The following is a 121,896-nucleotide window of genomic DNA, read 5'->3' as shown; positions in this document are numbered from 1 at the left end:
CAGAACAAACATGCTTCCAGCAATTTCCTGTCTCCTTAGAGACAAAAGGTTAGGGCAGACTACCCTTGGAGTCATCCATTCATTTATTCACTCAAATATTTACTGACTACCTCGTGTGCACCCACAGAGTCAAGCAAAAGAGACAAAACTGATGCCTCTTGGGAAAACTCTAGAAAAGGAGAAAGTAGTTAAATAATCTCAGAAATATATATGTAACTACGAATAAGTGCTTTTACAGAAACAAAGGAAATGGTGTGATTGAGGCTAACAGGAAGATCTGATTTAAATGGGAAAGGGTCAAGGTCTGGTCAAGGTTATACAAATATAGAGCACAGACTTGTCTAAAAGAGAGCAGTTTGAGAACACTGGCTCCAGAAGCTCTTTGCTGTAAATCAAAGGTCATCTTTGTTTCCATTATTCAGATGTCCTTTACAAATCCTGGCCACCATTGCTTTTTCCTGACAGATGGTTGGTTGTCATCCAAGTCATTTATCACAGGAGATCAGAAGCCAAGACTCCAAGATAGTCTGAAGGCTAGATAGTTGAGCTGCTCATCTCAAGCTATGAAGAGGAATTGTACAGGACTATTGATAATGTTATTCTGTACCAGAAAGCCCATCCTCCGGACAGGTTTTTGATTTTGTTGTTGTTTTGGTGTCTTTGTGCCAAAGGGCAATATCATATCCTGTGCATGTATCCTCATTCCCCCTGGAGTGTAATAAACATTGATCATTCTAGAATATGTGAATATGGAGGCAAGGCTGGACTCCAGAGCATTTCCACTGCAGTCAGGTCAGCTGGCCCCTGGAGCATAGGGGCAGGTGTGAGGGTAGGCAGAGAAGTATCCAGGAGAGGACCCCACTGCAGACCCCAAAAGCAGTGATACTTTGCTTTTAAGTTCTGTCTTTGGCAATATCCTTCTATCACTCTACCTCCCTGAACAAAACTCATTTGGGAGCTTCCTTTCAAGATCTTCAAGAAAGAAAGGCTCATGTCATATTCTTCCACTCTACAGCCAGACTCTGGAAGAATAATCTGTGGAATAATGTGGGGAATGACAGTTAAAGGAAGAAAAGCGGGGGTGGGGGTGGGGTGGGGAGGACATTCTCTTAGCAGAAACTGAGGCCTCTTGTTCCATCTTGTAACTTTCAACTTTCCTATCTACCAAATCAGTCAGCTCCATACCCATTCTCATCTCCTTTTTTCCCCTTCAAATAAAGTTCTCTTTTGAAGCCAATCTTGTACCCTCACCTTCTCCCTTCCTCTCAGACCTTGATCCACCTGCCACTCTCTCTCATACTTTACATCTTGTTCCTGCTATTTCATCACTAGGCTTATCACTAACCTTTCCCATTTTAACCTGCCATTTCAAACCCATATGTCCCTCGAACTAAGCAACAATTAACTTTCCTACTGTTATCTGTATTTTCTCATTCTCAACTGGCTTATACTTCTATTTATGTCACCTTAAGGTCCTAATGAGTATTTTAAAAATCTTTTAAAATGTTTCAGATTCCCTCTCCTGCTCTCCACCTCACACACACACACACACACACACACACACACAGAGTCTCTCTAAAAAAATAAATATCTTTTTATAAAATAAATTAAACTCATATACATATGGAAAAATGCATGAAAGTGTACAGTGCAAAGAATGATCACATAGTGAACACATCTATGTATGTGCCACTAGATAAAGAATTAGGACAATCCCAGCACCCCAGAAGCCCTGTGGTATTCTTCCAATCATTACTTCATAAATCCTTCCTTCATGAGTCTACCATCATCCTGGCTTCTCATACCATATATTAGTTTTGCTTGTTTTTAACTTTATATAGATGGAAACCTACATTATGTGCTCTTTTGTGTCTGGTTCTTTGGCTCAACATCACGTTTATGTGGTGTAGCCGTGTCACAAGCAGCAGGGATTTATTTACATCTTCACGGCTGTACAGTATTCCATTGTAAGAATATGCCACGGTCTATCCATTTCAGTGTTTAGGGACATTTGAGATCATTTTCAGTTTGAGGCTATTTCAAATAGGATTTCCACGAACATCTGTGCATGTCTTTCTAGTGTACATGTGCACATATTTCTTCATCTGTTTTCAAAGGAAGGAACTAGTTTGGTTTGGACCACTGTAGAATAGGTTGGGAAAATTAAGGAACCACAATATTCAGCCAGCTGGACAGGTCGATCATGAACAACTACTGTACTTAGACAGAGAAGCATAGGACAACAATGCAGCCAAAAGAAGATACTTGGGGAAGAGATATGTCCTTGCATGTGGATGTAACACGCAGAGAATAGGGAACAGAAACAGACCATGTAATTATGTACAAAATTGCATAGGCTCAGAATACAGACAACTTTTAGAACCTCCTGGCAAAGACTAGACAGTTTAATACCAGGGCTGGATTCTCTACTCCTGCTCATCCACCTTGTCTGTGACAGGAGAGGTACCTGGAGGCCATTCTTAGGAGAAGGAAAGGAGCTGTAGGTCTGAGGGTCATTTCTATGGATCCCAAACACATTTCTGCCCCTGTCTTCTGTCTCCCACACATGAAACTGAGACTAAAACATCTGTGAATGGAGACACTTCAGTTGGACTCTGCACACCTTCCACACTTCCCACCCTACAGATGCAGGTCTGGGAGGGAGAGGGGAGACCCACAGAGGGCCCAGAAGCAAGCGGGGTGAATCGGATGCAAATTTTAGTCCCACAACGAAAGCTTGAACTCTCTGCATGTTTGAAAACCAATGAATATAAGAAGGATGCAGAAGGAGCTGAAAGGCTGTAGGGGGTTTCCCGTTAGACCAGGAGTGCCTACAGCTGCATCTGACATCATCATCATCCCTTGCATTTGGGTCCCATAAGAGTCCACAGAGAGCTTTCTGTTCCCTAGCTTCCACGTCTCCGTGGGGTGGAAGGGGAGGGATTACCCCCACTTGGCTGATTTGCCCAAGAACACTCTGGAGGAAAGGCAGGGTCAGAATCCTCGGCGCTCCTGTCCCTCCTTGGATCCCAAAGAGTAGCCCTTGGCTCGCTGGTTCTCAGGGAAGTGTAATAGGGAGAGGAGTGAGGGCACGTGCCGCGCGGGCGCAGGACACCGGAGCTCGGAGGGTCCCGGGAGGCTCCGAGGGCCCCGGGAGCTTGGACGGCCCCGGGAGCTCGGACGGCCCGGGAGCTCGGACGGCCCACCGACGGCGCGGGGGCGGGGGCGCTGGAAGGTGCAGGGCTGCGCGGCCTCTTGGAGCTCCGCGCCCCCTGGGTCGGGAGCCCGCGGAGCAGGGCGGCGAGACAGGTCGCCGGGCAGGTCGCGCGTGCCGGGTGCCCCGCGGCGGGGGGCGGGGGGGGGCGGTGGCGCCGCCCCGTCCCGGACGCGCGTGAGCGCCCTCGGCCAGCCGGCGCCAGCCACCCGAGGGCACAGCCGGCCCGCCCAGGTGCGCCGCCCGCCCCCCCGCGGGAAAGCGAAAGTGCGGGGCCCGCCCTGGACCCGGGACGCGCGCCCGCACTCGCCGGGCCATGGACGGGCTCGGCCGCCGCCTGCGAGCCAGCCTGAGACGGAAGCGCGGCCGCGGGGGTCAGTGCGGGCGCGGGGGGCGCGGGGGGTAGGGGGTGCGGGGTGTGGGGGCGCTGGCTCCGGGGCGCGGGGGCGCTGGCTCCGGGGCCCGGGGCTGGGGGCCCGGGGCGGGGGCGCTGGCTCCGGGGCCCGGGGCTGGGGGCGCTGGCCGGCCGCCAGGTGCGCGGGGGGCGGGGGCGCAGGTGCGGGGGGCGCGGCCAGCTGACGCCGGGCCGGAGGCCAGCGGAGCGGCCGGGCCCTTGGGGGCGGGGGGGGGGCGAGGAAGCCGTGGTGGGGCCCCGGGGCCACGCGTCCCTCCAGCCAGGAAGCCGTGGCGTAACCGCGGGGTGCTCGAGGGGCCCCGGGCCCGGCCTCAGCCCCGCCCCGCCGCTGGGCTCCCGGAAACCCGGCTCCCGACGCGACCGCCGCTGCCTGCACCTGGGGGCGCGGCCCGGCCAGTGCCGCCCTCGCCCCCGCCCCCGGCCGAGCCCGCCCCGCGGCCGCTGCCTGGGGCCCCGGGCCGCCTCACGCCCCCCTGGGCAGGGAAGCAACCCCGGGCCCTGGGGCTCCGCTGCGGCCCCCTGCGGCCCCCCAGCGCGCTGGGCGCTGCCGGCGGGAGCTCCTGCGTTCCGGCTTGCAGGCGCCCGTCCTGAGGCTGCGCACAGGACCCCGTAAGCCCTTTGCCCAGAGGCCCCACTTACCGAGGAGAAAGGAGCATTGAAAGTAAATCGGGGTGCCTTCAGACACTGGCAATCAAGAGTTGAAGGAGACCCCTTCCTCCTCCAGCCCCCGGAATGGCGGAGGCCCCGCGAAGGCATCAGTGCTCCTTCTGTGGCCGCTCCGGCGGGCACCCCCAGTCCTTGCTGCTCCCCCTAAACACAGGCGTCCAGTATCAGGTCATTTCAAGGAGGAGAGGCCAGAGACCGGAGTGGGGGTAGGGAGCGGGACCACAATGGCTGGAGCAGAGTTCAGCCCTTCTGGCGGGCCTGTTGTCCTCTGCTCTCTGGAGGGTACTGGCCTGGTCTTTCCAGGGCTCCATTGCCTCCGAAATGTGGGTGAATTGAAGAGTTCTGCTTTTTTTGCAGCTCAGAGGAAACATTGCTGTTGTTCCCACCCACCCCAGCCCCAAAACTGGGCTGATGACTATGTCTGGAGCAGCTTCCTGGGCATGGGGTAGCTGTGAGATGAGCAGCCTGTATTACCTGTCCTGAGGTCAGCCACTTGTCAGGCCAGAAGAGCGTGCCCTCCCCATCTATTATGCCATCCTCCACCTTTCTGGGGTGTTCCCCTTCTTTTGTCCTTTCGGGCTCAGGGAAATTGTGTGGTAAGAGGGTGTGTGTGTGTGTGTAGTGTGTACATGGTTTGTAAACCATCCTGGTGGGAAGAAGTGGCAGTGGTGGTGGTCCTAAGTTGAGAGCAACAGAGCTAGAAAAGGAAGGGCTCACTTTCCAAATCAAAGTTCCAGAAAGTCCCCTCACCTATATTCTGGCTGGTTCTGTGACTACTCAGGTAGTGTGGGAGGGGCATCCTGTTGGAGGAACAAGTGTAACCTGACTTCCCTAGAAAGGGTGGCTCCCTCCTCAACTAAAAAACTCAAGATAGTAATTTCATCCCAGGGCCCTGGGGATTAAATGAGCTGACCTATATTAGTAGGAGAGAGTGCTTTCTCTTCGGCTTTTCTCTTCTGTTGATAAACCTCTTTGAAAAGAAAAAAAAAAAAAAAAGCATTCTTTTTTTCCAGATTTCTTGGGCTTCAACCCAAAAATCTAGTAACTTCTTTTGTTTGATTTTGTGACTTTTGCTGTTCTCCTGGCTCTCCTGATAAAACAGGAGGAAATGGGCTGAAAATGCAACTCAAAGGCTTTAGGGAGAGGAATAATTTCCTGAGGTTCTGGAATGATCAGTGAAACGATTTGGGTTTCTCAAAGACTTGCAAACAGGAGGCACCTCACATTTGTGGGATGTTTGGTATGTACTGCCTCCGGAAGGTGGGAGCATAGACATGGAACTCTCGTAATTCCTACTCCCAACGGATTCTATTAGTAGTCCCTGGATTATTCTGTGCCTCAGTTTCCCCATCTGTATCAGGCAGATACTTGTTCCTCAGATAGGTGGTAGGGATTGGGCAATAAGTTTGTGCAGATTTGTAAGGCAAATCTTGCCTTTGTGATGACAGTTTTGAGTATTCTGGGTCATTGTCCTCACCATTACAGCATTTGTGACATCCTTACTTGTTTGGAGTTCTCCCCATGTGTCACGTCTGGGCCCCTGAGTACTGGCTCTCACTAGTCCCACAAAAGCCTGCTCTTTTTTTTCTAATTGGAGTTTGATTTGCCAACATACAGCATATCACCCAATGCTCATCCCGTCAAGTACCCCCCTCAGTGCCCATCAGCCAGTCACCCTAACCCCCCTCCCACCTCCCCTTCCACCACCCCTTGTTCGTTTCCCAGAGTTAGGAGTCTCTCATGTGCGGTCACCGCCACTGATATTTTCACTCATTTTCTCTCCTTTCCCCTTTTTTCCCTTTCACTATTTTTTATATTCACCAAATGAATGAGACCATATAATGTTTGTCCTGGTCTTAAGAACAAGGCAGCCATCTTCCCTCTTCCAACAACCCACTTTCCCCCAGAGGGCTGCTAATTGTTTGCCGGAGTGGCAGAAGCTGACACCAAACCCTTTCACCTCCTGGCTCTTACCCCATGCATTTAGTCATGCAGCAGTTTACGTGAGAATCCTAGGTGATTTGTTGCTCTTTTTCTCTCTTCTCCAGCCTCCAGATACAGCCTCTAGACACCACTAGAGCCCAAGGGGTCAGGTACTCTGCTTTTAGCTTGGGCAGAAATTTTGACCTGGCCCAGCAGGCAAAAACCACTGAGCAGGAGTGGGGCAGAGATCAGCCCAGTTGCATTCCACCATCACTGAGTGACCCCCAAGGCTGCTGATGCATCCAGTCCCCTCCTGTAGGCCAGGGAGGACGACCTGAGGCAGTGCTTCCTATTTGGGAAGAGGGATTCTTTGCTGGAGCCCTGGGAACGGGTCCCGTGAGAGAAGTCAGTCTTAGGATATATTGCAGGGGGTGAGAGATGGACCACTGTACATCATCCTGAGGTGTCAGGAATTCTCCAGCTCAGAGATGGATTTGCTCCTATTTTTACCTCCAGGAGAAGAGAGTTTTAGGTTCAGATCAATTTCCAGGACTCTCTCGCTAGAAAAAAATTTCCATTTGGAGAATTAATGGGCCAAGTCTATTTATCTCCCTCAGGGGAGGCAGTGCCATGTTGGCTGTGGGGGAATGTTTGGGCCTGTGCCCTGCTTGCAGTCCTGAAGCTCTGGAAGCTCCAGAGTGCAGCGGTGGGCCTTGCAGGGTTTTTTTGGTGGTAGTGAATCAAGTTGAGATATGAAAGGTCAGGAGTTGAAGTTATGGGATCTAAGATCCCTGTCCTGGGGCTGGTGAGGTTCCAGTGCCCACAGTCTGCTGTTGGGCCTTCTTCCCTGTCCCGAGGTTGTGAATAAACTCACTGCACAGTGTGCAGCCCAGAATTCAAAGCCTTTAGCCCAGAAGCAGCTGGGCCTTGGAGGTGTTTGCTCCTGACCTTTTCTCTTGCCACACCCTGGGGCTCTTGGGAGGAGCTGAGGTCTGAGCTGCAGTGCCAGGATGCTGCCTTCTTGATGCGGTCGTTTTGTTGCCTTCCTGGGTCCCGTCACATCCTTCTTGCTCAATCATTGGGTGCTCGGGATAGAAGCCGCCCTCCCCTATCTGGAAGGCAGCACACGGCGTGGCTTCATGGAGCTGTGGTTGGAGACTGAAGCGGCAGCCCTTCTCTCAGGCTCTCAGTAGCCAGTCTGTGTTGGAGGAAGGGGAAGCACTCCATGCCCCAAAAGTTGGAGAAGATGGAAGGACAAGTGGTAGGCGGGATGCTCAGGCTCTTCCGCAACCGGCTGCCTCGACTCCGAGCAGGTCTGGACTGGATTGCCCACTTCCTGTTTTCTAGGGTGACCCTCTTCAATGAGGCTGTTTCTTCCTTGAAATGCTTCTTCCTCCTCCTCTTAAGTGTAGAGTCTTTTATAGTTTGACCTCCACTTGGTCCCCCATGTGACTAGGCCAGGATGCTTCCCCTATTAGATTTTAGAGCTGGTCATGCCCTCTGTGGTCACAGACACATGGCCCTGGGATCTATTCTGATTTGGGTATGTGTCCATTTGGGGCTTACTGTTTCAGGTACTGCCCTGGGCACCCATGGGTGAGCACAGTTTTTGCCTCTGGGGCAGAGGGCCTCCCAACTGGCTCCCCAGTACATTTCCTTGGCTTCCAAATCAGAGGTTTCTGTTCTCCTCTTGGCTCCCTGTGCTTTCACAAATCTCCCAGGGTAGGCTCCAAAACTGCCCAGTTGGCCCTGACCCTGTTCAGGCCCGGAGGAACTGGGCAGGCTCCAGGGACCTCAGCGTTGGCATGGGGAGTCCGAGGTGCAGAAGTTGCCTGGAGCCACACAGACCACTCGGGGCTCCGGCCACTGAGATACCAAGTGGGCCCTGGTGTCTTGGTTTCAGGATCTCTCCAGGAGAGGGAAGCTGTAAAGGAACCGGAAAGGGCCCAGGAGATCAGTCTGCCCACCTTTGCTGGAGGGCAACACTTCTTTGAATACCTCCTGGTGGTTTCCCTCAAAAGAAAGAGTTCAGGGGATGACTATGAGCCCATCATCATCTACCAGTTTCCCAAGGTAAGGGCTGAAGGAGAGGGCAGGGGGAGCCAGGATTTGGGTGGCAGGAGGGTAGGGGTGGAGGTGCCCTCTCCCTCACTCCACCCTGCGGGTTTGAGTCTAGGGCCACCCTGTGCCCAGTGCTCCTATTTCCTTAGGGCCCAGCCCTGTTTCCTGTTATCACCCACAGAATCTAGGTCTGGCTTCTTTGTGAGGAACTGACCTGGGCTCCCTAGCTGGGAAACCAGGCTGGTTCTTCTGCCCCTTTGGGCCTCGTCGCTCTTCCAAATTCCCCTCTCAGTCCCCTTGTCTAGAGAGGCTTGCCTTGTGCCAGGCCCCTAGCAGGCCTCCCCAGGCCAGGGTGGGTGGGAAGGAGAGGGTGGGGCAGGCTCACAGCTGGTGGGCAGGCTCAGCCTGTGGCCACAGCCCAAACACCAGGCTCCTTCTTGTCTGCTCCGCACTGGGGGAGGGGTGGGGACAGGGCATCCTTCTCGTTAACCCGGACAGCAGCTCGACAGCTGAGGCGGCCGCTGCTCTGATGTGGTGGTTCTCTCATGCGGCCGTCCCAGGAGACCAGGCAGCCTCTGGGCCTTTCTGGATTCAGTGAGGCCCTGGCCTCCTCCCTGCCTGTGTGGATGTGTAGGGTACTGATGTCTGACTGAGGCTCATGCAGACTTGGCCTGGGAGGGGCTTTCAGCCTGAGCTGGCCTGCCCCGGAATGAAGTCCCTGTGCAGAGGGACAGGCAGAGGCACCTGCTGAGCCCCCAGGAAAGCTGATTCTCAAACTGCTTTGGAGCTGCCAAAGAAGCCTGCCAACCCCCCAGCCCTCTCCTCCTGCCCCTTCCTCCACAAGTCACTGGTCTCTTTTGCCATTCCTTCTAGCGGGAGAACCTGCTTCGGGGCCAACAGGAGGAGGAGGAGCGGCTGCTCGGAGCCATTCCCTTGTTCTGCTTCCCAGATGGGAATGCGTGGGCACCGCTCACTGAGTACCCCAGGTGACTGCTTGGGCCTGGGACAGAGGAATCTGGTTCTGGGGGGGAAGGGACAGGTGTGAGCTCTGTGGGTCCCCTGGCTCCCTCACCCTGCTGCTGTGCCAGGTTCTCACCAGCTTCCCTCCTGACGGGGTGGGACTAGAGTTGATTCACTTAGGAACATCTTGCCTGGAGTCCCCCAGGGTCAAGGATCCTGGACAACTAGGTTAATCAGTCAGTCACCTATGTCCAGAGAAGGGCAAGGCTGTCTCGCCCATCCTGGGAATGACCCATTGCCGTGTTTTGACTGCCTCTGGCAGAAGCCAGACTTTGCAGAAAGCCCTTGGCTTCTAAGAAAGCAATGTGGCAAAGTCCCTTTCAGCGTCAGCCCTGGAATTTGGCTGCCTGAGTTTGGATTTTGGCTTTACCACTTTTGAGCTAAATGACTTTGGATAAGAATCACCTCAGCCTCAGTTCCTTTGTGTTTCAAGTGGGGAAGAGTAATTGAACCCACCTCAAAGGGTTGTTTTGAGAATTAAACGAGGTGGCCTGTGTAGAGCTGGATGCCAATAAGCACTTAATAAGTTACTGATGTGGTTACTACTCTCATGATTAATCGGCAGCTCCCCTCTGCCCTCCTGACCCCTCCTCAGCATCTCTCTGAGACTGACTGCCTTCCGATTTTAGGATCCAGTGAGTAAATGCAAATATGTGTCTGTTCTTTTGCAGGGAGACCTTTTCCTTTGTTCTGACCAACGTGGATGGGAGCAGGAAGATTGGATACTGCAGGCGCCTCTTGGTTTGTGCTGCTCAGAACTGCCCCCTCCTCTCTGCGGCCCGCTCTGCTCCACAGCTGGGCTTGCTCGAGCTTCAGCTGCAAAAGCCAAGGCTCCCTGGCAGTGGTGGTTGCAGGGAGAGCACAACCCAGCACCTGCTGCCATGTTAGTGCCCTCTGCAACCCTGCAGGAACGGGGACACAAGCCCCTCCTTGGCCGCCCAGGCGACCTTTGCTGGCCTTGCTTTGGTCTCTGCCCTTCCCAAGCTCTCAACAGCTCACCCTGGGGGCGGCTCCTCATCCTCTCTCCACCTTCTGTACCCAGGCCTGTCTGCCTCAGCTCCTGGAGCCTCCCAGAGCAGAGACTGGGATTCAGACGGTGGTTCTTGGGTCTCCAGGGGATTCTCCAAGTCACTGTTACAGTGCTGTCCTCTCCAGCCAGTGTTCTCTCCACACCACACTCGCTCCCTTTCTCTGCAGACCCCAGATGGCTCTGGTGCTGATGGTGGCGGTGCTTGGCCCCTTCAGGGCTATCTTCTTTTGGCTTTGGTGGCTGCTCTGGCCTCCCTGTTGCCTGGGCCACAAACAGAACCTCTACCCAGCCAGGCCTTTCTCCATCTGACCCACCATTGTCCACGACTCCCCCAGCCCCACTACCAGCCTTCTGCCCCATCAGCCCCAGCTGGGAGAAGCCCTAGGGAGGCAGCAGTGCTGAAGGAGCCTCTCTGTCCCTCCACAGCCCGCCGGCCGTGGCCCTCGTCTTCCCAAGGTGTACTGCATCATCAGCTGCATCGGCTGCTTCGGCCTGTTCTCCAAGGTAGAGGTGGAGTGGGATTCCTCGGGGCCTGTTGGGCCTGTTCAGCTCCCTGGCTGCCTGACCCACGTGTGTTCCCTGGGCTTTTAGTGGAGCTCTTCCCTCACAGCTGGGGTCAAACCAAGGCACACTTGGGGAAACTGAGGCAGAGAGGTGCTTGGGCTCCACTTTATTTTCGAGAAGAGTGGGAACTGAGCCCAGGGACTGTCTCCCCTGAAGAGAGCCCATGCTCCCACTCTGGTCAGGTAAGAAAGCAGCTGGAGCAGGACAGCAGGGAGAGCCCCAGGTTAGGGGGTGGGAGTTTCCAGTTCCTCATCAGGCAAATACATGCAATGATCCCTCACCTCCCTGACTCATTGTCTGGTGTGAGGCTCCAATGAACTGACATGAGAAACACGGGACACTGAACAAATATGAAGACAATTACTATACACTGGGGTTCCTGAGACTCCCTCTGACTCCTCTGAGGGTGGAGGTCTGCAGGGCTTCTCCTGCTGGAGCTACCTGGAGCGCCAGGACATCTGAGTCAGTTCTCAGAATGGATGGGGCGTGTCTCAGTGGCCACGCAAAAGCTTCAGAGTGCTCTGACCCCAGCAGGCCTTGGGAGGATGAGGGCAGGACACTGTCAGCCTTTGCTTGGTGGAGTGTTCATCTGTGCAGGGTTCTGAGGGATGGGGTCTGGCCCTGGCCCTGGCCCTGCGGGCGGGGAGTCTCCCAAGAGGCCCAGGCTTCTGGGCTCCCACTGCATCTAGCATGATGGGACATGGTACCATTGTGGACAACGGTTTACTCTGGGATGGCTCCTGGGAGAAAGGAGCTTATGTCGGTCCAGGAGAAGGGAGAACTGTGAACTGGTAATGAGGGCAAAAGGAAGAAGCTGCAGGAGATAAACCGCAGACTGGGCTCTGCCTGGAGGAGAGGGAAGCAGCTGGAGGGTGGGGTTGTGAGGTGGGGAGAGACAGGGGGACACTCATATGTGGGGCCTCTACTGCCTCCCAGTGGCTTCCTTTGAGCCTTGAGTCCCACCATCCCTTGCCTTGCAGATCCTGGATGAGGTGGAGAAGAGGCACCAGATCTCCATGGCGGTCATTTACCCATTCATGCAGGGCCTCCGAGAGGCGGCCTTCCCTGCTCCCGGGAAGACCGTCACGCTCAAGAGCTTCATCCCAGACTCGGGCACTGAGGTGGGTTCCTGAGCGTGAGCCCCTCCCTGGCTGGAGAGGGTGGGCTTTGGTGGCACCACTCTCACAGTCCTGCCATTCGTGGGGTTAACACATGAGCTGGGCGGGGACTGGGGCCCAGCTGGAATTTTGGGGCAGAGCTGAAAATCAAACCCAAGGTTTCTGATTCTCCCAACCTGACGCTTTCAAGGACCTCGTTAAAGCCACCAAGACTTGTATTTATAATAAAGAAAACCAGTGCCCCCCACACTGCCACTTTTCATCATTTCCCCCACCCCCTTATCTTCCCATGTGTGTTCAGTGCCTTTACCTTATGGCCTCCACCTGTCTACTTCTTATCATCCATCCCCACCCCTGTGTCCCCACCCCTGTGTCCCCATCTGTGCCTCAGAGGGATGCTACTAAGCAGCCTGGGGCAGCAAATAGCACATTATTTTAAGAATCCCAGTCCTGACCCTTGGCACTTTGGAAGATGGGTGTGTCTCCCTGAACCTTGTCTTCCCCACATAAAATAAGGGGAGGGGTCAGGCTTTTTCCCTTTCTCCAAAAATAAGCACGGAATGCTTGTAATAGTGGATACAATGAGTGTGATTCCTGACCTGGCACCTACAGTCTAGTGGAGATACAGACATTAAATAAGTAAACACATGGATAAAGTACATAGTTTAACAAGGCACAGCAGTGACGAAAGGGAGGAAACACGATGGGAAACACACATTAGCGAGGGCCTCTGAGGCGGAGGGAGGGGGAGACAAGAAGACTGAGCAGGGGTGGGGTGGGGGAGCCAGCCTGAGAAGGCCCTCAGGCAGGAAGAGCACAGTGTGGGCCAGGCCAGGGACAGGGGTCAGCGTGACCCTTGGTGCTGAGGGAAACCAACCGTGGATGGGCTTCCAGCAGGGGAGGGACGGGGAGAATCGAGTGGAGACCAGCAAAGACCCAGCCTTCCGGGACTCTGGCACCATCCAGGGTGGTGATGCCTCCTCTCTCTGGTTCCCCTGCAGTTCATCTCCCTGACACGGCCCCTGGACTCCCACCTAGAACACGTGGATTTTAGTGTTCTGCTGCGCTGTCTCAGTTTTGAGCAGATCCTTCAGATCTTTGCCTCTGCTGTGCTGGAGAGAAGAATCATCTTTCTGGCAGAAGGTCTCAGGTGGGTCTGGCTGCTGAGCAGCTCTCCTGGGCTGACCGGTGCCCCTGGGTTCAGGGGACAGGTCAGAGGGCTTTCTAAGGGAATCAGGCTGTAGGACCCCTGCACTCTCCTTCCTGCCTCTGTGTCTGATTCTGCACCAAGCCTCGTGGAGAAACAGCTGTTGCAATTCCCCTGCTTCTGCCTCCAAACTTGATTGCTTCCTCAGCCTGAAGAAAATTCCAGATGTAGCTCTGAGCAGGGCATGAAGTGTTCTGGGCCAGCCCAGGTGGAGAGTGGTCGGGATGGGTGCAGTTGTGATTCTACTCTTGATGGCTTAGGGAAGGGAGGGAGGGTGGAGGGTACAGGACAGGGTAAGAAGGTGCATACTGGTATTGAGGTCAAGCTCATCATCCTTAATGGCCAACACATCTCATCTATCCATTTGTTCACTCATTCAAAAAACATTTGTTATGTGTCAACTGTCTGCCAGATGCCAAACATCAGGAAGATACAGACAAACAAGACATGGTCTTTGACCTTAGGGTACGGAGACTCCTGTAATGCTTGAAAGCATAGGTGTTGAAATCAGCAGAACAAGGTTCAAGTCCAATATATTCTTCCACCTGTAGCTCTGTGCTTCCCCTTAGGTCAGTTTCTTAACTTCTTAAAGTCATTATCTCCTTAACTGTAAAATCAAGATAATGATTGCAACTACCTCACAAGGTTGTGTCGAGGATTAAATGAAACAGTGCATACCAGGTACCTACCACCCTGCCAGGCGCACACCTATTGGTAAGAGCTAGCTGGGATTTTTTTTTGCTCTTTTAGTTTTACTTATTTTTACTTTTTAATCATTATTTTCTATTAAGTATAGTTGACATACAGTGTTACATTAGTTTCAACATATTGATTCAACAATTCTACACATTATGCAGTGCTTACCAAGATAGGTGTAGTCAACACCCGTCACCATAAAATATTATTACAAGATTATTGACTATATTCCCTATGCTGTACTTTTTTTCATCTCTGTGACTTATTTATTTTATAACTAGAAGTCTGTACCTCTTAACCCCCTTCACTTATTTTGCCCACCCTCCCTCACACTTCCCCTCTGGCAACCACCAGTTTGTTCTCTGTATTTATGAGTAGGTTTCTGCTTTCGTTTGTTTTGTTTTTAAGATTCCACATATAAGTGAAATCATATGGTATTTGTCTTTCTCTGTCTGACTTATTTCACTTAGCGTAGTATCCTCTAGGACCATTCATGTTGGTATAAATGGCAAGATTTCCTATCTCACATGGCTAATATCCCATGGTATATACATCTTCTTTATCCATTCATCAGTCGATGGACACTTAGGTTGTTTTCATATCTTGGCCATGGTAAATATTGCTGCAGTGAACATAAGTGCATACAGCTTTTCACATAGTGCTTTTGTTTTCTTTGGGTATACGCTCAGCAGAATTACTGGGTTGTACTGTGTTTGAATGTTTAAGTTTTTGAGGAACCTCCATACTGTTTTTCATAGTGGCTGCACCAGTTTGCATCCCATGAGCATTGCAAAAGGGTTCCTTTTCTCCATATCCTTGCCAACAGTTGTTATTTCTTGTCCTTGTGATCCTAGCTCTTCTGACTGCTGTCAGGTGATACCTCATGATGGTTTTAATTTGCATTTCCCTGACAGTTACTAACAATGAATACCTTTTTGTGTCTGTTGTATGTCCTCTTTAGAAAAGTGTCTATTCAGGTCCTCTACCCATTTTTTTAGTCACATGATGATGATGAGGATGATGATGATGATGATGATTTTTGGTGTTGAATTGTAGGAGTTCGTTATATATTGTAGATATTAACCCTCTATTAGATATATCATTTACACATCTTCCATTCAGTATGTTGCCTTTTCGTTGTATTGATGGCTTCCTTTGCTGTACAAAACCTGTTATCCTTAATAATAAGTTCACAGTTGAATATATCCCTGGGCACAGGCGAAGAAGGGTACTGTCATGTCTTGGTCTCTGCCTGTTAGGGGCTTCAAGTCTGAGAAAGATATGGGGAGACATGTGACAGAATGGAGGAGAATAACATGAAACAGTAGGAGACTGACCTATTGCTGTGGGCGGGGGAGAAAGCCAATGATGTTGGGCTGACAACCCTCATTCTGTCTTTTAGGGAAGAGGAAGAAAAGGATGTTAGGGACTCAAATGTTAGGCCAGAGGGTCAGGTGAATATCGTGGGTTTTAGAGGAAAGGAAGTTTGGGCAGGGAGTGAGGGCTGTGGGTTGAGCACTCTCTAAAATCAGTGATAACCAAAAAGACACTAGTTGTAGGCCTAATCCTTGTGGGAAGTGGTGTAATCTATTGCTCTGGAAATAGTGCTTCTACTTTGAACCCTGGAGAAAAATGAGAAGTTTCTGTTGTGGCTAGAGCTGGGGCTCCTGTCTTTCCCGAGACCAGTGTATAGGAAGTAAAGGTGACTCCAGGTGCCAGCTGACCTGGACACGGGCCAAGGCTGGCAGGATTTGCCTTGGAGGTGCTCACTTTCTCCAGGGAGATCCCACCACTCCCCACTTCCTTCCCACACTGAGCATGTCAGATCCCTGAAGCACAGGCGGGGTGGGGGGTGCGGGGGACTTCCAGTCAGCCTAAGCCTTGGCTAGACCCTCAAAGACTCAAGCTTTCTAACTCAGGAAGTATAAGCTCCATACCAAGAACTGAAACAGGGTTTCTGCTTCTGTGTTTTTATTGGCCTTGGCATGAGGGTTGTTTGGAGAAATGAAGAGCCACGAAGAAGCCGTGGAGAAGAGAGGCCAGAGAGCAGGGCTGTGTGTGTTGGAGGGTGGGGTGAGGAGTCGGCTGAGCTGTGCCGGAGGCAGTAATCACACAGGGAATGCTTCACTGGAAGGGTGGAGGAGCCACCTCTCTGGGACTTTCCGGGTAGAAATTGCCGAGCAAAGGTTCCTGGAATCTAGGAATTTCCCGAGCTAGCTCAGGCACCAACCTGTTAACTTGAAATAACCTCTAGTGGCCAGAGGGAGCTGTGAGAGGTAAAGACTGGGGCTGAGAGGGTGGAGAGCCACAAGGAGGAAATAAGGCTTGGCCTCTCTGCTGTGCTCTACTGTTTACATGTTTGTTTCCTTGACTACAGTGTGAGTTCGTTAAGCAGGGTCAGTGCCTCGTACTTCCTAGTGTCCACATGCTTAGCGCAGTGGCGCATTTAGAAGGGCTCACCCAGCCATCTGCAGGAGCGAAGGCACTCCCTCTTCCCTCTCCTCCCAGCTACCAGTAGCCACAAGCTCTGCGACCAGCACAGCTCCCAGACTTGCTTCTACTTCTGGGGCGGGGGGTGGGGGGGTAGGGGGTGTGAAGGGGTAGAGGCGCAGGGTGGCCTCTCTGACTCGTGTTCCCTGTGCCCTGTTCCCAGCACCCTGTCTCAGTGCATCCATGCTGCTGCTGCGCTGCTCTACCCTTTCAGCTGGGCACACACCTACATCCCCGTTGTCCCCGAGAGCCTTCTGGACACTGTCTGCTGCCCCACTCCCTTCATGGTCGGAGTACAAATGCGCTTTCAGCAGCAGGTTATGGATAGCCCCATGGAAGAGGTACGGTGCAGCAAGAAGAGGGTGTCACTCGCAGCCGGGCACAGCGGGAGTCAGACCTGGGCTCTGCGACTAACACCTGTGTAACCTGTGTGACGGGGGGCGTTGTGCTTCACCTCTTTAAGCCTGAGCTTCTTATCTATGAAATGGGGATGGCAGGGTTCAAGTGCCAGGGATGCAAGGGGAAATAACCTGCAAAAAGCTCATAGCTTGGTGCCTAACACATAGTTGACGCTCAGTAAATGGCTGCATCCTCCCCCTGAACGATTTCTTTTTGGACCTAAGGGGCAGCTTATTCAGGGGTCACCAGCTGTCCTAGGCCAGTTAATTCCCAAGGGCAGGCTCTGGGGCGTCCCATCTCTCATCTAGATGCACAAGCACAGCTGGTCTATACAATACACAGCTCACTAGAATTCATTCACATTCCTTGCAAGTGAGCTAACATAGCCCTCCTGCAAACTGTGAGTCTTAAAAGTTGCAGATTTTTGTAGGTAGAGTTATCTTTTTTCTTTTTTAAATTTAAATTTTATTTATTTTAGAGAGAGAAAACTTCCGTGTGTGCGTGCACGCAAGCAGCGAGAGAGAGGCAGAGGGAGGAGAAAAATAATCTTAAGCAGGCTCCTCCTCGCTCAGTGCGTAGCCCAATACAGGGCTCCCTCTCACAACCCTGAGATCATAACCTGAGCTGAAATCAAGAGCCAGATGCTTAACCAGCTGAGCCACCCAGGTGCCTCCATTTTTTGATCATCTCAGAGCTCACCTGGCTAATGAGGCTAAAGGTCCAGATCCCCCTTGACTTTTGTCAGCTTATCTCTCTTGTCAATGCCCCAGACACACCAGAGGCCTGGCTCAGTGGTGAAAATGGGCACTGGTGGCATAGGAACAACTCAAAACATGAGCTCTGGTTGGTCAGTAGAAACTTCCCAGAGATTGCATGTTACTATAATCTCCAGCTACAAGAGTTACTTAGGTATGTCTGCATTGGCTAACCATTAACCCCTCTGTGCATAGGGCTGGCCAAGGGAAGAGGTAGGCTCCCATCATAAGCTACTAAAGAGGCAGAAACCATCTCTGGTGGGAGGACTTCCTCCATTTGTATAAGAAAGAATGGAGGTCCAGAGAAATCAATGGACTTATTGGAGGCCACGCCAGTAATGATGGAACCTCGCACCATAGAACCAAAGCCCTCCTATACAAAGTGTTGCTGGGAAGTCAAAGAAGCAGGCTGTTTCCCTTCATAGCTTCCCTGGCCTTCCTCAGAAGTGCTGAGTAGACAGGCCCTTTGAAGGAGCCTTTGCCATATGACTGACTGGGTCAGAGTTTCAGCCCCACATTTGGCAATGACTTAAAATGTCCCAACCCTCAGAGTTATGAAACTCGCTGATGCTGCAGTTCCAGCTCCTCCCCTGAAAGCCCGGCAGGAAGACACCCCAAGGCCAGCCAGGCTGCAGCTCCTGCTCTCCAAGAGCCTTGGCCTATTTTAGTCCTCAGCAGCTGCTCTGTGAAATGGGCAGGGGATGAAGAAGGGGAAGGGCCAGCGACCACTGTGGGTGTGTGGGGATTCTCTGACTGCTCACATGAGCCCTCGGAGGGATTACACAAGGGACAGGAAGACAGCGAATAGTAGAAAGGTTTTGGGGAACCTTCCCAAAAATATGCTGCATGTACATTCTTAGTTCCCTGAAATGAACAGCCTTCCCTGAATAATACATAGGCATTTGAGCCTATGTAGTCAAGTGGTCTCAGGCCTGGATGAGTTCAGCTTTTCTCCCGATAATGAATAATTACAGGGCCTGCTCTGTCTTTTGGCACACTTTCCGGACCCTCTTTTTACTTGGAAGGAGGGTGCCTAGAAGGATCATTCACTGTACTGACCAGACCAAGAGTCTAAAGTGAAAAGACGAGCCCCACAGGAATTTAAGTGACCAACCCAGGCTCTGGGAGGATCCTGGTAAACTGTGGAGCACATGCCCTGCCTAAAGAGGTAGCTGCACTCCATTCCATCCAAGCCTGGTCCTTTCGAAACATGGACCAGCCAATGTTAGAGTTACTGACTTTTCAGAAGCCCCCAAACCAAATTTTATGTGAAATTTTCCAAATTAAATATTGGAAACGAACTCAATTATTGAAAAATACTCTGAGGCTCAAAGAAACAGATGGGCGGGTTGGAATCTAACCAGCAGGGCGCCAATTTGTCATGTCAGGTCTGGACTGAGGGCCCCTCCAGCAGTGACACGCTCAGGTGCCAGCCCTGTGTTCACTTCCCCTGCAGCCTGCAGACACGTGGTCTCCTCACTGCCTTTCATTCCCTGTTCCTGTTGCCCTGGGCTCACTCCCTTCGCTTCCTGTTTTCTGCAGGAAGGCCCAAAGATCCCAGGGAATTTTTTAAAAGTAGGACTCCGGGCAGTTGTACATAAAGTTGTGGTAAGCATTTAAAAGATCAAAAGGTGTCCACGCTGGCCTAGATCTGACCAGAGGGCAGGGGGCACAGTGGGGAGGAGATGGATACAGCAGCTAGGACAGCTGGATCTAGGCTTGGAAACCGGTTCTACAGTATGACCTTGGGCAACTTCTTTGCTTCCTCACCTGCAAAATGGGGATATTGCCTCTAAGTGCAGTGGGGGAGGATTGAATGAGGGAAAATGTGCAAAGCTGGTTCAAGTGTGCCGTGTGCTGAGCGTTCCATATATAGAAGCCGTTCCTACCATTAGTGTTTCATTAAGAGAGCGACTGGCTCTGATTTCCCTGATCACATTCCCTCCTACCTCAACGCTCCTCCTCTCCCTTCCTACACCCTCATCGCTTCTCCAAAGGAGGGGAACTGGGGCTTCCAGGGATGGAGAGAGGAGGGTGTCAGGCAGAAAAGGAGAATTGCTGGTGCTGAGTGCTCCTGAGGTCTCTGATGTGCAGGGAGAAAGCCATTCGTTCTGTGTTTATTTCAGGTCCTGCTGGTGAATCTTTGTGAAGGAACCTTCTTAATGTCAGTAAGTGTCTGGGCTCCCAGGCCTACCACTGACTCCATCACTCTCATGTCTCCCAAGTTCCTCCTCCTCTGAGCTTGAAGTGCTTTCCTTGGGTGAGAACCATGCTAGGGAGAGCTCCCCCAAGGAGCCCTCGGCGAAGATGCACACGGCTTCATGAACGGCAGTCAATGCTGGTGCCTTTGGCGCAGGGATGAAAACCCAGTGCCCCAGGGGTACAGGGGAGACTTGCTAATGTTTACAGTCAGACTGAAGGCCAAGAAGCAGCTTGTTGCTTCTTTCCTATGTGGCCAATTATTTGGGGGTGGAGTCGGAGTGTAGAATTCACACCTCCCCGGGCTTTCTGCCAACACTGCACTCCTCCTCCCAGACCGCTTGACTTCTTAGCTCTGTCCTCTCCTAGGTTGGTGACGAAAAAGATATCCTTCCACCCAAGCTTCAGGATGACATCTTAGACTCCCTTGGTCAGGGGACCAATGAGTCACAGAGTAAGTCCTGGGTGCCCCTTATTTTGGGTTTCTTCACAGAACCTGAGGGCAGGATTCCCAACCATCCCTGCCAATCCCACCCAGCAGTCCTGGGCCAGTCCCAGGGGCCTAGATTCTAAGGCAAGTCTGAGTGTGAGATTCTTCCCAAGAAATAGTGGAGAATCCATACCCTGTCTCCCATTTTAATCTGTAATTATGACCCTAACCCTAGCTGCTTCCCCAGGAGTTCTGTCGGCCTCATAGCCCCTGGAGGCAGAAGTGGGTGGTTTTTCTGAGTTGGCCTCTGTGTCTCCTGCAGCTTCAGAACAGCTCAACGAGCATGTTTCGGGCCCATTTGTGCAGTTCTTTGTCAAGACTGTGGGCCACTATGCTTCCTATATCAAGCGGGAGGCAAACGGGCAAGGCCACTTCCAAGAACGAGCCTTCTATAAGGCTCTGACTTCCAAGACCAACCGCCGATTCGTGAAGAAGTTTGTGAAGACACAGCTCTTCTCCCTTTTCATCCAGGAAGCGGAGAAGAGCAGGAACCCTCCTGCAGGTAGACGGTGACAGCCCCCTATCATTCCAAGCCCAGGAAGGGTCACTGCCTCCAAATTGGGCATGGCCCTATGATGAAGAGCACTGGCTCTGGAGGCCCACAAAATAAATGTAGTCTTGGTGGGGTTGAACTGAGATAACCTGGAGTCTCAAAAGATGCCTCTGAGCTGCCATTTTGTAAAAGTTGCTCTTTATTTTAATCTGGAGCTAATTTCTATTAATTGTTCTATTTGTAGCTCCAGCTTTGGGCCAAAATGAATACCTGGATCTCCAAAGGCCCATAAGGAGATGGGAATCTTGATAGGAATGTGGGTGTGGAGGGGGAGCACAGGGAACAGACAGGTTATTTCTGATCCTCACTCCTGAACTCATCATCATCCACCTGGCCAGATTACAGGCCTCTAACACCGGTGTCTGAACCTACAGGCTACTTCCAACGTAAGATACTTGAATATGAGGAACAGAAGAAACAGAAGAAATCAAGGGAAAAGACTGTGAAATAAGAACTGTGGTCAACAGGAGGGACTGGACTCACAGGCCAGTTTTGGACTTTGGCCCCTGCCAGCATGGTGGGACTGGCAAAGCTCACAGCCTCCAGAATCCACGGCCTCCTCTGAGACCTGGTAACCAGGTCTCGCTTCAGGCTGCTGTCTTGAGTTCGGGGTCCCTGGAATCCACTTTCTCCAGACTCTGGAAGGCTCTGACATCTGTGCTCACAGAGCTGGGCTCCGAGCTGCATGTTCCGCACAGGTGACACAGAGTGGCAGAGTGGCACAGGTGCTATGGAGCCTCAGAAGTTGCTGGGACTGCCCTCTTCCAGGAACCACAATCACAAAATCCTCAAAAGGGAAAGCAGTTGTGGCCCAAGGCTCAGTCTCTTCACATAAAAAAGCAAGTCTGTGGACATGTGAAGATAAGAATAAAGATGAAAATCTTCTTGTTGTTTTTGTGTTATCCTTAACTTCCATTCCAGGGCAGAGAGGGAGAGAACTAGGAGCACAAGGCAACAGGTATGAGAAGCTGGACTGGGGGGACGGGGGTGTGGACTGGCCATAGTGGCCCAGAACTTTGGGGCGGCAGCTCCACTTCAGACAAGAAGGTGGGGGGACATGGGTAGAGGCAGCAACAGTACTGGACGGGGCAACAGTTCTCAGTTCCAGTCAGGTGTGCCTTCCAGAATCTGGGAGGTGCTGGCCAGGAAGCACCTGCCATCTAGGGCAACTTGAAGGTAGGAAATTTCAGTTCCCAGAAGCCAGTGAAGGCCTCTACATTGCCTCCAAAGCCAGGTCTGTCTGCCCATCACTTCCGGTTTGGAACCTTCAATCCAACTTCCTACTTGGTTATTTTGAGAAGCCCAGTTCAATCTTTAGCTAAAGGTAGAGGGATTGCTTGTCATTTTCCCTCTTTCAGGAAATAGTATCATCATCTTAAGAACCCAAAGTAGTTTAGTAATCACCTTGTCCATGTTCCCTTTGTAATTTTTTTTCTTCCAGATTTTATTAGAGTGAGAGAGAGAGAGAGGATCCGCAGTTGGGAAAGAGGAACAGGCCGACTCAGTGCTGAGCCACAGAGCCCGACACGGGCTCGATCCCATGACCCTGAAGATTATGACCTAAGCCCAAATCAAAGGCTTCACTGACTGAGCTACCCAAGTGCCCCTTCCCTCTGTGCTACCAATGACAGCTTCTGTTTCAACAGTGTAAGGGATGGGAAGCCTCTTGTCTTTCAAAACTCTCATTTTTTAATGTATTTTTAATGTATATGTATGTGTGGCCCTCAGAGGTCCCTGAATTCTATACAGAGCACAAATGTCTTTGGAGGGTGAAAGAGGGGACTGAGATGGCCAAATTGAAGTTAAAGCCAATGGAATTTGATGTGGGAAGCACAGAGACACACTACCGGTGTCCCACTGTCCACACACCACCTGTTAAGTATGCTGCTACTTTTTGTGAAGAATCACCACATCTTTTTAGGTAGATTAGTTTACAGCACTGGTTCCTAAACCTAGCTGTACCTCAAAAAGCTTTAGAGTAAGGACTGGAATCCTGGGAAGCTTCTGAAAGTACTTTCTGAGGCCTCATCCCAAACCTACTAATCATCTCTAGAGATAGGACTCAGGAAGCGGTGATTTTTAAAGCTCCTTCAGGTGATTCTGTTATCTTACCAGGTATATGATTTCAAGAAGAGGCAAGGCCAGCTGAGGTTTTCTATAAACATACCCTTGATTTGATGACAACGGTACCAAGAGCTAAGGAAGCACACACCAAATATCTGAGCATTTTCCAGATTCCCTTCATGCTGAAAAAGAGTTGAACATTTCAGTTTACAGCTTTTGCCACCCAAACCTACTATGGTGTAGGAGAGAACATTGGACCAGGATTCAGAAGATACGGGGTCTAGTTTCCATTTGGAAAAGTAACAACTGTGTGTCATTGGTATGCCACTTAGCCTCTCCCAGACCTCAATTCCCACTGTAGGTAACTAACATCTGCTGTGTCTATTGCAATAATCAAGCAAGGCAACAGGTACCAAATAAGTAGAATCATTCTTTTTTTCCTGCTTTGTCCTCAACTGGACCTGCTCTGGCATTTTCCTCTATGTACTTCTCTACCCCAGATGCTGGAGAAGTTGCTAACAAGCAAAAATAAAAAGAGATTTCTTTTTTTTTTTTTTTTTTTTTAAGAGATTTCTCTTTATTGCTACAGTCGAGCAAAGAAATTGAAGGTTTCACTGTCAAGACTACATGGGGTTAATGCAAGAAACCAGAGTTCTATCAGCTGAGGCAGTGCAGCTACTGTTCACCCAGGATTATGGAAACAGGGTATAAATAAAAATCAATAAGAAGATAGTTTATTTTCTTTAGTTTCTTTTCTGCGGTCCCCCTCCCTTCAGGCAAGTGTACTATCTACATACAATGGAAACAGATCTGGATTATATCTACTAAAGATATCTGGTCCTCATTTCAAACTGTAGTATATTATGGAGCCAGAATAGAAGTACAATTTTTTACTAACTGCTCCAGAGAGGCCTAAACCTCCCTTCTTGAAAATCTAGGGGAAGACATAATCTCAAAGGTAACAAGTACAGCAAAAAAACCTATTGAGAGGGAAAATGAATATAGTTCTGTTTCATTTGATTTCTTATTTTTTAGTTCTATGTTTAAGTAGCTTATACAAAATAGATCGCAGGACACATGACAAAGTGGCTGACTGAATTTCCTTATTTATTAAAGAACAGAAATAAATTTTGCTTAAATTTTAAAAAATGACATTAAAACTCAGTTATCTTTCCACTGAATAAAACAGAAAAAGGCTGGCTTTCAGATCATATATTTATTTAAAAAAATAAAATGGATCAACAAAGTTATCACATTACTCTGCATGCTAACAGGATTTCCCAAACCCATGAGAGATACCATTTCTTGAGCAATAAAAAAATGACTTTCTCAACAATGTAAAGATAGGAAACCTTTCAATCCAAATTCAAGGTCTTTATCACTAATTCCATCTCACAAGCTAGTGGGATATGTCTGTGCCACAAGCTGAGCTCCTTAGTTAAAGAAAGCTTGAGAAGACACTAAACAAGGATGTCACTAAAAGATGATTTGTTAAAATTATAAAGCAACCATTTTTTGGCCTGCAAATATTCTACATTAGAAATCTCCACCACTAGGGATTGGTTCCCCAGGACAATTTTATTCTGAATCCAGGATAATTAAAAACACATGGCAATTTTTCCTGCATGCTTCCTTTGGCCAAATCCTGCATGACAATATGGACAATTACAGGATGGAACTTGAAATTCTCATTCTCACACAGGATAGGTAAGGAGTGCTACCAAGAACAAAGAAAAGTTATACAACATTGATTATTATAAATTATAGTTGTTCTTATACACCCCATTCTCCTTAATATGTTCAGATTCTTTCCTGCAGAAAACATGAGTTTCCTATATAACGACACCAAGTTAACTTCATTAATGATGATTAGAATGAGCCGTAGAGACCTTGATTCTGAAGACATGTATGTGTAGGTGAGACGCAATCTGATTGCAAACACTGACACAGTAGCGGATCAAATCAAAGAAAGAGAAGACCTGGAAAGAAGAGAGACTATTAGATTCTCAGGACCTGCTTAGGCCATACCTAAGCTTCCTGAAAGCAAAGAGGACGGGCTCCTCTGACTTTCTTCCCTTCTTTTCAGATTTGTTTTCAATTCCATATGATTTAACAACTCAATTTCCTCACGGATTTTTCCTTTATGTGAAGGATCAACAAACTCTTTCCGGAGAGACAGTAAATACTTGAGGTTCTGTGGACCATGCCATCTTCATTTCAACTGCTCAACTTTGCCATTGTAGCTTGAAAGCAGCCACAGACAATACATGAATGGCCATGGCTGTGTTCCGATAAAACTTCACTCCTGCTCTACACAGTCAGAAACCTGGAATTTTTGAGCCCCGATGAAGGCAACACGAATAAGAATAATGCAAAAAATGGCTCAAAGATGAAACCACGTGAACTCTTGCCAAGTCCTGTAATTGTGGTTTTTTGGTATGCCAAATCGTTACCATTATATGATCTTTCAGCACTGGCCCACAGAAACAAGAAAACAAATCATAAAATAGGACACGGTATGATACTTACCAGAGCAATCCAAAGTACAATATATTCATCAATAAAGCTGTTAAAATACTGATCCAGAAACAAAAGTGCTGGACCTATGAATGCTGTGTCGAGCAGATGCATTTCACTTTTAGTCATGTGTGCCACCTGCAAATAAAAGAGAAATGGATGTGCAGGCGCTTTCACACTAGAGTAACTGTGAGGTGTACAGTAAATCAATTTTGTGCTCAAATCACTAATTTCAAGAATTATTTAGCAACGCTGGATAAAAAGTTGAATTTCCAAAACTAAAAAACTGACAAGGTGTGTGAGAGTTACACACCAAACAGCCCATGTAGCAGAGCCCCTCAAAGATGCTTTTCATAAAGAGCCTTAATTTGAATGTACAGACTGAGACTGGAAAAGGCAGATAAACTAAAGCACCAAATTAAACTGCAGCAAAAAGAAGAGTTATGGAGATCCACGGAGCTTCTGGTAACCTCAGGTTATAGCTTCACTTGTTGATGGAGGAGAGTGAACTCTAGAACTGGTCAGGAAGCTGTAGAATGAAAACTGGTGCCATAAAATCAAAATGAGATGAATGTAAAAACAAATAAAAACTCTGGGGCTTACCACAAGCTTATTAGTGATTTTAGCAGATACAAAACCGAATGTCAGTATATAAAGACAGGGATGCTTTTCAAAAAGCTGAACTGCTGATTTCTTATAGATCATTGCAGCTAGGGTAATCACCGATCCAATATGGAGAAAAGGAGAGAGGACACTTGTTCCCTGTGCAGAGTAAAGAGAGGGGAGAGATTAATGGCACTCAATATTGTCAGATACTATGTGGATCTGCTGTAAGACAGATCAGCTCAAACTTTTAAGAACCTCATGGTACCTGCCAGGCAGCAGTTCCTATAACTGAATACCAGAACAGCTAATGAAGAAAAGAGCAGCACGGGCTGGTTAGGCAAATTGAGGATTCACTTACATGGCCAGGTTTATTTTACAAAGCAGATCATACTTCTATTTACTTTTACATTTATCTTTATTTATGTATTTGAAAGAGAGCATGAGTGGGGAAGGAGGAGAGGGAGAGGATCCCAAGCAGACTCTGAGTACGGAACCCGATGCAGGGCTCAACTGCGGACCCCCAGGTCATGACCTGAGCCAAAACTAAGAGCCAGATGCTCGACTGACTGAGCCACCCAGGGGTCCCAATCATACTTTAAAAAATATGTATATGTATAAATGTGCTTGTGCCTGTGTGAAAAAAATGCATGTAAGCATATAAACATATGCACATATAGGTAAAACTAAGAAGTTTTGGATATTATTTTTTGTTTAAGCAGAAACTCTAAATTAACAAGTATTTTATACAATTCCAATGAAAGAGCAACTACAAAACCAAGTCTTGGTATAAATAATCGCTGGAAATCTTAAGATGTACTCACTGCTATTGTTGATCCATTTTTTCCAACACCACCTGTGAAGATTACACGGAAGTAATTTGTACAGGAAAATATGGTCCCTGCTACAGTACAAAGTGCAGGAAAAATTTTCATTTGAATATTCAGCACTGGAATCTTTAATGGGTAGAGAGAGAGAACAATTAAAATATATACAAATTAAAATAAGAAAATGTAACACATTTGATTCATACCCCGTATATCCTCCATTCCCTCCAGTTTGGCAAATCCTTAATGAACATTTCCCTCTTTCCATTATAAATAATGTAACCAAGAAAAAAGGTATGTAGAAATTAATCTCACTTCTGACTCCAACCTTTAAAAAAATTACTGATCCAACTTTATTAATTTGTGCCATAAACTAAGTAGAGTTCACCTAATATATTCCAGAAGTCTGGCAACAGTGGAACAGGCTGTCTTCTGGACTTTGTATAAATGAAGTATACTTTGCCTTTTTCTTAATACATTTTTGGAAATCTACCTTTAAGTCTGTAGTTTGTAATTAATTGTTATGATAGAGAAAGCGTGGAGCATTAAAGACTATACATATTTGCAAGTAGATTTTAAAAATCTGCAGATTAGGGAATGGAAGATGAAAGCTGTACTCAGAAGAGCTCCCAACTCCAAACTGTTAGGATTACAAGCAGCTTGAAAATGCAGAGGGCAGCCACGAAGATATTCATATACAGGGCAAAAGAGACATCAAGCACACTGAAGCAGGTACAATTGTGTATCCAAAATTTTAACATGTTAAGTTTCCTCTTCAGAAGAAGCAAATAATATATTTTTATATTGTACCAAAATATGGATTGATTTACCTAAAGTGAGGAGGGTTCAGTGCACTGGGATCATGCATTCAATCTTGCAAGCATGATATCCACCATTTCAAATGAAATATACTTTTTAGAAAATCATTTAAGATTTTCTTCCTCTTTGCATCTCTCATTTTCAAGAAAGCTCACATTTTGTCCAATATGGGTTGAAAATAAAGCAACATAAAGTGATATATTCTATTAATAGAAACAAATGAGTATAGGTACAAAATTCCAGAAGCCCACAGGGTTTAATAGGCATTCAGTTGTTATAATGAAAACGTTTTAATTAGGGCTGTTTATACTTTTTAGGGCCACTATTTCAAAACCAAATAGGAAATGTCACATTTCCTATTTTTTTTTGTACATATAAAACCCAAGTAAAATTGGCACAGACATAAATCTTAATGTTTACATACTCTATTTCTTCAAAACTTTGAAGAACTCAGTTTTACACAACTCTATGACCTCTTGCAAAACTCAGCTCTAAAAAAATTGTAATCTGTTCAAATTTCAAGTTGTACTATGGCAGTCCTTAGTTTTCTAAAATGAAGTAGGTCAACTTAAAAATTAAGCCCAGAACTTTACAGAGCATCCTAAATGGTCTTCTTCCTTCCCTAATTTATTTCTAAACCCAACAGCCCAAATCAAAACTTGTTTACCATCAAGAAGAAAATCAACACCATGGATACTTTGAGCTCCAAAAGATTTTTCTGCTCTAGTTAAAAAAACTAGGGATAGTACAATCTTAATCTAATGCACCTGGCTTAATTTAATATGCTGGCTAGTTTCCTTTTCCCTCCAGAGACAAAAGACCTGTATGGCAAAGGGGAAAAAATACTATACTCCCTCAAGGATTTCAAAAGAAACAAAGCATTAATCCATTACAGGGGTATGCCTGTATTAGGGCCAAGGTTTCGAATGAGTGCCAACTCTGGCATAGCAGTAATCTGTGCCACCACTGAACTGAATAATACCACAACTATAATTAAAATTTGGTGAAAAAGCTTTAGGTAAATGGAAACTGTTGCCTGTTGAAAGAAGAATAAACAGAAACATTAAAAAAAGCCAGGCAAATTAGTAAATGGCTTGGACCACAAAGTAAGTAAGGAAGGTGTCATAAACATTCTTAGGATCCTTTCCACTTCATATAGCAGTATAACTATATACACCAAACCCTAAGCTCTTGATTGTAGGATTTTGTTTGTATTGATTTTTATACTCTCTCTAAAGCCACGAATATTTTAAGTGCTCAATATATACTTGTTGAATAAAGATTAAGATCTCCCTTTCTCTTACTCTTTCTGTAGAATTACTGTCACAGGAGAATATGAAGACACATCTTCCCTCGTATTAAGAAGGAAAAAGGATGTTAGCTACAAGAAAATCTGAGGAAAAGTGAAGGGAAAGCTAGAATGGGAGGAATCCGAAGCCTCACTAGGCAATCCCTGAAAAATCAGTACCAAGTGAACCACCTACAAAAAGCACTAAAATTGTTGCCATTTTTACTCCCACCCAGGATCAAGGAGGGTGGGCACATTCTACCTTTCTTAATCTTTCCCTTTCTGTCCTCCTCCTCTTGGAACTCATCCAAAGCAACCAAGGAGTATCCACTCTACAAAAATAGCAAGAAGGCTGTATTGAAAACACCTTTATCAGAGCTCTGGGTCTTTCAGACTAGGAAAAGAAAGAACTCCCTTGGGTCATGGGGTCTGCTCTACAGCCAGGGGAAAAATCCTCCGGATTCATGCTATCACATTATGCATCTAAATAATATCAGTCCAACATAATTCATTTTAAATAAGGTTAGAGAATTAAAAGCTATATTAAATTCTCAGATTTACCAGATTACAATGGACACGTTTTGGTTCAATAGTTTGGATAATTATAGAATATCAATTATTAATTCGTTAAGATAAGTATTCTTAGGGGAATAAAATGTTCTTAAAGGCTTTACAAATTTTAGCAGAAATATAATGTATCAATTTGAGATACATTGTCTTCAAATACTTTTAGTGTAAGTGATTTCCACCAAAACTTAATATAACTTTCCTACCAAAGTTTAAGGAAAATCACCAGGTATGATTTAAGTATTAGGTACTTCTTCAGTCTTTAAGAATGAGACACAAGTAAGTTACACTACATAGTAAGTCTTTAGTTCTACCTAAGAAATCCTGAAACTTCACCTGTAGTCTTTCATGACTTGTCTTAACTGGATTCCAAAAGTGTCTTATGGTTGAGTACACATTTAATCAACTACTACATTTAAGAGTCAAACATCAGTGAAAGTAAACATGAAGGGATTATATATGGGTCCCTTTCAGAATGATATTCTTCTTAAAAAAAAAAAGTGATATGATAAAAGATAGTTTCGAGACATCCCAAAAGATTATACATTCTTTTGGGGAAACAATACAAAAAGTCAACAATATGGATTGTTGTTTTGTTTCTTGCAATGTATAAACCCATGCACTGACTTTTGTGCATGAAAAAAAAAAAACCCACAAAAAAACAAACAACTAAAACCAAAAACGAATTACAAACTTTGGTAAAAACTTACCTCTGAAGTAAAAAAAAAAGCAAGAAATAGGTGAGCAGCAGATATATATCACTTATCTTTTTGCAAAATAGCTGATCTTCTGGATCAGCTTTATGAAGACATTTGTACTGATTTTATTAACTTAAATTTGCTTCTTAACTATCGTAAAAGCTTTTTAACAAGGATTTGGAAAACAATTTCCATTTTATGCCCTCAACTTCAAAAGAGATGGGAATTTCACAGCTGTGCCTTAAACAGATATCTTTTCTCCATTTTGACACAAAAAATAAGTTAAAGTGTTCCATGTAATCTTTCCTAATGCAATTTGAAACAGCACAAAAAAAGAAATATAGTGGTCTGAGGTCAATTATGAGAATCTGTACTGAGCCTCCAAATACTCCTGGAGAAGTTAGGCCCTTCCCTTTCAGTTTAATGATGGTAACAGTAGGGCCAGTAACACTAAGACAAAGGCCCAAGAATCTGTTTCCCTTTGCAACCTAGCCTATTACTGGAACTGGATTGCTGGGCTGGGGATTCTATTTCAGTCTTGGATCTGAGAGTTCCTAATGTTACTTTTTAAAACATATAGTAAAAAAGGATGATTATATTATCTTAATTATCAATAAAGACAAGACTAAACAGCTGATCCTTTTTTTTTTTTTAAATTTTTATTTTATTTATGGTAGTCAGAGAGAGAGAGAGGCAGAGACATAGGCAGAGTGAGAAGCAGGCTCCATGCACCGGGAGCCCAACGTGGGATTCGATCCCGGGTATCCAGGATCGCGCCCTGGGCCAAAGGCAGGCGCTAAACCGCTGCACCACCCAGGGATCCCCAGCAGATCCTTTTAAAAGAAAAAAAAAATCACTTCTGTTAAGTACATATATATAAATCCTAATAAAAAAGGTAACAAATGTACCTGAGGCAAATTCACTGCCAAGAACCACCTAAAAAAATAAGGATATTTAGGGGCTCATTCAGTTAAGTGTCTAATTCTTGAATTTGGCTCAGGTCACGATCTCAGGGTCATGAGATTGAGCCTGGAGGTGGGCTCTGTGCTGGATGTAGAGCCTGATTGGGATTCTCTCCATTCCCCTCATGTGCACTCTCTCTCTTCCCACCCATTCTATATATATATATAAAAAAAAAGAAAAAAGAAATTAAAAAGAAAAATCCTCCTTCCCTCTGCCTCTTCCCCCCTCACTCATGCATTCTCTCTCTCTTAAAACTTCATAGCCTATAACTTCATTTGCAATCATGCTTTATGTATTTCCATACTGATAAGGATAATCAGGTATATACCTGATACTGACCTTGATTTCCAATGATCAGGTCAGAAATCACAGTTTTTTTGGTTACTGTTTTGGTTACTTTATAGGTAATTTATATATGTTTAAGATACTTAAAACATTTTGGAAGAAGGGAGATTTTGGTATAAAACTCAAAGCCTATAAACATAATAATCAATTTGGTCAAGAGACACAAATATATTTAAGTCAACCTACAAATTGACTCATGAACAACATGAGGATTACGAGCACCCCCCCTCCCTGTCCAGTTGAAAATCTGCATGAACTTTTGATTCCCCCCAAAACTGAACTACTAGTAGCATACTGTTGACCAGAAGCCTTACTGATAACATAGTCAATTAACACATATTTTGGATATGTATCATATACTATATTCTTACAGTAAAGAATGCTAAAGAAAATGATATTGAGAAAATCATGAGGAAGATAAAATACATTTACTCTACTATATCTATAAAAAATTTTTTTTGCATATAAGTGGACCCTTGCAGCTTAAACTTGTGTTGTTCAGGGGTCAAGTGTATATATAAAAATAACTACAACCTACTGAAAAGTAAAAGTAATAAAATTCTCTATATCTATATATCTCTCTATATATCTATATCCATATATCTATCCATAGAGCTCAGATTTCACTAGAATATATCTTAGATTTCACTAAAGACCCTATTGGCTTTTGAGACTAATGTGTAGGAAAGATGTGAATTTGAATGATATTATATACGTGACTGGATAGTTTCAGAATTTTCCTGGTTAACTATGGATTATTTTTATTCCTTTATCTCCTCCTTCCTCATACCCCTATCCTCTTGACAAGGCATTAAACCATCTCTAGTGATGAATACTCAGAAAAGTATGTCAATTATACCTCCTCAAGTATCTAATTTACTATCATAATGGAAAAGATCTTGTTAGGTCAGTTTCCCTTATATTTTAAAATTAACCTGATTTTTAAGAATTGTTTGTTTAGGAGTAGTATCTATTTTGGTAAGATCACATCAAATGAATTGTAAATTCTGAAGGGGTGGTGGTAGTGATCAGCAGTTAACTGGACCAGAGATTACAAACTACCGTGACTCAAATTTGGAAAGAAAAATTCCAACTGTAAGAGCAGCTTTCACTGATACTGCATTTGATACACACTGTTCTAAATGCCTTGCATGTATTACTCATTTAACAAAAAAGAATAATCCTATGAAATAAAAACTGTGACTGTCCTCATTTTACAGAGGAGGAAACTCAGCCAAAGAGAGTTGAACACCACATAATAGGCAGTGGAGCCTACATGGAACTCAGGCAGTCTGTTTCCTAAGTCTTGGTCTGGATATTATACATATTATGATCTCTCTTTCAGAATTTTGTGGGAAAAAAAAAAATTTTGTGTTTATAGGTCAGGTTGAAAATCAAGGTCCTGGCTTGTTAAAACAATTCTATGGCACTGACTTAAATAAGCATTTATTCTGTTTGGGGGCTAGTTTATCTACTACCCCAAATTTGTTATTCAGCTTTAAACATATAATAGAAAAACTAGTAGACTCATATACCTCAGAAAGAGAAAAAAGTCTCATCTTGTCATTGGTTAACTTGCTATACTATCCGTTGTTTCCTCAGATGTAAAATGGAATGACAAATAATAATTCAAACAGCCTTTAAAAACAATAGCCCTGGAATGGACCTAATGTACCACCTAACTCCAAGTACTAAAATTCACCATGCCCCAAAGAGAAGTTTGTGTCCTACCACTGCTGTGGTTTTTCATTTTCAGAAAGAATAAAATAATTTTACACATCACCCTTTAGCTGAATTATCCTGTTTTAGAAAACACAAGCAAAAGACAACATGCATTACATGGGATACACAATGTGAACAAAGTTACCATAGATTGCCAAAAAGGTGGTCCTCCAATCACTGCCAGCAAATGCATGATTATTATGAAGATTTGCACTTCAGTCACATCAATTCTGATTAGGTACAAAAAGCCAAAAAAGCAGAATTACTCAAAACAATTTCAAGTTAATTACTTGCAAGCTTAGCAGCATTCCTCTATCATGCACAATAGAAAAAATCTCAAATATTGAGGAGAGGGGGAAAAGGAGGTGTCAAAAATTTGTTATGAGCAAAATCAAATAAAATCCAGAGGCTTTTAATTTAATTTGATGAATTTCACAGAGCAATAAAAACCCCTCCTTTCCACAAGGAAATTTCTGACTTATTGAGTTGGGCTGAAACTATAGCTTAACCTTTCCCACCAAAAAAACCAAAAACAAAAACAAAAAACCAACAAAAAAACACACATACACACACACAAAAAAAAAAACCAAAAAACCAAAACCAAAACCAAGAAAACTACAAAAACCAAGAAAAAGAAAAAAGGGGCTGGGGTAGGATATGTGTATATTAAATTTTGAGCGTCAAGCAGAGAGGACTGCATTGTACTGCTTATATAATATGAAATCTTGAAATAAGTGTTCTGTATTAGCAAGTGGAGGAAATGGTGAGTTTTTACTGAAGTAACATAAATCACTGAGATCTTACAAAACTTACTGCCCTTTAGTTATATTAATTTAATGTCTTCCACGGTAGGGGTGTGGAAAAAAATTTCAATTCTCAATCAAATTTTTATGTAGGTCAACTACCCTAAGATTTCTAGAAAGAAGAACTGAAAGCAGCCAAGAATTAGTTTTGAGGTTGCTGAAAATGATCTTATAGTCAAGAAAAGACAAACCTGGTATAAAAACAGGGCAGTAGAAATTAGAAGTCTGAAAGTCTGGAAAAAAAGAATATGGACAAAAAGATTGAGGAGCAAAGCACAAACTGGTATTCCTTTCCTTCTACAGACTAGCACTTTGTATAATCTTGAGATTATTATTCTCAGATTATTGGATCCAAAATTAAAATTCTCAGAATTTATCCTATAGATATGCTCACACAAAATGTTTGTACAAGGTTATTTATTACAGCATTATTTATAACAGGAAAAATTTTAAAGTAGCCCTCAGTGAGGGAGCAGTTACAGAAATCCTGGTACTTCCATACAACAGAATATTTGGTAGCTTTTTAAAAAAGTGGGCAGCTCCCTATATAGTGATACAGAAAATAAATATTCTATATTTTGCCAATTAATTACATAACATATTTCTGGAAGGATATATTACAAAGTAAGAACTGTGGTTACCTATTGGACAGGACAGTGTGGGAATGGACAGCTGGGAGATGAGGATGGGAAGGAGACCATACACTGCATACCTTTTTTAAAATGTTAGTTTTAAACAAAGTGAATAATTACTAAGAAGGTAATTTTTAAAAATATTAGTCTATGGAAAATAGATTATCAAAGCAGTAAGGGGATTCAATTCCCAGAGCAGAATGGAGCCCCCATTTCCAAAACTGACACTTAAAACATAATGTGAGATAGGTATGTAAGCCTCACACCCATAATAAATGACTAAGTTGAAACCAGTATCTCACAACTAAAAAACTGAGCTTTGTTTGCTCGAGTGTTTACTGAACAGAAGCTTAAGTTGCAAACATATAGTGATGTAATTATCTTTAAATACACATTTATTGGGGGTAAAAAATGGACTGAATTAGGCTAAAAAGAATCTGTAGAGCTGACCTGATGAGTGGTGTTGCCAATAAGGGGAATTACACTCAGTAGCAGATTCAGGAGACTAAGCAGGTGTCAGAGATGATCGACTCTGTCTTGGGTGGAGGAGGGCAGACATCTTACAACATTTTGCTGGATATATGAAGTAGCCTTCTGGGAGGGGAAGGGCCAGAAGTATAGAATTACAAAATAAAAATGGAGGGAACCTCATGCAATTAATCTTTGTACCTTGGATGAATGTAAAAGAGAATAGGAAACATGAAAGATCTTTACAAAGTCCCAAACTAGGATTCCTAGGTAGTTTTATGGATTAGCTTGTTTGGAAATTTCGGAAGACAGAATTTTCTAAACCATTCAGATACTGTCACTGTATTTAGACCAACAATGCCTTAATGTTAGAGACAGTCCAAAATAACTTACTTACCAGCTGTAGGTAGTTAAGAATATATTTTCCTGTTTGCTTATCTGATTTACAGGAATACTCAGTACTCCTGGATGAGTCTCTCCTGCTCTGAATGAGAACTGCCAATCACCACTCCTGGAGGTGTGGCTCTAATCTTGACTGTCAATGAAAAAGGGTGCAGTAAGAGGCCATCCCCAGAGACAGGAACTGAGCAAGCCAAGAGGACAGGTGGCAGAAGCGATTAACAATGAACAAAAGAGTCAATGATTCTATTTAGAAAAGAGCTGGTTATGTGGCAGTCCACTTTCCCCCCTTTCCACTAAGAAATCTCTTAGCATAAGCTGAATTTACTGTAACATATATTAGGAGGGAGCTCATTTCACTCCTTTTGGCTGGGGAGGAAAGAAAATTATCCAGAAGGAAGAATGTTATATAAAGGCAGGAATCTGGCATTTCTATAGTCAATTCCTCATTATTATTTTCAAAATAACAACATGGGTGATAAAATTCCCAAATGTTGGGATGACTACTTAAAAACTAAAAAACGAAAAATCCTCCATAACCACACCAAAAAAGACATATGGGAAAATAAATCTCTTTTCTACAGCATTAGATTACCATAACATAAAAGTTTCAGAGGGGGAAAATTAGAAGAAAATACACTTAATTTTCTGTAACCATGAAGGTATTTGAATTTCCTGAATGATATTGCTTTAAATAATTTATTTCTACTTTATTTTAGTTTAGGTTATCAAAGTACAAAAGGTATGTTCCTAGTTGCTGTGTACAATCCACTTAAATTACTATAGCAAGCCATCAATAAACAATGTTCTGATGGCTGTCCCAGAAGAAAAATGGAAAAGAAGCAAACCAGTTGTAGAGACTAAGGTTCCTCTTCTGATGGGAAGACTCTAATGTGGCAAAGCAACTTTGAATATTCAATAATAAATCTCCTAACAACATCTCAATGGTCTATTGACTAAGAGGTAAAAAGATCTCAAATTAATATGAGTAATTTTAACTACTAAACAGAGAACAGAAACTCTGTAGCTGGAATGAGAAACTCATGGGGCCTTCATCACAACAGAAAGGCAGCCTAGATCAGTTATTACATCAGAATTACAGGTTTAAAATGTGGCCCGGGTGTAACAACCCCAAACTACCTACGTTAACTAATTACGAAGAAAATTTCTATTTTGAGTTTCATTTTTATTTTTTCCAGTGTTCAGCAAGATACCTAACAAATGCATTTGGTTTGAATTCCAACAGACTAACTGAGGGATGTGAAGGGATTTAACTGACATTCTGTGAAAGCTGGTAAGCATGTTAATCTTTTCCCAGAATGTTTTTATGTCTTTCCACTCTAATATCAGAAATAAGACAAGTTAATCTATTTTTTCTTCCTATGTGTGACATACACATTCAAAGATATATTTGCAGCTATATTTATAACATTTTTTTGTGGTTGTTAAACTACATAGTTTAAAATGTAATTGTGTTATAATTTGGGTTGGCTATTAGCTCGGTTAACACAGAATATGCACTAGGGCTAAATTCACAATGTCCAAAAAACCCAGATTTGTACAACTTGACTTGTGAGCTAGTTATTACTTAAAAAGAATTTTGTTTGAAAAGACATCCACTTAGTGTGTCTGGAATCCTATTCAAGTATTAGAGTGCTATTAACTACTGATTTGCAATTATCTGTAAATGGATCGGAAGTTCTTGGAACTTATAACCACAACTTTTATTATACTAGAAATACCATGGGTGGGGTGAAATCTTGGTAGATTTCAATGAAGACTGGCCTAGAAATTGACCATACAGCCTTCCAATATTTTACTTTTTACCCCTGACAAGCAAACTGGGCATGGCAAGCTAAATGTTAAACATTAACCAGACTGGCAAATGATAACTATGATATTTTATGATCAAGTGGTACATACAAAGTCTAAGCATTTACTTTTGAGATAAGCTGAATTATTTAAAACCGTGTTATCTACCACATGAATGACTATATGGATCTTTCAATTATCTGGAAGACTAAAAACCAAACAATAATAATCTATCCAGTGATTTTTTTGAATAGGAAGACAAAAAAAAAAGCCAAAGGCTAGAACATTTAGTGAGTCCTCTAAGAGGAACTAAAGTTTAGGTCTCATATTTAAGAGGATAGCAGGCCCTTATACCCTTGGAAACAGAAGAATTAGGAGAGTCCTCTCATCTCATTTAGTAACAATCTTGATGGAGTAAAATGAAGGGATCACGGACCTATTCTTCCTCTCAAGCTAGCATAATCAATTCTGGAAGAAATCTGGAAACTGCTTGGAATTACTAACACAGGTCTTAAAATTAATATGATAAGAGTGGTAACAAACACTTAACTATATGCCAGGCACTATAGTTAGCACTTTACATTTGACTATTAATCTTTGCAACTATCCTAGGAGGTAGGAACTATTGCCACCATTTTATAGATGAGGAAATTCAGTTAGATAGGTTAATTGACTTTTCCACGGTTACAGAAATACATGGCAGAGCCTCGAAAGAAATTGGAAGCGTTGTACCTACACAGTACTAAAAATCTTTAGTTTTGTGATCAACTGGGGTAAAAACTCCTAAGTTTTTAACTTGTTATTACTAAGGAGCCCACACAGGATGACGCTTCTTGTATTCTAACACACCTTTCCTTAAAATGGTAGAAAACAACAGGCAATAGCATAGGAAGTTCAGATGCTAATAAGTTAAATTAACTGGAAACAAAATATAATGAACAACTATTTCTTAAGCTTATTTTTCCCCCTGAACTTTATAAAAAAAAGGAAGACCCACAAAGAAACATATGACAGTCTCATTTCAGTGATAAAATTGGTTAAAAGCAACAAATATTAGAAGCAAAAGAAAATCTCTGCAAGTTAGCAACTGATAAAATAATGTATTTCCAAAAGATTTTTCAGGATGTTAAATTTAAAATGCATGAGTTTCTAGAAACATTTTAATAGAAAAGTCTTCATAAGTACAGGTACTTTGTTATCATAGACAAGGTGAAAGTAAGTATATCCTGACTATTTTCACTAAGAACACTGAGAGAAAAGACCTTCGGTGAGTGTAATAACAACATAAAAAGCCAATAAAAATTATAAATCTAGACAACTGCAGGGAGCATCAAGTTTCAGGTCTTTGAGGAAAGTACCAGAAGACAGGTTATGGGTAGGGTGGTGCTAAAAAGATGCTACATTCTGAACTATGCACATTATTCTACCATAGGAAGGACTCCCACAAATAATTATGCAAACACATTATAAATTCAAATGAAAATGGCTCTCGTTTTGCTTCTATATAATGCCTATAGTATTTCTCAATATTTTCCAAATTCTAAGCTTATTCTGAAAAAAAAAGAAAGAAAAAAAGATGTAGACTATCCCTCACTATTAATCTGTCCCCAAAGATGTCACTTCTGCCACTGAATAAATGGATTTACAATGCTGCAAGATATCTTTCAGAAAGAACTTTGCTACCAGACTTATTATTTCTATCACATTACTGAAACATTTTAAAGCATGGAGATTCAATATAGAAAACCTAATGCAGCCTTGTATTGCTAGAATGATCTGTTATGTGTCTATATGAACAGTTCCCCAACACTCCATAAACTACAAAAAAAATGGAATTTAAACTATTTTTCTTGTGAATAAATCTTTCATACTAAAGTGTGAAGGATTCTGGACTATTCTACTGGGAAACCATTTTCTAACAAATCTTTTTGAACTTTTAAAAGTCATTAAGGTCAAAATTATAATTCTAATGTGAGAGGAAAAAGGTATTATTTATTATTTACTTTTAAAAGTATTAAGGTCAAAATTATAATTCTCATGTGAGAGGAAAAAGGTACTAAGGAAATATGTATTTTATTAAAAACAAACCAAATCTGAAAAAGGAGAGTATTCAAAAGATAGCTATAGTAACATGAAAAGCAAAGGATACTTAGTTTTAAAAGCACAACTAAGAGAAGAAAACAATAAACAATACAAATAGGAATGAGAATAGCTTCAAGGATTAATTTTTTAAAAAACCAAGGTCATTGAAAACAGAAGCAGAAGTGGTACTAGACTGCTTAAACAATATTCTACAGGAGTTAAGAGAATACATAGAACCTTTCCTACATTACTATTAAGAGTCCTCTCAACTTACTTGTCTACAGGGAAACTGCTTGCTTTATTGTTTTCAAAATATAAATACCAAAAAAAAAAAAAATCTAGTTAATGGTGGAAAGGTATTTGTTTTAAAAATATTACATAGAGCAAAAATGGTATTAGGTATAGTACGTGAGAGAGATCACTGTTTTTAGCATCAAATCACTAGAAATATTATTTTAAAAAAATTTTAATAGGGTGGATTTTTATTGCCCTATATATATTTAAATGGTTTTCTATTAACCTGTTTGTCTGTGAAATACCACCAGAAGACTTTTTATTTTTTGTAGTTTAATTACTCTGTGCATGACAAAGGTGCTGTCTTTATCAAGTTCACGCCACTGTTCATCGGACAGCATGAATATTCTAGCAGTTACCGTGAAGTTCCAGAACCAAGGTCCCAGGGTTCCTGTGAGAAGCTGGCATATTATAATTATGATCTGGGACTCTGTAACATCGAATCTATGCATAAGGAAACAAACATTTCAAAATAACTTTACTCAGAGCTTTTGCCAAAGAGCCTTATAGGTAGCAAAAACAGATTTAAAAGGTAGCATTACCCTTATAAAGACATCTAAAGATTCAATTATACAATTTATACAGTACTATTACTATCCTTATGTAAACATGTATATTTCTTACCCAAACCAAAATAGTAGAAAAGTTTAAAAATTCAAACTGTAACATACTGAATAAATGACTTGTAAATAGGAGCTGGAAACACTAAAACTAAAAATACCATCAACTCTTAATTACCCAAGTAGTGAATACTACTTGCCAAATAATCATATTATCTTTGACACAGGTCCCTTCAGTGCCAGAACCTATCCAGACTTCTCTGGACAGGAGTGCTCCCAGAAGCCCCTGTCCCTCACCTCTTCACCGCCCCACATACATCTCACCATGCTCCTACCTCTGCTATCTTAGTAGAATTAGTACATGTATGTGGAAAGGGCAAGGGGAAACTGACTTCTTTGGATATGGCTAGAACCAAATCAATCCAGTCAGCTCCTTGTCCTGTTTCCTGATAATCTCTAGTCCAGAATCTTATCTTTTTCCCTCTTTCTCTTCTTTTAATTCCATACTAAGATTGTAACTCTGTATCAGATTAGTTTATTAGTGGTAAAAATAAGTAAGATGTCCAATTCAATCACTAAAGAAGTTTTGGGACACAGCTGACAGAAAAAGTAGCGGTATACAACAGGCTTCAATTCAAAACCACATAATCAAAATTAAGAGCTGAGGAATGCTAAAGGAGATAAAAACAAGTCTATAATATTACCTGATGATCTGAGAGTTCAAGCTGCAATCTAGGCTACATTAATATGCTTAAGATATTTTAAGATATGCTCTACAGCAATTTAATAAAATTAAAATGAGGACAATCTTAATGACTGAATTACTATAAACAACAACAAAAAATACACAGGGAAGCTAGAAACTGAAAGGAAAAATCTCTGATATTTATTAGTTTATGTGATAAATCTTAAACTTCTAAAGATATAAATATCCTATATAAGCATTCAAGAGGAAGTTTCCTAATTCTTTTTTTTTTTTTTAAGTTTCCTAATTCTTAATCCACAAAAAGTGGATTATATGTTAACAGTTTGGATTACAACATTAACAGTTTTTAATTACTAGGATATCTTCAAATACTTATTCTTTAAAGGTTTCTTGGGTAAGAACTGAATTGGATTGGTCAGACTATCAGAATACATAGCCTATTCACTTTTCTCGTTTACTAGAAAAGAAAAAGTCAGAAGTTATCTACTTACATAGAAATAAACATGTGGTGGCAGAGTTTTTAGCTAATGTAAATGTGAAACATTAGAAGCATGAATTAGAAAATGTAATAAAGAGAAATACTCTGCCTGCTATAACTATAAATAATAAGTACATTGGAAATAATATTTGTGAAATTAATAGACTTATAGAAGGAACCTTAGATACCATCAAATCCAAAATTCTTGATTTACAAATTAGGAAATAGGCCTTGCTCAAGCTGAATATACAGACAATAATTTGGAGATAACACTTGAGACAAGGTATGGTCGACCTAGTTCAATTTATTATGATAATTTTTTTGTCTTGTGAAAAAATTTTTTTCCCTGAAATGGTAGAATTCTACCTTTCATAGGGTGGAGGATTTTTTTAAGGCGAGCGTTTCTGCATAAACAGTTTTATTAGAGTTTCTAAGCATTTAATTTATAATAAATGATTCTATACACATACATGTATAAATTACAGATTTTAAAATATCTAGATATATAGGGTTTAAGCCTTACGAGAGGAAACATGATCTCTTACATTCAATATAATCCATAAACATCTTAAAGAATATTTTACAAAAAAAAAAAAAGAATATTTTACAAATGTTTACAAACGAGTTTCAATTCATAATTCTTATTTTCTTCCATTGATCTGATCCTTCTGTGAAGTTCTAGCCTCTGAGCCCGGTCCCTCCCCAGTCTTTCAAATCCAGGCTAGTAAAAATCCTAATGGGCAAAGATGGGCCTAGAAGGGTCCCGATGAGCAGTACTCATCTCCGTCAGACCTCTACTAGCTCAGTCCAGAAGCACTGTCAGGACAAGGGTCTGTCTAGATGTGAAAGGTACTAATATTCTCTGTACAAGGCAGCTTTCAGCTGTGATCAGAGCAAAGCACTGGAAGATTTAGCTGATAATTTCAGGGACAATGTATCCAAATCACATTGGCTTTCACATAATATCTGACTCTGAATGGAAATTATTCAGTTTGGTTAGAGATTAATTAAATTACGGTGCCTATTTTTGGTCAAGATACTATGAGCAAACAATAGCAACTAAATTAGTGACATTAAGAGATTAAGAAAAAAATAAAAATCTCTTATTTGGTAAATATGCTATGTGGTTATTAAACACACAACAACCTGAATTATTTATGAAAAAGAAATCCTCGTGATTCTTTTCACTTGTGTGTAAACATCAAAATAAAACAAACAAAATACAAGTATTTTAAAATAAAATTCCTAAGGTATCTAAAGCTGCTTTCACTTTTCTCCAAAAAGGAGTAAGAAAAAGCAAGGGATTTTAAAAAACTTTAGTCAAATTACATTTCAGAGTTTATCTTATTCTTTTCTAATTAAAGAAAATAAAATTTGTACTTTCTCCTCCATACATATAAACTTTACTTCGATATTTAGCCTATTATACATCTGCCTATTCTCTCCATTCTTTAAAAGAATGTGAAATCTAAAATGGCATTTTTAAAATTTCTTTAGGAATATCACTATCATGCCATATGCCTCCACTATATTGGTTTTTTGATAAATACCTCCTTAAATGTAAGCACTTGCAGCACATTTCTATGAATGTTGAGAACTGCTTTTACTCTAAAAAATGGTGCAGCCTTAATATGAATGCAGTATTTCAGAAAATTATATTCAAATTTCCCAAATCAAAACCAATTCTTTGCAATACTAACAAGTCATTTAAATTGAGATATTGAATTCAAACTGGCCCCAATATTTCTATATATATATTCACAGCATTACAAAGAAGCACTGTAGTCTGAGTGGGAGAGTGTCCTCCCATCTAGCCCCTCTGCCTGTCACCATAAACTCTGGTACTGCATTTTCAAGCTCCATATATCCATCTCTCCCTTTTCCCCCCCAAATATCTTCAATCTCTTCTCTAGTCAAGTTCTTCTGTGTAAATATAAAACCCTCCTTCCTTTGAACGTATGTTCTTTCTTCTAATAGATGCCTTGCTCCTTCCCATCATCACAGCCACATATTTTGTAAGTCACCTGTACTAAATGTGTGCTTATTTATTCCTTTCACTTCTCATCCCTCTACAATCTGGCTTCTACACTACTGGATGGCCTCAAACTGCCAAATTCAGCATATAATTTTCTGTCCTCCTTTTGAGTCTTGGCAGCACTTAGCGTTGTTCTCTTTTGAAATCTCTGGCTTTTCATTCTGGTATGCCTCCTTCTCTGGTTGTTCAGTAATTTTCATAGGCTTCTTCCTAGGCTCGCTTTCTAAGTTTTCTAAGCTATTTCATTCTACTTGGATGTCTAAAATCTCTTACATACACGTTCTAGGTAGAACTTCTCCTTTCAAATAAGTTGCAAGTTCCTCTGCCTGTGGTGCCTTTCTCCACTTTCCTTCTAACCACCCATGGAGGGGAACAGGGAGTTACTCCAGTCTCTGCTCGCTCATTTGTTCTCCATAAGCAGATAGAGATGTAGTCCTAGTTTCTACCTCTTAGGCTTCTCTCCAACCTATGACGTTCTGTCTGCTTGCGCTGTTACCGCTCTAGCTCAGGCATCAGCACTCCTCACATTAATGATTCTGATGACTCCTAAGGGTCTCCTTACTTCTATCACAGTCCACTATAACTCACCCTCTGAATATTGCCAGCCTGCTTCTTCCAAACGGTCCTTTAGTCATTTCCCTGGTTTAGATTCTGCAAAGGCTAATAGACAGATTCAGGACAAAAGCCTATATTTCTTGGCAGGACACAGAAGTCCCTGATTCTCTGGATCTTCTCCAGTCTTATCTCCTGCCACTCCCCTACAGGCATCTTATGATTTAACAGTATGGGACTGTTCATAGTTGTCAAAGTACACATTTCATCACAGGAATTTATTACAAAGGATGTTCTAAGACTCGCAAATAAAAAGCTGTGATATCAAATCACTCCTAAAAACACTATTTACGGGCAGCCCTGGTGGCCCAGCAGTTTAGAGCTGCCTTCAGCCCAGGGCATGATCCTGGAGACCCGGGATCGAGTCCCACATTGGGCTCCCTGCATGGAGCCTGCTTCTCCCTCTGCCTGTGTCTCTGCCTCTCTCTTTCTGTGTCTCTCATGAATAAATAAATAAAATCTTAAAAACAAACAAAAAAACCACCATTTACTCTTTCCCCACTTGCATGGTTTATTCACTTTCCTTTTTTCAGTTCCCCTAATACATGGTTGGTACTGCTTTACTTGAAAGGGAAAGAGAATTAATTAGGGCTGATGATAAATAAGCTTTCAAATAAGGGCTTGAAAGTTAACTATGAGGTAGTAAACACTGAAATAAACTATGTTGAATCCAGATATTACAAATTCTGCTACTTTTGAAAAGTGTAACATCACTTCATCATACTATAAAAACCTTACTTAAAGGCTATAAAAACAGCATTGAGAAGAAATATCTGCACACAGTATTTCACTTACGTTTTTTAATATTAGAAATCCCTAATATTTTCTGAGCACTGATCATTCTATAAACTGCTGAAGAACACACAGGCATATGATTTTCAACTGGACACACATGTCCACTATTGTCACTAAGAGTAATGTGTACCTTAAGATGGGCCTTAAATATGTTTTCTAAACCTCTTTATTATGAAATTCTTCCAGGACAAGCTTTTAGTTAACATCCAAAATATTAATAATTATTGTTACTGTCGTAAATTAAGGACATCTTAAGTTCTATTTAAATAAGTGTAGCAAAAATCATTTGAACTAAACTTGTAAGAATTTCTGTGCATTCTGGCTGTTACAAGACCTAGAAAACAAAGTTTATGAGAAATCTAAAATTTAAATATCCATTAATAATTGATCTTAAAAAGACTAGGTTAAGATGTTCTATCATTTTCAATCAGAGACTTTTATTTGGATATTTCATGAAGTATTCAGTCTTTTCTCAAGTTCTTTCTCTTTTAATCCTACACCATGAAATAAATAAGACTAGCTTGAGCAGTGTAAACAGGATCTGTGATACTTAATTAAACACTAGTTGATGAATTCCATCCTTTACCTCATTCCAAGACTAGTTTACTCATTAATATTTAAAGAAAAATACTGATGACCAAGTAGCAACCATTCATTTTAGAGTTTGAAAGGAATTTGTATTTCATTTTTAAAATTCTCAGGCATTTTGTTGGTGGTAGTAAATTATTTATTTATTTGTTTGTTTATTAATTTATTTATTTATATTTTTAAAAGATTTTATTTATTTATTCATGACAGACAAAGAGAGAGAAGCAGAGACACAGGCAGAGGGAGAAGCAGGCTCCATGCAGGGAGCCCAATGTGGGACTTGATCCCAGGTTTCCAGGATCACACCCCAGGTCAAAGGTGGTGCTAAACCGCTGAGCCACCACTGGGGCTGCCCGGTGGTAGTAATTTATATGGTATGTCATGTCAGCCCAATTATCAAGAGCTTAGATTTTCATAGATTCATAAATACTATGAAAAGAAAAAAATCTAATTAAACTATGATATTTAGAGATGAGAGTTGTTCTTTGCTGTCATAACTATCTTACCTTTCCTGAGAATGCATTTTCGTATGTCAAAAGAAAACTAAGTTAAGGAGAATAACAACAGGAAAATACAGTGAATTTATCTGGGAGAAAAACAAATGGGTATGAGTGAGGAGAGGCTACTGCTTTTCATATTATTTTAAAAATATTTGTTGAGAGGTTCTAATATTTTCTTTTAAACAGTATGATAGGACAACATAGACCACTGGCAGCTATAATGAGTTTTAAATTTATTTTATTTGCTAAACTAATTTAGTACTCCGATTAATTCCTAATATTGAAATACCTAATTGTAACAGAAACCATATCTGAAAGAGGAAACATATTACCATCAAGCGTTACTTACATTCCAAATCGCAATGTTCCAGAAACATACGTCTGCCAGTGTGCACAATAGAACATAAATGTCCCAGCAAAACAACAAAAAAACATCCAGTCAGGGTTTGTCCCCAGCTGCACTGCGATACAAGTTCCAAGAACCACAAAAACTGCAAGAGAAAGATTACAATAAAAACTGAACAATCTAAATAATCAACATTAACTGAGCTGGGAATTATTTTATTTTATTTTATTTTTTTTATTTATTATTTTAATAATTTATTTTTTATTGGTGTTCAATTTGCCAACACACAGAATAACACCCAGTGCTCATCCTGTCAAGTGCCCCCGTCAGTGCCCGTCACCCATTCACCCCCACCCCCTGCCCTCCTCCCCTTCCACCACCCCTAGTTCATTTCCCAGAGTTAGGAGTCTTTATGTTCTGTCTCCCTTTCTGATATTTCCCACACATTTCTTCTCCCTTCCCTTATTGGGAATGATTTTAGATTAGGCAAAAAGAAGACTTGCTATGAATGTACAATCTTCTCTCAGTTATCCAGGGTACCAGGAAAGCAGGATATAATCTTTTACATTACCTTTCCCCTCAAAATTTCAGTGTCTTCACTATATCACATAGTGAAACCAAATCAAAAGCAACTAAAATACTTGAGCATTTTATTGAGTATTCTCCCAACTTAGTGATAGTGATAATAATGAACAGTAAAAAATTACAAGCCAGAGTGAGAAACAAAACAAAACCCATCCCCTATACTTCAGTTTCCTTACTTTTAACATGACGATAAAAACCAGAAAAAAATAAATCAGTATTGTAAAGGATTTCAAATAGTACCTGAAATACTATGTGATTTTTGAAAAAAAGAAAAACTAAAGGCCTAAATAATTCACAAAATGACGGATTTTTTAGATTCATAGCTATCTTTTCTTATGTAGTAAATATAATTATGAGTGTCTTATATAGAAAAATACTTCCTATAAAAGTTTAGAACTCAAACTATAGAACAAAAATGATCATTACTTGGGACGCCTGGATGGCTCAGCAGTTGAGGGTCTGCCTTCGACTCAGGGCGTGTCCCCCGGCTCCTGGATTTGAGTCCCATATTGGGCTCCCTACAGGGAGCCTATTTCTCCCTCTGCCTGTGTCTCTGCCTCTCTCTCTGTGTATCTCTCATGAATAAATAAATAAAATCTTAAAAAAAATTATCATTTAAAAAATAGGATACCTATCATTCCATAGTCACCCAATTATAATGTCCTTTCAAGATGCCCAACAAGCCTCTGTATTCAGTGGAAGTCTTGAATTTTTCTTTAGTACTGAGTTATAAGTGCTTAGCTACTCACTTTCCTCTACTAAGTGGGGTATTGTTGGGACGTATTAAAACAATGATTTTCACATGAACCTACAACTGCAAACTGAGTTTAAGAGGTAAAACTATCGCAGGGCTGTTTGTTTCTTTTAAAAATATTTTAAATGCTATGCCAAGTGACAAGAAACCAAAAGAAAACCTAAAAAAAAAATATGTGTGTGCATAAGGGGATAGGGGTATTCCTATCAGGAAGAGTAGTTAGAAACTGTCATTTAGGTCTAAATCTCTAAATCTCTTTTCCCTTTAAAAAAGTACAATATTATTTTTTTTAAAGTACAAAATTATACTATCTATAATGTAAGATATCGTAACTCATCTATTGCCTTTAGTATATTTCTTTTTAGTGTTTTTATCTGAGTCCATTACCAGTCCAGGTCAGCAACATAATTTTAAACATCAACAGAAGATCCATTTAAATATAAAGACCACGAATTTCCTAGTCTCCCACTATTGTACTAGTCTATAATTTGTGAGATTTTTGATGATGACAATTATGCCCTAAGATTTTTTTTTTTTTAAGATTTTTATTTATTTATTCATGAGAGACACAGAGAGGCAGAGACACAGGAGAGGGAGAAGCAGGCTCCCTGCAGGGAGTCCATGTAGGACTTGATTCCCCAGACCGGGATCACACCCCGAGCCAAAGGCAGATGTTCAATCACTAAGCCACCCAGGTGTCTCTATGCCCTAAGATTTTAAAAACAACAGATGCCAAAAGAATAATATTTAGGTTTAAAAATAACTTACGTAGAAATTAACTTAATTTCTAAATTTCCCCATATAGCCAATAATGAACAAATGTTAACCATATTTATAGTCTTTTGAAAACTTTAAAGCTTGATATAAATCACTTATTCTGATAACTAGCATAACATAAACCTCTTATTTATTCCAACATTGTTCATCACATTACTTTTATCACTATTAATCATTAACATTAAAAAATCAACAATACCTGTTGATAGTGAATCACAACCATGATCAAAAAGTTCTCCCAAAGGAGAGCTACTATTAGTTCTTCTTGCCTGTTTCCCATCTATAGCGTCCAAAGACTGATAAATGAAAAGGCCACATGCACAAGCAATGTATGCCCACAGAGGAGCCTGTGAAACAAAGAAACACAAGAGTTATTAAGATATTCATTACTATGTTTCACTGATACATTTTTACTTGCAGATACTTTATCTTCATTCTCCAGAGAAGTACTACTGGTTGGAAGCTATGGGAGAGAATCCAAGGGCTACTTAATGAAAAACTTTTTTTGAGACAATCGGAAGTATAAAAGAATCCAATTCTGTGCTTTGTATAGGTGCTCAAACAGATGTTGGATAACTGCTTCATAAGGTTATATAAGAGATCAGACTAGGTAACTTCCATAAGATTCTTCTTAACGTTTAGCTTCTAAGAGTCAATCAAAAAATAATCTAATATAGTTTATTCCAAATTGTATCTTTCAAGATGTCTACAGTTCTTACATGAAGAAAATGAATCTCATGCTACCCTCCTCTGGGAAACACTGGGTTACACAATGTTAAAGAGACTTCTCTATTGCAGGACGACTTCTAGCCCTTCAGGTTGCTCATGTACATTATGGATATTCAAGAAGGGGGACATGAAAAAAAAAAAAAAAAAAGAAGGGAGACATGATATGCTGTCTTTTTCCAAATTTATTAGAGCATGTAACCTATTTTCAACACACTTCTTCAATGTTCCATGGAACAGCACCAGCGAAATGATGAGCTAGTACACAGAGTGCTTAGAACATTATTTTTCAAATACTTATGGTCACATTTTCAAGGAATAATTTCTCTTTTCCCAGACAGCAATTGAACCACTAATAACAGATTTAAATGTTGGGTGTTAAGAAAGGAGGGCTTCTATTTGACATGTTGTTCTTCAAGAATATAGAAGAGTGTTTTATATTACTTTTCACTATTTTCCCATGCCTGAGCCATGAAAAAAATTCTATAATCACAAGGTATTTTCTCAAATATCAGTTATCAAGTTAAACTGAGTGTTAAATGCCCACAGTAGCAAATTAAAACTACTCAGAGCTGCAAGTAATATTCATATTCTTGACTGCAAAGAGGTTTCTCTCAAAATTCTATTTAGTTCTCAATATTAAAGGTAAGAATCTTCTCTTAAACATTTTCTTTGAGTCTCATATGTTAGAACACTGAAGCTGTCAAAAGGACCATAGCATAAGCCAGAGTTACAAACCCTGAAAACAATCACTGTGATTATGTAAGCATGCTTTATTGCAAGCTCACTGGACCGATTAATCTTGTATGATTAAGAACCCCACCTTCCAGACTTTGAGTCTACCTCCTCTTGCTCTTAAAGGAATCTAGTAACTCTCTAGAGCTACACTGTCATACACAGTAGCTATCAGACATGTGCAGTTATTTTAGTTTAGACTAAAATTAAATAAAACTAAAAACTCAGTCCCTCAGCTACACTAGGCACATTTCAAACGTTCAACAGCTAGATGTGGCCATGGCTATCATACTGGATCAAACAGACATAGAACATAACCATCATCACAGAAATTTCTATTGGACAATACTGTTTTACAGGACCAGAAAGCTAGGGACTTCTTGGGGTCTAAACTTAGGATTTTAATGGGGGCAATGTGTTAGTCTGTAATAGAGACAACTTCAACTATTAGTATACATGCAATCCTAGAAAATGTTGAGATAGTAACCACGTATGTTTTAAGAGAAAGCAAGGTCTTGTGGTCTTCAGATGATTCTTACTGTCAATCTGTAGAATACTAATATTTATATATCTCTTCCTTGTTTTCACTGTTTCACAACTTGGAAGTGTTTTAGGAAGAAAGTTTTCTCATTCAAGAATAGGCCTGGTCTCAGCTGGGTTAAGAGTCTGAGAGATACACTGAATCAATAAAGGAACACATGTATCATTCAGGGAATCATCACACCCTGGTAGGTGGGTGGGGAAGAACCAGAATAGGCAAAAAATCTTATCACAATCAGGCAATGAAGTGACTTGCAAAATGTTGCAGAGGTGTTCTTATATGAGACAACTCAGGTGAAAAATTCTAAGAAATATGGTTTTACTGAGCTTCTGAAACAGAACTGTGGGGTTTACATATGTACAAATGTGTACCTATGCTGATGCAATAGTGTTGTTTTTTTTCTTTTTCTAGGAAGATACATCAAAAACTTGTTTATGTTATATATGAGAAGAGAAATTAGAGGTAAGGCGTGGGAAGGAGAGTAAAAGAGATTTTACTTTTGTTTTATACTTTTGTTTGAATTTTTCATCTATGTAATGTTTCCCCTTTCCTTTTTAATGTCAGTAGGAATTAACTGGGCAATGAGATTATGGGCAATGTGCCACTTTAATTTTCTTTCCATTCTTCTAGATTAAAAAAAAAAATCTAAAGTTTTTCAGTGAGTTAGTTGAAAAACATTAAATTTGGCAATATAAAACAAAATGAACATTAAAACAAAAAACTCTTATGATCATATTCCAAAAAGTTGTAAACACACACACACAGACACACACACATATTTAAAGCTCTTATTGGTAATAGCACATGGCTCAGTTCTGGTTTTCCTGTGTATAAAATAGCTAACACCAATTTCTTTTACCTGTCTTATGTGGCGAGGGTAACTGAAGCGTATGTATAATACATCAACTGCAAGATAAATTCCAAATTAACTCATGAAACTAAAGCCAGAGCTACTAGCTGATGAGATTTAAATAGTCTCAGAAACAGATCATGAGGATATTTTGGTATCCACATAAAAGGGGTTAAGTTTACATTTCTACCTCAGAAATGTGAAAAATAAGGGGTGATTTTTCCTTTATCTGAAGAGGTTTTTTTCTGACAAAAAGGCAAACTCCACTGACACCATCACAATAGTAACATTCTTTTCTACTAGAAAGATCAGTATCTGAAATGCTAATGTATTAAAAAAATCAGTAACACAAAAAATATATGGAAAGTTCGTAATACCTGAGGATATGAAATTTAATATTCACCCACTGGAACAAGGCCCAAAGGAATCAGAGCTGAAATGAATGAGAAAGTCCCTGGGTAATAAATTTATGGAACTCTTTGACTCCAAAACAGTGATAAAGAAAACAATATAAGAAATTGAATAAGGACTTCTATAAATTGTGATTCCATATATAATATATTATTAGAAGAAATCAAGAATTTCTTGATTGTGACCCCTCTTCACAATAAGAGGGAGGTTGTGGGGAAGAACAATGTACATACTTAATGTTTTTGACCAATGAAATATAACCACCTGTTGAATATTATATGTTAGGTACTCTGAATGGATAATCTTATTTCTCTTATACTACAAAATAAAATTTCAAAGGATAAACTGTGACCTGGAGAATTTACATAAATTATTGAAGATTACAGAGATAATAAGGACATACCATGGAAGACAGCCATGGCCTATTTAACTCACTGTGATCTAAAGCCTAATAAGGATTTCTACTGTACAGCTATAAATGCATCCAGGCATAGCTTTTGTAGGACACTACCTTCCCTTGCAGAGCACCAGTGGCTCAATCATATGATTCCCTTGCAGAATCATACCTTGATTCTTCCTAGCAGCAATTCTGAAAAGTTCTCTTTTCTCTTCAATTTTGATTAGAATAGTTCCCATTCTGTAAGTTTCCTCAAAGATTTAAACTAATTCTAGGATTACTCCAATAATGCCAAATCACTTAAGTACAAAGGCTGAAGAAAAGTACTATAAGGAACATGGTAGGTACTTGGTACACTCTAGGGTATTCAAGAAATGACTATTAATGGTTGAACTACCTTTGAACTTGCCCTCAGTCCCTGATCATGGAACTAGCTTAGAATTGTTGGAGGGCTTCTTTTAGAATCAACACAACTCCTTGTTTTTCTGCTGAATCTCTAAGGATGTGTGAGAGCTGGACCAAATTCCTCTGGAAGGGTCTATCAGGTCCTCAAATAAGCCACAGATAAAATAGTTCAAAGGGCATGTGATAAAGAATCCCAGGACATGGGGCAGCCCGGTGGCTCAGCGGTTTAGCACTGCCTTCGGCCCAGGGCGTGATCCTGGAGACCCGGATTGAGTCCCATGTCAGGCTACCTGCGTTGAGCCTGCTTCTCCCTCTGCCTGTGTCTCTGCCTCTCTCTCTCTCTCTCTCATGAATAAATAAAAATCCTAAAAAAAAAAAGGAATCCAGGACACAACAACCATACTGATTTTTGGTTTTTAAGTTTCCTGATTGATATAAAGCAAAATAAGATGACAGAAAATCAGAAGTATACCCATATAATGTGTATGGACTGGATTTGTATAGTAAAAGAGGAATTAAAAGTATTCAAGAGTGAGAAGGAAATGAACACCTGGGAGAAGATTGAAAAAAAAAATAGGGATCCCTGGGTGGCGCAGCGGTTTGGCGCCTGCCTTTGGCCCAGGGCGCGATCCTGGAGACCCGGGATCGAATCCCACGTCGGGCTCCCGGTGCATGGAGCCTGCTTCTCCCTCTGCCTGAGTCTCTGCCTCTCTCTCTCTCTCTCTCTCTCTCTCTCTCTATGACTATCATAAATAAATAAAAATTTAAAAAAAAATATTACAGGTAACTGTGATGTTCAGTAGCCATTAACTTTAAGAGCTATAAGTGGAAATAAATTGATGGAAATAGAAAGGGATAGATAGGTTTGAATGGTGATAATTTTATCGCAAAGAACAAATCATCTGAAAAGACTACTTAAAAATGATTACTTCAAGCACAAAGCAAGGTAAAGTCCATAATGTGACCATTTTGAGTTCATATGGTTCAGAGGTACCTCTGACACCTTTAGTTGAGGATCACCTTCTATTTTGGTTATCTGGGACTCATCACTTGGATTAATATAGGCACAACAAATGTTTCTGATTCTCTTCCATTTATCTAGCTACTTTCATTTCCTTTTTATCAAGGACATTTTAAAACCAAAGAGATAAACATTAATTTACCTATTCCAATGAAGAGTTCTAGTTTCCAGTTTTGGTTTTAAGTAATGAGTAGAGAGGGTAAAATAAGGACCAGCAGTAGAGACTTGTATTTAAGAAGGCCTAGGAAAAATAGTCTTTGTCAGCAGTAACTGCTCCCCTTCTTAACAGCAGCCATTGCAGGATACAGAACAGGAAATGCGTTATGTTGACATTTTCTTATATATCTTTTGCCTTGTTAGAATAGAGATATACCTGAGGTCTATCAGTCACATATATTTACAGGAAGAGAAAAAGGATATTCAAACAATTCTCACTGGAATGGAGAGGAAACAAATCACTTTTGTTAAGACTGATTTATAGCTGTGCCATTTCACTACCAGAGATTTTTTCTCTCATCATTTTAAACTTTGCTAAGATTTCATTCATTCAGCTCTTAAAATATTTAAAAAAAAATTCAGTCATTTTTTAAAACTTTTTTATATTGAGATTAACTAATTTTAAAAGGAATATCGTACACATTAATCCTTGGTAATATTAATTTACCTACTAGAATCAGACTCTACCCTTTGCTTCTAGTTTTCATAAACAGAGAGTATAAAATAGATTGTAGTCATGAGCTTTATTAATAGTATAGGTGATACAATATTTCAAAGCAGTTGATATGTAGCTGTCAAATCGTCTTATCTTTAGCTAAAATGGACCTAAGAATCCCAATTACAGCATTTTGGGTATATAACAGATGCTCAAATCTGTTAAAAAATTAATCTTACCTGCTCTGTAGCTGTGGGACAGTAGAAGACTAATAAAACAGTTGTACAGATGTTTATTGACAATCCAATGATGGTGATGAGATTTGGGGCAATCCAGGAGGGAACTCGTCCAACTAGCCATTCCCAGTACCCTTGCATTAAGGGCTCAAGCAGGGACCGTCCAGCACTCTGATATCTGTGTTCTTCTAGCCGCTTTAGTTGGTGCCTTGACAATGGTGGTGTAGGTAACTGAAACAATTTATTTAATACACATCCTGGAGTACTTATATGACCGAAGCCCATAGTGGACTCCGGGTGAGAATCTCCACATCGTTTCCTCGTTGACCGATGCCCACTCATGGATCTTGGCTGCCTTTTATTTAAAAGAATAATTTATCTTGTTTCACAGCTTTTTGTGGCTGATCTTTACCTGAAAAAAGAGAAAAAGATACATCTGTCAATCACTATTTATATCAATGTCAGTAAATTTTAAAAACAAACTGGTAATAGTAATGCTATCAGATCAGAACACCAGGAATTTGTTTTTAGTTCTTGTTACTGATGGTGTGAGCCAAAAGAAGTCAAATAACTTCACCCTCAGGTGAAAAATATTTTTTTTTAAAGATTTTATTTATTTATTCATAGAGACACAGCTAGAGAGAGAGAGAGGCAAAGACACAGGCAGAGGGAGAAGCAGGCTCCATGCAAGGAGCCCGACGTGGGACTCGATCCCGGGTCTCCAGGATCACGACCTGGGCTGCAGGCGGTGCTAAACCGCTGTGCCACCGGGGCTGCCCTCAGGTGAAAAATATTAAGGGATTTTTATAGTAATATGCTTCTTGATACCTTATAGTTTGACTTCAAACCTCTCCCATTTTTTTTTCTATCTCACACTAATTTCAGTAATATAATGGAACAAATTTTAGAAATCATTTAGAAATGATTTCTAAAATCATTTCTAAATGATTTCTAAACCTAATCATTTCACATACATGGACAACAGGTCCAAAGGCATCCCCAAAGATAGCTAGCAAATTAGTGTATCAGAGGAATGATTTGAATAACATGGGTCTTACATAAGATTTTTATTTCATGCTAATTGGGCACTTATATACTAACATTCGAAGCACATTTCATATATTAACTCATTTAATCCTTATAACAACTCTATCTAGAAGGTAAGGATTATTAATTATTCCCATTTTTACAGAAAATGAAAGTAAGGCACAGGAGCTAATTAACTTGCCCAAACTCATACAGCTGGTAAATGAGGTTCATACGAACATAGGATTTCTACCTGAGATAAACTGAAAGAAAAAACTTATGAAGTGGAAAGGGATAAAGGGATATATATTGGCAACCTATCAGGCAGGGATGAAGAGCAAAAAAAAAAAAAAAAAAAAAAAAAAAAAACAAAACAACCCTAAGTGTCAGAGGACAGGATATATGTATTACCAAAGTGACCTGATGAACTGAGGTAGTAAGAAGTGTTAAGTGTATTAAGTGATGACTGTTCATAAAGGACACTGAGTTTAATCCCTGAGGTACTTACACTTGACTTAGAAAAGATTACAGATAATATAATTATTATAAATTCCTAAGCAACATAAGAAAATAATGACAAAACTATTTTCAAGATTAAAGGGTAATTAAATATATTTATCAGCGAAAAGTAGTGAGAACACTCAAAAACTAGTATGATGACTTCAAATGTTTGAAATGGTAAGCACCTAAAAGAGGGTGATAAAAATAAAAATGTGAAAGCCAGTCAAATCTATATGTAATTTCTATTTAGAAGGAAGAATCAAGGGAAAGCACTTAGGGAATTAAACATGAAAGGTGAGGAAGGAACAGAAGAAAACATGAATCAACAGAGACTAAAAAAGGGAAGTTAGGAAAGAAAACCAGTTATTTTGGCTTGGAGGGTGATGGAAGGGGGATCTGGAAATGGAGGTTAGAAAGACATAACAGTAACTTTTAAGGAGACATGTTTTAGACAAGCTCAAATCCTGGAGTTTAAGCAAGTGATGAAAATTTCAAGTTACCAACTCTGGATGAAGTCTAGTTTTGTTTTGTTTCTTAAATTAGAAAAGTTCTCAAAAGGATTAAGTATGAAGAAAAAAAGGAAAATAATAAAGAACTTGCAGGAAACTTAGGGTTACACAGCAGAAGAAATGGAAGCCATAAAAGAACAAACAGGTGGGGGGGGGGGGGCGTGTGGATTTCAATAGAACTAAAAGGGTAGTGGCATCAAACCAAAAGAGGTGTACTTTGATCTTTTGGTAGAAAGCTATCTAGAATGCAACATGAAATTACCAGAAATGTTCCACTATGGGAATGCAGAAGGTGATACAGAAAGTAGGACATTTCAACAATGGACCCAGTATCAAACATGCCCAAGACTACTTAGTCTCTATTCCCATACATATCGAGTTCCAAAGTTCCAATGTCACTAAGAATCTACATTGACAACCAAAATCCCAATTGTGTATCTCAATAATAGGCTCAGCAAAAAAGTTCTGTAATTTTCAATTGCCTTAAATAAAATTTCAAAAGTCTTAAAAGAATCATCAGTGCCACAATTCACTTAAGGTGCTCTGAAATAAATATACTGAAATAATTTTCAAACCAAGGTAAATAAAAATTACTATTATTTCAAAGAATTCTTCTACACGCCCAACTGTATCACAAAACAATTGACTAATGTCAAACTGGTTATAAGATCATTTTAAAGAAAGTGACAGATAACTGCCAAAAACTTAACTTTATAGTAGGCAAATTTTCTATAGTCAAATTAGAAGACGCATCTTCATGTTTGGTGAGCTATAATCCATCAGCTTTTGCAAAATTCAACTTAAAATGGGATAAAAAGTTTAGTCATCTCAATTTATATTTTATTATTGTAGCATTCCATTTTCCTATTGTAAAAAAACAAGTGACATATTGAGGGTGCTGGCCTGCTTTTGGCACTAAGCAACTACAAGCAACTGATCCTATGGTTTTAAGTTTGAGCATTTGGCAGGATTATATGATAAACTGATACCTTCCTTCTGAGTGTTTCCCCCTTCTGACCTAGATTTTTTTTTTTTACCTTTCATTTCTCTTTTAGAAAAATCTAAATTTTGACTAACCTTTCTAGATCTAGCCATTACATAATTCTTGCATAAATAAAAAAGCCAGTGAGTTTTTAATTTCAATTTGGCAACATTGTCTCTGTGAAGCTATTAGCAACAAGTTTGCAAATATAAATTCAGACACATGAAGCCTGACATACAGGTATCTACTTTGCTTTCAATACACATTGATGAACAAAGAGGTTGCTATCACTGCCACAAATTCATCTCCACTCTTCCTTCATCTGATCATATCTGACACCCAGAGGTTACTGCATTCAAACCACCTCAGGAAAACAGGAGCTTTTGAACTTTAGTAAATGAAAGTAAGCATATCTCAAGGGAGTGCAACAGGGTAGGTGACTATAACAAGATGACTGAACTTTATGGGGAAAAAGGGAAATAAGATGAGCGATGGGAATATGAAATGGAGAAACAAATAGTACTAAAGTTATTCTAGCCACTTGAGATTTTTTACCTAGAGTCAGGCCTATGCCTAAAAGAGTGAAGAGAAAACTGTCCTTTCCCTGCGCCACACTATAAGGAACTAAAATAATAAAAGGAGCTAAAATTTATTGCTGGCTATCCTGGTAACCACCAGTCATAAGATTTTCTGAGAAAATTAATTCCAAGTTCCAAGCCAATACTGAGTGGAGTAAACAAGACAGACATGGTCCTGGTTCCCATGTCCAATTGGAAAATAAAAACAGGTAGACAAGCAAATAGCATTACACATTGTGATGGGTGCTATAAGGAAAAGTGTGGAGCCAAAAAATAGTTAGGGGTGCACATTTTAGATAAAGTGGTTGAAATCTATGAAGAGGTAGCGTTTAAATCAAATTCTGAGGAAGAAAAGGAGCTAGCCATTCCAAAAGCAGGAGGAAGAAGAGTCCAAGAAAAGGAAATAGGTCCTGAGTCAAGAAAGAGCTGGTCTTGTTCAAGTACCTTTGAGATCACTACCGTTGGAGAGCAATAAATCAGATGGAAGAGTGACATAAAATAAAGTCTGAAAAGCTAGACAGTGCAGAGGTTTATAGACCATGATAAAGAATTGAGATTTTGTTCTGATGTTTTGAAAAGTCACCAATGAGCTTATAAAAAAAAATTGTAATTTTGTAATACAAAATCTGTTTATTAACAGGATATGTTTTCATAAATCATTAATAGAAGTATTTTAAACTCAAAAACTGCCCATCATCTGGAATTCATTTTAGTGTAATATTGATCACAGGGCCATAGCTTTTGTAACCTTTCCACTTGTAATCAGCAAATTCCCCTTTTCTGTTATAACCTGGCTCTAGTGCAATACTCCTTTCACAGCACTTCATCACATTTTGAACTTTTGTTTGTTGTATTGTTTTTGGTCTTTTCCCCACACTGGTCTATAAGCTCCCCAAATGCAGAGACCATGCTCATCTTAATATTCTTTCTCCAAACTTTCCTACCATATCTAACATTAAGTAATTAGGACTTACTCATGAAACAAAGAACAAAAATGGTTCATCTAGTATTTAATGAGCACCTTGTTGCTCTAGACCCTGAAGAAACAGACCGAACTATGCCATCCATGACCCCAAGAAACTCAAGGCGGGTGAAGAGGAGTCTTATAAGGAGCTAAGTCATAATGTGCTGTGAACAAACTATAGTGGGAGTCCAGAGGAGGGGGGGGCACATATGGTCTAACAAAAAATTTTCTTTGTGCAGGCATGAATATTTATGTGAAAAGCCCAGCAAAGGTACAAAAATATAATCGGAGAGATTTAATGAATACCTTTACTAAAATTACACACAATTTACAAAGCTAAATCTATGTCACAGAACATCTGTGCTTATAGCAGCTGAGGAAAATGGCATGCTGCCTACATTATTCCTGTGTTCAGCTTTGGGAAACATCTGAGAAGGAGCCCACTAAAAAAGGAATCTCCAACTGCTCAGCAGAGCATAAGGTAAGCTTACACAATATCCAACCTGTAGTGTGAAATTCCCGAATTCCCATTCCCCCACAAGTCTAAGGGCTCCAAGTTTCAAGCTGCACTGATTCAGCAGTATGTTTACAGTTCTTTCACAGGAATTAGTGACTACACAGCTCTTTCTAACCTCTATGGCACTACTAAAGTGAAGTACAATAGCCAACACTATTTGGAAGGCAGAGCAAATTATAAAAAGTCTAAAAAAAAAAAAAGGAAAACTAATAGGATCACAGGATTACATTCAGCATTATTTAACAAGTGATACACAGAACAAGTTAGGAAAAACAAAAGCCTTTTCAGCAGACTTGGAAGCAAAAACAGTACTGTGTAATACAATTTAGCTCTACTGTTTTGCTGAAGTGAAATCTTGCATTCCTTAAAAAAAGGGAAACAACCTCCTCCAAAAGAAAAAAAAAGAAAAAAGAGCAAAAAGCCTGGCATTTTATAGATTATTTTCATATTCCCTTTAAAAAGGCAGCACAGCATGACCCTCAACAGCACCAGCAGCACTTTAGCCAGCTTAAAGAACTCTTTTGCTGCCTAGAAAACAAATTGAATATGCAATAAAACGTAATATGGCTTATAAAAAAGTTTAGAGTTTACATATAAAAACATTTAATTGTTTACAATATAAATTTGAAAAGAGATTGGGTGTGGGAAAGGAAGGAGAATAAATTCATGAAACCAAAGTTGTAAACATTCAGAACAATCTATTAACCGGACAAGAAATAAAGATGCCTCTGGCGGGACAGAACAGGTTAAACCAAGAGGCAGATTTATCAAATTCGTTTCTCAAGTGGAAGCACTGTGCAGACGAGTCGTACAGGGGCTCTGGCTGGTTTTCCTCAGCACAGAACAAGCATGCAGCAAAACAAACGCTTTTAGAACGTCAATCGCTGGAACTTTATGCGAACACCAATTTTCTAAAGCAGTAATGCTAAATGTACTTAGGACGGTGAAACACACACACTGAACACATTCCTACCCTACTAGTGCGAGGGTAGAAACAATATTCTCTGCCCACACACAAGACAAGACGCTGATATTTGCTGAAACACAACTATGAACCTGCCTATCATGATACGGATTCATCAATGAACGAAGAGCCGTCACACAAAATTGTATGTTTGATACCAAGCAGGCAAACAGCAAAATGACACAACCGCAAGCACCGAGTCGGAGAAAACATGTTGAATACAGCTAGCTGTAAAGATGCTACTCATGCGGGGTTCCTGGAAACACCCGCAAGCCTCGGAACCCTCCTGTCCTCCCTCCTCCAAAGAATACTGCTGAAATAAACCCTAGCTGTGTATAAGTAAATGTACGCTGAAATTTCTAGAAAAGTTGACGTGCGGCCCAGCCGCGAATCGCCAGCACCGCATCCGAAAGGCAGGCCGCCCGGCCCGGGTGCATCACCGCTGGGGGCTCGGGGTACCTGCGCAGGAGGCGGCGGGCCTGGCAGCGCCAGGTGGCTTCCCCGCGGGCCGCGCCCCCGTGCGACCCCGCAGCACCCCCTCCCGGCCGAGGCCCCCCCGCAGCCCCTGCAGCCCCCACCCCGGCCGGCCGAGGCCCCCCGCAGCCCTCCCCCCGGCCGAGCCCCCAGCAGCCCCCGCAGCCCCCTCACCCCCGGCCGAGCCCCCCCGCAGCCCCGCCCCCCACACTCCGGCCGGCCGAGCCCCCCCGCGCCCCCGCAGCTCGCCCCCCCTGCCACCGCAGCTCTCGCTCCCTGGCCCCCCCGCCCCCCCGGCCGAGCCCCGCCGCCGCGCCCCCGCAGCCCCCGCCCGTCCCCCGGTGCCCCTCCCCGTGCCCCCCGGGCCGCGGGCCGGACCCCACCCGCCCCACAAGGCCGCGCGCGGGGCCGGCGGCGCCGGGAAGCCCTGCGTTCGCCGGGCCGAGCCCATACACACCTAGCCTCCAGGGCCCCACCCCAGAGCACGCAGCGCTCGCCAAGCCTCTCGACAGTCGCGCCCCCCAGCACGGCCGTCGCACCCGGCCATCTTCCCAGGGCCGAGCCCCGCAGCCTTACCCCGACCCCGGAATCACACGGCTAGAAATAAGACCTCCGACTCCAGACGGCTGAGCCTCTGCGAGCGGCGGCGGCCTGTTCGCGACACTTTCGCGTTGCCGTAAAGGAGGGACACGGGGCGGAAACGCGCGGCGGCGCGGGCGCGCTCCTGGGGGCGTGAGCGCTCCCCTCGGGGTGGAGGTGGGGGGGAGCGCGCCCCTCGGGGGTGGGGGTGGGCGTGGGGGGGAGCGCGCCCCTGGGGTGGGGGTGGGGGAGAGCGCGCCCCTCGGGGTGGGGGTGGGGGTGGGGGTGGGGGGAGCGCGCCCCTGGGGTGGGGGTGGGGGAGAGCGCGCCCCTCGGGGTGGGGGTGGGGGTGGGGGTGGGGGGAGCGCGCCGGGGAGCGCGCTCCTCGGGGGTGGTGCCCCGGCCCGGCCGCTCGGGAGCGCGCCCTGTGCTCCACCCCGCGTCCGTCCCGCCCGCGGGCTTGGGACGCGGCCCGCACTGGCGCGGCGGGCGAGCAAGGTAGGCCGAATAGCGGGCGAGGCCGGCCTCAGCGCCCGGGGGCGGTGCGGGTGGAGGACCGCGGACGGGCGGGCGGGGCACGGGGGCCGGCGGGCAGCGTGAGGCGCGTGGCGGGGGCCCTGCCTCCCGGGACCGCACTGTGCGGAGCGCGGGAGAGGCGCCCGCTGGGGGCCGGAGCGCGGACGGGCTGGGGGACCTGGCGGGCGGGCAGATGCGGGCTGGAGGGACCTAGAGGGCGGGCGGCCGCGGGCTGAGGGCACCTGACGGGAGGGCAGGTGCGAGTTGGGGGACCTGGCAGGCGGGCAGGCGCGGGCTGGGAGGACCTGGAGACCGGGCAGGCACGGGCTGGGGGTACCTGGCGGGCGGGCAGATGCGGGCTGGGGGCACCTGGCGGGCGGGCAGGCGCGGGCTGGGGGTACCTGGCGGGCGGGCAGATGCGGGCTGGGGGCACCTGGCGGGCGGGCAGGCGCGGGCTAGAGGCACCTGGAGAGCGGGCCGGCGCGGGCTCGGGGGACCTGGAGAGCGGGCAGGCGCGGGCTAGAGGCACCTGGCGGGCGGGCAGGCGCGGGCTGGGGGGACCTGGCGGGCGGGCAGGCGCGGGCTGGGGGCACCTGGCGGGCGGGCAGGCGCGGGCTGGGGGCACCTGGCGGGCGGGCAGGCGCGGGCTGGGGGCACCTGGCGGGCGGGCAGGCAGGCGCGGGTTGGGGGCACCTGGCGGGCGGGCAGGCGCGGGCTGGGGGGACCTGGAGAGCGGGCAGGCGCGGGCTAGAGGCACCTGGCGGGCGGGCAGGCGCGGGCTGGGGGGACCTGGCGGGCGGGCAGATGCGGGCTGGGGGCACCTGGAGGGCGGGCAGGCGCGGGCTAGAGGCACCTGGCGGGCGGGCGGGCGCGGGCTGGTGGGACCTGGCGGGCGGGCAGATGCGGGCTGGGGGCACCTGGAGGGCGGGCAGGCGCGGGCTAGAGGCACCTGGCGGGCGGGCAGGCGCGGGCTCGAGGGACCTGGAGAGCGGGCAGGCGCGGGCTGGGGGGACCTGGCGGGCGGGGAGGCGCGGGCTAGAGGCACCTGGAGGGCGGGCAGGCGCGGGCTGGGGGGACCTGGAGAGCGGGCAGCCGCGGGCTCGGGGGACCTGGAGAGCGGGCAGGCAGGCGTGGGCTCGGGGGACCTGGAGGGCGGGCAGGCAGGCGCGGGCTGGGGGCACCTGGCGGGCGGGCAGATGCGGTTGGGTCGGCTCTCCGCGCCTCCCCGTCGCCTGCCCTCCTGCTGCCTCCCGGCCCCTTTCGCGTCCTCTTCACCCCCCGCCCCCGCGCGGGCAGGGCCAGGCTCCGCCCCCCGCATCCTTTCCTGGCCGCCGGCAGAGCCCGGCGGAAATCCGCGTCCTGGGGCTTTGGCAAATAATGCCTTGGTTTTGTTTTAAACGGCTACCAAGAACTGTCGCCCCAGTGCCACAAAAACTGCGGTTAGGTACGCGTTCCAGTTTTCACTGCTGGGCTCGGATTCCTTGGCAAAGGGATTGGGGGCAGATTTGAAGCTGAGACCTGCGGTGACTTTGTGTTTATCTGAAGCTCATCTACGTGGACTGAGGGGTCTGTGGGCCCAAGGCAGAAAGCCTAATGCTGCTCTTTTGCATCCTCACTCTGTGCTTTCTTTACGTTAGGATACATTTGAAAACCAGAAAACACACCGGGGAAATGATTGGTCCAGTTCCCCCAAATTTTAATTTTATAAAACAGTCCCCAAAGGCAGTTCTGTAGTTCTTGTGACATCATCAGATTTTAACCCATTTGATCCAATTTACTAAAAAAAAGTTACTTAATCTTCTAGACTCTTTAGGATTAACAATTACAAGGATATCACATTTGTCAGAAGACCAAGTTAGACTTAAGAAAAATAACTGTTTCCTCTTATGCTTTCTTTGGGCCTTATGGTTCTGTGGCTTTTTTATAAAGAGTTTAGGGCTTTCTTCTCGTGGAATATCCAGAATTTACTTTCTTATTGTTTTTTAGCAGTCACCACGTAGAGGGGACAGTATTAAGGAATTCTTATTACCAGTGCCATTCAAATATTTGTGAAATTTAAGAATTGTAACTGCAGTTCTGATTTCATGGATCTTCAAAGAAAGCAGGGAAGGTAGGTGAGAGATGCAAGAATATTTCGTTAAGCACTCTTACTACTATATGAAGGTTATTCCTGCATATTTTCGAAGGTTTCTTAAATTATTAACCATTAAAATTTTAACTTTGTTTGCTTGGCAGTTAGCCAGCCTTACTTCCAGCTTTCAACTATGAAAATGCATGGGCATAAGAGTCTTTCCTCATCAAGTCCGTGCCCTTAAAATTTTCAGTTGTCATTAGCATACTGGTAAATCATTTCAAGCCTTGCTTCTCTCCTAAACTGTTTAAACAATAAGAACCCTCAAAGCCTGAGGAGATAGGAATCCCAGATGATTCATACATGCAAAGAATTAAGTGTTGTTCTGGAACCCTGTGGCTAGTTACGGTTGTACAGAATTGGTAAATTTAGCTGTCATTGTTATATTGTATGCTTTTTCTGTTCTAGGAAAAAACCCTTTGAGATAGCTACTTTACAAATCAGAATACTGTAACTCAGAGCTTAGTAACTTTTCTAAAATCATACAGCTGGGACTTGATAAAGCTAGGATTTGCAGTTGGGTAAAGCTGATCACATAGCTGTGTTCTTTCCGTTGCACCACATGGACTAGTTAATGTTTTATTTTGCCTAATCTATCCTTTCCTCATTTTTGTCTTTCCTTCCATAGGAGGAAATTTCAGTGTTTTCCCTTTTATTTTATCTTTTTTGAGATCAGCAAAAGGTGTCTATTGTGAGAAAGGGTAGGAAAATTGATATCCTAGATTTAAAATAGTACTTAGTTTCAGATGGTACATTATTTTAAAGCACACTGGTACACTTAACCTGATGAGCACCAGGTGTTGTATGGAAGTGTTGAATCACTGTATCGTACACCTGAAACTGATATAATCCTGTATGTTCAAACTAATTTTAAAAAACACACAAGTATTGACTCTAAAGAAAAATAGCTTATTAACAATTCTATAGCATAGTGTCCTACCCATGAACAAATATTGGTGCATTGACTTGAAATTGTCCATGTTTAAAAGAATGTGGTTTGAAACATTCTTATTTTCTTTGTATGTAGATTTCAGGATTTAAAAAGCTGCAGGTTTATGGAGATTTGAAGACCAATATTTTATGAACTTGTAAAACAGGTAATTCATCTCTTACAGTCTAAAAGAGAAACAGCCATTTACTGATCATCTGTGACAGTATTTTACATATAGTTCTTGCATCCTTGAAGTATGTACTGTTTTAGACCATTTAACAGTACTAAGAGCTACCCCTTATTATGTATCAGTAATGTGTTTCTTTACTTGTGCTGTCATGCAATCCCTGTAATAGCTGTTCAGCATAGACCAATAGAACTTTTCCATGATAATGGGAATGTTCTATATGTTCACCATCCTTTAGTGGTAGCCACTAGACACATGTGGCTTTTGAGGACTTGACATATGGCTAGTATGACTGAATGACTGAATTTTTAAGTTTTGTTTTAGCCAATTGAAATTTTAGTTTAAATAGCCATGTGTGGCTAGAGGATACTGTTTGGGACCTATGGTTATTCTAAGGTCTTAGAATCTGGATAACCTGGGAAAATGGCAATATTGTTTACTGAAATAGAAAAAACATGAACCTTTTTGGGGTTTAAGAGGATTTGTTTTTGGCTGTTTGTTCATTCAGAAAATATTTAGTGATTACTATGGGCAAGGCCCTCTATTGTGCATAGGTAGTGAAGTAGAGTCTCTCTCATCAAGGATTTTATCCACTTAAGACCTTTTCCTTATTTATCATACTGTAGAGACAGTAAGTCATAAGAGATGTGCAAATCAAGTGTTCTCAGAGGAAGGAATGCTTATTTACAGATGCAAAGAGATTAGGGAAGGTCATGTGTGGAAGAAGGTATATTTGAGCTCGATTTTAAAGACTAGGAAGGATGTGGGCATACAACAATGGTTAAAGGAGGAAGAGGCTATGCTTCTGGCAGTGAGGTGGACACAAATGTTTTGAAAATTCCTTTTGCCAAAATACCTAAATGCTGGTTAAATTATATTAGCCTTTAAAATGCGTTGCAGGCCTGTAGAACAGAAAGGGAAATCCCCAGGCCTAAAAGGTCAAAGAAAGAGTAGAAATCAGAGTAATAAACTAGCAGAGTGTCTTGTTGTTTGGCTGGTAGCAGAAGTAAAGCACAATTAAGGACAGGTGGTAGGTTTCCTCTTGCTCACCACCCAAGGTAGAAAGAGAATTCATACCCCTTTGACCTCCCAGGTATATAACTCCAAGAGGCACCATTCACATGGTAGTTTGTATAAATGTGTTTCAGGGAGTGATTTTTTTCGTAAAAGTTAAAGATGAGTATTTCTACTTGAAATTGTACAACCCATGGCCTTGAAGAACCACCTTCCTCCAAATTTGGCCGGGATCCTCAAAATTCTACTCAGTGAAAGGAGGGCTAGGAAAAATATCTCCTTCCTGGCAAAGGGGGATCACAAAGAAATGTGTATATTTTCACCTAGATCCAGGTCAGGGAGTAAAGCTACCCCTTGAGAACTTGAAACTACAGAGTCTGGGACCACTCAGATTTGGGGTTCAAATGTACATATCTGCATGGTCTAAAAAAACCTGGAAGTTAGGAAATTAAAGTTGGCCCGGGTTGGTAATATGCCAGAGTGCCTGATAAAAATAGATATAGACCTTCCCTGGAATGATTCACCCTTAAAACTAAGCCTTTTAGAATACTCCCAATTAAAATTATCCTAATACAAGTTTATAGTCAAAAGCTATAAAACAGGTGCAAGGGTTAGTGAAATCAACAATATGAAAGTAGATTCCTCTAAGGATATTATGTTAGAATTATACAAAACAAATTAAAATAATGTTCAAAGAAAGAAGAATTAAAGATTTTAGAAGTAATTAAAAATTTATAGAAATTGAGAATTATTGTCCCAGGAACTTACACCGGGGAAAGCACTATAGGAATGTGGCAAGGAATCGCCATGTTTAATGCGATGAAGGGACGCCTGGGTGGCTCCGTGGTTTAGTGCCGCCTTCCGCCCAGGGCTTGATCCTGGAGACCAGGGATCAAGTCCCGCATCCCGCTCCCTGCACAGAGCCTGCTTCTCCCTCTGCCTGTGTCTCTAGCGCCCTCTCTCTCTCTCTCTCTCTCTCTCTCTGGGTCTCTCATGAATAAATAAATAAAATCTTTAATAAATAAATAAATATACATATTTAGCAACAAGTCAGATGATCAAAGTAAATGACAAGCGTAAGTCAAAAATGGCTGACTACAACAACAAAAAAATTGTTCTTACAAAGTTCACAGGAAATATTCAGTTTCTGTCCATCAAACTATGAGAAGATAGTCCTCCAAACATGATATTATTTCCACATGCATAGGGGTAGTTTCTTAAAATTTGAAGGTATTTCTGTATTTTTAAAAATTAAGTGCATTCAGATACATTAGTGTTTCCAAATTCACTTATGGTTACTTAATAACATCCTCAGTCTGGAATTTAAGAGAGAAGGTGGTGATGTGTGATATGTGTATACTTAGATGCTCTTTTTCTTTCCCCTCTTATATTAGGAGCTAGAAATATAACAAAACAGCTGGTTCCTGCTCTGTCAGAACCTAGTTTCGTGAGGAAGATAAAACCAAGCAAACAAGCAACAGTTAAGTGAGATGAATGCCCTGATCGAGGAAGTAAAGGGTGCTCTTGGAAACAAAGTAGGGATACTCAGCTGAAGCCAGAAGAGTCGGTATTTGAAAATATATAGGAGTTAATAGGTGGTAGAGGGGCTGGAGGGTGATAGCATGGTGTCTGTTACCCAGACAGCAGTATGCATGAAGGTCTGCGAGTGTACAAGAGAGCTTGACACATTTGAACATATATAGCAGTATAGCATAGTGATTGGTGTTGGAACAGGACTGCCTGAGTTTGAATTCTGTCTCTACCAAGTCCTGTGACTTTGGACAGTTCTCTTAACCTCTGTAACTCTATTGTGAGAAGTAAATGAGATCGTGTATTTAAGGCGCTTAGCACGTGCTGACAGAGAATAGACTCTGTGTTTGCTTTTGTTAATGGTGATGAAGATGAGAGCTAGAGCATGGAATTGGGAACGGAGAAGTAGCCAGAGATGAATTACCAAAAAGTGAGTAGAGATCAGACGATGCAAAGACCTTATAGACTGAGTTAAGGAGGAAAGACAATTTATAAGGGCACAGGGAGGCCCTGAAAGATTCTCTGTAGGAGAATAGGTGGTCAGATTGGTATTTCAGAATTAGAAGGATCACCCTGGTTTTAGGGTGGAGTCTAGATGGGTTGTGGTCCACACTAGAAAAGGACCATTTGGGAGATTATAATAATAATCTGGAGAAGAAAAGATGATGTTTTAGGTAGAGTAGTGGTAATGGAGATGGACAGAAGGGGTAGATTTGAAGGAAATTTAGGAGGTTGAATAAACAGTACTAACTACTAGATTATGTGTGTAAAGCTGGAGGAGAAAAAATATTTCTGGGTATGGCAGTGGGTGAAGCTTGGTTCCATTTACTGAGAAATTGAAAGCAACCAGGTGTTAGTAGATGGTGTGGGGGATGATTTCAGAAGTGGAACAGCTCATGGTGATGAGTATAAAAGATTGTGGGAGTGGATGGCTAAAGTAGGAGATTAAATACTTGTGAATAATCTCTAATTTGTTTTTTCCACCTCAGAAGACCTGTTTGAGATGTGGTGGTTTCAGCAAGGTCTCAGTTTCCTCCCTTCTGCCCTAGTAATTTGGACAGCTGCTGCTTTCATATTTTCATACATTACGGCCATAATACTTCACCATGTTGACCCTGCTTTGCCTTATATCAGGTCAGTGAAACATATTCTTTCATAGGAGGCTGTTTATGTATCATTCACATTTTAACATCGAAGCAAACATTGCATGTTAACATTTTAAAATTCAGATTTTTTTTTACCATTACACCAAAAAAGAATATAAAGAGGAAGTTACATTTGGCTCTTTCCATGTGATAGAGGAAGGTGGGGTAAAAACAGGGGTAAGATTCACTTAGTGAATTATGACACTTTAAGGGCCTTGTCTTCTAAATAAGTATTTGAGGTTGTCTCAGAAGATAAAAGTGAATATGGTCTCACTCATATGCAGAATGTAAGAAATAGTGCAGAGGACCATAAGGGAAGGAGGGGAAACTGAGTGGGGAAAAATCAGAGTGAAAGACAAACCATGAGAGACTCTTAACTCTGGGAAACAAACTGAGGGTTACTCAGTGGGCGGATGGGGTAACTGGGTGACAAGCTTTAAGGAGGGCCCATGATGTGATGAGTGCTAGGTATTATATGCAACTGGCAAATTATTGAAAACTACATTGGAAAATAATGATGTACATATATGTATGTCAGCAAACTAAGATTTAAAAAGATTGAAGTGGAATTATTCAAAAAATGCTGCAAACAACAGTAATAGTATTATAAGATAATGATAATGACAACTATTTTTCGATCTACTTTGCACAAAATAATGTTCTAAGCATTCTTCAGGTGAGGAATACTTGAAACCTTACAACTACCCTTTGAAGTAAGAATTATTATTTTGAGAGCGGGCCACATGACTTAGTGAGTGATGGAACCAAAATGCAGTTTGTCTGGGCAATTTGACTCTAGAGACTCTACTCTTAATCTTTATGACATATTATCTAGATCTTTCTGACAAATTATCAAAATTTATCAGTAATATTTTTGAAATTTCAAAACTAATAATGATGGAAGTATGGGTACTCAGTTGCTTGTGCTATGTTTGTAACTCTTTTTTTTCCAATTTTAAAGACAGTATATACTTACCCTAACAAATTTTAAACAATTATAAAAGTAACTAAAACTGATTATAAAAGTAAAAAATGAAAGTCTGTTTCAACCCATCTCCAGTTCCTTCCCATCCAGAGGTAATTAATGGTTTGGTTGATTTCCTTCCTTAGTTTGTTCTGTTGTTATAAGTTGTTTCATTTATTTATTTGTTTACATTCTGAAAAATAACCTCTCCAACACAGAAAATAATGAACTTTTAAAAGATGATAAACCAAGAGGCTATAAATTTATCTTTTTAGAATATTGAGAAAAGATCAAATGTTACCATTTACATTTGTTCCCACAATGGTATGGTATGGAGCAAAGGATATCAACAAATTTGGTACACTTTGGGAATATGTACAAAAACCAAAGATACTTTAGAATTTAAGGTTCCAATTCTAGGAATAATATGGTGAATAATCACCACTGATTACCACTTTGCTAGAGGAACATGTAGCTTAGGGAACCAGTTCATTCTTTAGTAACTTTTTAGAGACCATACATCTGTTATTCTGGAGTGTCTTTCAGCATTTTTCTTTCCCCTTTGAGAACTTGTCTGCTTTCACTTTAAAGTGCTTTTAATCATTTAAGAGGCCTTTGGGTTCTTTTTCAGAGTTTCAGTTCTCTGATGGTACTGCATGTGATTTTCTTATAGTACTGTAGACACTTCCTTCTCCGTCCCTCTCCTGCCCTTTTATTTTTCTGCTACTGACCTTATTATTATTACCCTGGGATCTTTTTCAACATTCTCATACATTTAAACTCAGAACTACTTAATTTTACTTCTCGCTCATTTCCTTCATCTGCAGAATGATTAAGTTAGACTAGATGCTTTGCAAAGTTCTTTTCAGCTCATAGACCTCATCTAAAAGGTTTGTTAATAGTCCCAAAAGACATAACCAAATGTAAATTTCACTCCAAAGACAATTTCAGTGCAAGTGTGCCTCGGGTGTTCTCTTAGTTGGTTTAAGTAGCGGATGCCTAGGGAGAATGCACAAGATGAGTATTAGGGCACGAGAACAAATTATTAGAATCTCTATGTATATTTTTTAATTTCAATATTTAAACTTATATAATAAATACATATATTTTGAAGTTACATAATCAGAATTTTTTTTTTTGATGGCAGGTATTCAAATAGTTTGATGACCACTGAGTTGGAGTGCTGTGCTGATGAGGTGATGGACTTGGCTCTTTTCACTTGTAGGCCAGTTTGTATCGGTCTGTTCCAGAGCCGAGGCAGGAACACACTTAGCCATCTCGGAAATGCGTGCTTTTATTTCCTTATGGGATATTTGGAAACTCTAGTGTCTCTTGAAATACAGGTAGTCAAATTTTAGGAAATCTGAAAATTTTTTCTGATTAGAAGAATATATATTTACATTATTCTTGAAAATTTGATAGGTTGAGGAAACAAACAACAAAACCATAATCTCCACTCCCTGAAGATGATCAGTGTAACAAAATCTTCTGTTTCTAAAGATACATCTTAGAGTCTGAAGGAGCAATCCTTAGAATTTATATGTGTTACTTTACTTTTCCTAAACCTAACCCAAATGTTCACCAGACCTTATTGATTCCTTACCAGACATGACTTTCCATCTCTTTTCTATTCTCATTACATCGCTTTAGTTGAGATCTTTATTATCTCTTTCCTCTAGTACTTCAATTCATGGCCAAAGACTTTATCTTTTTTATCTTTACTAGTTTGAGGGAAGGGAAAGAAACTAACATCTAATGGGTGTCTCCCCTGTGTCTGCTGCTGTGCTAGATCTTCACCTGTATTGTCAGTTTTGTTACCTCATGTTGAGCTGATGAGGCTGGGAGGGAATTAATAGCCTCATTTTGCAGATAAACAATAGTCATAGAGAGATGAAAGAGTACCCCCCCCCAAAAAAAAAGAAAAGAGTACCCAAGGTTCCTCAGTAAATGGTGGGTGGGCTGATGATCCGAATTTGTGTTTTCCATGCTGCCCTGAAACACAAACATGTAAGTCAATGCATTCCAATACATTTTGATAAGTGATTTCAACAGAAGTCTGGACAGATGCTCTGTGAGTCCTCATTTTGCTAGAGGAGTTGGCCAAGGCTATGGGGGGGGGGGGGGGGGAGGAAAAATTGGTCTTGCATGGAAGCTCCAGGAGGGCAAGAGATTTATCTCATTTACTAACTACTATATTCCTGTCCCTAAAATGCTGTTGGGCACACAGTAGGTACTTGATAAGTTTTTTTTTTTAATTAACAGGAAATGAGTAGGTATTAATGGAATTATAGACAGGGTTAACAACAGATGACAAAAGCAGAGTTGTGAAAGGACCTGGTTTAGGGAACATTCAGGTGAGACAGTTGAACATACCTGTCCAACTGATGGAAATCAGTAACAGAGCCCTAACGTTCCCAGCATAGGGTAAAAAACAAAAAACATTTTATTTTTTAAAATCAATTTCTATTGATTTCTGTTATGTGAAAAAGAAATAATTTCAACTGATAGGAGAAAAAAGTAAACAAGGTAAGCACTGTGAGCTCAAACTTTCATGTTCTCATAAAATTATATGAATTAAACTTACAAATACATGAAAAGATACAGGATTTGAAATAACCCCTGTTATTTCTTATTCCTTAGGAAAAATACACATGTATGTCTAGTATGAGAAATCCACACACCTTCTTTTTTTTTCTTTCAGTGACACTGGTACAGTAGCTCCAGAAAAATGCTTGTTTGGGGCAATGTTAAATATTGCTGCAGTTCTGTGTAAGTAATGCAAATTGTTTTAAAAATCAAAATTAATAGTGAAATTGGCCTTTCCTTCTTTAAACACTTGCGTGACTTGTTTTACTTTCTGGTTATACCTGAGGGAATGTTATCACTAAATTTTAATCACAGATGTTTCTTTTAAAAGAAAAGCAATTGCTAGAAATGCTAAATTATAGAAATAAATCTTTAAAAAATATCTATGAGGCTATTTTCCAAATAGAAGTTGTAAGGTGTAACCAAATATTTCTTGAGACGTGAAGTGGATTTCACATGACCCTGTAGAGGACAAAAAGCTATAAACCAACTGACCACAACTAACACCAACTAAATTCATTTAGGGTAAATAATTTAGAAGTTTTCAGAGTAGCATTGGAACCATGTTTTGTTTTGTTTTGTTTTAATTTTAAAGATTTTATTTATTTATTCAAGAGAGACACAGAGAGAGAGAGGCGCAGAGACATAGGCAGAGGGAGAAACAGTCTCCATGCAGGGAGCCTGACATGGGACTTGATCTCGGGACTCCAGGATCACACCCTGGGCTGAAGGCAGGCGCTAAACTGCTGAGCCACCCAGGGATCCCCCATGGTTTTTTGTTTGTTTGTTTGTTTGTTTGTTTGTTTAAGATTTATTTATTTATTTATTCAGAGAGAGCGAAAGAGAGGCAGAGACACAGGCAGAGAGAGAAGCAGGCTCCATGCAGGGAGCCCGACGCGGGACTCTATCCCGGCCCCCAAGATCACACCCGGGGCTGCAGGCAGCACTAAACCGCTGCGCCACCGGGGCTACCCCATGTTTTGGTTTTTGAAAACTGTTCTGTCACCAAAGGAATGAAATTCTACTCTATTTTGCATTCTTGTTCATTATTTATTTTTTGAATCAAACTTTTATTAATAATTTACTAAAATATTTTTCCAGCAATCATGATTGTTTTAAATATTTGCATTCTTCATATATTTATTATCTGCTTGGGTCAAAAATTGAAGTTAAGGAAATGAATGATTCAGTGCATAGAAGTTTATCTTATGACTAAAGTTTTCAAAAATATGTCTACAAAAGCATATATGTTTTATTTTCTATACTTTTAAGTTCTTTGGCAATGTTTTTGCAATGGAAAATTTGATTTGCCCCTTCCTTGACTAACAAGGATGGTAAAGTGAGTGTTTTTTTTTTTTGTTTTCTGTGTAATTGACTGCTATATCTGATTCAGCCCTGTTGTAATAATTTGAAATAAAACTAAATGAGAGTGGGGCAAATAAATCATATTTTGGTGTTTTGGGTTTTTTTTTTTTTTTGTCTGTTTTTTTTCCCCATATTTAACACCAATTACTTTAGACTTTAATGCTAATCATATAGAATATTTTGTTTTCTATAAAGTTTATCATTAGAGATTTTCCAAAAGCATCAAACTTACCTCTTAAATTTTATCCTAAATATTTATAAATGTGAGGCCCACAAGAGGCCAGAGATATTACTAGTTCCAAAATGCAACCTTAAATGTTCTTAAAGTCAACAGCTGTTCCTGTTGTTTTTTTTTCTCTTCTTTCAAACCAACTTTGAAAGGAAGATTCATATTATGTGACCTTTGTTAACTCTTTATTGGCAACTTTATTCCCTGGTTACTTATTACTTTGTTGTCTTTTGGGTTATCTCTTCCCAGGCATTGCTACCATTTATGTTCGTTACAAGCAAGTTCAAGCTCTGAGTCCTGAAGAGACTCATATCATCAAATTAAACAAGGCTGGCCTTGTACTTGGATTACTGAGTTGTTTTGGACTTTCTGTTGTGGCAAATTTCCAGGTTTGTGTTTTAACCCAGCACAGGCATTTTCCTGAGGTTCATAAATTCATACATGTTAAAAAGGAAACCTGAAACATTCAGTTACACACTGTCACTGTTTTTTTGCCTTAGCAAAGTAGAGTCCCCTGCCTTTAAATGATTTGGCCATCTTTGAGATCATTACACATGCAATGAGAAAACTGCATTTTCGGTAAGCTCCTGAACACCTATAAATTATTCCGACCTTTTAAGGATTCACAGGCCTCTATTTATTAGACTCTTCATTACTACTTATTTGGAGATTACTCCAAGACCAGAGAGAATTGGTATAAATTATAAGTGACACAATTATAAATTTAAACTTTAAAAAAATATGTGGCTAGGGGTCGCCTGGCTGGTTCGTTTGGTAGAGCATGTGACTCTTGATCTCCAGGGTGTGAGTTCGAGCACCATATTAGGTGTAGTGATTACTTAAAGATATTTGGGGAAAAACTATACCTAATAAGTTACACGCATTTACCTATTTTACATTCTTGTTTAGATATTCCCATTGATCACCTTTATCTCTAGGTTCTGAGCCCCTCTTATGCAGGAGTAGAGAGAGGATATGGAGCTTTTCCGGGTTTTTCTTAGGGAATTCTTAAAGTAGCAGGTCAACCTTCACAAATATTTGCAAACTCTTCACATACCTTTCTATTGACATTCTTTCAGATGAGTCTTTGGTAATAACAGTTGTATCCTGGGCATATGGGTGTTTTTTGATTAATATCTTTGCAGTCTTCAAAGTTTCAGTTTAGACATTTGATAACCTATTTAGACATCTAATAATTATTTATACACACTCCTGCAGATACACATATAGAGGCACATTCATGCATCCACTGCACGTATTTTTGGCTGATGGCTTTTCTTCCACAATGATTTAAGGCTCAGACACTGTCCATCTTTGAGCTCTCCCATTCCTTAAGTCCTTATTATCTTCTGCATCTAGCCAGTTGAAACAGTTAAAGAGAACATGCAGAAATCACACCTCCTTCTTAACAACCTTGACGTGGCAGTGACTCACTTCATTCTATTAACATTTATTAGCTAGACACAAGAGGGGCTGGGAAATGAAGTCTTACTGAGCATCAGTTCTTAGGGGTAACTGTGTACTATAGAAGGGACACAAAATTTTTGGTGGTTAGCTGTCTTTGACCCAAATAGGGTCCTGCCTTCACTCATCAATTTCTAAAGCTTAGTGTTAAAAATATGTTTTGGGGAATTTTTAGTATATGGCTGGTGATTCTTTGTTTTAGTTGTCCCTTTATCAATTTAACAGTATCTCTCATCACTGTATGTTAAAAATGAATCCCAAAGTGACCTCCATACTTAAGATGCTACCCCTATTAGTAACTGGTATTTGTTTATACAGTCCAGTGAATTCCAATGGCAGTTCCTGGGCTACTCATGCCCCCTTCTTTCTACCTTTTTTGCATTCACCTACAAAAACAGTTTATATACTTTTTTTTTTTTTTTTTTTTTTTACTGTTTTCCTTTCAGCTTTCATTCTAATTCACCTTCACCACAGGGGTCCTGGGCTTTGTAATTTTGAATCAAATTTCTTTTACTCTCTTGATCATATCTTTTCATGCAACTTTGGACCTTTTGAATTTCCTCTACATCCTTCACTGATGGCTTGATTGCTGGGCCCTGTTTATAAGCAGACTCTGTAACAGCACCTCCTGTTCTTCCTTCCTTTCTCATGTAAACTTTTACTGCCTGTTTTAAGTGGTGAGTGCATTGTTCCCTCCTCTTCCCACTTATCTCTTGCAGAAACTAACTCTAGTTCTAGAGTTTGACTTGGAAGAGAATCTAGCACTGTGTTTTAAAGTAGCGAAGGACAAACAGTGTATGTTCTCATTCATTTGGGGAATATAAATAATAGTGAAAGGGAATATAAGGGAAGGGAGAAGAAATGTGTGGGAAATATCAGAAAGGGAGACAGAACATAAAGACTCCTAACTCTGGGAAATGAACTAGGGGTGGTGGAAGGGGAGGAGGGCGGGGGGTGCGGGTGAATGGGTGACGGGCACTGAAGGGGGCACTTGACGGGATGAGCACTGGGTGTTATTCTGTATGTTGGTAAATTGAACACCAATAAAAAATTAATTTATTAAAAAAAATAAAGTAGCGACTTGTTGATTTTACCTCTTAAACATTTCTTGAAGATATCTGCTTCTCTCCATTTCCATCTCTGCTTCTCTCCCTACCGTCTCCTTCTCAACCAGTTCAGACTTCATTATCTCACACCTGGGCTACTGCGATAGCCTCCTAAATACTTCCTTTGTGTTCACTCTTACATCCCTTTCATTTAATACTGCAGCCAGTATACTCTTTTGGAATTATATATACATCTCACTCTGTTTCCCTGTACCCCTGCTTAAAGCTCTATAGCTCCAAAGTTCCATGAAAAGATGTAATAAGAGGGATCCCTGGGTGGCACAGCGGTTTAGCACCTGCCTTTAGCCCAGGGCGCGATCCTGGAGACCCAGGATCGAATCCCATGTCGGGCTCCGGGTGCATGGAGCCTGCTTCTCCCTCTGCCTATGTCTCTGCCTCTCTCTCTCTCTGTGTGTGTGACTATCATAAATAAATAAAAATTTAAAAAAAAAGAAAAGATGTAATAAGAGAGAAAAAGGAATTTGATAAACTACCAAGCTCCTTAATTAATTCAAAGGTCTTGCATGATCTAGCTGCATGATCTACTTTTCCAGCCTTGTTCTGCATCATTCCTCCTCTTTTTTTTTTTTTTTGAAAGAAATTATTTCTTTATTCATGAGAGACAGAGAAGCAGAGACATAGGCAGAGGGAGAAGCAGGCTCCCCGGAAGGATCCCAATGTGGGACTCAATCCCAGACCCCTGAGCCAAAGGCAGACACTCAACCCCTGAGCCACCCAGGTGTCCCCATCATTCCCCCACTTAATGTCCTCCCCTGTACATAGCACCAGAGTTTCTTTGTTCCTTAAATAAGACAAGTTTATGTCACTCCATTTCACATGTTTCTTTTGTTGGACATTTCACAACCCCAAACCTAAATATATCTAGATGTCTTCAAGATCTCTACACAAACTACTTTCTCAGGGAGGTCTTCTCTGTGAATAGACTTGTTCCTATATAATTTGAGTTCTCTTTGTGTTCTCTAAGCCTCTGGAAACAAATTCTTCATAGCACTTACTAATTTTATATCTATGGTTTTTAAAGTTCTTAGTTGATCTATTTCTCCATTAGTTATAAGTACAGTGGTTTTGTTCACCATTTTATATTCAGCACCTAACATACTACTTCAAACATGTTCTCATTGCTTAGTAACTTATTAAAGAAGCCAAAGAGACTAAGCAGGATGAATAAAAATTCTCTTGCTATTACTGTGGTTGTCTATGCTTAAAGAGACCTAATGAGGTTAGAAAAACTCTGACTTAAAAAATACAAATTTAATTTCTTTGAAAACAACCGTATATAATAGCATTCAGCAAAACAAACACATGGTAAGTGTCCTCGGTGCCTACTTAGAGGAATTTTTCCCTTCCTAGAAAATTTATCCTGGAGGAAACTTGGAAGGGTTAAATAAGCAGAAATCTGCATTAATTTTTAGGGCTACCATAACAAAATGCCATAAATTGTCTTATAATAATGGAAATTTGTTCTCTCAAAGTTCAGAAGGCCAGAAATCTGAAACCAAGATGTTAGTAGGGATGTGTCCCTTTTGGGGACACAGGGAAAAACCTATTCCATGCCTCTTTTCTAGTTTCTGATGGCTACCAGTAATCCTTGTTATTGCATGGCTCATGGCAACATAACTATAATATGTGCCTCTCTTGTCACAAACCATTCTTTCTTCCTATAAAATTTATCTTCAAGAAGACTTTGGATAGAGGATAAGTAAGCAGAAATTTAGTACCTGAAGTTTCATCTACTGCTTTTAGGTAAAAATTACAGACCACTCAATATATAATTTATAAGTTCTTTATCAGACATTTGCTCCTGACCACACATATCTCTATGATTTTTCTTGTGTTTGTCAAAGAATCAGGTTGTCTTTGTTTTGTTAAAGGAGATTTTTTTAATAAAATAATTTTTATTGGTGTTCAATTTACCAACATACAGAATAACACCCAGTGCTCATCCCGTCAAGTGTCCCCCTCAGTGCCCGTCACCCACTCACCCCCACCCCCCGCCCTCCTCCCCTTCCACCACCCCTAGTTCGTTTCCCAGAGTTAAGAGTCTTTATGTTCTGTCTCCCTTTCTGATATTTCCCACACATTTCTTCTCCCTTCCCCTATATTCCCTTTCACTATTATTTATATTCCCCAAATGAATGAGAACATATAATGTTTGTCCTTCTCCAATTGACTTACTTCACTCAGCATAATACCCTAAAGGAGATATTTTTTTTTTTTCTTTTTAAAGATTTTATTTATTTATTCATGATAGTCACAGAGAGAGAGAGAGGGGCAGAGACACAGGCAGAGAGAGAAGCGGGCTCCATGCATCGGAAGCCCGACGTGGGATTCGATCCCGGGTCTCCAGAATCGCGCCCTGGGCCAAAGGCAGGCGCCAAACCGCTGCGCCACCCAGGGATCCCTAAAGGAGATATTTTTAAAGAGGATAAAATAATGACTTTTGTACATGTGTCAAAGATTGTATTTAACTTCTTAATTAATGAGGGAAATGGTAGGTATTACAAATCAGCCCAAAAGAGAAGTCAAGGTACCACACATTTGTAGTCAGATAAGGAATGCTAAAATAAATTTATGATGCAAAACTGGTCATTATTCACAGAGTGATAATAACATTTAAAAGGACGCAATTTGCATTTATATAGACATGGATTATTCACATTATCAGTTTTCGATATTTTTTTAATAATGTTTTTATTTTATTTTTTTACTTTTATTTATTCAAGAGAGAGAGACAGAGAGAGAGAGAGAGACAGAAACACAGGCAGAGGGAGAAGCAGGCTCCATGCAGGGAGCCCAGCGTGGCACTCAGTCCCGGGTCTCCAGGATCACACCCTGGGCTTAAGGCGGCGCTAAACCGCTGAGCCACTTGGGCTGCCCAAGTTTTCAATATGTTAACTTCTGTCTCTGCACATAACTTCTATCATTACAGAAATTTTCTGTGAAAAATAGCTCGATGAAAGGCAAATCAAACTCCCATTTGTATAGAACCAGTCCCAGAGGCTCTAACATTCCACTGAAAGAATACTCTCTGGCCTATTTCAAGATCTTTTGCTGTTTTCCTTGTCTCTAAAATGATAAAATTGAATATACAAGCAGTAGTACTGCCAGTTAAGACCAGTTTTAAATGCGTTTATTTTAATTATAAAAATATAGAAGTAAGTGCTCTCTGTTCTTTATTTTTACTTTTTAATTCACGGGATTTTGTTGGGACTGTGTACTGATCACAGGTGGGCATCGATCAGGCTACTCTGTATTTAGCTTCATCAGTATATATGAGAATATTTTTAAGGGGAAAAATTCACCCATATTCCTGCTTGTAGCCCTAAAATAGTTAATTTTGTTTTTGCCTATATTTTCCAGCCTTTATCCATATATGTAGATAAATTCCCATAAGAAGATAAGAAGATAATTTCATTTTATGTTTTACAGGTGCTGAATTTTCTTTCTTTGTTACCCAAAGTGGTAAAGTGTGCATTTTTTTCCCTTCCCAGCAGTCATAACTTATTGCCAGTTATAACACCCCAAACTGAATCAAAGCATCCCTTTCTTTCAAAAAGAAAACCAATGGCCTTGGCAAAAACATTGTTATCTTTTGCTTCTTTACACCAAAAACTTCTTATAAAGCTTCAATTAAAAAAAAATCTGGGCTCTGTGTTTGTGAATTAGCACAGCCAATTGTAAAAGAAGGGACCCAAACCCTAACCTCTCCCCTCGTTACCCCATCATACACTCTGTGCCAGGTGCTATACAGTGAATTCTCAACCAAATGAGATACAGGCTGCATCAGCTTCAAAAACTAGAGTGGTTCAACTGAAAATATTTGTAGAATTTTTGGAGAGCTACTGTTGTCACTTTTAAGCAGAGGGTATATGTGGTAAAAAATAAAATGTAAATGGATATTGATAAGAGTGAGGCAAAGAAGAAAAAAATGAGAATTTATGGTAATCCCCTGTATAATTTATCAAAACCAATCAATGAGAGCCAAGAGGGAATGAATGTTTTAATTTTTTGAGCCTTTAATTATATTTACATTAAATTAGATTTAAGTTGAAACTCGTTCCCTCCAGCTTCCTAACCATCCTGATCCTCCTTTGCCGTGTACTATTCTTTTTCTATAGACCTTATTACCATCTAACATATGATGGACTCTATTTATTTCTAAAGTTTGTTAGTTATTGTTTGTGCTTCTTCATTTGAATGTAAACTCTGAGGGCCAGATTTTTGTCTGTTTTGTTCACTAATACATCTGAGTACTTAGAACAGTGCTTGACACAGAAGAGGCACCGAAATAAACAGATTATTCAATGTGTAAATGAATAATTACTGTCATTTTCAGTAGTGACATGAACAATTTGGTAATCTGGCTTATATGGAGTACTCTAAGAATTGCTTCAGGAAATAATCTGTAGGATGCATAGTGCTTTTTTTCCATTCAGTGAGTGTCCTCTTGAAATCACTGGCTTGTGCTTTTAAATATTGTGTTGGCAATGTGTTTTGAGTTTCTGTTATTTACTTATTTCTTCTTTTTACCTCTCAGAAAACAGCCTTTTTCATTGTACATGTATGTGGAGCTGTGCTCACCTTTGGTATGGGCTCGTTATATATGTTCGTTCAGACCATCCTTTCCTACCAAATGCAGCCCAAAATACATGGCAAACAAGTCTTCTGGATCAGACTACTGGTGGTTATCTGGTGTGGAGTAAGTGCATTAAGCAGTATCCTTTGCTGTAAAATGTGGCTACACTTGGAAGGGAATTGACTGTGAACGCTGTTGACACCTTATGGGTGAGATTCTTCGGTTAGTGACCCTAAATTAGAGGACTTGAAATATGAAATTCAAATTCTACATAGGACCTCGTTAATTGAGCTAGGAACAAAGATAACATTTAGCCTGATCGTACTCATTTCAGAGATATGAAGGATGGGTTAATGCCCTCCCTGAGAACAATTATGTAGAAGAATTTTAGGGTAGTACTGCCAATTGACAGCACAGTGGGAATGACTGTGCAAACCATTTCATAGTAATCCTCCAGGCCCATTTTTAATTTCACTACAGCTGTATAATATCCGACCTTTAAGGAAATAGGTTTGGACCTTGGAAACAAACGTATTAGTAATCTTTGTGGACCTTTAAAGTTATTTTTATTTTAAATCTAATTTAAACTTACAGGTCTTCTCTGAGATTCTCCTTGACTTTTTTTATAGTGCTGACTTGCTCATCACTTTTGTACAGTGGGAATTTTGGCACAGATATAGTACAGAAACTCCATTGGAATCCTGAGGACAAAGTAAGAACTTGGAATCTATAAAACTTAGTTTTATATTTAAGATGACTATTTTGGTTGATTTTGATGTATTTTTCATGTCATCACAAAAGGCTTTTTTCAGTAGAATAATCATTTTGTTAAATTAGGATTATTTTCTATGTATGATCGAGTTTATGTTGAACCACCTGTATTCTTCTGTCAAGTTTGAACAGTGAACATTTTCAAGACACGAAGAAAATTGTGATGGCAAAGAGTTTTCTCAGAAATTGGCTCCCCTAAATATGGATGTAATGTATAACATACCCAACTGAGATCTTTTATTATTAGAATACTTATTTTCTGAATTATTATCCAGAAGTTTATTATTATGGACTCTGCATTTGGACACCGATATAGTGGATATCTGAATAGAGATAACTTCTTTGATCCTGAGGGGAAAAGGAGGAGGAGCATATACTAAATAGGTGATAAAATTAAGTTCATCTGTTTTCACAAACCTCTCAGTGGCATTTCATTATGAATTATTTTAAAAGAATTAGCCTTGGATAAGGGCATGTTTGTGAGAATGAAAGAATGAAATAATTTACTAGATTCTCTCAGTCATAATCCATGTATTATTTAATGCTCTAAAACTAAGTTTATCATGAACATTTTTTACTTAAACATTTTTAGTGTCATTTAATGAATCTTATGGCTGTGGGAAAGGCAGTAACTTTCCAATTATAGAGTAGAAGTTCTCCTGTTCTTCGTTCTTCAGATGGAAATTTTATTTGCTCTATTTGAAGTTACAATAGCTAGATCATTTAGAAGGACTTTCCTAATGTCTGTCTTTAATTCTTGAGATATATTTAATAAATTAAAGGTTGTTTTGTTTTCTAGAAAGTTCAGTTATGAAATTAAATGTTAAGTATAAATAGAATTAAATTTTTAAACAAACCTTATTTTAAACAGTTTCATATTTACAGAAAAATTGTGAAAATAGTACAGAGGGTTCTATGTTATCAATATATTCTGTACCTACCCCTTTAATTAACATCTTTAATTAGTATGGCATGTTTATTACAATTAATAAATTCACATGGGTACATTTTTGACAAAAGGCCATAGTAGATTAATATGTCCTTAATGTTTACCTATGGCCTTTGATTTTCAGAAGGCAGATTGTTTTATAGGTTTTATGGGTTTTTTATTTGACAGAAATTCTTCTTCATTCAAATGAAATTTCACAGAACTCTTCTTTTTTTCCATTGTCCCTCAAGGGTTACGTGCTTCACATGATCACCACTGCAGCAGAATGGTCTATGTCATTCTCCTTCTTTGGTTTTTTCCTGACTTACATCCGTGATTTTCAGGTAAGAAAACACAGCATTAGATATACAGTCAAACTTCCCTCAGGTGGGATAAAAGAAATTGCTATAGGCAAGTCTCCAACCTTTTTGGAAATTAATTACACAGGCAGCAATGCCAGAAGAGGAGCTTCTCAGGTAAATCATTTCTGGTTTGGGGAAGTAGTGTATCATTAGTAAGGTGTTCAGCCTTGAAAAGAGGATTGTAAAGCAAGTAAATTTGCAAAACTTTTTTTACAAATTTTCATCAACTCTGCCTATGTTTACATAGGCCAACCTCAACATTTAGTTTCACTGATTCCTTTTAAAAAACAAAGAAAAACGAAGAACTTCTGAGTAGAAAAGCTTGGTTTTCCTAACTGTTGGTACTATAGATGACACCTTTGGCAGTACGACATCTATCTCAATCTTGTTACTTATTAGAATTGATTTACATTTCCAATCCCAAAAATATTCTTCAGAACATATTTAAGATGTGATGTCGAGGATATTGAAGATGCCTTTAAGGAATAAACATCTATATATAATTTTCTTTTCTGTTACAGAAAATTTCTTTACGTGTGGAAGCCAATTTACATGGATTAACCCTCTATGACACTGCTCCTTGCCCGGTTAACAATGAACGAACACGGCTACTTTCTAGAGATTTATGATGAAGGAATGAAATATATCTGTGATGATTATGATTCTCAGGGATTGGGGATATGTTCATGAAAGTTCCTTATTCTGCTCCGACATTTTTAACCAGTTAATCAAGGTTGACAGTGATACTGATGAATACTGATAATCAAGAAATATAAACAAAGCCATTTGATAAGTTACTTTCAAGGCTATCTTCAAGAAGACCATGTAAAAACATATATGCCCATACTTTTTTTTTTAATCCCAGAAAATAAAGGCAAAGGACTACAACATTGTAGACTTTTTTCCTACTTTATTTAAAGAGAAGCAGCAAGAAATGTACCAAGCAGTCTACAAAATCTAGCCTTTCATATTTTCTAAAGCATTGTAAACTATGTTTTTTGGGAAGCACTTTTATAAGACATTTTCCAGGATCCCAGATCATCAGCGTTGCTCAGCAGCTCCTTTAGAATTAGGTTTTGAAGTAATAGTTTTACCATTTCAATACATTTCTTAAAGTCTATACAATTTTTTCTTCTGGAATCCACTTATTAAAGGGAGCAGACCTGAATTCATGGAAGTGCTTTCAGTACTTAAGATTTGCCCAAGTGATTCTGCAGGTATGGATTTGATTCCTGCCCCAAAGCCCAATACTGTACCAAGTGGTCTGTCACACATGCTTGCAATAGTTCCTGAGGCTTAGTCCCTGAAATGAGATTTTAATCCCCATCACATGAGAGAAGTAATGATAGGTAGATTTATTCAATCGCATTTTACATAAAGCAAGGATTAGTGCTCATAAATAAGGCTGAGTAGTTTGTGAATAACAGCAGATATGATTGATATAAATGACCACAAACTGCAGTCAAGAGTGTCTTAGATTTTCATTTATAGCAAATTATAATCATTTATAAGTAGTCTTGAATGGGCAGATACTAAGTCTTTTAAACAGAGTGTGATCTTTGTAGAACCCAAATTCTAAAGGACAAAAATCAGTCCAAAAAAAAAAAACCCCTCCCCTCAAAAGTACAAAATAATTGTGATATAGGTATCCACCAAAATGGTTTTTTCTCTCTCTGTCATGCAAATGATCAGATAGCTTCTGCTTGGATCCCTGTCTATACAGATAAAGAAAGAATGGTTTACAGATTCAGATAAAATTCAAAAGAAGAAAATGCTTATCTAGGAGGTGCTCAGGGACTGGTTCTCAAAAGAGTCGTTGAAGAAGATTAACAAGGTTTATCATTTTAGAAGAAACAGTTCCATAGCCAAAATAAAAGGTGGTGAGAACAAGTTTGAAGTACAAAAAGGAGCACTTTTAAAGAAAAATGGATATATATATAGTAGAATCCAAGATCTCAATTAGGAATAAGTTGCTAGATACAGGACTGTGTAAATAATATTTCTGAAGACTTCTGAGCTAATAAGACAAAATGGAATAAAATACTGTTTACGTATAAGATTCAGCAGCAAACATGGGAGATATTTTAGTAAACATTGATTCATTGAAATCTGGCACCACTAGAAAAAACATTTGGATACAAACCATGAAAAATTTCTATCATGCCTCTGAAAATCATGGTGCAACCACACCTGAGAAAAAGCATTCAGTCCTGGCTATTATACATCAGGGAAGCTGAAATTCAAGTTGTGAAGGACCATGGTGTGGTGAGAGAAGGATTGATAGAATCAAAGTTTATAAATTACATGTAGGGAGGATGGCACAGGGACGAATTGGACTTACAGGTCTGTCCTAGAATATTAGGCTTAGATATACACTAAAACATACACAATAACACATTAAAGAAATTATTTTAAGACAAAATGTTACTTTGATAGTATTTTAATCTCATCATTTAACCTTTACCCTTAGGCATAACAGAAGATGAAAATATTAATAAATTCGGAAGGAGATTGTAAAGAGATTTTTGAATATGTGTTTATCCCTCACTTATGGCTGAAGTAATGGAAGATAACCACACCTTCCCTCAAAATATGCCTTGCCTCCACTGTCTGTACAGTAGCTTGGATAAACAGAGAAGGCATTCCTTTTCAATTCAATCAACAATTTTGTATTAAATATTTAGTTTTAAGAATAGAAGGTCTTAAACTGACAAAATTGGCAGATTCTGTGAACTGAGGGTATCTATTTTTCTCCTGGATAAACAGCAAGACTACATTTCCCAGCCTACCTTTCAATTAAGTATGAGCATGAGACTGAATTTTAGCCAGTGAAATATAAATGAAATGGACGTTTGTCATTTTCATATCAAAATTCTGAAAAATGGGAATGCTCTTACCCAATTTTTCTCCTTAAATTAAATGGATAGTGATGACAAGATTTAAGGAGATGATAGAATCACATGGGAAAATGAACCTGAACTATTCACTTCTAATTTTAGATTTTAGAAAATCAAACGAGATATATAATTTAGGAACTCCAATTTTATCCATCCCAGTTACTAAGATTATATTGTATGTTGCCAGAATAGTGTCATATATTGTAAGTGTTCAGTGGATTTGTGAAAGAGAATTTTTCTTATTTCCTCTTTAATGTCCTGTAGAACTCACTGTGAAATGAAGTTCAGCAAACATTGGTTCATTAGTATCTTTGTAAATCCATGCATGTCGTGCTTCTTTTCAATCAGCCAAATTGCTAATTTTAGTAAACCACTCATCTACTAGGAAGATAAGAATATAGAACAGAACTAAAACAAAGAAAATCTTTCTGAGGCATTGTGAGTGTAAGCAACTGTATCCTCCAAAAGGCATGGTAATTTGAGAGAGAGTTCACCTATTCAGGAAGCCTGAATACTTCAGAAATTCTAAAATATGCTATGGGAATGCAGTTCAGAGGGTAAGTCCCCATGTTTGGCAACCTGGCAGTTTAGCTGAAGAGCACAAAGATTCCACTAGAATCTCACCAATACTCAGATTCCAATCCCTCCTAAAAGGAAACTTTTCATTTAAAATATATGAAGCAAGTGGTAAAGTTAAACTAAATCAGTGGCAAAACTCATCTCCACCTCAACTACAGATTACATTAACTCAGCTTCCCACTGTAAGATCCTGACAAAGGAACAGGCATGCCCTGTTGTGAAGGTAACTATTATTTATTTTTATATTCATTGTTTTATTATAGAAAATCTCTAGCATACAGCAAGAAATTATAATACCTACAATGGAGTAAGAAATCTGATCCAGAGAGCAAATGGTCAGTAGAAGCAAACTCAGAGATTGCCCAGATGTTGCAGTTATCAGAGGTATATGAACTATGATAAAAACGCTGAGGGAAGTAGTAAAAATGGTGGAAAACATGCATGAAAAGTTGAGGAATATCAGCAGAGACATGTAAACTATGGGAAACAAAGTTCTAGAATTTGACATGATAGGACTACAGATAGAAGAAATGGTTGGATAAACTTGGAAGACAGAGTATTTGAGTTTTGAAGTGGCCTTGCATCTCATAATTGAGTTTCTGAAGATGAAAATAAAAAGAATGGTACAGAAGAAATGTTTGAAGACTTGATATTGACTGAGAACTTATCCACAATCAGTGGAAATTAACACAGAAAATCCACAAAATCACAAGTGAGATTTTGAAAATGATTAAAATTGATAAACACCTAGCAAGATTAATACACTGGCTTGGATAGTATTTCCCATAAGTCATGTCCATCTAGAAATTTAGAATGTGACCTTATTTGAAAACAGGGTATTTGGAGATATAGTTAATTATGAGATCATATGAGAATTGTGTTAAATCCAGTGATGTGGTGTCCTTATAAGAAGACCATAGATACAGAGACAGAAGGCCAAGTGAAGACAAAGGCAGAGATTGGATTAATGCATCCTCAAGCCAAAGATTGCCTGCAACTAGAAACTAGTGAGAGATAAGGAATAATTCTCTCCTACAGCCTTTAAAAGGAGCCTTGATTTTTCATTTCTGTCCTCCAGAAATGTGAGAGAATACATCTCTATAGTTTCAAGCCACTCTGTTTATGGTAATGTGTTATGACAGCCTAGGAAACAAACAAAAAAATCCAATCAAGTGAAAAAGAGAAAATTCAAATTACTAATATCAAGAATGAAAAGGAAGATATCACTACATAGCTTGTTGGACATTAAAGATAATAAGAGCATGTTTACCAAGAAATTCAACCACTCAGATGAAATGGGAAAATTGCCTTTTAACACATAGTTTGTCAAAAATTATGCAAGAAGAAAAAAAATCTAAAAATATTTCTATATTTATTAAAGTATTGAATTTGTAATTACATATCTTTCCAATAAGAAAACTTTGAAGACCTGATTAATTCACTGGTGAATTTTACTAAATATTTAGGTTAAAAATGACACAATTCTACACAAACTCATTCAAGAAATAAAGAGGAGTTTTCAACTTGTGTTATGAAACCAGCATAACCCCAGTAACAAAACTTGACAAATATATTATGAGAAAAGAAAAAGACTAATATCCCTCATGAATACAGATGCAAAAATATTTAAAATAGTAGGAAACAGAACTTAAGGATGAAAAAAAAAATGATATAGCATGATCAAGTTGGGTTTACCCCAGCAATATAATTCAGCAAACTAACAAAGGGGAAATGACAGAAACAAAATAATTTGACAAAATTCAAGACTGAATATGAAAAAAAATCCTAGCAAGCCAAAAATAGAAGACAATTTTTACCATTTGATAAGGACATCTATGAAAGTGTAACAGCTAATATCATGCTTAATAGTTTAATATTAAATCCTTTTCCCCTAGGAAGGAGAAAAAACGAGTGGGAAATATCAGAAAGGAGACAGAACATGAAAGACTCCTAACTCTGGGAAACGAACTAGGGGTGGTGGAAGGGGAGGAGGGGGGGTGGGGGTGACTGGGTGGCGGGCACTGAGGTGGGCACTTGATGAGATGAGCACTGGGAGTTATTCTATATGTTGGCAAATTGAACGCCAATAAAAAATAAATTTATAAAAATAAAAACACACACAAAATAAATCCTTTTCCCCTAGAATTGGAAAGGAGGCAAAAATATCTGCTCCTGCCCCTTCTATACCACATCTCATTAAGAAGCTGTACCCAAAACAATAGGCAAGAAAAATAAATAAAAGTCTAAGAAAAAAGGAAAATAATTGTATATTTACAAAAATTATATGAAATTTCCCAAACTAATTTTGAATGAATAAGTGAATTTAGAAAGGTTACAGGTTAGAAGTTTGATAATGATAATAAACTGTTAATTCCATATTAACATCGAACACTTGAAAACTGAAATTATATGATCTATAGCATAAAATAGTCATACTTAGGAACAAATCTAATGACACTGTATGAGACTTTATACTAAAAGATACAAAAGTTTCTGTGAATAATTTTAAAATGCCTAAATAGATGGAAACGTATATCACATCCCTATGTTGGAAGACTCAATATTGTTAAGATGCCAATCTCTACCTGATGTATGGACTCAGTGTAACTCCTAACAAAACCCCAGCAGGATATTTTGAATTGACAAGCTGATTGTAAAATTTGGAAATTTACAACATCTAGAATAGCAAAACCACTCTTCTAAAAATTGGAGGACTTACATTACACTATCCAACTTCAAGATGTATTCTAATTAAAGGAAACAAGGCAATGTAGTGTTGACATATGGATAGACAAATACACCTTGGAACATAATAAAGTCCTAATATAGACCACACATTACATAGTCCATTGATTTTCAACCAGAGTCAAGAAAATTCAATGAGAATCATTGAATCATCATCAACAACTGATGCTTTTACAAACCAGACCACCCAAATGGAAAACAGTGACCTCAACCTTTACCCAGTCCTAAACAGACATTTTGAAGTGTTTCATAGACTTACAGGAAAGAACCCAAACCATAAAGCTTCTAGATGAAAATATATGAGGACACATTTGTGACATTGGGGAAGGCAAAATTTTTCTAGAAACATAAAAGAAAATGATACAAAGGACTTTTTCAAAATTTAATGTTTTTGTTCATCAAAAGATACCCCTAAGAATCTAAATAGGCAAACCACAGATTGTGTGAATATATTCACAGTATGTATATTTTACAAAGGACTTGTTTGCAGAATATATAAAGAACATGAACAAATAAAAAAATTAACCATCCTGTTTTTGTCAAATGTGCAAAGGATTTGAACATATACTCCACAGAAAAAGATATATGAATGGACAAACTGTACATGAAAAGATGCACACCATGGAGTAATAGAAATAAGTGCCAGAATCAGATGTCATGCCCACTAGTATGGAGATATATACATATATATAGGTATATATAGATATATAGCGAGGTATATACACACACACATATATATGTGGAAATCTCCATATATATGTATTACCGATTAGATATCTATGTATGTATATATCTATATATGTAATATATAGATACATATGTGTATATGTATATATACATATATATACGTAAATATAACCAATTATACCAAACATTGATAGGAGTATGAGGCATAACCTATTGTGTTGCTGGTAAAGCAATTTGGAGAGCAGCTTGGTAATTTCTTCCAAAGTTAAATATATACCTCTTCAGAGGCCCTACAAAATCCATTCAGGAATTTACCTAAGAAAAATAGAAACATGTTCACAATAAGACTGTTATGTTATGGTGACTTTAGTAAATGAATGCAAAGATTTTACTGGAATGATGCAAACATTCTCCATCTTGTAATAAATGTGAATAACAGGTATATGCAATAGTCAACTCACACTGAATGCTTAAGATTTAAACTTCTTTATTTACTTCAATTAAGTAAAGATTTAAAAAGAAAATAGAAAAAAAAGCTGATCCTGTGAGCAATGATCAATTAACATTTTAGCTAAACTCATTCTTAAAAGTATGAAAATGTACAAAAGGCAGCTAGCTATCAAGGAGATAATTGAAGAAGCAAAAATTTGATAAACCACATTGCATAAATGTATAGCAATAAATTTGATATTTTCAACAAAATGTCAGTTCTGCTCAGAAATTGTCATTTATCTGGGACACCTGAGTGGCTCAGCAGTTGAGCGTCTGCTTTCGACTCTGGGCATGATCATGGGGTCCTGGGATTAAGTCCCACATTAGGCTCCCTGCAGGAAGCCTGCTTCTCCCTCTGCCTGTGTCTTTGCCTCTTTTTCTGTGTGTCTCATGAATAAATAAATAAATAAAATCTTAAAAAAAGAAATTGTAGTTTATCAAAACTGATATAATTTGCAATAGAAAACTTAAACTAGGGGCAGCCTGGGTGGCTCAGCGGTTTAGTGCCTGCCTTCGTTTGGCCCAAGGAGTGATCCTGGAATCTCAGGATCTCCTGCAGGGAGCCTGCTTCTCCCTCTGCCTGTGTCTCTGCCTCTCTCTCTTTCTGTGTCTCTCATGAATAAATAAATTAAATCTTTCAAAAAAAAAAAAGCAAATCAAAATTCTATGTGATGTATAATAGAAACTTCTACTCCTATATTAGTTTGCTAGGGCTGCCATAACAAAATCACAGATTAGGTGGCTTAAACAACAGAAGTTTGTTTGTTTATTTATTTATTTATTTATTTATTATTTATTTTTACAGTTCTAGAGGCTAGAAGTCCATTTTCAAAATGTAAGCAGATTTGGTTTCCTCTGAGGCATCTGCTTGGCTTCCAGATGATTGCCTTCTTCCTGTGTTATTTACACATGTCCTCATACATGCACATGTGTTTCTTTGTCCAAATTTCCTTTTCTCATAAGGACACCAATCAGATTAGATTAGAGGCCACCCTAATGGCTTCATTTTAATTCAATTACCTGTTTAAAGCTCTGTCTCCCAAAATAGTCTTATTCTGAGGTACTAGGAATTAAGACTTCATCATATGAATTTTGAGAACTCACAATCCAACCCATAACAGTCCGCACTCTGGACCACCAAAATTCATGTACTTATATACAAAATACATCACAATAGCCCAAAAGTCTTGACTCATTTCATCTTCAACTCTAAATCCCAAATCTCCTCTAAATATCATCTTAGTCAAATGTGGGCAAGACTTGGAAGTATGATTCATCCTGAAGCAAAATTCTCCAGTTGTGAAACTGAAACCAGATAAGTTATCTGCTTCCAAAATACAATGATGGAAGAGGCATAGGATAGACCTTTCCATTTCAAAAGAGAGAAACCATAATGAAGAGAGGAGTCATGGTCTCATATGAATTCAAAACCTAAAAAAAAAAAAAAAAAAGAATTCAAAACCTAGCAGGGAACATTTCACTAGATTTTAAGACTGGAGAATAACCCTCTTTAGCTCAGTGTTCTGTCTTCCAGTTCCACTGGGGAATAATCCCACCTTCTTAGCCTGATAGGGTGGTAGTGTGTTGCCTCTGAGGCCCTGGGTGGCAATCTGAAACCAGAAAGTGGTTCTGTCCTCTGGAATCAGAGGAAACAAAGCCTTGGCCCCTGGACCTGTGCCTTATGATCCCATAATAGCAATGGCAGTCTTCTTGATCTCCGAATACCTTTAAGGTCATTCTTCATTTTTCTTGAAGTATAAAATATGTTCACAGATGGATAGTCCTGGGGTCTAATTCTGTAGTACCCCTAAAGTCTAGTAGCCTGCCATTATATTTTCCTATCTCTGTCCCCTTCAAGCTTGCAATGTTCTGCTGGTATAACCCCATCTCTCTATTCCTAGCTTCTGCTGAGACAGCTGGTTGGATCCATGAGTAACATCCTGTCTTAGTCCATTCAGGCTGCTGCAACAATACTATAAATATGGTGGTTTATAAGCAATACATTATTTTTTGCAGTTCTGGAGACTTAAGATATCTATCCAAATCAAAATGCCACCAGTTTTGGTGTCTGGGGAGGGCACTCTTCCTGGTTAATGGCTGGTTGTTTTACTGTATCACCACATGGAAGAAGAAGAAAGGGAGCTATCTTGGGTCTCATTTTTAGAAGGGCACCAATCCCATTATAAAGGCTCCATCCTAATGGTATAAGCACCTTTCAAAGGCCCTACCTCTAAATACCATCATATTGGGGAATAGGTTTCAACATTTGGATTTTGAGGGATACAAAAACCTATAATCTCTTTATTAAAAGAGTGTTTAGCCATACAGTCAGTGTTATTTGAAAACATGATTTCTTTATTTTTGTAACACGAATGGGCTGGGAATATTTCAAATCATCACATTTGAGGGAGGGGCAGAGGGAGAAGGAGAGAGAGAATCTCAGGCTGACTCCATGCTCAGCACAGAGCCCAGTGTGGGGTTTAGTGTCACAAACCCTGAGATCATGACCCAAGCTGAAGTCAAGTTGGGAGCTTCACTGACTGAGCCCTGCAGGCACCCCACAACTCCATCTTCCCTGCCCTATTTATTTATAAATTTTACCTTATTTAAATTCAGCTAATTAACATATAGCTTACTATTAGTTTCAGAGGTAGAGTTCAGTGCTTGATCAATTGTATATAACACTCAGTGTACATTACATCACATGCCCTCCTTAATGCCCATCACCCAGTTACCCCATCTTGCAACCCCTCTGCCCTCCAGCAACCTTCAGTTTGTTTCCTATGGATAAGAGTCTCTTATGGTTTGTCTCCCTCTCTGATTTTGTCTTGTTTTATTTTTCCCTCTCTTCCCCTATGACCAAAACTTGTGGGACACATTAAAAGAAGTGCTAAGGGGAAATTTTTAACTATAAATGCTTATATTATAAAATATAATAAAGTACATTACTACAAAGTACATCAAAAACCTAATTTATAAGTTAATGAACTAGAAAAAGAAAACTAACCCCAAAAACAGCAAAAAATGAGGAAATAATAGAGATTGCAGCAGATTAGCTAAATAGAGAATAGGACATCAATTGAGAAAATCATTTTTAAAAGTTGGTGTTTTGAAAAAAGTCAGGAAAATTGATAAACCATTACCTAGATGGACTAAGAAAAAAAGGGAGAAGATTCAAATTACTAAAATAAAAAAACAAACACAAAACCCCAAGAACAACAAGATTCATTATTGCTCTTTTATCAATGCCAAAAAATGCACGATATAAATATACACCATATATATTTTGTTTATCTATTTATCAATTGGTGCAAATCTGTGTTTCTACATTGAGGCTATTACGATTAATATTGATATCAATATGAGTGCAGTTTTTTGTGGATGTATGTTTTCATTACTAAATTAAATATCTAAGATAAGTAGGGCCATATGGTAAGCATCTTTAATAAATTTAAGGGTTTCCAAACTCTTTTTCAAAGTAGCTATATCATTTTATAATCCCACCAACAAGGTATGAAGGTTATAATTTTTCCACATCCTACCAAACACTTGCTTACATGGATTTTCTGACATTAAAGACTGGGATTGGGTAAGGGGCAAGATGGCATAGGAGTAGGGTCCTCAACACACCGGGTCCCCCCAACTTACCTAGATACCTTTCCACTAAATCATCCTGAAAACCTACGAATTCAACCTGAGATTTAAAGAGAGAACAGCTAGACCCTACAGAGAGAAGGGTTTTCACTTCTAACAAGGTAGGAAAGCAGGAAAAAAATAAGAATCAAGTGGTGGAGGGGACCAATGAGGAGCTGGATTAAAGCCCATGGGTGAGAGCCTAAGGGACAGGAGCGCTGAGGCCCAGAGAAGCAGGAACCTTAAAAATCCGCACTGCATTCTTCCCAGACAGAAAGGCGCTCAACCAGAATTGCAGGAGGGGCAGTGGAGCCTCCAGTCTCCCAGAGTCACTAATAGAGAAAGTGTGCCCCGGGGGTGAGCTCACCCACATCACGGCTGATCTCGGTAAAGGGCTGGAGCGCCTGGTAGGGTCTTTGGGGAGAAGCCAGTCAGTCAGGCGGGGGCTCCAGGAGGAGGGGTCCATGCCCCCTTGCCTGTCCATGCTTTCGGGAGCTGTGGCCCCAGGAGCTCGATTCCAGCAGCACAGGCCCTGGATCCCAGGGCGCCGGGGGACACAGTCCATGATCTTGCACTCCCCCCAGGACAGGCGAAGGTGGAGAGGGCACAGGACAGAGAGGGCACAGGCAGATCAGTGCCCTTGACCCGAGAGTATCAGGCCAGTGTGGACAGGGAGACTGCATTAGTTACTGGGGGAGCTGACTCCAGAGCTGGAGACCCAGCCGTTGCCAGTGCTTTTGTTCCTACTGGTGTCACCCTGTGCCTGGGACGGAGCAGGGCCACCAGGGAACAGGAGCCTAAGGGGGTAAACCGCTCCCACTGAGCCCAGCACCCGGCAGGGGGCGGGGCATCTCCCCCAGGTGCACACACCTGAGAATCAGCACAGCAGGCCCCTCTCCCAGACCTGCTGGAAGGGCAGGGGAAGAGCAACTTCTTGACCAAGCAGCACTGGAAAGCTCCAAGGGAAGTCGAGGGATTTACAGTATATAGAACCAGAGGGTATCCCTCCTATTTTTTTCTTTTTCCAGTACGACTCGTTTTTATATCAGACCATAAATTTCCAATGTTTTCTCTTTTCCCATTTTAACTACAATATATTACCACCTCTTCGTTTTTAAGTTTCTTCCTTTTTGACTTTCATATTTCTACAATTACAGGTCCTAGATATATTTTCCACTTCTAGATTCCCTTCAACATATTCAACTTAATTTTGGGAGATATACAAGATACGGGTTTTTTTGGTTGTTGTTGTTTTGTTTTGTGTTTTTTGTTTTCCCTGCCTCATTTTGTTCTATAATGGCGGAAGTTAATGCCTTCTGAAAAATGGTGAGCATGAGGTATACCATGCTGGTTCATTCTATGAGATCATATTCTTTCTTAATTCACATTCTGCCCCCCCTCTCTTATGTCATTTATGTTTTGGTGATTGATGTTGGGGCTTTCTAAAAGTATTTCTGCTTTATATACATGTGGGACTGAGCATCTTCTAACAGACAGAACTTAATACGCTCAGAACCAAGAGGTTCTCTAGGACCCCTCAGCTAGACTACATTCTCCCTCCACTACAACTTCACCACCACCACCATCTCCCAGTCCCCTCCTTTTCTCTTCTATTTTTTTTCTTTTTTCTTCTTTACTGTTGCTTTTTTCTCTTTTTTTTTTCTTCTGCTTTGGGATTCTTGGCCTTTTTTTTACTACTTTATTTAAAAAATGTTTTTCACTTTAGTGGTCTTTTTGTTTTATTTTGTTCTCATCATTGTTCTCAATTTCTGAGCTCTTACCTCATCAGAATCATCTAGGGTGAAATTTACTTAGGTCATGGTTGATATTCTTGACTCAGTCTACTCATAAGCCACCCTGCACTGAGCAAAATGACTAGAAGGAAGAATTCACCACAAAAGAAAGGATCAGAAATAGTATTCTCTGCCACAGTTATAGAATATGGATTACAATTCAATGTCAGAAAGCCAATTCAGAAGCACAATTATAAAGCTACTGGTGTGGGATGCCTGGGTGGCTCAGCGGTTGGGCACTTGCCTTTGGCTCAGGTCATGATTGTGGGTCCCGGGATCGAGTCCTACATCAGGCTCCCCGCAAGGAGCCTGCTTCTCCCTCTGCTTATGTCTCTGCCTCTCTCTCAGTCTGTGTCTCTCATGAATAAGAAAAAAAATCTTAAAAAAGAGCTACTGGTGGCTCTGGAAAAAAGCATAAAGGATTCAAGAGATATCATGACTGCAGAATTTAGATCTAACCAGGTTGAAATTAAAAATCAATCAAATGAGATGCTATCCAAGCTGGAGGTCCTAATGACAAGGTTTAATGAGTTGGAAGAGAGTGAGCAAAATAGAAGACAAGTTGATGGCAAGGAAGGAAGCTGAGGAAAAAAGAGAAAAACAATTAAAAGACCATAAATAAAGGTTAAAGAAAATAAATGATAGCCTCAGAAGGAAAAATATACATATAATGGGGTTCCAGAGAACCCCGAGAGGGCCAGAGGGCAGAGAGCATATTTGAAAAAAATAGCTGAGAGCATCCCTAATTTGGGGCGGGAAACAGGCATTCAGATCCAGGAGACACAGAGGTTCCCCCCCCCCCCCCGCCAAATCAATAAAAACCATTCAGCACGGTTCATTTAATAGTGAAACTTGCAAATTCCAAAGATAAAGAGAAAATCCTTAAAGCAGCAAGAGACAAGAGATCCCTAACTTATATGGGGAGAAATATTAGATTAACAGCAGACCTGGCAGCAAGAAAGGGCTAGAAGGATATATTCAGGGTCCTAAATGAGAAGAACATGCAGCCAAGAATACTCTATCCAGCAAGGCTCTCATTCAGAATAGAAGGAGAGATAAAGAGCTTCCAGGATAGGAAGAAACTGAAACAATATGTGACCACAAAACCAGCTGTGCAATAAATATTAAGGGGGACCCTATAAAAGAAAGAGGAAGCCCAAAGAAACAATCCACAAAAAACAGGGACTGAATAAGAACTATGATGACACTAAATTCAGATCTTTCAATAGTAACTCTGAACGTGAATGGGCTTAATGATCCCATCAAAAGGCGCAGGGTTTCAGACTGGATAAAAAAGCAAGACCCATCTATTTGCTGTCTACAAGAGACTCATTTTAGACAGAAGGACACCTACAGCCTGAAAATGAAAGGTTGGAGAACCATTTACCATTCAAATGGTTCTCAAAATAAAGCAGGGGTAGGAATCCTCATACCAGATAAATTAAAGTATATCCCAAAGACTGTAATAAGAGATGAAGAGGGACAATATATCATACTTAAAGCATCTATCCAACAAGAGGACTTAACAATCATGAATATTTATGCCCCGAATGTGGGAGCTGCTAAGTATATCAATCAATTAATAACCAAAGTAAAAACATAGATAATAATATACTAATAGTAGGAGACTTCAACACAGCACTTTCTGCAAATGACAGATCCTCCAAGCAGAACATCTCCAAAGAAAGAAGGGCTTTAAATGACACACTGGACCAGACGGATTTCACAGATATATACAGAACTTTGCATCTGAACGCTACTGAATACATTCTTCTCAAGCGCACATGGAACTTTCTCCAGAATAGACCACATACTAGGTTAAAAATCAGGTCTCAACAGATACCAAAAGATTGGGATTGTCCCCTGCATATTTTCAGACCACAATGCTTTGAAACTAGAACTCAATCACAAGAAGAAATTTGGAAGAAACTCAAACACACGTGGAGGTTAAAAAGCATCCTTCTAAAAGATGAAAGGGTCAACCAGGAAATTAGAGAAGATTTCCTTCTTAGAAATGCTTTTGGTCAGGGCACTGGGGTGGCTCAGTTGATCAAGTGTGTCTTCAGTTCATATCATGATCTCAGGGTCCTGGGATTGAGTCCTGCATTGGGCTTCCTGCTCAGTGGGGAGTCTGCTTCGCCCTCTACCTCTGCCTGCCACTCCTCCCGCTTGTGCACTCTCTCTCTCTCTGCCAAGTAAATAAGTAAGTAAACCTTTTAAAAAATGCTTTTGCTGTGTCCCAAAGATTTTGGACCTTTGTGTTTTCATTTTCATTTGTTTCCATATACTTTTGGGTTTCTTCTTTGATTTCTTTAACCCATTTATTGTTTAGAGGCATGTTATTTAATCTCCAAGTATTTGTGGTCTTCCCAAATTTTTTTCTTGTGGTCAATTCCTAAGATTATACCATTTTGGTCAAAAAAGATGCATGATGTCATCGATATTATTGAATTTTGGGGTCTTGTTTTGTGGTCTAATATATGACCTATTCTGGTCACATATTATGCAGTTGAAAAACATTTGTATTCTGCTGTTTTAGGATGGGATGTTTTCGATGTATCTGTTAAGTCCATCTGGTCCAGTATTTCATTCAAAGTCACTGTTTCGTTGTCGATTTTCTGTTTGATGATCTGTCCATTGATGTATGTGGGGTGTTAACATTCACTACCATTATTGTATTACTATTGATTCATTTCCTTATGTTTATTATTAACTATTTTATGTATTTGGGTACTCCCATGTTGTGTGCATTAATATATACAATTATAATATCTTCTTGTTGAATTGTCTCCTTTATGATTATATAGTGTCCTCGTTCATCTCTTGTTATAGTCTTTGTCTTAAAGTCTTTTATCCAAGTTTTACTATCCCGGGTTTTTTTTCACATCATGATACATATTTCTCTATTCTCTCACTTTCAATCTACATGTGTCTCTAGGTGAGAAATGAATCTCTTGTAGAGAGCATACAGATGAGTCTTGTTTTTTCTTGCATTCTGTCACCCTATGGCTTTTGATAAGTGCATTTAATCTATTTACATTCAAAGTAATTATTGATAGATATTTATTACCGTTTTGTTATTTGGTTTATGGTTGGTTTTGTAGGTCTCTGTCCTTTCTTCCCTTGTTATCTTCTCTGACTATAACCTGGCTCTCTTTAGTGACATATTTGGATTTCTTCCTCTTTTTTATATTTATTATTGATTTTGATTTATGGTTACCATTAAGTTTGCATATAACATAATATGAATACATATATATAGCAGTCTATTATTAAATTGTTGATTGCTTAATTTTGAGCCCATTCTTCCCCCCACCACCACCATTTGGGCATATGGTGTCATCCTTTACATATTTTTATTTTGGTAGTCCCTTGAATGATATTTTTACAGATATACTTATTTTTACTTTTTTCTTTTTGCTTCCTACCTTTCATTCTTGTACTATAGTCTTTCTTTCCTTTCCATTCAAATACTACCCTTTAACATTTCTTGTAGGGTTGGTTTAGTGGTCATGAACTCCTTTAACTTTTTTGTATGGAACACTCCATCTCTCCTTCTATTCTGCATGATAGCCTTGTTGGATAGAGTATTCTTAGTTGTAGATTCTTTTTCTTTCAGCACTTTAAATATATCATGCTACTTTCTTCTGGCTTGTAAGGTTTCTGATGAAAATTCAGCTGATAGCCTATGGATTTTACCTTGCATGTAACTGTTTTCTTTCCTCTTTCTGCTTTTAAAATTCTCCATCATGGGCTCGGGCGGAGGCTCCGCATGGAGGGGATTGCCCCCTGTAGCACGAATCCAACAGCGCAGGCCGGGGACACAGGGCCCCCGGGACACAGCCCAGGAACCCGCCTCCCCCCGGGACAGCAAGGACACTCCTGCCCCGAGCTGAGCTGAGCAGCGGCCCCGCCCCCCGGAGCCAACAGGCCCTGCAGGCGGAGCGCTTCAGAGTTCCTGTGGGGGCTGAATCCAGGTTTCCAGAGCTGCCTTCTGGGGCCTCACAGGGTAAACAACCCCCACTGAGCCCTGCACCAGGCAGGGGGCAGAGCAACTCCCCCAAGTGCTAACACCTGAAAATCAGCAAACACGGCCCTCCCCCAGAAGACAGCTAGATGGACAAGTTCCAGGAGAAGTCAAGGGACTTAAAGTATACAGAATCAGAAGATACTCCCCCGTGTTGTTTTTTTTCTTTTTGATTTCTGTTTGCTTCCCCCACCCTTTTTCCCTTTTCTTTTTCTTTCTCTTTTTTCTTTTTTTCTTCCTTTTTTCTTTTTTCTTTTTCTCTTTTCTTTCCTTCTTTCTCTCCTCTCTTTTTTTCCTTTTCCCAATACAACTTGTTTTTGGCCACTCTCCACTGAGAAAGATGACTAGAAGGAAAACCTCACCTCAAAAGAAAGAATCAGAAACAGTCCTCTCTCCCACACAGTTACAAAATCTGGATTACAATTCAATGTCAGAAAGCCAATTCAGAAGCACTATTATAAAGCTTCTGGTGGCTCTAGAAAAAAGCATAAAGGACTCAAGAGACTTCATGACTGCAAAATTTAGCTCTAATCAAGCAGAAATTAAAAATCAATTGAATGAGATGCAATCCAAACTAGAAGTCCTAACGACGAGAGGTAACAAGGTGGAAGAACGAGTGAGTGACATGGAAGACAAGTTGATGGCAAAGAGGGAAACTGGAGAAAAAAGAGACAAACAATTAAAAGACCATGAGTATAGATTAAGGGAAATAAATGACAGCCTGAGGAAGAAAAACCTACGTTTAATTGGGGTTCCCAAGGGTGCCGAAAGGGAGAGAGGGCCAGAATATGTATTTGAACAAATCATAGCTGAAAACTTTCCTAATCTGGGAAGGGAAAAAGGCATTCAGATCCAGGAAATAGAGAGATCCCCCTCCCTAAAAATCAATAAAAACCGTTCAACACCTCGACATTTAATAGTGAAGCTTGCAAATTCCAAAGATAAAGAGAAGATCCTTACAACAGAAAGAGACAAGAAATCCCTGACTTTTATGGGGAGGAGTATTAGGGTAACAGCAGACCTCTCCACAGAGACCTGGCAGGCCAGAAAGGGCTGGCAGGATATATTCAGGGTCCTAAATGAGAAGAACAAACAACCAAGAATACTTTATCCAGCAAGGCTCTCATTCAGAATGGAAGGAGAGATAAAGAACTTCCAAGACAGGCAGGAACTGAAAGAATATGTGACCTCCAAACCAGCTCTGCAAGAAATTGTAAGGGGGACTCTTAAAATTCCCCTTTAAGAAGAAGTCCAGTGGAACAATCCACAAAACAAGGACTGAATAGATATCATGATGACACTAAACTCATATCTTTCAATAGTAACTCTGAACGTGAATGGGCTTAATGACCCCATCAAAAGGCGCAGGGTGTCAGACTGGATAAAAAAAGCAGGACCCATCTATTTGCTGTCTACAGGAGACTTATTTTAGACAGAAGGACACCTACAGCCTGAAAATAAAAGGTTAGAGAACCGTTTACCATTCAAAAGGTCCCAAAAGAAAGCAGAGGTAGCCATCCTTATATCAGATAAACTAAAATTTACCCCGAAGACTGTAGTGAGAGATGAAGAGGGACAGTATATCATACTTAAAGGATCTATCCAACAAGAGGACTTAACAATCCTCAATATATATGCCCCGAATGTGGGAGCTGCCAAATATATCAATCAGTTAATAACCAAAGTTAAGACATACTTAGATAAAAATACACTTATACTTGGTGACTTCGATCTAGCTCTTTCTACCCTGGATAGGTCTTCTAAGCACAACATCTCCAAAGAAACAAGAGCTTTAAATGATACACTGGACCAGATGGATTTCACAGATATCTACAGAACTTTACATCCAAACTCAACTGAATACACATTCTTCTCAAGTGCACATGGAACTTTCTCCAGAATAGACCACATACTCGGTCACAAATCGGGTCTCAACCAATACCAAAAGATTGGGATCGTCCCCTGCATATTCTCAGACCATAATGCCTTGAAATTAGAATTAAATCACAACAAGAAGTTTGGAAGGACCTCAGACACGTGGAGGTTAAGGACCATCCTGCTAAAAGATGAAAGGGTCAACCAGGAAATTAAGGAAGAATTAAAAAGATTCATGGAAACTAATGAGAATGAAGATACAACCATTCAAAATCTTTGGGATCCAGCAAAAGCAGTCCTGAGAGGGAAATACATCGCAATCAAGCATCCATTCAAAACCTGGAAAGAACTCAAATACAAAAGCTGATCTTACACCTAAAGGAGCTAGAGAAAAAACAGCAAATAGATCCTACACCCAGCAGAAGAAGAGAGTTAATAAAGATTCAAGCAGAACTCAACGAAATCGAGACCAGAAGAACTGTGGAACAGATCAACAAAACCAGGAGTTGGTTCTTTGAAAGAATTAATGAAAGCTGTGCTCATCAAGACAGTGTGGCATTGGCACAAAAACAGACACATAGATCAATGGAACAGAATAGAGAATCTAGAAGTGGACCCTCAACTTTATGGTCAACTAATATTCGATAAAGGAAGAAAGACTATCCACTGGAAGAAAGACAGCCTCTTCAATAAATGGTGCTGGGAAAATTGGACATCCACATGGAGAAGAATGAAACTAGACCACTCTCTTGCACCATACACAAGATAAATTCAAAATGGATGAAAGATAAATGTGAGACAAGATTCCATCAAAATCCCAGAGGAGAACATAGGTAACACCCTTTTTGAACTCAGCCACAGTAACTTCTTACAAGATACATCCACAAAGGCAAAAGAAACAAAAGCAAAAATGAACTATTGGGACTTCATCAAGATAAGAAGCTTTTGCAAAGCAAAGGATACAGTCAACAAAGCTAAAAGACAACCTACAGAATGGGAGAAGATATTTGCAAATGACGTGTCAGATAAAGGGCTAGTTTCCAAAATCTATAAAGAACTTATTAAACTCAACACCAAAGAAACAAACAATCCAATCATGAAATGGGCAAAAGACATGAACAGAAATCTCACAGAGGAAGACATAGACATGGCCAACATGCACATGAGAAAATGCTCTGCATCACTTGCCATCAGGGAAATACAAATCAAAACCACAATGAGATACCACCTCACACCAGTGAGAATGGGGAAAATTAACAAGGCAGGAAACCACAAATGTTGGAGAGGATGCGGAGAAAAGGGAACCCTCTTACACTGTTGGTGGGAATGTGAACTGGTGCAGCCACTCTGGAAAACTGTGTGGAGGTTTCTCAAAGAGTTAAAAATAGACCTGCCCTACGACCCAGCAATTGCACTGTTGGGGATTTACCCCAAAGATACAGATGCAGTTAAACGCCGGGACACCTGCACCCCAATGTTTATAGCAGCAATGTCCACAATAGCCAAACTGTGGAAGGAGCCTCGGTGTCCATCGAAAGATGAATGGATAAAGAAGATGTGGTTTATGTATACAATGGAATATTACTCAGCCATTAGAAACGACTAATACCTACCATTTGCTTCAACGTGGATGGAACTGGAGGATATTATGCTGAGTGAAATGAGTCCATCGGAGAAGGACAAAGAGTGTATGTTCTCATTCATTTGGGGAATATAAATAATAGTGAAAGGGAATATAAGGGAAGGGAGAAGAAATGGGTAGGAAATATCAGAAAGGGAGACAGAACATAAAGACTCATAACTCTGGGAAATGAACTAGGGGTGGTGGAAGGGGAGGAGGGCCGGGGGTGGGGGTGAGTGGGTGACGGGCACTGAGGGGGACACTTGACGGGATGAGCACTGGGTGTTATTCTGTATGTTAGTAAATTGAACACCAATAAAAAATTATTTTACTAAAAAAAAGGAAGTATATAGCAATACAGGCAGACCTACCTCAAAAGGCAAGAAAAATCTCAAATAAGCAACCTAACCTTACACCTAAAAGAGCTAGAAAAAGAACAACAAATGAATCCTAAAGCCAGGAGAAAGGAAATAATAAAGCTTAGATATAGAAAGAAACAAAAAATCCCCCACAGAACAGATCTACGTTCTTTAAAAATGTAATAAAATTGATAAACCCCTAGCCAGACTTATCAAAAAGAAAATAGAAAGGACCTAAATGAAGACAATTACAAATGAGAGAGGATAAATAATAACCAACACCACAGAAATATAAACAATTGTAAAAGAATGTTATGAAAATTATATGCCAACAAATTGGACAAGCTGGAAGAAATTGATCAATTCCTAGAAACATATAAGTTGCCAAAACTGAAACTGGAAGAAATGGAGAACTTGAACAGGCCAATAACCAGCAGAGAAAATTAATCAGTAGTCCAAAGGCAGATTTCAAACTTGATATAAAAAAAAAAAACAGTCCAACTCCATGTTTTTTAAGGAGAAACATTTTAGATACAAAGATAAAAATAGAGTGAAAGTAAAAAGGATGGAGAAGATATATTATGCAACCACAGGAACGCTGGAATGCCTATTATAAATATAAGATAGAACATACCTTCAAACAAAACAAAGTAAAAATTATTATGAGGGGACTTTTATAATTACAATGAGGTAAGCCAAAAACAAGTTATATTGGGAAAAGGAGAAAAAGAGAGAGAAGGAAAGAAAAGAGAAAAAGAAAAAAGAAAAAAGGAAAAAAGAGAAGAAAAAGAGAAAGAAAAAGAAAGAAAGGTGAAAAAAAAAAAGGGTGGGGGAAGCAATCAGAAATCAAAAAGAAAAAAAACAACACGGGGGAGTATCTTCTGATTCTGTATACTTTAAGTCCCTTGACTTCCCCTGGAACTTGTCCTTCTAGCTGGTCTTCTGGGGGAGGGGCCTGTTGTGCTGATTTTCAGGTGTTAGCACTTGGGGGAGCTGCTCTGCCCCCTATCTGGTGCAGGGCTCAGTGGGGGTTGTTTACCCCGTGAGGCTGCAGGAGGAACAACCCCAGTGGCTGCGGCAGCTCTGGAAACCTGGATTCAGCTCCCACAGTAACTCCGGAGCTCTCTGTCTGCAGGGCCTGGAGGCTCCGGGGCGGGGCCGCTGATCTACTCAGCTCTGGGCAGGAGCGTCCTTGCTGTCCTGAGCCCTCCCGGCCTCTGCCTGTCCCAGGGGTGGCCAGATCCTGAGCTGTGTCCCGGCGCCCTGTGCTCCCGGTCTGCGCTGTTGGATTCGCACTCGCGGCCGCGTAGCCGCCTCTCCGCGGAGCCGCTGCCGGAGCCCCTCCGAGTTGCTCCCGGCCGGGCAGCCCCCTCCGCACGGAGCCTCTTCCTCTGCCGGAGCCGCCGCCGCCGAGCTCCTCCCGCCGAGCTGCTCCCGCCAAGCTGCTCCCGCCCCGCAGCCTCCTCCGCGGAGCCGCCCCCCCACCCCCGAGCTGCTGCGGGTCCCGCCGTGCGCGCTGCAGCCCTTAGGGAGCTCGGCGCACTCTCCCGGGCGCAGGTGTCTGTTACTGTCCCAGGGAACCCGAGGGCATCCCTGCCCTCCTGGGTCCTTCTCCAACTCCCTGCGAGCCCCTTTGCCCCCCGGGAAGATTGGTGAAGCTCCTGCTCCTCCGGGACGGGGCTCTCCTGTCCTGGGGACACTCGCCCCGGCCTCAGCCCGGCTCCTCGCGGGGCTCCTCCCCCTTGGAGGCCTTTTGTTTCTTTATTTCTTTTTACCCCCGTCTTCCAACCTTGATAGAAGCACGAACTCTTCTCACTGTAGCGTGTCAACTGTTCTCTCGTTAAATCTCAGGCTGAATTCGTAGATTTTCAGGATGATTTGAAGGTTATCTAGGTAATTTGGTGGGGACAGGTGATTTGGGGACCCTACTCTTCCGCCATCTTGCCCCTCCTCCTTTACTTCCCTTTTATGACCACTTTCCCTGCATCCCAAAGGTTTTAGACTGTCATGTTTTCATTTTCATTTGTGTCCATGCTTTTTAAAAATTTCTTCTTTGATTTACTGATTGATCCATTCATGTTTTAATAGCATGCTGTTAACTTCCATTTATTTGTTGTCTCCAATTTTTTTCTTGTGATTGACTTCAAGTTTTATAGTGTTGTGGTCTGAAATATGCATGGATGATCTTAATCTTTTTGAGCTTGTTGAGGCCTGATGTGTGACCCAGCAAATGAGCTATTCTGGAGAGTGTCCAGATTACTAGATGTGAAGGCTACTGCTTTTGATAAATTCAGGGATTTTTCTACAATTTTATCCTCAGTTTTTTTCTTTTTTCTCTCCTTTTCTGCTGGTATTCCCGTTGCACATATGTTGGTGCATTAAAAGATATCCTACATTTCTTTGATACTCTCATCACTTTTGTTCATTCTTCTTTTATCTTTATTCTTCAGCTTGCTTAATATTTATTGATCTTTCTTCAAGTTCACTTTTCTGCCGGTTTTAATCTACTGTTGGGCCCTCTAGTGAATTTTTGTTTATTGTCAGTCTTACCTCCAAAAACTTCATTGGTTCTTTAAAAAATCTCTTTATTGACATTTACCATTTGATTTGACATTATCATACCTCCCTTTATGTCTTTAAACAAAATTCCTTTGGTTCTTTTGTACATATTTATGATAACTACTTTGAAATCTTCCATTTTTATGTTAAATATCTATTTTTCAAAAATTCTGTAGCTATTTTTATGTTTATTCTCTGAAGTGGTGTAGAAAGACTTCAGGGAGCAAATACCACATAGAAGAACCCAAGCAGTTTATACCAATACCAACTCACTGGCAAAGGATAGTGCAACTTTGCCCAGACAAAGACACCTGAGAATCAGTGCAGCAGACACCTCCCTCAGATGTCCAGCTGTAACATCAGGGGAATACAAAGTTTACAAAGCACACGGAACTGCAGAACTTGAGCACTCAGAGAGAATAACATAGAATTTGAGGACTTTTTAATGATGCTTTTATCTTTCCATTTAAAATTTTCCTCTTCTTTTTCTTTTCTTCCTTTCACTTACTTTCTTATTTTATCAACTCTTTGTCTTTTTTGATCTTTATTTTTATATTTACATTTTATAGCATTTTATAGTCTTAATTTTTGGCTTCCTTTCACTGTATTCCATTTTTGTGAATAGATATAGATATAGATATCTTTATAATTTTGGGATTTAGTGCCACCTAATTAACAGACCAAAATTCACCCAGGAACAAATGAATCACCCTGTTTTGTCCACCTGGGAAATTGTATTCTTTCTTTCCTTCCCTTTTTTTTCTTTTCTTTTTTGGTTCCTGACCTCTTCAGATTTGTCTAATGTGTATTTTGCTTGGGTCATGGTTGATATTTTTCATTTTGTCCTCTCACTCATCCATTCTTCTCTGGGCAAAATAACTAGAAGGAGGAATTCACAACAAAGGAAAGAACCAGAGGTAATACTCTGCCACAGATCTAATCAATATGGATATAAAATATCAGAGATAGAATTCAAGATAACAACTGTAAAGCTACTAGCTTGCTTGAAAAGAGCATAAAATGCACTAGAAAACCTCTTAGTGCAAAAATAAAATTTAATCAGGTTGATATTAAAAATGTTTTAACTGAGGTGCAGTCTAAATTGGATGCTCTAATTAGGGTAAATGAGGCAAAGGAGAGAATCAGTGACATAGAAAACAAGAGGATGGAAAGGAAGGAGTTGAAGAAAAGAGATAAAAACAACTAATGGACCATGAGAGGAGGCTTCAAAAATCAGTGATACCATAACACAAGACTATATTAGAATTATTGGGGTCCCAGATGAAGAAGAAAGAAGGAGAGAGGGAGACAGAAGGTATATTTGAGCAAATCGTAACTGAGAACTTCCCTAATCTGGGGAAAGAAATAGGCATGCAAGTCCAAGAAGTAGAGAGATGTCCCTCAAAATCAATAAAAATAGATCAAAACCCTGGCATATATTAGTGAAGCTTGCAAATTGCAGAGATAAAGAGAAAATCCTGAAAGCAGTTCGAGGCAAGAGCTCCTTAACCTACAATGATAGAAACACTAAACTGGCAGCAGACCTATCCACACAGACCTGGCAGGCCAAAAAGTGCAGGCATGATATACTCATATACTAAATAAGAAAAACATGTAACTAAGAATATTTTATACAGCAAGGCTGTAATTCAGAATGGAAGTAGAAATATAGAGCTTCCAGGACAGACAGAAACTAAAATTATTTGTGATCACTAAACCAGCCCTGCAAGAAATATTAAAGGGGATCCTATTAGACCTAAAGGCCCCTCCAGATTGAAAGTGAGGGGATGGAGAATAATTTATCATGCAAGTGGACCTCAAAAGAAAGCTGGGGTAGCAATCCTCATATTGGATAAATTAGATTTTAAACCAAAGACTACAGTAAGGGATGCAATGAGACACTATGTCATACTTAAAGGATCTCTCCAACAAGAATTCTAACAATTATAAATACTTATGCTCCTAATTTGGGAGCAGCCAGTTATATCTACCAATTAATAACCAAATTAAAGAAACACATTGAGAACAGTACAATGATAGTATGGAACTTCAACACTCACAGAAATCATCTAAGCAGAAGATCAACAAGGAAACAAGGGCTTTGAATGATACATGGATGATATGGACTTCACAGATATATACAAAGCATTCCATCCTAGAGCAACAGGATACATATTCTTCAAGAGTGTGCATGGAACATTCTACAGAGTAGATCACATACTGGGCCACAAATCAAGTCTCAACAGGTACCAAAAGATTGGAATTTCCTGCATATTTTCAGATCCCAGTGCTTGGAAACTGGAACTCAATCACTAGAGGAAATTTGGAAGAAACTCAAAGACTTGGAGGTTAAAGAGCACCCAACTGAAGAATGATTGGGTCAACCAGGAAATTAAAGAAGAATTTAAAAATTCACAAAAACAAAGGAAAATTAAAACAAAGCTGTTCAGCAAAGGCAGTCTAACAGGGAAGTAAATCGAAATACAAGGCTTTCTCAAAAAATTAGAAAGTCTCAAATACACAACCTAATCTTATACCTGAAGGAGCTAGAGAAAGAACAGCAAATAAAGCCTAAACCAAGCAGAAGAGAAATAATAAAGATCAGAGCAGAAATCAATGAAATAAAAACCAAAAGAACAGTAGAACAGATCAATGAAACTACAATCTGGTTCTTTGAAAAAAATAAGATCAATAAATCCCTGGCCAGACTTATCAGAAAGAAAAGAGAAAGGACCCAAATTAATCAAATTATGAATGAAAGAGGAGAGATCATGACCAACATCAAGAAATACAAGCAATTTTAAGAACATATAATGAGCAACTGTATGCGAACAAATTACGCAATCTGAAAGAAATGAGCACATTCCTGGAAACTTATAAACTGCTGAAACTGAAACAGGAAGAAATAGAATACATGAACAGACTGGTAACAAGCAAGGAAATTGAAAGAGTCATCAAAAAAACCTTCCAACAGACAAGAGTCCAGGGCCAGATGGCTTCCCAGGGGAATTCCACCAAACATTTAAAGAAGAATGAATACCTATTCTACTGAAGCTGTTTCAATATAGAAATGGAAGGAAAATTTCCAAATTCATTCTATGAGTGTCGCATTTCCTTGATCCTAAAATCAACACAGACCCCACCAAAAAGAATTACAGACCAATATCCCTGATAAGCATGGATTTAAAAATTCTCACGAAGATACTAGCCAATAGGATCCAACCCTACATTAAAATAATTATTCACCAGGACAACAGGATTTATTCCTAGCCTCAAGGGTGGTTCAATATCCACAAAAGAATCAACATGATACATCACATTAGTAAGAAAAAGGACAAGAGATCCCTAAGTGGCTCAGCGGTTTGGTGCCTGCCTTTGGCCCAGGATGTGATCCTGGAGGATTGAGTCCTGCATCAGGCTCCCTGCACGGAGCCTGCTTCTCCCTCTGCCTGTGTCTCTGCCTCTCTCTCTTTCTGTGTCTCTCATGAATAAATAAATAAAATCCTTTTTAGAAAAAGGAAGGACAAGAACCATGTGATCCTCTCTTGATGCATAAAAAGCATTTGACAAAATACAGCATCTTTTCTTGATTAAAACACTTCACAATGTAAGAATAGAGGGAATATACCTGAATATCATAGAAGCCATCTATGAAAAGCCCACAGTGAATATCATTCTAAATGGAAAAAAATGGAAAGCTTTTCCCCTAAGGTCAGGAACACAGCAGGGATGCCCACTCTCACCACTGTTGTTTAACATAGTACTCAAAGTCCTAGACTCAGCAATCAGACAAGAAAAAGAAATAAAAGGCATTCAAATTGATGAAAAAGTGAAACTCCCTCTTTTGCAGATGATGTGATACTATATGTGGAAAACCCAAAAGACTCCACCCCAAAACTGCTAGAATTTATACAAGAATTCAGCAATTTGGCAATGTGGCAGGATATAAAACCAATGCACAGAAATAAGTTGCATTTCTATATGATAATAATGAGACAGAAGAAAGAGAAATTAAGGAATCAATCCCTTTTACAATTGCAACAAAACCCGTAAGATAACTAAGAATAAGCCTAACCAAAGAGTTAAATGATCTCTACTCTAAACACTAGAAGACTTATGAAAGAAGTGAAGAGAAACACAAAGAAATTGAAAAACATTCCATTTTCATGGATTGGAAGAACAAATGTTATGAAAATGCCTATTTCACCCAGAGCAATTTACAGATTCAATGAAATCCCTGTCAAAATACCATCAACATTTTTCACAGAATTGGAACAAATAAACCAGAAAAGGCCCTGAATAGCCAGAGGAAGGTTGAAAAAGAAAACCAAAGCTAATGGCATCATGATGCCAGACATCAAGCTATATTACAAAGCTGTAATCATCAAGAGAGTATTGTATTGGCACACAAAGAGACATAGATCAATGGAACAGAATAGAGAACCCAAAGTGGACCTTTAACTCTATGGTCAACTCACCTTCAACAAAACAGGAAACAATATCCAATGGAAAAAAGTCTCCTCAATTACTGGTGCTGGGAAAATTGGACAGTCACATGAAGAAGAAGAATGAAACTGGACTATTTTCTTACACCATACACAAAGATAAATTCAAAATGGATGAAAGACCTAAATGTGAGACAAGTATTCATCAAAATTCTAAAGGATAACACAGGCAGCAACCTCTCTAACCTCAGCCACAGCAACTTCTTGCTAGACACATTTCCAAAGGCAAGGGAAACCAACGCAAAAATGAACTACTGGAATTTCATCAAGATAAAAAGCTTCTGCACAGCAAAGGAAACAATCAACAGAACTAGAAGGCAACTTTCAGAATGGGAGAAGATATTTGCAAATGACATATCAGATAAAGGCTATTATCCATGATCTATAAAGAAGTTATCACACTCAACACACCAAAACTCAACACCCAAAATAATCCAATCAAGAAACAAGCAGAAGACATGAACAGACATTTCTCCAAAGAAGAAATACACATGGCCAACAGACACATGAAAAAATGCTCCACACCCCTTGGCATCAGGGAAATAGAAATCAAAACCAGAATGAGATACCACCTCACACCAGTCAGAATGACTAAAATGAACAAGACAGGAAACAACAAGTGTTGGTGAGGATGTGGAGAAAGGGGAACTCTCTTACACTGTTGTGGGAATGCAGGCTGGTGCAACCGCTCTGGAAAACAGTTTGGAGGTTCCTCAAAGAGTTAAAACTAGAACTACCTTATGACTCAGCATTTGTATTACTAGGTCTTTACCCAAAGGACACAAAAAGGATACATGCACTCTGATGTTTATAGCAGCATTATCTACATTAGCAAAATTATAGAAAGAGTCCAAGTGTCTATCACCTGATGAATGGATATAGAAGATGTGGTATATAAATATATGTTTATTTATATTTATATATGTATGTATATACACAGATGATGTTGAAAAACAATATGGCAATTCCTAGTTTTATACATAGAGTTGCCATATGACAGCAATTTAGTCCTAGGCATATACCCAAGATAAATGAAAACATGTTCTTTTGTAAATTTGTACATGTATATCCCTACAATTAAATATTATTTGTCAATAAAAAGAATGAAGCACTGATACATTCTACAATGTGGATGAATCTTGAAAACATTATGCTAAGTGAAATAAGTCGATCATAAAAGACTATGTTTTCTGCATGATTCCATTAAATGAAGTATCCGGAACAGGCAAATCCATAGCAACCAAAAATAAATTGGTGCTTTCTATGAGATTAGGACATGCTGAAGTAGGGAGTAACAGTTTGTTTGATATGGATTTCTCTTTGGAATGATGTAAATATTCTAAAATTAGATAGTAGTGATAGCTGTATAACACTGTAAATATATTAAAGACCACAAATTGCACAATTTCAGTGAGTAAATTTTTTGGTATATGACATCTATCTCAATTACCTGTTACTTAATTAAATTGAAACTGTGAAGTTCTTGTGGCTGGAAACTGGGAGAGATTTAAGGAACTGAGGGTCTGCAATGAAATCAATTCTGCTAAGCAAGCAATGAACTTGGAAGAGCACTTCCAAGTCTCAGATAAGATCCTATCCAGGGCTAGATGCCTGGATCATTATTTTCCACCTGGTGAGATACTGAGCAAGGACCCAGCTAAGTTATTTCTAGACTCCTGACCCAGATAATCTGTGATATTAAATTTATATTTTTTAAGCTGCTGAGTTTGTTGTAATTGTTATGCAGTGGTGTAAAACTAATATAATATCTAACAGTCAATCCAGGTGGAGTCTAGTTCTGAATATTGAAATACTTTAATAGGATACAAAAAATAATAATCATAAATGAAAATATTATAAATTGACTCCATCAAAATTAAGTAATTCTATTTAGCAAAGGTCACCATTAAGAGAATTGTGCTTCCAGATAGGATGTATAGTATTGCAAAAGACCAATAATCCTGCTGTATCAATAAGAAATTGCCAGATAAATGAAATATTTTTCTTAAACCTATTGAAGTGTTGTTAACAAGACAAAGTCTAAATTAACTAAATTGCAGAGTGAATCATTATCTTCCTATATGAGTGGACACCAGGGCTACTTCTATTTTTGTGGAGAATTTGCAAAGTCTAGGGTAACAGGATGTGGAATGAGCACCCAATAGGAAAAGGAGCTTTGATCAGACACAGAGAAACTTTTAACAGTTGTATGTAAGCTGATATTGCATTAAAATCTGGAAGAGCCCCCAGTACAGAGCTAATGCCCTGAACTATTTCTTTCTGTCCAAGATTTTTTTCTAAGTAAGTGATAGTACAGGAATTGGAATCAGAGATAGAAGTTGAGAGACACTTGAAGTCTCAACATGGTTAGATACCAAAATGTTAGAGGGACTGATTCTACTCTCAAAATATTTGGAACCAGAGGTAAGCTGACACTGACTAAAGTTATGAACCAGGGCTAACCAAATTTAACTCCTGATCAGCCATTATTCTAGTTACTTGAAAGAGGAAAATATAAACCCTTTCTGGGTAAAATAATAATATACTTTATCCTCTATTGTTCTTTTTTATTTTTTTAATAATAAATTTATTTTTTATTGGTGTTCAATTTGCCAGCATACAGAATAACACCCAGTGCTCATCCCGTCAAGTGCCCACCTCAGTGCTCGCCACCCAGTCACCCCCACCGCCCTCCCTCCTCCCCTTCCACCACCCCTAGTTTGTTTCCCAGAGTTAGGAGTCTCTCATGTTCTGTCTCCCTTTCTGATATTTCCCACTTATTTTTTCTCCTTTCCCCTTTATTCCCTTTCACTATTATTTATATTCCCCAAATAAATGAGACCATATAATGTTTGTCCTTCTCTGATTGACTTATTTCACTCAGCATAATACCCTCTATTGTTCTATAATACATAATGTCATGCAAACAACCAAAAATTGTGATATTTATGAAGAAATACAAAAAGTGACTTATAATCAAGGGAAAAACAAGTAATTGAAGTAGGTCCATAGGTGATCCAGTTGTTAAAATTAGTAGACAAATTATTTAAAATACATGAACACTGGGAGTTATACACAGTTGATGAATTATTGAAAACTACATCTGAAACTAATGTACTGTATGTTGGCAAATTGAACTTAAATTTTTTTAAAAATTTAAAATTAAAAAATACATATTACAAATGTATTAGAGAGCATAGAGAAATATTGGATAAAATGGATGAAAAGGTAGGTAATTTCAACAAGTAATGGAAACTATAAAATAATTAAACAGAAATTGTTTATAACCAAAATATATGGTATTATAGACAAAATAATGTCCCCTCAAAGATGTCCACATTCCAGTATCTAGAATATTTTATCTTACATGAAAAAAAGGCACTTTTCAAATGAGATTAATGTAAAGATCTTGGGATTAGAAAATTATCCTCAATTATCTGCGTGGGCCTAATATAATCATGAGAGTTCTTAGAGGCAAAAGAGGGAAGTAAGAGAGTTAGAGTCACTGAGAAAGCTTTGAAGATGGTATGCTGCTGGCTTTGAAAATGGAGGAAGGGACCCCAAGCCCAGGAATGCAGTTGGTCTCTAGAAGCTGAGAAATGGGAGATAAATGGATGCTTTTGTAAAGTCTCCAGATGAAGCACAACCCTGTTGACTCTCTGGTTTTAGCTAATAAAATCCATTTCAGACTTCTGACTTCTAAAACTATGAGATAATAACTTTGCTTTATTTTACTAAGCTTGCAATAATTTATTATAGCAGCAATAGAAAACGACTTTCTTTCTTTCTTTTTTTTAAGTAAGCTCTACACCCAGCATGGGGCTTGAACTAAGAACCCCGAGACTGAATCACATGCTCTATTAACTAAGCCAGCTAGGCACACCAGCAATAGAAACATAATACAAATTTTGATACCAAGAAGTGGTATATTGTTGTAATAAATACCTGAAAGTTTGGATGTGGCTTTGGAATTGAGCAATGGGCAGTGGCAGAATGACTTCTAAATTGTGTCCTACAGTATGTGCAAAGTAAAACTTGTATATGATAAACTTCAATATTTAGCTGAGGAGATTTTCATCCAGTTTTAAAGGTGTAGTCTTCTTCTTTCTTACTTCTTATACTAAAATGTAATATTACAGAAATACACGGAAGAACTATTAAGCACCAAAGGAATAAATATTTGGTGATTTGAGATATGCTCAGCCTACCCAGGTTTTTGAAATAGAATAAATTAGAAGATTCACTGTCAGGAAAGTGGATCCCACTGAGAAAGCCAAGGGGGAGGAGGTAGCTAGATGACTTCTTGTTAGTGCCTCAGAAGGATCAAAGGGTAAGAGTATTTATACAGAAATCTTTGAAGAGATTAGATATGTGACTCATGGAACCCCTCAATCATCTCATTGGAAGGCAAGGATAAAGATGAGATCTTCCAGGAAGGATTTATGGAGAAATCTCCTGTCTAATGGAATGAATTCCCATGATATACATAGGGGACCAACAATATTATTGACAATATTTTATCAGCAGAAACGATGTCATCTTGCATTAGAGGCAACAGAGAGAAGATGAAATGAAGGAAGGTTTTAAGACTACCAAAATTCTATAGATTGTATTTTATTTTTTAATAATAAATTTATTTTTTATTGGAGTTCAATTTGTCAACATACAGAATAACACCCAGTGCTCATCCCATAAAGTGCCCCCCTCAGTGCCCGTCACCCATTCACTCCCCACCACCCCGCCCTCCTCCCCTTCTACCACCCCTAGTTTGTTTCCCAGAGTTAGGAGTCTTTACGTTCTGTCTCCCTTTCTGATATTTCCTACCCATTTGTTCTTCCTTCCCTTCTATTCCCTTTCACTATTATTTATATTCCCCAGATGAATGAGAACATATGTTTGTCCTTCTCTGATTGACTCATTTCACTCAGCATAATACCTTCCAGCTCCATCTACGTTGAAGCAAATGGTGGGTATTAGTCGTTTCTAATGGCTGAGTAATATTCCATTGTATACATAAACCACATCTTCTTTATCCATTCATCTTTCGATGGACACCGAGGCTCCTTCCACAGTTTGGCTACTGTGGACATTGCTGCTATAAACATTGGGGTGCAGGTGTCCCGGCGTTTAACTGCATCTGTATCTTTGGGGTAAATCCCCAACAGTGCAATTGCTGGGTCGTAGGGCAGGTCTATTTTTAACTCTTTGAGAAACCTCCACACACTTTTCCAGAGTGGCTGCACCAGTTCACATTCCCACCAACAGTGTAAGAGGGTTCCCTTTTCTCCGCATCCTCTCCAACATTTGTGGTTTCCTGCCTTGTTAATTTTCCCCATTCTCACTGGTGTGAGGTGGTATCTCATTGTGGTTTTGATTTGTATTTCCCTGATGGCAAGTGATGCAGAGCATTTTCTCATGTGCATGTTGGCCATGTCTATGTCTTCCTCTGTGAGATTTCTCTTCATGTCTTTTGCCCATTTCATGATTGAATTGTTTGTTTCTTTGGTGTTGAGTTTAAGAAGTTCTTCACAGATCCAGGAAACTAGCCCTTTGTCTGATAGGTCATTTGCAAATATCTTCTCCCATTCTGTAGGTTGTCTTTTAGATTTGTTGACTGTATCCTTTGCTGTGAAGAAGCTTTTTATCTTGATGAAGTCCCAATAGTTCATTTTTGCTTTTGTTTCTTTTGCTTTCATGGATGTATCTTGGGAGAAGTTACTGTAGCCGAGTTTGAAAAGGGTGTTGCCTGTGTTATCCTCTAGGATTTTGATGGAATTTGTCTCACATTTAGATCTTTCATCCATTTTGAGTTTATCTTTGTGTATGGTGAAAGAGAGTGGTCTAGTTTCATTCTTCCGCATGTGGATGTCCAATTTTCCCAGCACCATTTATTGAAGAGACTGTCTTTCTTCCAGTGGATAGTCTTTCCTCCTTTATCGAATATTAGTTGACCATAAAGTTGAGGGTCCACTTCTGGATTCTCTATTCTGTTCCATTGATCTATGTGTCTGTTTTTGTGCCAGGACCACACTGTCTTGATGACCACAGCTTTGTAGTACAACCTGAAATCTGGCATTGTGATGCCCCCAGATATGGTTTTCTTTTTTAAAATTCCCCTGGCTATTCGGGGTCTTTTCTGATTCGACACAAATCTTAAGATGATTTGTTCTAACTCTCTGAAGAAAGTCCATGGTATTTTAATAGGGATTGCATTAAATGTGTAAATTGCCCTGGGTAACATTGACATTTTCACAATATTAATTCTGCCAATCCATGAGCATGGAATATTTTTCCATCTCTTTGTGTCTTAATTTCTTTCAGAAGTGTTCTATAGTTTTTAGGGTATAGATCCTTTAGCTCTTTGGTTAGGTTTATTCCTAGGTATCTTATGCTTTTGGGTGCAGTTGTAAATGGGGTTGACTCCTTAATTTCTCTTTCTTCAGTCTCATTGTTAGTGTATAGAAATGCCACTGACTTCTGGGCATTGATTTTGCATCCTGCCACACTGCTGAATTGCTGTATGAGTTCTAGCAATCTTGGGGTGAAGGCTTTTGGGTTTTCTAGGTAGAGTATCATGTCATCGGTGAAGAGGGAGTGTTTAACTTCTTCTTTGCCAATTCGAATGCCTTTAATGTTTTTTTGTTGTCTGATTGCTGAGGCTAGGACTTCCAGTACTATGTTGAATAGCAATGGTAAGAGTGGACATCCCTGTCTTGTTCCTGATCTTAGGGGAAAGGCTCCCAGTGCTTCCCCATTGAGAATTATATTTGCTGTGATTTGCATTATAATTTGAGAATTATATTGCTTTTCATAGATGGCTTTTAAGATGATGAGGAATGTTCCCTCTATCCCTATACTCTGAAGAGTTTTGATCAGGAATGAATGCTATAGTTTGTCAAATGCTTTCTCTGCATCTATTGAGAGGACCATATGGTTCTTGGTTTTTTTCTTGCTGATATGATGAATCACACTGATTGTTTTACGAATGTTGAACCAGCCTTGTGTCCCGGAAATAATTCCTACTTGGTCATGGTGAGTAATTTTCCTAATGTAGTGTTGGATCCTATTGGGTAGTATCTTGTTGAGAATTTTTGCATCCATGTTCATCAGGGATATTGGACTATAATTCTCCTTTTTGGTGGGGTCTTTGTCTGGTTTTGGAATTAAGGTGTGCTGGCCTCATAGAACGAATTTGGAAGTACTCCATCTCTTTCTATCTTTCCAAACAGCTTTAGTAGAATAGGTATGGTTTCTTCTTTAAACGTTTGATAGAATTCCCCTAGGAAGCCATCTGGCCCTGGACTTTTGTGTCTTGGGAGGTTTTTGACGACTGCTTCAATTTCCTCCCTGCTCTTTGGCCTGTTCAGGTTTTCTATTTCTTCCTGTTCCAGTTTCGGTAGTTTGTGGCTTTCCAGGAATGTGTCCATTTCTTCTAGATTGCCTAATTTATTGGCATATAGCTGTTCATAATATGTTTTTAAAATCGTTTTTATTTACTTGGTGTTGTTAGTGATCTCTCCTTTCTCATTCATGATTTTATTAACTTGAGTCTTCTCTCTCTTCTTTTTTTTCCTCTCTCTTCTTTTTAATAGGTTGGCTAATGGTTTATCTATCTTATTAATTCTTTCAAAGAACCAACTCCTGGTTTTGTTGATCTGTTCCACAGTTCTTCTGGTCTCGATTTCATTGAGTTCTGCTAGAATCTTTATTAACTCTCTTCTTCTGCTGGGTGTAGGATCTATTTGCTGTTTTTTCTCTAGATCCTTTAGGTGTAAGATTAGCTTTTGTATTTGAGTTCTTTCCAGTTTTTGAATGGATGCTTGTATTGAGATGTATTTCCCTCTCAGGTCTGCTTTTGCTGCATCCCAAAGATTTTGAACGGTTGTATATTCATTCTCATTAGTTTCCATGAATCTTTTTAATTCTTCCTTAATTTCCTGGTTGACCCTTTCATCTTTTAGCAGGATGGTCCTTAACCTCCACGTGTTTGAGGTCCTTCCAAACTTCTTGTTGTGATTTAGTTCTAATTTCAAGGCATTATGGTCTGAGAATATACAGGGGATGATCCCAATCTTTTGGTATTGGTTTAGACCCGATTTGTGACCCAGTATGTGGTCTATTCTGGAGAAAGTTCCATGTGCACTTGAGAAGAATGTGTATTTAATTGAGTTTGGATGTAAAGTTCTGTAGATATCTGTGAAATCCATCTGGTCCAGTGTATCATTTAAAGCTCTTGTTTCTTTGGAGATGTGTTTAGAAGACCTATTGAGTGTAGAGAGAGCTAGATTGAAGTAACCAAGTATGTGTATTTTTATCTAAGTATGTCTTAACTTTGGTTATTAATTGATTGATATATTTGGCAGCTCCCACATTCAGGGCATATATATTGAGGATTGTTAAGTCCTCTTGTTGGATAGATTCTTTAAGTATGAGATAGTGTCCTTCTTCATCTCTCACTACAGTCTTCGAGGTAAATTTTAGTTTATCTGATATAAGGATGGCTGCCCCTGCTTTCTTTTGAGGACCATTTGAATGGTAAATGGTTCTCCAACCTTTTATTTTCAGGCTGTAGGTGTCCTTCTGTCTAAAATGAGTCTCTTGTAGACAGCAAATAGATGGATCCTGGTTTTTTATACAGTCTGAAACCCTGCACCTTTTGATGGGGTCATTAAGCCCGTTCGTGTTCAGAGTTACTATTGAAAGATATGAGTTTAGTGTCATCATGATATCTGTTCAGTCCTTGTTTTTGTGGATTGTTCTACTGGACTTCTTTTAAAGGGGAATTTTAATAGTTCCCCTTAAAATTTCTTGCAGAGCTGGTTTGGAGGTCACATATTCTTTCAGTTCCTGCCGGTCTTGGAAGCTCTTTATCTCTCCTTCCATTCTGAATGAGAGCCTTGCTGGATAAAGTATTCTTGACTGCATGTTTTTCTCATTTAGGACCCTGAATATATCCTTCCAGCCCTTTCTGGCCTGCCAGGTCTCTGTGGAGAGGTCTGCTGTTACCCTAATACTCCCCTCCATAAAAGTCAGGGATTTCTTGTCTCTTGCTGTTTTAAGGATCTTCTCTTTATCTTTGGAATTTGCAAGCTTCACTATTAAATGTCGAGGTGTTGAACGGTTTTTATTGATTTTAGGGGGGGATCTCTCTATTTCCTGGATCTGAATGCCTGTTTCCCTTCCCAGATTAGGAAAGTTTTCAGCTATGATTTGTTCAAATACATATTCTGGCCCGCAGTCCCTTTCGGCGCCCTCAGGAACCCCAATTAAACGTAGGTTTTTCTTCCTCAGGCTGTCATTTATTTCCCTTAATCTATCATCATGGTCTTTTTATTGTTTGTCTCTTTTTTCCTCAGTTTCTCTCTTTGCCATCAACTTGTCTTCTATGTCACTCATTCGTCTTTCACCTTGTTAACCCTCATCGTTAGGACTTCTAGTTTGGATTGCATCTCATTCAATTGATTTTTAATTTCTGCTTGATTAGATCTAAATTCTGCAGTCATGAAATCTCTTGAGTCCTTTATGCTTTTTTCAAGAGCCACCAGAAGCTTTATAATAGTGCTTCTGAATTGGCTTTCTGACATTGAATTGTAATCCAGATTTTGTAACTGTGTGGGAGAGAGGACTGTTTCTGATTCTTTCTTTTGAGGTGAGGTTTTCCTTCTAGTCATTTTTCTCAGTGGAGAGTGGCCAAAAACAAGTTGTATTGGGAAAAGGAGAAAAAGAGAGGAGAGAAAGAAGGAAAGGAAAGAGAAAAAGAAAAAAGAAAAAAGGAAGAAAAAACAAAAAAAAAAGAGAAGAGAAAAAGAAAGAAAAAGAAAGAAAGCAAAAAGAAAAGGTTGGGGTGCAAACAGAAATCAAAAAGAAAAACAACACGGGGGAGTGTGTTCTGATTCTGTATATTTTAAGTCCCTTGGAACTTGTCCTTCTAGCTGGTCTTCTGGGGGAGGGGCGTGTTGTGCAGATTTTCAGGTGTTAACACTTGGGGGAGCTGCTCTGCCCCCTGCCTGATGCAGGGCTCAGTGGGGGTTGTTTACCTCGTGAGGCCCCAGGAGGAACAACCGCAGTGGCAGCGGCCAGCCCTGGAGTTCGCTCCCGCAGTAACTACAGAGCTTTCAGCCTGCAGGGGCCTGGATGCTCCAGTGGTGGGGCGCTGCTCTCCTCGCTGTCCTGGGCCCTCCTGGCCTCTGCCTGTCCCGGGGGGAGATCGGATCCTGGGCTGTGTCCCCCCACGCTCAGGGCTCTGGGGCCTGTGCTGTTGGAATCGAGCTCCCGGAAGGGCAGCCCTATCTCCGTGTAGCCGCTGCCCGAACCCCTCTGAGCTGCTCCTGGGTCCAGCCAGGCACGCTGCAGCTCTTTAGGGAGCTCTCCCATGGGGTGTGGCACACTCTCAATGTGGCGCAGGTGTCTGTTAGTGTCCAAGGGAGCCTGAGGGCATCCCCGCCCTCCTGGGGTCCTGCTCTAACTCCCTGCGAGCCCCTTTCCGCCCATGAAGATTGGTGAAGCTCCTGCTTCTCCGGGTTGGGCTTTTCTGTCCTGGGTCACTCGTCCCAGCCTCAGCCCGGCTCCTCGCGGGGCTCCTCCCCCTTGGATGCCTTTTTTTTCTTTATTTCTTTTTTCCCCCATCTTCCTATCTTGATCCAAGCGTGAACTCTTCTCACTGTAGCATTCCAGCTGTTCTCTCTTTAAATCTCAGGCCGAATGCATAGATTTTCAGGATGATTTGAAGGTTATCTAGGTAATTTGGTGCGGACAGGTGACTTGGGGACCCTACTCTTCCGCCATCTTGCC

At 40.3% G+C, this 121,896-nt stretch overlaps 3 protein-coding genes and 1 long non-coding RNA gene across 31 annotated transcripts; 2 read left to right on the top strand and 2 right to left on the bottom strand.

Moving 5' to 3' along the window:
- Window positions 1-3,430: 3,430 nt before the first annotated feature.
- DENND2D (DENN domain containing 2D) lies at window positions 3,431-21,684 on the top strand. 4 transcript variants are annotated; one of them, XM_072834976.1, is made up of 13 exons: window positions 3,431-3,588; window positions 8,122-8,291; window positions 9,153-9,265; window positions 9,971-10,040; window positions 10,756-10,833; window positions 11,874-12,014; window positions 13,013-13,161; window positions 16,568-16,745; window positions 19,101-19,166; window positions 19,685-19,726; window positions 20,127-20,211; window positions 20,510-20,749; window positions 21,175-21,684. In XM_072834976.1, the coding sequence occupies exons 1-13, from the start codon at window positions 3,531-3,533 to the stop codon at window positions 21,249-21,251; spliced, it is 1,467 nt and encodes a 488-aa protein (XP_072691077.1). In that variant the 5' UTR covers window positions 3,431-3,530; the 3' UTR covers window positions 21,252-21,684. The 4 variants fall into 4 exon arrangements, with proteins under 4 accessions (XP_072691077.1, XP_072691079.1, XP_072691076.1 ...); XM_072834978.1 differs by lacking the exon at window positions 19,101-19,166 and adding an exon at window positions 7,945-7,960 and having other exon boundaries at window positions 3,516-3,592; window positions 8,136-8,291; XM_072834975.1 differs by lacking the exon at window positions 3,431-3,588 and adding an exon at window positions 6,427-7,531.
- A 2,377-nt stretch (window positions 21,685-24,061) lies between these two features.
- On the bottom strand, window positions 24,062-61,659 carry CEPT1 (choline/ethanolamine phosphotransferase 1). Of its 3 annotated transcripts, none has more exons than XM_072834984.1 (9): window positions 61,505-61,659; window positions 54,417-54,825; window positions 48,639-48,786; window positions 46,327-46,468; window positions 40,063-40,147; window positions 26,809-26,940; window positions 25,985-26,143; window positions 25,394-25,519; window positions 24,062-24,843 (listed from the first exon to the last, which is right to left on the bottom strand). In XM_072834984.1, the coding sequence occupies exons 2-9, from the start codon at window positions 54,753-54,755 to the stop codon at window positions 24,724-24,726; spliced, it is 1,251 nt and encodes a 416-aa protein (XP_072691085.1). In that variant the 5' UTR covers window positions 54,756-54,825; window positions 61,505-61,659; the 3' UTR covers window positions 24,062-24,723. The 3 variants fall into 3 exon arrangements, with proteins under 3 accessions (XP_072691085.1, XP_072691082.1, XP_072691083.1); XM_072834981.1 differs by lacking the exon at window positions 40,063-40,147 and adding an exon at window positions 33,359-33,443; XM_072834982.1 differs by lacking the exon at window positions 40,063-40,147 and adding an exon at window positions 33,359-33,443 and having other exon boundaries at window positions 61,386-61,579.
- Window positions 61,660-61,866: 207 nt separating this feature from the next.
- Window positions 61,867-84,221, top strand: DRAM2 (DNA damage regulated autophagy modulator 2). Of its 23 annotated transcripts, none has more exons than XM_072834954.1 (11): window positions 61,867-62,005; window positions 64,013-64,133; window positions 65,182-65,251; window positions 67,681-67,766; window positions 68,806-68,950; window positions 72,627-72,694; window positions 74,355-74,494; window positions 81,234-81,411; window positions 81,902-81,984; window positions 83,223-83,315; window positions 83,855-84,221. In XM_072834954.1, the coding sequence occupies exons 5-11, from the start codon at window positions 68,820-68,822 to the stop codon at window positions 83,960-83,962; spliced, it is 801 nt and encodes a 266-aa protein (XP_072691055.1). In that variant the 5' UTR covers window positions 61,867-62,005; window positions 64,013-64,133; window positions 65,182-65,251; window positions 67,681-67,766; window positions 68,806-68,819; the 3' UTR covers window positions 83,963-84,221. The 23 variants fall into 23 exon arrangements, with proteins under 23 accessions (XP_072691055.1, XP_072691061.1, XP_072691063.1 ...); XM_072834960.1 differs by having other exon boundaries at window positions 67,681-67,821; XM_072834956.1 differs by having other exon boundaries at window positions 61,873-62,005; window positions 64,010-64,133; window positions 68,809-68,950.
- LOC140638160 (uncharacterized) lies at window positions 70,983-81,966 on the bottom strand. Its single transcript, XR_012035338.1, has 3 exons — window positions 81,865-81,966; window positions 71,856-71,917; window positions 70,983-71,301 (listed from the first exon to the last, which is right to left on the bottom strand). It is a non-coding gene; the product is annotated as an uncharacterized lncRNA (long non-coding RNA).
- Window positions 84,222-121,896: the final 37,675 nt, after the last annotated feature.

The sequence above is a fragment of the Canis lupus genome, chromosome 8, assembly GCF_048164855.1.
Source record: "Canis lupus baileyi chromosome 8, mCanLup2.hap1, whole genome shotgun sequence".
Taxonomy (NCBI): Eukaryota; Metazoa; Chordata; class Mammalia; order Carnivora; family Canidae; genus Canis; species Canis lupus.
This window is presented reverse-complemented; position numbering and strand designations above follow the sequence as displayed.

What these genes read in the sequence shown, in the direction of transcription:
- DENND2D (XM_072834975.1), top strand. Translation starts at nt 7,444, where the DNA reads ATGCCCCAAAAGTTGGAGAAGATGGAAGGACAAGTGGTAGGCGGGATG. An exon ending in GCTGCCTCGACTCCGAGCAG is followed by an intron (nt 7,532 to 8,121) that starts GTCTGGACTGGA and finishes TCTTGGTTTCAG; the next exon opens with GATCTCTCCAGGAGAGGGAA. An exon ending in AAGGAACCTTCTTAATGTCA is followed by an intron (nt 19,727 to 20,126) that starts GTAAGTGTCTGG and finishes GTCCTCTCCTAG; the next exon opens with GTTGGTGACGAAAAAGATAT.
- CEPT1 (XM_072834984.1), bottom strand. Translation starts at nt 54,755, where the DNA reads ATGAGTGGGCATCGGTCAACGAGGAAACGATGTGGAGATTCTCACCCG. An exon ending in GTCCCACAGCTACAGAGCAG is followed by an intron (nt 48,787 to 54,416) that starts GTAAGATTAATT and finishes TTTGTTTCACAG; the next exon opens with GCTCCTCTGTGGGCATACAT. An exon ending in AAAATGGATCAACAATAGCA is followed by an intron (nt 26,144 to 26,808) that starts GTGAGTACATCT and finishes TACTCTGCACAG; the next exon opens with GGAACAAGTGTCCTCTCTCC.
- DRAM2 (XM_072834971.1), top strand. Translation starts at nt 68,820, where the DNA reads ATGTGGTGGTTTCAGCAAGGTCTCAGTTTCCTCCCTTCTGCCCTAGTA. An exon ending in CCTGCTTTGCCTTATATCAG is followed by an intron (nt 68,951 to 72,626) that starts GTCAGTGAAACA and finishes TTTTTCTTTCAG; the next exon opens with TGACACTGGTACAGTAGCTC. An exon ending in CTTACATCCGTGATTTTCAG is followed by an intron (nt 83,316 to 83,854) that starts GTAAGAAAACAC and finishes TTTCTGTTACAG; the next exon opens with AAAATTTCTTTACGTGTGGA.